This window comes from Marmota monax, unplaced genomic scaffold, assembly GCF_021218885.2.
Source record: "Marmota monax isolate L192 unplaced genomic scaffold, Marmota_monax_Labrador192_F-V1.1 WCK01_AAM20220418_F8-fsc00199, whole genome shotgun sequence".
Lineage (NCBI taxonomy): Eukaryota > Metazoa > Chordata > Mammalia > Rodentia > Sciuridae > Marmota > Marmota monax.
In genome coordinates, this window is record NW_026694340.1 from 2332379 (window position 1) to 2460633 (window position 128255).

The window sequence follows — 128255 nt, forward strand, 5'->3', positions numbered from 1 at the left end:
AAGCTTTGATTTGTTGATTTTCTCAATTGTACATTGCTAGTTTCTATTTGGGAAAACTTTCTTAAGTTTTTTTTTTCTTTTCTTTTTTGGTCTACGATCATGAGGATATTGATCTGTAGTTTTCTAGTAGCATCTTTGCCTGGTTTTGATGTAGTTTGAGGTTGGTATTGTAAAATGAGTCTGGTAGTGTTCACTCCTTTATTTTTCTGAGAGTTTGGTCAATGGAATTCACCAGTGAAGTCATCTTAGCCTGATGTTTTCCGTATAGCAAGATTTTAAATTAAGAATAAAATTCCTTTAATATCTTTAGGGTTATCACAACTTTCTAGTTCTACTTTTGTTAGTTTTGGTAATTTGTACCTTTCAAAGAATTTATTCATGTCATCTAAGTGGTCACATTTATTATCATAAAGTTGTCAGTAATCTCCCTTCAATGTCTGTAGGTTATGTAGCAATGCCTCTTTTATTCCTGATAGTCATTATTTTTCTATTTCTTGACGTCTAGCAAGTAAATCATTTTTTCCCAATTTTTCAACTTTGGCTATAATATTTTTCTCTAGTGTCTTTTATTTCATTGAATTCTGCCTTTTATTATTTCTTTCCTTCTACTTACTGCGGGTTTCATTGTTCTTTTCTAGCTCCTTAAGGGGAAAACTTAGATCATTGAATTTAGACTTTCCTTCCTTTCTAATATAAGCATTCAAAGCTACGAATCCCCTCCTAACCACTGCTTTGGCTGAATTCTACAAATTTTTATATGTTCTATTTTCATTATCTTTCAGTTCAAAATATTTTCTAATTTCTCTTGTGATTTTTTTCCTTAAATGCTTGGATTATTTAAAATTAGTGGTTTAATTTCCAGATAGTAGGAGATTTGCTGGACATTTTATTGTTATTTAATTCTAATTTAATTCCATTGTGGATAGATAACATTCTGAACAATTTCAATCCTTGTAAATTTATCGAAACTTGTTTTATGACTCAGAATATGGTTCATTTTAGTGAGTGTTACATTTATACTTGAAAAAAAATGTATTCTACCATCACTGGGTATAGTGTTTTTAAATATCAGTTAATTCAAGTTGATAATGTTGTGCAGATCATCAGTGCCCTAACTTTCTGCTTGCTAGTTCCATCCCTTACTTAGGGAAGAGTGTTAAAATTTCCAACTATATTTGTGGACTTGTCTATCAGTAGTTGTTTTATAAATTTTAAAGCTCTGTCATTAAGTGTATCTGCATTTAAAATTGTAACAATTTAAAATTATTTTCTTGATGAATTGACTTATTATGTAATCTCTCTTTATCCCTTTCCAGTAGTGTACTTCATGTAATAATAAATGGCCATGTCAGACATTAGTCAGCATTCTTTTCCATCCTTTTTACTTTTTTTATTTTCATTTTTTTGGTACCTGGAATTGGACTCAGAGGCACTTAACCACTGAGCCACATCCCAGCCCTTTTTTCTATTTTATTTAGAGACACAGTCTCACTGAGTTGCTTAGGCCTTGTTAAGTTGCAGAGGCTGGCTTTGAACTTGCAATTCTCCTGCCTCAGCCTCCAAAGCCGCTGAGATTACAGACTTATACCACACGCCCGGCTCCTTTTTACTTTTAATCTGTATCTTCATATTCAAAGTATATTTCTTGTAGCATAGAATTGTATATTGCTTTTGTAAGGTTGTACAAACTTTGTTCTTGTAATTGGAGAATTTGAACCATTTACATTTCATGTAATTATCTTTGTGGTTAGGGTATCAATTCTTTTTTCCTTTTGTCTCCTTATAAATAAAATATTTATCATTTCATCTCTACTGTTGGTTTACTAGCTATACCTCTTTGCTTTATGTTTTTAAGTGGTTGTTCTAGGGTTTCAGATATGCATCTTTAATTTATACCAGCTTACCTTCAGGTTAACTGTTTCATGTGTAATAATAAAAACCTGACAATAGTTGAGTACAGTGGTGCACACCTGTAATCTCAGCAATTTAGGAAGCTGAGGCAGGAGGATCATAAATTCACAGTCAGCCTCAGCAACTTAGTAAGACTCTCAGCAACTTATAGAGAACCTGTCTCAAAATACGAAAAAAGAAGGATTCTGGCTCAGTGTTGGGTTCAATCCCCAATATCAAAATCAAAAACTACTACAACAAAAAACTGACACTATGCTTCCATTTTTCCTCTATGTTTCTTTATGAATGCCATTCTTGCATTACATTATACCTCTCTATATATTGTGTAATCTACTCTACATTTTTGGGTTTAACTTATAAAACATTTTTTGTGCTTATGGGAATTGAACCCAGGGCTTTACACATGCTAGGCAAACACCCTGCCACTGAGTTATTAGATTCTCAGCCCTAAAAAACTTTTACACTGGAAAAATATTTTTATATTAACCCATGTACTTACCAATTCTGGGGATATTTATTCCTTTGTGCAGATTGAAGTTCAGTTTTAGTATCATGTTTTTCTGCCTAAGAATTTCCTTTTCCATTTTTTGTAGTGCAGATAAACTGGTAATGCACTCTTTCCACTTATTTCAAAATGTATTTATTTCATTTTTATTTTTAAAAATATTTTTAGTAGATGAGCACAATACCTTTATTTTGTTTTTTAATTTTTTTTATGTGGTGCTGGGGATCGAACCCAGTACCTCATATGTGCTAGGCAAGCGCTCTACCACTGAGCCACAACCCAATACAAACACGCATGCCATACTCATACCTAGCCCTAGGCAACCACTAGTCAGCTCTTTGTCTCTATTGCGTTCCCTTACTTAGACATTTCATTTGAATGGAATTCTGTAATATATGGTTCTTGTGACTGACTTCTTTCACCTAGAATATTGTTTTCAAAGTTCATCCATGTTGTAGTATGTATCAGTGCTTTGTCCCTTTTTATGGACAAATAATATTACATTGTATGAATATGCCCCATTTTGTTTGTCCATTCATCAGCTGATGGACATTTGGCATTGTTTTCACTTTTTGGTTATTAAGAATAATGCTACTTGCACAAAAGTGAATTCAAAATGGATCAAGGAGCTTGATATCAAATCAGAGACACGCCGTCTGATAGAAGAAAAAGTTGGCTACGATCTACAGTCGGTGGGGTCGGGCTCCAAATTCCTCAATAGGACACCCATAGCACAAAAGTTAATAACTAGAATCAACAAATGGGACTTACTCAAACTAAAAAGTTTTTTCTCAGCAAAAGAAACAATAAGAGAGGTAAATAGGGAGCCTACACCCTGGGAACAAATCTTTACTCCTCACACTTCAGATAGAGCCCTAATATCCAGAGTATACAAAGAACTCAAAAAATTAGACAATAAGAGAACAAACAACCCAATCAACAAATGGGCCAAGGACCTGAACAGACACTTCTCAGAGGAGGACATACAGTCAATCAACAAGTACATGAAAAAATGCTCACCATCTCTAGCTGTCAGAGAAATGCAAATCAAAACCACCCTAAGATACCATCTCACTCCAGTAAGATTGGCATCCATTATGAAGTCAAACAACAACAAGTGCTGGCGAGGCTGTGGGGAAAAGGGTACACTTGTACATTGCTGGTGGGACTGCAGATTGGTGCAGCCAATTTGGAAAGCAGTATGGAGATTTCTTGGAAAGCTGGGAATGACCCAGCTGTTCCCCTTCTTGGTCTATTCCCTAAAGACCTAAAAAGAGCATGCTACAGGGACACTGCTACATCGATGTTCATAGCAGCACAGTTCACAATAGCAAGACTGTGGAACCAACCTAGATGCCCTTCAATAGACGAATGGATAAAAAGAATGTGGCATTTATACACAATGGAGTATTACTCTGCATTAAAAAATGACAAAATCATAGAATTTACAGGGAAATGGATGGCATTAGAGCAGATTATGCTAAGTGAAGCTAGCCAATCCCTAAAAAACAAATGCCAAATGTCTTCTTTGATATAAGGAGAGTAACTAAGATCAGAGTAGGGACGAAGAGCAGGAGAAGAAGATTAACATTTAACAGGGATGAGAGGTGGGAGGGAAAGGGAGAGAGAAGGGAAATTGCATGGTAATGGAAGGAGACCCTCAGGGTTATACAGTGGAGGGGGTAGAGAGAGAGGAGGGGAGGGGAGGGGAGAGGTGGGGAGGGGGGAGGGGGGAGGATGGGAAAGGCAGCGGAGCACAACAGACACTAGTATGGCAATATGTAAATCAATGGATGTGTAACTGATGTGATTCTGCAATCTGTGTATGGGGTGAAGGTGGGAGTTCATAACCCACTTGAATCAAAGTGTGGAATATGATATGTCAAGAAATTTGTAATGTTTTGAACAACCCACAATAAAAAATTAAAAAAAAAAAGAATAATGCTACTATAAAAATCTGTGTTCAATTCTCTTTGTGGATATGTGTTTTTATTTCTCTTGGGAATATATGCAGAGGTGCAGTTGCTGGGTCACATAATCTTCTGAAGATATGCCAAATGGTTTTCCAAAGCATTTTGCATTCCCATCAACAGTGCATGAAGTTTCCAGTTTCTCCACATCCTAACTGATGCTTGTTATTTGCCGCGCCAGGTGTTATTTTTGACTTGTTTACAGACTCTAACAGTTATTATTTGATTTTTTTTAATTTTAGTCATTTTAAGGTGGTATAAAATGGTACCTCATTTTGGGTGTGACAAACATTTCCCTGATGACTAAAGATTTTGAGCATCTTTCAGGTACTTATATGTCTATTTGTTTGTTCAAGTCTTGTCCTAATCAGATTGAGCTGCCATAACCGAATGCTGTAGACTGGGTAACTTAAACCAGTCATTTATTTTCTTCCACTTCTGGAGTCTGGGAATCCAAGATCAGAGTGCCACCATAGTCAGGTTCTACTAGGGGTTCTTCTGGCTTGCAGGTGTCTTTCACTATGCAGTCATATGATCTTTCCTCAATACATGCATGGAAGGTGAGTAGGAATCTTTTCCTGGTGTTTTGTTTTTCTTTTTTGTTTAATTTTTATTTTTTAGTTGTAGTTGGACACAATCTTTATTTAATTTTTTTTATGTGGTGCTGAGGATCGAACCCACAGCCTCACATATGCTAGGCGAGCACTCTACTGCTGAACCACAATCTCAGCCCCTTGTTTTTCTTTTTTTGTTGCTAGGGATTGAACCCAGGACCTTGTACATGCTAAATCCACATTCTACCACTGAGCTATATCCCCAGCCCTTGGTGTCTCCTCCTCCTCCTCCTCCTCCTCCTCCTCCTCCTCCTCCTCCTCCTCCTCCTCCTCCTCCTCCTCCTCCTCTTCTTCTTCTTCTTCTTCTTCTTCCTTTAATTTTTATCTTTTTGTAGATGTAGATGGACAGCATGCCTTTATTTGTTTATTTTTATGTGGTGTTAAGGATCAAACCCAGGATCTCACATGTGCCGGGCAAGCACTCTGCCACTAAATTACAGCCCCAGGATGCTGGCTCTATCAGATCATTTAGCCACAATTACTTTGGTAAAGCCCTGCCTCCAGATATAGTCACACTGGGAGTTAAGAGTTTCAATAAATAAATTTGGCAATATAGGCAGGGAGGATAGATATAATTCAGTTCATACCAGGTTCTCGTTCCATTTTGTAAATTGGGTTGTCTTTTTATTATTGACTTGTAGAGTTATTTATATATTCTGGATACTAGTCCTTTTTCAAATATACGATTTGCAAACATTTGCTCCTCTTTTGTCAGTTGTTTTTCATGCCTCACGTTTTCTCCATGTCTCTGTGTATTATCATACTTTTTTCTTTTCTGTATTTTTTTATTCTTGGACATGTTATAGACTTCCTTATTCTGGAGAGACTACCCCGATCAGGGCTAGCTAATTCCTAGAGATAGTACAGGACTCACCTGCAAGTATGCCTTTCATAAGCAAGCAACCAATTAAGAGCCCATACCCCCAACCACTGCCCTTATCAATTTCTTATAATTCAGGATATTATTCCCCTCCCCTAACCATCCCAGCACCATATGAGACAACTCAGGACAGCCCCTCCACCCCAGAGACCACTGAAATTATTTAAATTAACCAATCCTCAAACTGCATAACTTGCCCTGTTTGTTCCTTCCGAAGGAAACCACAATAAAGGCTCTTGCTTATATTTTTCCTTTACTTCTTCTGCCTTCCTGTCCTTCCCTGAATGCCTCCTATGACATGGAATGCCCTCTTGCGATCTGTGAATATTAACAATTTGAATATTATGTGCCTTGGTGTGATTTTTTTTATACTGCTTGAGGTTTATAAACCTTCCCGAATGTGAAAATTTACAATTTCCCTTACATCTGAAAACATTTCTGTTCCTTCTTTCCTCTATTTCTGGGAATAGAGTTATGTATTTTAGATTAACATTGTTCCACATTCATTTCACTTTTGTTTCATTTCATTTCAATCTTTATTCTTTAATTTGAATGGTTTCTATTGATTTTTTAAGGACGCTGATCTTTTCTTCTCCAGTATTTAATGTACTGTGAATCCAATCCAGTGACTTTTTATTTCATTTCAATTATTGCATTTTTAGTTCTGGAAGTTCCATTTGGCTCTTTTTTGCATTCCATTTATTTGCTCATTATGTTCATGTCTTTAAATCCTTGTTCTAAAACTATTCTAAAGTCCTTGCCTGCTAATTTCATCACTATTCCTTCATCTCTTTCTGTTGAATGATTTTTAATTTTCATTAAAAATCAAATGTGATTGGGCTGGGGTTGTGGCTCAGCAGTAGAGCATGTATGAGGCCCTGGGTTCGATCCTTAGCACCACATATAAATAAATTAATTAAAGGTATTCTCTCTCTCTCTCTCTCTCTCTATATATATATATATATATATATATATATATATATATATATATATACACACACACACACATATATGTATAAATGTATACATATGTATATCTATAACATGTCAAAGAATAAAAAATACAGAAAAGAAAAAAGTATGATTATATATACATATATATAAAATGTGACACCTTATGGATCACATTTCTGGGTTGTTCTATAATCAAGTAATTTTATACTTTTTTTTTTTTTGGATGGCAGGCATTGTGACAGTTAATTGCATGATTATTAGGAGGTTGTTGGGGCTTTTAAATTTCCTTCAAATAAACTGAAATTTGTTTTGACATGCAATTGAGTTACTTGCAGATCAACTTGGTCCATTAAGACTTTTATTTTTAAGTCTTGTAAGAAGAGATCTAAAATAGTCTATATTCTAAAGCTAGGTTAGCCCTACTACTAAGGTATTATCCTTCTGGAATCTCTGCTGAATCCTCTGAATCCCCAGGATCTCTCTGTATTAGATGGCAGAAACTTGAGTTTCTCCTAGCCCTGTGGTATCTCTAAGAATGATTTAGTTTATAGGTCTCTAGAAGATATTCTTTCATTGGCCTTGTAAATTCACCCACTGTCCACTTTGTCAATTTGAGTAATTCAAAAAGCAGATGCCAAGAAGGGCATTTGACATGTAAGAAGTTTATTAAAGTAAATGTTATAAAGAAAAATGAGACAGGAACCAGGGGAAGCTAGACAGTTATATGATTGCAATGCAGGTCTGACCCTTGTGAAAGAGGGATAAGAAAGAAAGGCTGAATGGAAGATATTTAAAGGCATTCTGCATTTCTCAAAAACAGGACCTGCCTTCCTATTCCTGAGAAATCCAGTCATTAGCTGGGATTAACAAGAAGTCTGGCCTCGGTGCAAATGTGGTAACAAATTCCAGAGTTCAGCAGTTAAGGACATTAGTCAATTATGCTCTTCACAGAGTTCTAAGAGGTACCTTTCTCCTTTTTTTTTTTAATTGGAGAATTATAATTATACAGGTTTTGGGGTTCATTTTGACAAAATTATACATAAAGGAATTTTTTTTTCCATAGGAAGCTTACTTAAGGTGAAGCCAACTGCTTTGGTTCAGTACTTGGTCTCTGAAGTACTTTCATTATTTTATGTGGTGCTGGGAATTGAACCCAGGAACTTATGCATGTTAGGCATGCACTCTACCACTGAGCTTCACCCCCAGCTCAACAAGGAATTTTATTTCAATCCCATTCCCCCTCACTATTTTCCTCTCCTCCTCCCTACCCCATCTCCCCCTTTCTCCCTCCTCTACTGATCTTCCATTTATTTATTTGTTTATATACTGAGGACTGAACCCAGGAGTATTCAACCACTGAGCCACATCCCCAGCTTTTTAAAGAAATATTTTATTAGAGTCAGGGTCTCACGGAGTTGCAAAGTACCTCTCTAAATTTCTGAGACTGGCTTTGAATTTGCCATCCTGCCTCAGACTCCAGAGGTGCTGAGATAACAGGCATGGGCCACCGCTCCCTCCCTCCCTCCCTCCCTCCTTCCTTTCTCTCTCTCTCTCTCTCTCTCTCTCTCTCTCTCTCTCTCTCTCTCTCCAACTGAGCTATATCCCCAGTCCCCTTAATTTATTTATTTATTTTTTTCCCTTAATTTATTTTTGAATGGTACTTTCTACATAGACATAAAGGTGAAATTCCCTTTGGTCTAGTTATATATGTATATGACATGATTTTGTTAAATTCATTCCATATTTCTTTCCCTTTCCCTTTTTCCTCCCTCTCATTCTCCTACTTCTACTCCACTGATCTTCCCTATATATCTGATCCCCTCCCCTTTCCCTTATTTGCTCTAGCTTCCACGTATAAGAAAACATTCAACCCTTGCGTTGAATAAAACCTCTGGGTTTATTCCATAATTTAGGCTCCATTCCTAGAAATCGCCACACTGCTTTCCAGAGTGGTTGTACTTATTTTCAGTCCTACCAACAATGGATGAGTGTACCTTTACCCCTATATCCTCACCAGCATTTATTATTACGTATATTTTTGATAACTCCCATTCTGACTGCAGTGAGATGAAATCTTAATGTAGTTTTGATTTGCAATCAGGAAATCCATGATTACTAGAGATGTTGAACGTTTTCCATGTATTTGTTGGCCATTTGCATTTGTTCTTTTGAGAAATTTATGCTTAGTTCTTTTGCACACTTATTTATTGGGTGGTGGTGGTGGTGGTGTTATTATTATTTTGGCATCACGTTTTCTGAATTCTTGATGTATTCTGGATATTAATCCCCTGTCACTGAAGTGGCTGGTGAAGATTTTTTTTCCAGTCTTTGATTCATTGTGATTTAACTTTTTGCAGGTGAAAGATGGGGCTCTAATTTCATTCTTCTATATGTGAATACATTTTTGAGGCTACCCTCTTGTCACCTCTTGCACCAAATAGCTCCATTTCTCAAAATACCTGTTGTCCTTCCTTCCTGAAAGGAAACTCAGAAGAGAGAGAGAATAATAAGACAAACTATAGTCCCTATTGCTACAGTTGATCTCTGGACTGAAACCTGTCCTCACCCTCTCTGGTCTCAATGATTTATTCTGAACTCCCTCATTCACAGGTGTCACTTCAGCAGGATTTGGTGTCAAAGCTGATGGTGTGAACAAAATCTACATTTGTAGGTAGTCTAAACTCGTGGTAATCAGACCTTTCTCATTCTGAAGATGCTAAATGTGTTCATTCACAGTTAATAGCAGTGTAAGGCAATATCAAGAGGCATTCGAATGGATAATCACGATTCAACACATATGACATCCTGTTGACTTCACAGAATGGCAGACCTACCTCCTCCTACTGATCAGGACATACAACCACTACCAGTATAATGACATCTCTTCCTGGGCACAAGGAATTCAAAATGCCATATTGGCAATTGTAATTGTTAAAAGAACTGTTGGTGTGCCCCTTTTGGAGATTAGGAATTCCAATTCTGCTAAAGCCCAGAAAAAGAAAATACAAAATCCCCCAGTGGGGCTATGAATCCCTCTATAGGGAGTGATGATAGTGGAACCATTCCTGTTTCCATGCCTTGATTCCCAGACCCATGTATTTTTCCTGTTGGGGATACAGCATTCTATAAGGGTTTCTGATTTAATGCATATCCTGCCTTCCTGAAGAATGATACATCATTCTTTCAATGTATTTCCTCTGATCTGACACTTCATCTGTCCATTTCCTTCAGCCTCTGTATTCCTTCCTCTGCCATCTATAAGGTAAATTCAACCCCAGGCAAGAATCTTCAGTTGGGAAAGACAAGATCCTGGGGCTGGGGTTATGGCTCAGTGATAGAGTGCTTGCCTAGCATGTGTGAGGCATTGGGTTTGATTCGCAGCACCACATGTAAGCAAATAATAAAGGCCCATCAATAACTAATAAAAATATTTTTAAAAAAGACAAGGTCCTACTCTGAATGTGTAACTACCCCTGCAAGGAAAAAACCATAGCTCTTCTCGAATGGAGAAAGTTTGATATGCTTGACTTGACACCAAATAATCAGTTAGTTTCCTCTGGGGAGGCGGGGAATGCCATTTCGGAGACTTGGCATTCAGTGGGACATCCTTTTTTTTTATTATTATTTTCTTCTTTGTGCTAGAAATTGAACTTAGAGTCTTGTGCATACTAGGAAAAAAAATATCCTACTACTGAGCCACATCCCCAGCCCTCGTTTAGGTATTTTTAATGGACTTTATGAATAAATGTTGTTCTCTGGATCCTCCTGTAAAACATAATTTTCTGTTTGGACACCTGGTTTTACATAATACAACTATTCTAGAATGCCCATTTCCTTCAGCCTCTGTATTCCTTTCTCTGCCATCTACAAGGGAAATTCAGACATTTCACTTTCTTGAGTTTTGGCCATATGATTTTCCAGGCTTATTAGAGCCACCTCAGGATTTGAATTTGCTATAACCCCTAGGATCCTTGCTAGAGCATTTAAGTCTATTCCGTGACAAAGCGTTCTGAAGTCAAGGCATTATCTATGTCTAAAATTACATTCCAGTATCCTTGATCAAACACCCTAAAAACCTAATTATTTCCAAGGGTCGTTCACTGGCTCCTTCTCATACAAAAGCTACTTCTTGCAATTCTTTGGTGTCCTTTATTTTTTTTTTATTTACCAGGCCCACTATGTTTTCAACCATGTTATGCCAGGATTTCCTAAGACATTGACCTGGCAGCCAGTAGAAGTCAGGGTAACCAGTTAGACAACTTCTGCAGCATCCTATAGCAAAGTAGAAAGCACAAGTTCTTACAAGGGAAAACTGGGCTGCTTCGGCAAGCCCAGAGGACAGGAGGGCTGCTGAATGAGCCAACTTCCTACAAGTATCCAGCCAGATTGCCCCAATCTATGTTTCCAGGTTTTGGACTTTCCCCCCACTAGGTCCTGACCTTTGTATTATAGGCCTGATGGGCATTCAAATGTCTCTGAAGTTCTGCAACTTTAACAACTAGAGTTTAAACTCTACTGCTTAGTTTTCCCTGGTATATATGTGTTGTTCTTGCGGCTAGTTTTTGTTTTGTTTTGTTTTTGTATACTGGGGATTGAACCCAGAGCCTTGCATATGCTAGACAAGTACTCTATCACTGAGCTACATCCCCAGACCCTTTGTTTTTATTTTGAGACAGGGTCTCTCTAAGTTGCCCAAGCTGGTCCTGAGCTTTCGATTCTCCTACCTTATTCTCACATGTAGCTGGGATTATAACCATGCTCCTCCACCATGCCCAGCTATAAATTTATTTATAATTTCATTAATTTTACTTTAACCTATTTTCTTCATTATATTTTCTCTGGGTTTAATTTGCATGCTTTTTTTTATGAGCTTCTTGATGTACAAGCTTAGATCAATTATTGCTATGGTTTGATTGTCCTCCAAAGGTTCATATATTAAAGGCTTGATTGTTAAAGGCCAGGCTGTGGCACTATTGGGAGATGTTGAAACCTTTCGAAGGTTGGAGTCTAGTTGAAGGAAGTTAGGTCAGTAGGGGCATGTCCTTGTATTGCAACTTCAATCCCTTTCTCTCTCTCTCTCTCTCTCTCTCTCTCTCTCTCTCTCTCTCTGCCTTCCTCTGTTTTCTCTAGTGCTCCCACCAAGATGCATAGCTCTTCCACGGGCCCAAAACAAAGGAATGAAGACATTATGTACTGAAACCTCTCAAACCATAAGCCAAAATAAACTTTTTCCTCTTTTAAAGATTCTTCTTCTCAGATTATTTTGTCATAATGATGGAAATTTGAGTAACACTTTTATATTAACCTTCATTTTTTTCTAGCAAATGTTTTTGTTGTTGTTGTTGCTGTTGTTTTGCAGCACCACAGATGGAACCCAGGGCTTTGTGAGGCTAGGCAAGCACTCTACCATTGAGCCATACTCCAGCCCTAGCATCTATGTTTAAAGGTTTATGTTTCCTTCCAGCCAGTGTTTAACCTGCATTCCAGAAGTTCTGAAATGTCCTATCTTCATTATTATTCTGTTACAAATATTTTCTAATTTCTATTGTGTTCTCTCTCTCTTTTTTTCAACCTGTGGATTACTCAGAAATGTACTTCTTTTTTTTAATATCTTTATTTTACTTATTTGCTAATTTTATGTGGTGCTGAGGATCAAACCCACTGCCTCACACATGGGAGGCAATTGCTCAACCACTGAGCTACAACCCCAGCCCTGTACTTCTCAATTTCTATTATTGAGTTCATTTTTATTATTGATGTCTGGCTTAACACCACTGTGATCAGAGAACACATTATAAACATTTCCAACCCTTTGGAACTCTGTCAAAGCTTGTTGTATTGCCCTCTTTGATAAATTAACCATGTACACTTAAAAAAACAATATATATCATATATTTCAAAACTATGTTATTTATTGCATATGTATTTAGGTTTGTTATATCTTCTTGTGGATTGACCTCTTTATTGTGAAAGAATATTCCTTGTTATCTTTAATTATGTTTTTTGCCCTAATGTCTATTATCTTATAAAAGTATAGCAACATCAGCTTTCTTTGGTTGGCTTTTACATACTATATTTTTCCCATTTTTAATTTCAACATTTATGTCTTTAGTATAAGACATTCTTGGGGATGGGATTGTTGCTCATCAGTACAGCACTCGCCTAGCATGTGTGAGGTACTGGGTTCGATCCTCAGCACCACATAAAAATAAATAATTTATTAAAGATATTGTGTCCAACTATAGCTTAAAATTTTTTAAAAGTATAAGATTTTTTTTTGTAAGTGCATATGGTTGGATAATTTTAAATCCAATCTGATAATGTTAATATTCACTTGGAGAATTTATTTATTTATTTTTAATGTTTCTTTCTTTATTTCTTACATAGATGACAATAGTGGAGTGCATTATATTCATAATTATCCACTCACAGCACAATTTTTTGTAACTCTGTATATAAAGTATGTTCATACCAAATTATGCCATTATACATGAGCTCTTATTTTTTTGCATATAATTCTTTTTTTTTAAAGAAAGAGTGAGAGAGACAGAGAGAGAGAATTTTTTTAATATTTATTTTTTAGTTTTCAGCGGACACAACATCTTTGTTTGTATGTGGTGCTGAGGATCAAACCTGGGCCGCACGCATGCCAGGCGAGCGCGCTACCGCTTGAGCCACATCTCCAGCCCCGAATATAATTCTTAATACACCTTTATACCACCATTTATCATCTCTCTCTTTGTATATAAGGTATGTTGACACCAAATTCACATCTTCATACATGTATTTTGTAGAATGATGACCATCTCCTTCTACCATCCTAGCTATTCCCCTTCTCCCTCCCTTTCCCTCCAACCCCTATTCCCTATCTAGAGTTAATTTTCCTCCCATGCTCCCCCTTCCTACCCCACTTTGAGTCACCCCCTTTATATCAGAGAAAACTTTTGGCGTTTGTTTTTTTTTGGGATTGGCTAACTTCACTTAGCATAATCTTCTCTAATGCCATCCATTTCCCTGTAAATGCCATGATCTTATTCTTTTTTAGTGCTGAGTAATATTCCATTGTGTATAAATGCCACATTTTTTTTATCCATTCATCCACTGAAGGACATCTAGGTTGGCTCCACAGTTTAGCTATTGTGAATTGTGCTGCTATGAAATAAAAAAAAATTGTGCTGCTATAAACATTGATGTGGCTGTGTCCCTGTAGAATGCTGTTTTTAGGTCCTTTGGGTATAGTCAGAGAAGAGGAATAGCTGGGTCAAATGGTGGTTCCATTCCCAGTTTTCCAAGGAATCTCCATACTGCTTTCCAAATTAGCTGCACTAATTTGCAGTCCCACCAGCAGTGTATGAGTGTACCTTCCCCCCCCACACCCCGAATCCTTACCAACACTTGTTGTTGTTTGTCTTCATAATGGCTGCCATTCTTACTGAGATGAGATGGTATCTTAGTTTTGATTTGCATTTCTCTGAATGCTAGAGATAATGAGCATTTTTTCGTATATTTGTTGATTGATTGTATATCCTCTTCTGAGAAGTGTCTGTTAGGTCCTTGGCCCATTTATTGATTGGATTATTTGTTTTTTTGGTGCTTATCTTGTTGAGATCCTTATATACCCTAGAGATTGGAGCTCTATCTGATGTGTGAGGGGTAAAAATTTGTTCCAGGATGTAGGCTCCTGTTCACCTCACAGATTATTTCTTTTGCTGAGAAAAAACTTTTTTAGTTTGAATCCATCCCATTCTTTGATTCTTGGTTTTAATTCTTGTGCTATAGGCGTCTTATTAAGGAAGTTGGGGCCTAGCCCCACATGATGAAGATTAGGGCCTACTTTTTCTTCTATTAGACTCAAGAGTTTCTGGTTTAATTCCTAGATCCTTGATCCATTTTGAGTTAAGTTTTGTGCATGGTGAGAGATAGAGATTCAATTTCATTTTGTTGCATGTGGATTTCCAGTTTTCCCCGCACCATTTGTTAAAGATGCTATCCTGGAGAATTTATTATATTTGTTATAAATTGAATACATTGGGAATTATATCTACCATCTTTTTTGCTTAAATACAAATAATTACTTTCACTACTTCCTTGATAATGCTAAAACCTTAGAAACTTTAAGCTTTATTAACCCCCCTCCTGCTTTTTGTTTTATTGTGGTCAAACACTGTAATTCTGCATATATTATGTTTTATTTTTTGTGTATTGTGTATGTGGTGCTGGGTATTGAGCCCAGGGCCCTACACATAATAGACAAGCACTCTATCACTGAGATATGAGCCCAGCCTTCTATAGGATTTTTAAGTCCTCTTATCACCATTATTGATTTTTGCATTCAATGTTCATTTGTATTAACCCACACATTTCCCCCTTTTGTTATTTGTGATTGTTTTTCTTTTGCCTAAAGCTGAAGCTTTTTCCTTAAGGTAGATCTGCTGGCAAGTAAAGTTCTTTTGCTTTTGTTTGTACAGACAAAAATCTTTATTTTGCCCTCATTTTTTAAATGTAATTTCACTGGATATAGAAAAGTGTTTGGTAGTTATTTCTTTCAGCACTTCAAAGATGTCATTTTATTGGCTTCTAGATTTCATCCTTCGTTGAGATGAGCCTTTGAAGAAAACATGTCTCTCATTTTAAAAATATTTTTTTTAGTAGTAGATGAACACAATACCTTTATTTTTATTTATTTATTTAATTTTAATGTGGTGCTGAGGTTTAAACCCACTTCTTCACACATGCTAGGCAAGTGCTCTATCACTGAGTCACAACTCCAGCCCCATGTCTCTCTTTTTCTTCTTGCTTTTTAGATTTTTAATCTTCTGTATTCAGCAGTTTTACTATGACATGCCTAGGTGAGATTTTTTTAATTTGATTCCATTTTGGGTTTCACAGCTTCTCTTATACATAAGTTTTTATCTTTCATCACCTTGAGAATATTTTTGGATGTTTTCTCTTTAAATGCGGCTTCTGCCTTATTTATCTTTCTAGTACTTATGGGAACCCAGTTACATGTACATTATATCTTTTCACTCTGTTTTTTTTTCTTAATAAGCATTTTGTTTTCTCCTCATGTATTTTTTTCTCTTTCCACATTTTTTATTGGTGCATTGTAGTTGGACTATTGTTGTTACACATTTTCTATTTTGTTTTGAAGGTAACCCTGATCATGCAATTGAGAACTTTTATGTTTACAAAGTTGTCACTTTAGCTGCATGGAAAAAAATACTACAAAAATCTGTTAGTTTCTCTTTACCCAGTAGCGGCCCTCTTCCAGAGCCAAATTTGAACTCTCTATTTCTTCCCTGTTTCAAGAATTGGTATGTACCCTCTTGGGGAAAAGCCACCATAAATCATCAGCTAAATTCTCTAGAATTATCCCTTCAAGTCATTTTTGTTTTCTTCGCTTTTAAAACATGTTGTATTTTCTCCAGTTTCAGTTGTTCAGTGGATGTTTAATTTTGTTGCAAATGACTCTACCCTATCCAGAAGCACATCTTCTGTTCCATAGGTTTTGAAATTCGATTCTTTTCTATGTGTTTCTAATTTCCATTGTTCTTTATTCTTGTACACTTTCAGAAAGTACATTTTAAAAATTCATTCTATGAGTTATTTTTATTTGGGGGTATAATAGTTTCTTATATTTCCATTAAATCAAATTTAAACATTGTGTTATTCAAATATACATCTATATTTGGGTTTGTTTTTTGTCTACTTGTTTTGACAGTCACTGAAAGAAATGTTAAGAATCTCACCCTACAATCAGGCATGGTGGCACATGCCTATAATCCTGCTGAGGCAGGAGGATCACTAGTTCAAGGCCAGCCTGGAAATCTTAGTGAGACCCTGTCTCAAAATTTTAAAAGGGCTGAGGATGTAGGTCAGTGGTAAAGCATTCCTGGGTTCAACCTTCAGTCTCTCTCTCTCTCTCTCTCTCTCTCTCTCTCTCTCTCTCTCACACACACACACACACACACACGCACAAAATGAAATAAAACAAACAGAAAACTCACACAATGATAACAGATTTTTCAAGTTCTCATTAGGTTCACTAAATTTGTCTTTCATATATTTTTAAGGTATATTATTTGATGCAAAACTTTTGTGGTTTTGGTGCTGGGGATAGAACTCAGGGTCTATGCATTCTAACAACACATCCTACCTCTATACCCCCAGTCTGACACTTCAAAAATTTTTAGCTTTTAAATCTTCTTGGTGAATTAAGTAAATCATCATATGAAATGTCCTTTATAATTGTTTGCTTTACAATATTTTTCTAATATTAATATACCTACAAAAGCTATTTTTTTAGTATTTTCTTTATATATCTTTCCCAACATGTTTTCACTATTTTGGGGTATTTTATGAATAATAATCATAGCTATATTTTCATTCATTACATTTTTAAATTGTGCTGAGCTACATTCCTAGATTTGTTATTGTTGTTAGGGATTTTTTGTTTGTTTTAAGACCAAGTCTCACTAAGTTGCCCAGGTTAGTCTTGAATTTGCCATACTACTGCCTCAACTTCCTGAGTAGCTAAGATTACGGGTATGCACCACTGTGCCTGGCTAGATCTTTTTTTTTTTTTAGGATTACTGATATATTTTAATTTATTTGTGTCATGTTATTTTGTACTTATTTCTCCTTTTTCTATATTCGTTCTTTATAAATCTGTCTTTATAAATCTGTCTCTTCTTTTGGAGAATGTTGCAGTTTATTTTGGTTGCCAACTTGGCTGGGTTAAGGGATGCCTAGATAGAAAAGCATAATTGTGGGTGTGTCTATGGGGTATTTGCAGAGAAAATTGGCTCATGGGTCAATGAGCTATAGGAAAGACCCATCCTGAAGAACATGGACAGTACCATTGAATAGGCTAGGGGCCCAGATAGAATAAAAAAGTAGAAGGGAGAAGTGCATGCACACACTTGATCCTTCTCGAATGGATATGGTTTTTGCTGCTGGTGGTGGCCTTGGCCTCCTGATTCATCAGCCTTTGAATGAAGACTTACATCAACAGCTCTACAACAGAGGCTTTGAGGCCTTTGGCATCAGATTGCAACCACATTATTGGCCTATGTCTTGTTCTGAGTTTTCCACCTTCTCAAACTGAGCAATTACCAGTTTCCCTGACTCTCTAGGCTGCAGACAGTCATTGTGGGACTATTTGACTTCTGATCACAAAAGTCAATCTAATAACCCTCTATTGGTTCTCTTTCTCTGGAGAACTCTAACTAATACAAAACTAAATATAATAATGTGAAAGTATGTTTCATATAAACAAAATTAAGGTTTATTTTGGCAGTGACAGTCAAGAACCCAGTTTCCAAGTATTTTGATGTTCTACCATCCTCTGTGTGCTATTTTTGGTTCACAATGGCTGCTTGAGGTCCGTCTTCAGGCTTGTCTTATAACCAGAAGAAAAGGGCAAATAAGAGCTTTTTATTTTATATTTTTATTTTTTGGTACTAGAGATTGAACCCAGGGGTACTTTACTACTGAGTACTTTTTACTTTTTATTTTAAGATGGGGGAAGGGGGTGTCTCACTAAATTGTTGAGGCTGGTTTTGAACTTGTGATCCTCCTGCCTCAGCATCCAGTGTCACTGGGATCACAGGCATGCACCTCCATACCTAGCAAACATCACTTTCTTTTACATCTCATTGATCTGAATGAAGTAAGGCATATGACCAAATCTAACTGTAAGGAAGGGTAGGAAAAAAATTTTTTATTCCAGGCATTCTTGTGCTCAGTTAAAGGTTAGGGATTTTATATTACACAAGAATAATGAAAAACAGATGTTAGTAGAAAACTATTAAAGTACCACACTATTTCAGGTTTAATGTTATTTTTCTCTTGGTCCTTGAAAGATATTATTTCACTGTCTTCTGGCTTCCATTGTTTATATGAGAAGTCAGCTGTCATTTCATCTGTCACTCATTTATAGTAATTTATCCTTTTCTCTGATTGCTTTTAATTTCCTCACTTCTTGGGTGTTTTATACTTTCATGATGATTATCTGATAATGGGCTTCATTTGGGTTATTTGCTTAGGGTTCTTTGGGATTGATTCTTGTGTCATCAATTCTGGAAAATTATCAACAGTTACTTCCTTTAATATTGTCTTTCCTCATTCTTTCTATTTCTCCCTTTTGAATTCTAATTATTTCATATGTTAGCTTTTCTCACACTTTACCCATGTCTCTTAACCTATATTTTATCTTTTCCACTTCTTTGTCTACCTGGAATAGAATCTGGGTAATTTCTTTAGATTTTTCAGTTCACTAACTTTCACTTTAGCTCTGTATAATATGCTATTTAATCAATCCACTAGGATTCTAATTTCAATTATTACATTAAAAAATCACCTGGTATATAGTATAGGCTAAGTTTTTTTTAAATTTATTTTTTAGTTTGAGATGGACACGATATCTTTATATTTATATGGTTCTGAGGATCGAATCCAGTGCCTCATGCATGACAGGCGAGTAGTCTACCACTGAGCAAAAACCAATATTTCTAGCCAGGAAATATCATGGTACCACATTTAAAAATGAGAAAAGCTAGGATGGAAAGATGGTTTGGGGAGAAATTAATCCAGTTCAGATAAATGTGAGGGGATAGCAAAATGATAAAGTGGAAATACATATATGTGTGTATGTATGTTTCTAGGGATTAAACCCACTGAGTTACATTCCCAGGCCTTCTTTTTTCATTTTTTATTTTGAGATAGGTTCTCACTAGATTGCTGAGTCTGGTCTTGAATTTACAATCCTCCTGCCTCACCCTCCCAAATTGCTGGGATTACAGGCATGTGCCACTGCACCTGGTTCATAAAGTGGAAATATGTAACAAACATGTAGAACTGGGGCTTCAGATAAATGTCAGTGTCAGAACTACAAATTTTGGGGTACTAGCCTCAAATACTCTCAGGGGTGGTAGTCAAGCTGTACATCTCTCAAAGAAACAGGGAAGAATAGAGAACTTAAGAACTGAACTCCAGAGGATGATAACAAGGTAACAGGTGGGAAGATAAATTATCAGTAGAGCAGAAAAGCATTTGAAGATGAGAAGAAAATGATGACATGTGACAAAAAAGAGAGTATCTCAAGAAATAAAAGATGATTCACAGTGTCAAATGTGACACAAAGATCAGAGGAAATAAGGACTAAAGAAATCCAGTGAATTTGATAATTAGGAGATAATTAGAGCCCATCAGAAGCAAGGTTTTATTACTCTGGTGAAAAAAAGAAGCCAGGTTTGATTATTTAGCGGCTCAAATTTTAATTTTATTTTTTAAGTTGTTAATGTAGTAGGGAGCTTGCTACTTCATTGTGATTTTCTGTGTCTTTTTCCAAATGAAAGGAAATGAGTGCCAAATAGCAGCAACTCACTGGCCAACCAGTTGCAATCCCTTTCACTTATAACTACTCCATATGGTCAAAGGACTGGAGCCTGGACTCCTACATCATCACATGGATGACTACCCAATTGATTTTAAAACCTGAACACTTGATTACCAATTCAGCTGTCACTGCCACTGTCATAACCCACTTTGCTGAATGACTATTGGTTGTCACAGAGATAAGTCGCCATAATCCTATCCACAGAGAAAGCAATTAGCTCCTTCCTTGTGCAAGCTCCTTCCACAGCCATGGAAGCAAACCTAGCAAATTTGCACTTGAAATCTGATATTGTTTTTCTCAAAAAGGGCCCTCATTTAAAAGTTTCAGCATCCATATAACCTGGATCTACCAAAATTAACTAGTAACTCATCTTCTCAACACTACCATTGTCATGTTTGTAACATCACCTTACAAAATCCATGAGTGCACAAAGATTCTGAGAAAATCCTCAAAAGTAAAAATTGTGAACTACTGGTCTAGATTTGATGTTTCCAGGATGAAAAATAACTATATCACTAGTGTCTCCTCTTTGACATGGGGTACAATTCTAAAAAGTGCTACCAGGTCTCTGGAGATTAATTTTCTTCCCAACTGAAATACAGGACACTTTAGATAGTTCTCTTTCAAAATTCTAAATACCATGTTTGTTCCTTTTTTTTTTTTTTTTTTTTTGGCACTCCTGAGATTGAACCCAGGACCCGGAACATGCTAGGCAAGCACTCTATCTCTGGGCTACACGCTCAGTTCCCTATTTATTCTTGTATTTAATGAAACATTTTGAATATGCTTAGCAGATAATGAATGTATTTGTCACTCACACTAACTTCATGTCTGAATAAATGAAGACCAGTGCACAGACACCCTCAGAACTATACAGGTAGTATGTAACAAGAGTAGAGGGCATCTCTAGACTTAATTTATTCCAGAGGAATCAAGTCAGAATTAACTCAGACCACTGGGACAACAGAACTAAAATAAAGACCTTAATTCTTATTCTTATTCTATTATTATTATTATTATTTTAGTATTGGTGAATTGAATCTCACTTAGTTGCTTAGGGCCTCATTAAGTTGCTAAGGCTGGCTTTGAACTTGCAGTTCTCCTGCCTCAGCCTCCCAAATTGCTGGGATTACAGGCATGCACTACCGTGCCCAACTCTCCTAATTCTGCATTCTTGAAGGATGCTCTACAAACCATTAAATTTCATCAGTACAAATCCACTATTCTCTGTGCATAAGTCCTCACAATATCTCTAAGAGATAAGCTTTTCTTGTCTCCCTTTTCCAGCTGGGAAAACTGAGGCAACAAAGCACCACACATACAAGCACTCCCCAGTTTAAAAAAAAAAAAAAGTGGTAAAGATAGTAACTACTTAAGCATCTGTTTTTTTTAAAATTATTTATTTATTTATGTATCTTTAGTTTTAGGTGGATACATTAGTTTGTTTTTATGTGGTGCTAAGGACAGAACCCAGTGCCTCATGCATGCCAGTCGAGCACGCTACCACTGAGCCACCACCCCAGCCCCAGCATCTGTTTTTTTTAACTCAGGCAATCTAATATTAACTCAAACGCTAACAGTTATGCTACATTTCATTTAACAAAAGTAGAACGTGCATTCATTAAACCTTTTTTTAAAATGAAAGAATCTCCCAGAGTCTATAGGCAGTTTCAATAACTATTCTGACACATCTGAAATCTCCGTGACTGGGGAGGCTGAGGCAGAAGGATCACCAAGTTCCAGACCAGCCTTGGCAACTCAGTGAGGCCCTGTGTCAAAATAAAAAAGGTCTGGAGCTGTAGCTCAGTGGTAGAGTGTCCCTAGGTTCAATCCCCAGTACAAAAAAAAATCAATCAAATAAAAATAAATAATTATTTTGATGCTACAAAATGTTCTCTGGTGAACAGAAAGAAATTAAAGAAAATGACTTTCCAAATTGAAAAACAATCCAAGGAAGACTACTGATGGCAGAATTATTCCATAATCTCATTTTTCATGAGGAATCAGATACTTTTTAACATTGTAATAATACTGTTCAATGTAATGATTAGTAGCCAAAAAGAAATTACTCAAAGGAGAAGCTGAAGAGTAAATGCTCCTAAAATGTGCTTAAATATTCCAGGGCTTGGTTTGAATGTTCTAAGATATTCAGACAAAGAAACCCAATTCTTGCTTTGCATTTTTATGGCATCTCTCACCTAGGGTATTTAGAGCAAAAATCACTGCCATAGAAACACCCCATCTTCATAAATTAGTTCAATCCAACAACCAAATGACTTGTCCTGTTAGACATGGGAAGAAACTGGCTCCAGGTCCTGAAAATGCTGGCCTTGGGCTCCCTCTGGAGGAGACTAGGACTATTTGATTTTGAAGAGAACTTCAGAGCATCCTTACTCTCAGATAGAGCACATAGACCATGTAATAAGTACCTGTGATTTATATACTGAAATCCATAAAATGAAATTAATACCAGTATAATCCCAGCACAGTAGTATGTGCCTATAGTCCAAGCAACTTGGAGGTTGAGGCCAGGAGAATCGCTGGAGCCCAGGACATTATGGTCAGCCTGGGCAACATGGTGAGACCCTGCCTCAGAAAACAAAAGAAAAATCTAGTATGCTACAGAAAGCATACTCTATACCACCAGTAAAATTATCCATATTCATTTTTTCTCAAGTGACTTAACAGGTGGGTTTTTTAAATCCATTCACTCACTCACAAAGCAAATGTTGTTGAGTGCCAATATATGGTAAACACTATTCTTTTGGGTGGGAGCGAGTACTTGGAATTGAACCCATGGGCATTTTACCATTGAGCCACATACCCAGCCCTTTTCATTTTTTTTTATTTTGAAACAGGGTCTCGATAAATTGCTGAGGGTCTTGATGAATTCCTGACATTGGCTTGCTACTTTAGCCTCCCAAGGCTGGGATTAAAGACATGCATCATCAGACCAGGCTGCTAGACACTCTAAGCACGAGAAATGCAGAAATTGAACAAAGCACTAAATACTAAATCCCTGCCCTCATGGGGCCATATTTTAATGGCATTAATGAACAAGATGAAAGGGACAGCTTATCAAATAGGAAGATGCTATTGAAAAAATAAAACAGGAAAGAGGAATAGGAATGGAAAGTTATGATCTTATGTAAGGTTGTAGTGAAGGGTTTATATATAAGTAATGACCAGTAAAGAGGCTGTTTTGAACAATTGGAAAGAGGTGAAGGAGGAAATCATGCAGATACCTGGGGAAAGAGTTTTCTAGGCACAGGAAACAGCAAAAGCAAAGGTTCTGTGGCAGGAACATAATTTGTGTACACTAAGAACTATAAGGGGGAAAAAAAACTATAAGGGAGACAGTGGGCCTGGAACAGAAAAAAAAATACAGAGAAAAGTAAAGAATTGTGTCAAAGAAGCAGCAGAGGCCTACTATGTGGGGTCTTATAGGTTACGGTAACATCTAGTTTTTACTCTGAAATGAGAAGCCCGGGCTGGGGTTGTGGCTCAGCAGTAGAGTGCTCACCTAGCACATGCGAGGCCCTGGGTTCGATCCTCAGCACCACATATAAATAATTAAAATAAAGGTATTGTGTCCAACTATAGCTAAAAAAGAAATGAGAAGCCATCAGAGATTTTTGAGCAGAACAATGACATCATCTGATTTAAGTTTTATTAAGAACACCTAGGCAGAGCATTTATAAGAAAATGAAAGTTGGACATTGGTAAAAACAGAAAGACTGGGTAGGGGACTTCTACAAAATCTGGACAAGAGATGTGAATAGAAGTGGAGAGTTAAAAAGTGGTCAGACCCTGAAAATAAGTCAAAGATAGAGTGAAAGTATGTAGGAAGAGGGAAATAGAGATTGACTCCAAGATTTTTCTCTCTGAGCAACTGGAGAAACAGAAAATAATGAAGAGAACAAGCAGGAGTAGGGAAGAGAGCAGGGACCTTAATTTTAGATGCATTAAGTTAGAGATGCCTCTTAGATGTCTTACTGGAGCTGTTGAATGGGCAACTGGAAATCTGAGTCTGGAGTTTGAACACGGAGTTCAGGCTAGAGCATATAAATGGTATATGCTACTTTAGCCTCCCAACAGTCTGGATCAGATTGCTGAGTGAATATAGACAGGAAAGAGCAGCCCAAATTCTTGTTGATTATTCAAGTTACAAAAAATCATCTTTTGCTTTCCCACAGAATCATTAAATTATTATAAAGAGAAACTAATCAGACTTTTTTAAAAAAGATAAAATACCAAATTTAGGACAGGGGTTGTGGCTCAGTGGTAGACCACTCGCCTAGCACACGTGAGGCCCTGGGTTTGATTCTCAGCACCACATAAAAATAAATAAAATAAAGGTACTGTGTCCAACTACAACTAAACAATGAATATTTAAAAAAAAAACAAATTTATAGTGATTATGAACTCAGTAATTCTTTCTAGAGCTCCAGGTTTCAAAATTAAGGTGAATAAGCCTATTTTTTCTTTGTCCAAGTGCATATGTGTGTGTGTGTGTGTGTTACTAGTTATTGAACCCAGGGCTGTGTGTGTGTGCGCACAGGCGCTACTAGGTATTGAACCCAGGGCCTTGCCTCAAATGTGCTAGGTAGAATGCTTGCTGAGCTACATCCTCAACCTTTCTTTCTTTCTTTTTTTTTTTTTTAATTTTGAGTCAGGGTCTTGATAAATTGCCCAGACTGGGCTCAAACTTGCAATCTTCCTGCCTCAGTCTCCCAAGTAGTTGGGATTATAGGCATGTGCCACAGTGCCCTGCCCAAGACATATTTAAGAAGGGTTGTCTGCCCTCTGAGATTTCTCAAATAATAATTCAAAACTAATCAATAACAAGCAACTACTGTATAGCAAATCTAGGATGAATGGCAATATATTGTACAAGTTTGAATAGAATATAGCCTAACAAACGCTTTCATCTTTCTTCCTTTTAGTTTGGCTTTAATCCTACCCATAAGGACATTCCTCTAGGTATCTGATCTCAGAATTACTTTTGTAGAAAAGAAAAACAATGGTTATAAACCTGTCTCTGCAGGAGAGAATATACAGGAAGTTAGTAGAATAGCACGACATTTTTTTAAAATATTTTTTTATTATTTAGTTTTCAGTGGACACAACATCTTTGTTTGTATGTGGTGCTGAGGCTTGAACCCGGGCTGCACGCATGCCAGGCAAGCGCACTATCACTTGAGCCACATCCCCAGCCCCTAGCAGGACATTTTGTTTGTATACTTTCACCTTTTATTAAATAAAAGAATGCTTTGCTGACATTTTACCTGGTGATCCATTAATGGGTACAATTTTGTTTATTATTATTTATTTTCATGTGGTGCTGAAGATCAAACCCAGTGCCTCACATGTGTGAGGCAAGCACTTTGCCACTGAGCCACAACCCCAGCCCAAGTTTTAAGAACTAACTTAATTTAAAATTTTTTTGTTCAAATGCTAGCTTGTTGCCTTTAATATGCTTGCAACTAATGGCTCCCACATCACCTAAGATCTCCTGATCACTTTTCTATGCAATTCTGCTAATTGTTTTAGTAACCTAGCCTAACTTTAATTTAGACTTTATTTACAATTTAGACTATTTTTGGCAGCTGTATGATTTTGAACTTAACTTTTCCTCTTCTTGGTATTCCTATGTACTATTATAATTTGGTTCCTAGATATACAAAACAATATATGTGCTTTAAGAGGTATGATTTCCTTAACCCCTGAATTTAAAGAAAATGTTGATTTTATCACTCTGTCACAACCATGGCCTTACACTATTTTTACTCAGATCCTGGAAATAAAATTTATTGAGAACGGTTGATAAAAAGGCTGCAAGAATGAAATACAAATGAAAAAACACAATATCTTCTTTCAATGACTCCTGGCTTATCCTAATGTTATCATGTTCTAGCCAATATAGGTCATTTTCATTTTTGACGTAAGCAACTCATTACTTCAACCACTTGCTTTTTAAAAAAGCACATTATAAGAAATAACATGAAGTCACATGTGAAAATAGACCAGAAAAAGAACTCAAATACATTTACCTAATAATACATTTTGACAAATGTTATTAGCCAATAAAATCTATCCTACCAACAACAATCACTGATGAAATTTCCTTTTACTACTGGCAAGAAGTCAACATGTAATCACCAATTTTTTTATTGTATACGATAATTATAATAACTAGAATAAGGATAAAAAATAAAGTATGAATAAGACCCTACCTTTATAATAACAGGAAGCTGGAAGGTACAGTGCAGTGGAAGTTCACTTGCCTACCATGCACAAGACCCTAGGTTCAACACCTAGCATCACAAAAATACATTATTAATTAAATATTTATAACAAGGGGACACATTCCTGTTCCATATCCATACCCTTAGGTATGGTCATAAATTAAAACATTGTTCAATCAAGGACAATTTATATAAAACAGAACTATAACTTTTACTAATTACTCTGGGGATTTTTTTTTTTTAATTCTTAAGATAAATGTCAGTGTATTATTCAACAGATTTCCATTACTCAAAACAGTCACTAAATACCCTATAAGTACTTTTTAACTGAACTTCTAGTTCCAGCAATAATGGAGTAATAGTATTTTTGTCTTAATCTCAAACAAATATAAAACTGTTTTCAGGCAGTATATAGCAGATAAGGGTCAGTTTCATTAGAAATATAATAGTCCTAAATATATATGTACCTAATAACAGAATTTCAAAATACATAAAGAAACTATTGATACAGATGAAAGGAGAAACAGATAAATCCAGGATTATAGTTGAAGATTTCAATATGCCTCCCTCAGTAATTTATAAAACAAGTTGACTAAAGATCAGTAAATAAGCAGTTGTGCATGCCTGTAATCCCAGCAGCTTGGAAAGCTGAGGCAGGAGGATCACAAATTCAAAGCCAGCACAGCAATTTAGCAAGGTCCTAAGCAACTTAGCAAGACTCTGTCTCTAAATAAAATATTTTAAAAAGGGTTGGGGGGTTGGGGCTGGGTCTTAGTGGTAGAGCACCTTCCTGGCATACATGAGGCACTGGGTTCAATCCTCAGCACCACATAAAAATAAAATAAAGATATTGTGTCGACCTACAACTAAAAAATAAAAATATTTTATTGGGGATGTGGCTCAGTAGTTGAGTGCCCCTAAGTTCAATCCCCACTCCCCCCCATATCAGTAAACATATCAGACCTAAAGGTGCTATCACTAACTCAACTTAGTTGCAATTTTGTTTATTTTGTGTGTGTTTTGTTTTTTTCAGTACTAGTTTTGCATCACTGATATAATACCTGAGATAATCAACTTAAAAAAGGAAAGGTTTATTTTGACTCATAGTTTTAGGGTTTGTGGGATGTAGGAGAAGAAATTTAAAGTTTTAGTTGCTTATATTAGAAAATAGAATGACCTCAGCCTCCACTTTCAGAAGTCAGCAAAATAAAAGTAAGTCTACATCATGTTCAGCCAAGGAAGGAGAAGTTATGTTCCATTTGTGCACAATGTGTCAAAATGCATTTTATTGTCATGTATAACTCATTAGAACAAATTAAAAAATAAAATTAAAAAAAATAGAGGTACCCATGTACATATACAATTATACAACCAGTGTGGTTCTATATCATGTACAACCAGAATAATGAGAAGTTATACTCCATTGATGTATAATATGTCAAAATGCATCCTACGGTCATGTATATTAATTAGAACAAATAAAAAAAATTATTGATGATGCCAAAATAGGATGATCAAACCCTAGCAAATAAGCATAAATTGTAATAAATGAAACCCATTATAATAAATGAAAAGGATAAATTATAATAAATGAAAGTGAAAATGATTGATTTAAAAATAAATAAAATAAAGGAATGGAGAAGAAAATCACTGGCAGAGCACTTGCCCAGCATGTGCAAGGCCCTGGGTATCCCCAGTCCCGCAAAAATGAAATGAAATAAAAATTTCAAAAATAACATAATAAAATTATGTTTTCTTTTATTTCCATGTTGATTCAGTAAATACAGAATCCGGTAGAATCCTGGTAAAACATCAAGTAGGACAATTGTATTAACTTTTCTTGAAGAGTAGAAAAATCCAGAATTTTGGTAGCGCCAAAGTTCAAATATATCCCTCAAAAGTTCATGTGTTGAAGGGTTGGGAATGTAGCTCTTGGTATAGTGCTTTTCTAGTGTGTTCAACATCCCATGTTCAGTCCCCAGCACCACACACACACACACACACACAAATATACAGACACACACAGTTCAGATATTGGAAACTCAATCCCCAAATTTATATGTTCAGAGATTTGGAAATTGGAGCCTTTAAAGGAAATTAGGATTAGATGAGGTCATACAAGTGGGTCCCCTATGATGACATTAATGACTTTATAAGAAAAGTAAGAGTGACTAAACTAGCATATTTGCCCTGTCTCACCATGTAATGACCTCTGCCATGTTTATAATACAGTAAGAAGGCCCTCCCTCATCGGCTGCCTTACAGATGCCAGCACCATGCTCTTAGGCTTCTTAGGGTCCAACCCCCCCCACCACCCTTTTAAATGAACTATCCAATCTGTGTTGTTTGGTTACAGCAATAGAAAAGTCAGATAGTATACCATCTCTGGGTTGTGCACAGTTTATTTTATGAAATAGAAAAAGTCCTTACCACATAAAAGTACTATTACATGGAACTAGGAAACTGGAAGAGTGTAGCCAATTATTTAAAATGATAAAGGAATTAAATCTCAAAGTCATATTATCTTTAGATATTTTATAAGTATTATATTTTTATTGCTGACCAATATAAGACATATTTCATCATGTAATGGTAATGATTAGCTTTTAAAATAATGGGAGTCTGAGGCAAGAGGAACACAAGTTCAAGGTCAACCTCAGCAATTCAATGAGGCCCTAAGCAATTTAGTGAGAACTTGTCTCAAAATAAAAAATAAAAAGGGCTAGAGCTCAATTGTAATACTAAAAATAAAATAATGGATTAGCTATTTCATTAAGAATTTGTTTTCAGGAAACTGGAGAGTTCTAGGAGATAATTGACTTTTGAAGTTCTGTGATTCTCAAGAGGGTAGAGATCAGTATAAATAATGTGTGTCATGTAACAGGGAATGTTACCCACTCAGTAATCATGGCAAGTAAAAAACAGGCAGAGAGAAGATGACTTTACAATTCCAAATCAAAGCATCACAACAACAGAGTTCTTAGAAGAAAGAAGAAAACAGTGAATATTTTCCTAACAAAACAAAAACAATTGGATGAGGCTAATGCAGATGGATGGATGGCTGTCTTAGCAACAGCTCAAGGTACATTTCTATTGTATATAACATTAAAAAGGAAGTTGTCAGTTTGTATTTTTACCATTACTTAAAAGACACTACCAGAAAAAAAATCTGTTCCTCTTCAAATTCTTCCCCTCACAATGGCCATCTCCACCCTAAAATTAGAAACCAAGCTAGTAAGAATCAAAGATAAGAATGTAAATATATGCTGCTAAAACCTTGACTGTGTTAACTTTATATTATGTGTAAAGAACTAAATTATAAATACGCTGGTCAGGCCAAAAGAATTGCTTCCTTGCTTTATCTAGTTTCCATCTTTTTAAACAATTTCTCAATCTGTGGGGTAAATGCTGTTTCAGAGCGTACAGTGTGGAACCAAACCCATGTTTCATGTTTATCAAGTATACTTGTTTGCCCACAAATGTTTGGTGCTCTCAGACATTGGGGATCTCACTTTATGACGTATTTAGAAACTCCCTTCTGTAATTATAAAACTCTGAGCCAAAGCTGAGATTGACCACTAATCAAACATGCCTGAAATAACAGATGTTCAAATAAAATTATTTGACTTAATGTAAACTGCAATTTTATTAGAATATACAGTTCAGGCAATTTTTTATAAATTAATGTTCAAGTTAAGACAACAAGTAATTCAAATTTTATAAATTTCAAATTTAGGTGAATATACACATAACTATATAGGATTTTTCATTAATCTGTATGATCCTCTGGTCAACACTTTTGTGTATGTAACATTAATAAAAAGCATTCTCTTTAAACCATATTGTAATTCTGATATTCCCTGAATTTTCAGCTGCTGCGTTTTCTACTTTACATCTGGCAGGTTCTTCTTCCTTTCAGTCTGTGCATTTCCTGTATTCTAAAAGTAAACAGAAACAGGACCTTAACTGAGGAAACAGTGAGTCTTTGGCTAAGAAAATGCAAGCAGAGATAGAATACTGTATTTTGCATCTGGGGTTTGTTTCTAACAAAGTATTCCTCATTATCACCATCAAACAGAACTAAAGGTGGCCTTTGTATGGACTCATCGGTCTTGCCCAAGTTACTCATTCACAGTAATTTAGGGTTTCTCCCTAGTTGTAGAGCCTCTTCAAGGGATGCATGCCTATTTCAATATGCCAGAAACAATTTAATGTACATTTAGGAAATGCTTGGATCTGATTTGCTATTCCTGTTTTTATGGGTTTTGTTTTGTATATTGTTGTTTATTTGGCCTTGCTGAGGATCTAATCCAGGGCCTGGTGCATGCTAGGCAAGTGCTACACTCCCAGCCTCCTATCTTATGTTGTTAAAAATGTATCATATCATATTCTCGTATACTCTAAAACTACAGACTCAAAATATCTTTTTTTTTTTAAATGGAACACTTCATGAATTTGCTGTCATCCTTGTGCAGGGGCCATGCTAATCTTCATTGTACAGTTCCAATTATATAGTATATGTGCTGCCGAAGCAAATGAAGAAATTTTCTCTCTCTCTCTCTTTTTTTTTTGGTACTGAGGATTGAACCCAGGGGCACTCAACCACTGAGCCACATACCCAGACCTATTTTTTTTTAATTTTCTTTAGAGACAGGGTCTCACTGAGTTGCTTAGCACCTTGTGGTTGTTGCTAAGGCTGGCTTTGAACTCAAGATCCTCCTATGTCAGCTTCCCCAGTCGCTGAGATTACAGGTGTGTGTCACTGTGCCCAGGCTAGAAATTTTCTTAATTTGTATATTAATTTATTAAAAGTGTTTGAACTAGCCTTATGATATACCTAGCCTAGTTCTCTCTTTAGATCACAAGTTATGAAGGATTCATTTCTGTTTTCTGTAAAAATATTAGGATGTCTGTACAGCCTGGCCATTAGTTGATGTTGTAAAGCTGATTGAAACGCCTGCCTGTGCCCTGAACTCACCCATGCCCAGTTTTCCCTGATCAGATAACAACCCTTTCCTAAACCTTAGTGATGCCTCAAAAATTCTGGCCTTCCCTGGCCAGATAACGACCCTCTCTGAGTCTCTAAGACCTCCATAAATTCTGATGTTGGGGCCAGCAAAAATGTAAACTTATGTTATGCTCCTCAGAGTTTTGTTTTCTGTAACCCCCCTTTGTGTAACTTTTTGCGTTATAAAACTGGGCTGCAAGGAAGCTTCTCGGCTATCCTTGGCTCCCATGATTTTGATGGGAAAGGCAGCCCGGCTGGTCGAAATAATAAGCTTGCTTTAATTTGATTTTAATTGGAGTCAGTGGTCTTTTCTTGCATCGTGGTCTAACACCTTATATGCCATTTCAGTCACCTGTCAGAACTTCTTTTGAATAGACAGTACAAATAAACTATAAACAACTGACTTCTGGTTATTTCTAATAATATCTTGTTTTAAGGTCACTCTTTTTAGAAGATCATTTTAGCTGGGTGTAGTGGAGCACACCCATCTGTGATCCCAGTGACTCAGAATTGTAATCCTCCTGCCTCAGCCTCTTCAGTAGCTGGAATTACAGAAGCGTACCAACACATCCAGCAAAATGGAATTTTAATAGTAAGTACCAAGATAAAGATAAAGATAAATCTAAACAGGCTCCTTTCCTAAAGTGGGGTGGGAAGCAATGTCAAGGTTTGGAAATGGGTAGCTCAGTGGTCTAGCCTTTGTCTGGTATGTATAAGGCCCTGGGTTTGATCGTCAGCACCACAAAACAATGACATGATTTTCTGGAGAACAAAATAGCATAATATGTTTTCAAGAGAATAAGTAGCCAGGTGCTGTGGCCCACACCTGTAATCCCAGTGGCTGGTTTGGCTGAGACAGGAGGATCACGAATTCAAAGCTAGCCTCAGCAATTTAGTGAGATGCTAAACAACTCAGTGAGACCCTGTATCCAAATAAATAAAAACACAAAATAGGACTGGGATGTGGCTCAGTGGTGGAGTGCCCCTGAGTTTAATCCCTGGTACTTCACTCCCAAAAAAGTCATCTTTTCAGGAGCTCTACATCATGTGAGGAAGAAAGGGCTTTCCTTCCAGTTTCCTGTTTATTTACTATCCTAAAATTGACAGAACTGCCTTAAGAATTTCTTTTGTTCTAGCATTAGAATGGTTTTGTTCCTGGGGCCTTTCATGGAACAGTAAGATAAAAATCTGTAATGCTTACTAGTCTACACAAGTTCAAGAGCTCTAATTCACCTAATCATTCAAAATACGTGTAAATGGTGTGCTGTGCAACAAGCTGTAACATTAGTAAGTCACCAAAAGTATAAGTTTAAAGCTACCTTGTTACTTTTATAATGAACAAGCAGATGACCATTAGTGGCTTTCTTGTTTTATTATCTCTTTTCTGCAAAGTGGATTGTGGAATTCTTAACAAGTTCGAGGTCAAGACTAAGGCATAGCCCTAATTGCCACAGGGAGCATACATCTAATAGTGTCTAATAATATTGTTCTCCAAATTATGAGTAGCTTTAGTTAAAATGCCTTCTTACAGTTTCAGATAAAATTTTCTGTATTTTTAATTTCTTCAAATTTCCTTAATAAGTAAGTAAAATTTTATCATGAATAAATAAATAAATGTAGCCATTTAAAAAAAAAATAGAGATAATAAAGTTGACAAATCATTTACAGATTTGACCTCAAAAGGGCAGCTAGGAGGCCACCTACATTATTTAACTCACTGAGTTCTCAGCACAGGCTCTTTTTTCTTAAAAGAGTACCTTTATAGGATATTCATTTGGAGTTGAAAACTTCAGAATTTCCAAATAAAATTCAAAAATCTTTCTGGTGAATAGGGGTAGGGGATATTTTAAGAAATTACCTGATAGCTAGCTGAGAGCAAATATTTGTGAAAATTGGACATGTGGGTAAATAGCAGAGATGGGGAATAAATTGGAGAGAAAACAAAAAGAAGCTAAATTGAATATATATGCTGGTGGCCCATGTAACCAGATGTTTATATCTGAACTGTCATTTTCATTGGTATGGATTAATTGCTTGATGTTTGACAACACAGTTGCTATTTTCCCTAAGTACTGTGTATTCTTGTCATTCAAAATTCAAATGAGAGCTGATATGCCAGGCATATTTTTTAAAAGTAGAATAGAATACCATTAATACTCCCATATTAATACCATTAATACTGGGGAGGCTGATATGGGAAGATTACTTGAGCCCAAGGGTTCCAGACTAGCCTGGGCAATATAGCAAGGCTCCATCTCAAAAACAAACCAAACATAAAAAATGAGGGCTGTTAATTAATACACCCCAAAATAACTTTTAGAAACATTTATGATTGGTTATTCTAGAAAGACATAGTTCTCTTTCCAGAGTTTGAAGATTACAGAATTCTGAATTTTTATATAGCTTTCCATTAGTAACAACTGAATGTATAAAGAATCAAGGACTTTAAATAACATTGCTTAGTAAAAGCTATAAGCAAAAAAGTTTTACCTCTTGTTTTTCTTGGTTTTGACCCAGATTAAATAAAGCTGGTATTTTAGATGAATCTATTTTCCTTGACTCCATTTTCAGCACTTTTATCTGTTTAACTTTTGCAAAAATATATAAAACAATGAAAATTTGTTATTCCTACTTGGAAATTTTACTCTCCTTTTCAAGAATTTCAAACGGAAATTCTGAAGTCCACTACAGTTGGTTTCTTAGTTTATTACAAAGGAAATAAATGAATCATGAGTTACAATAATAAAATACGGTAAACTGTTTTATAATTCAGAGTTTAATATTAAAGGAATATATTTTTATCCTAAGTATTACTAAGCAGATCAGATAATTCCTCAAAAGTATACAAGTACTACAGTCTTGCTATTATATCACATTTTCACAAGATGTCACTATTCTTCAAAAAACATAACTTGGCAAAAAAAGTTTCATTTTAAGATAAATCTTAAATTTAAAAATCAATCTATGAAATCCTTGGGTGCCTAAAGCACATATAACATTCCTGGTCAAATAATTATAGAAAGGTGATTTATTCCAGGTCATTTACTGAACCAAAACCACCTTCTTTGCATGCTGTCCTAACATTTCAACATTGAATGAATTAAAAATTTACCTTTTTAAGCCGTCTTAACACCTCTTTAACCCATTGTTTTCCTATTGTACTACATAGAACTGAAAACTTGGGATGTAATGGGTTTTTACATTATCTCATTTGTATCATCCTTTATTTGAAATCTCAACAATGGAAAATGTTTTTCTCAATAATTTACTATTTTCAAATCATGCTATAACCTGTATTACAAAAAAAAAAAGTCCTGTACATGTTATCATCCGAAGACTTATGCAGCTATGCAGCAAATGTGTACCTTCCATTCCTTTCCTCTCCTTTGACTGTATTGTGAAAGGCAATTCAGGTAATTGGAATACTTTCCTGTCAGATCTGGAAAAATTCAGCTTCTGTTTGTTCCGGAACACTTGACATTTGGTGGCTTGGACCTGTTCGCTCATTAAATATATGCTTCTCCATTTGGCTCTAAACAAACAAATGAGAGCTAGTTTAAAGAAATGTGTGTAACTATTGTAGAATGACAAGCCTAGAATTGCTAACCATTTGGATGATGCAAAATATAACAACAATTATTTAAAATTAAGAAGTAGAATAGAATACCATTAAACATATAAACAGATCAAACTCCAATGTAAGTTTCAAAAACCAGACTTTTAGTATATTTATTATTCTGAGAATAACAGTCTTGCTCCAGAGAACCAGAATCTTAACTTTTAAGTTCTAGTACCATCTATTGCATTCTTTGGAAAAATTGCTTCAGTTCACTTTCCTATTTTATAAAATTACACACTTTGTGAACACTGGGAAAACTCAAAGAAAAAAAAAACTACTTATGAATGGCATTTGGAAAACATTTGTCTACCTATTTTTGATCATTTGGTAGAAGATCAAAAAACTTTGTTAAGGCAGTATAATTGTACAGTATCCCACTCTACAAATGTACAGAAATATACTTAAGTCACCTACTCTTAGATAGGTTTGTGTTGACATCATTTTTATTATTAAACTGAGCCCGTGCTTCAATTGTGAATAAACCACTTTCCTATGTAAAAATTGGTGAGGGTAGATGAACTACACCGATTATTTTTTTTTCTAGTGAAAGTAAGTAGTATATATTTGGCAGTTGTTTTTAATCCAGAATAAAATATTAAAAATATTTTTGTGAGATATCAAATCAGAGACGCGCCGTCTGATAGAAGAAAAAGTTGGCTACGATCTACAGTCGGTGGGGTCGGGCTCCAAATTCCTCAATAGGACACCCATAGCACAAAAGTTAATAACTAGAATCAACAAATGGGACTTACTCAAACTAAAAAGTTTTTTCTCAGCAAAAGAAACAATAAGAGAGGTAAATAGGGAGCCTACACCCTGGGAACAAATCTTTACTCCTCACACTTCAGATAGAGCCCTAATATCCAGAGTATACAAAGAACTCAAAAAATTAGACAATAAGAGAACAAACAACCCAATCAACAAATGGGCCAAGGACCTGAACAGACACTTCTCAGAGGAGGACATACAGTCAATCAACAAGTACATGAAAAAATGCTCACCATCTCTAGCTGTCAGAGAAATGCAAATCAAAACCACCCTAAGATACCATCTCACTCCAGTAAGATTGGCATCCATTATGAAGTCAAACAACAACAAGTGCTGGCGAGGCTGTGGGGAAAAGGGTACACTTGTACATTGCTGGTGGGACTGCAGATTGGTGCAGCCAATTTGGAAAGCAGTATGGAGATTTCTTGGAAAGCTGGGAATGGAGCCACCATTTGACCCAGCTATTCCCCTTCTTGGTCTATTCCCTAAAGACCTAAAAAGAGCATGCTTCAGGGACACTGCTACATCGATGTTCATAGCAGCACAGTTCACAATAGCAAGACTGTGGAACCAACCTAGATGCCCTTCAATAGACGAATGGATAAAAAAAAATGTGGCATTTATACACAATGGAGTATTACTCTGCATTAAAAAATGACAAAATCATAGAATTTGCAGGGAAATGGATGGCATTAGAGCAGATTATGCTAAGTGAAGCTAGCCAATCCCTAAAAAACAAATGCCAAATGTCTTCTTTGATATAAGGAGAGTAACTAAGATCAGAGTAGGGATGAAGAGCAGGAGAAGAAGATTAACATTAAACTGGGATGAGAGGTGGGAGGGAAAGGGAGAGAGAAGGGAAATTGCATGGAAATGGAAGGAGACCCTCAGGGTTATACAGTGGAGGGGGTAGAGAGAGAGGTGGGGAGGGGGGAGGGTGGAGGATGGGAAAGGCAGCGGAGCACAACAGACACTAGTATGGCAATATGTAAATCAATGGATGTGTAACTGATGTGATTCTGCAATCTGTGTATGGGGTGAAGGTGGGAGTTCATAACCCACTTGAATCAAAGTGTGGAATATGATATGTCAAGAAATTTGTAATAATGGGCTGGGGATGTGGCTCAAGCAGTAGCGCGCTTGCCTGGCATGCGTGCGGCCCGGGTTCGATCCTCAGCACCACATAAAACAAAGATGTTGTGTCCGCCGAAAACTAAAAATAAATAAATAAATATTTTAAAAAAAAAAGAAATTTGTAATGTTTTGAACAACCCACAATAAAAAATTAAAAAAATAAATAAATAAAATATTTTATTTAGAGACAAGGTCTCATTAAGTTGATTAGGGCCTCGTTAAGTTGCTGGGGCTGACTTTCAACTCATGATCCTCCTGCGTTAGCCTCCCAAAGCAGTTCTTAGCACCCATTTTAATCATGTAGCGTTGTTTATGCTATACTTGAAATGTGAAATAATTGGCTAAATGATTATTGAAAGATAAAATATCAACATAAACTTTAAAACGATTGTTGTTGATATTGCTTGTTTTATCAGATTCTTGCCAGAACTGAGAGCTAAATTATTACAAGAAGCAAAAGTCAATTCATTCATAAAACCCAAAGAGCATTCTAAAGAAAATGAACTTGTGAAAGATGAAAAAAAAGCAATTTATGGCAATACGTTCCTAAGTACTTCAGTTTTGGGAAAGGTAAGAACTTTGCTTTTCATTTCAGTCAGCATAATTGATTTATAGTTATCCCTCTAATGGAAAAAAAAATTCTCATGACTCAGATTTTGGATGTGTCTATTTCAGGAAGTAGAAAAAGAGAAAAACCCCAAGGAGATCAAGGTCAGAGTTATTAAAGTTAAAGGAGGAAAAGGAGATATTGCAGAACTATTCATTTGTTTGTTTTTGTTATTTTTGTTATTTTGGTAGCAGGAATTTAACCCAGAGCCACATCTCCACCCTTTATATTTTTTGTTTTTAGACAGGGTCTTACTGAGTTGCTTGGGGCCTCACTGGGTTGCTGAACCTGGCTTTTGGATTGGCCATCCGCCTGCCTCAGCCTCCTGAATTGCTGAGATTACAGGCATACACCAATACTAGCCTGGTGCTAAGAATTATTTAGAGTTAACATATTCCAAGATATATGTTTAATTATTTTGATTATATTTTTATTTTTCATTTATCACATTGCATTTGGTGAACTTGTTTGAACCAGCTAAAATTTCCTTTATAAAATAGTACAACACAATTCATTAATATATAAAAGATCTTGTTTCTTATACTTGACCAAAAACCAATATGATTTGGGCTTAATTCATAATTATTTGATTATTAACAAGATTAAACAAGTTTTAGATGCAAAAAAATATTTTGAATATGTAGGATTAAATATATAATTAAGATGAAAAAAAAGAGGTGAGGCCTAGTGGAAGATGATTAGATCTTTAAGAAGGATTAATGCTTTTCTCTTAGGGGCGTGTTTTACTCTTAAAGGAAGTTCCACAAAAGAGGGTTGTTACAAGGGAGCCAGGAACTTCCCCTGAATCCCTATTGCTTCCTCGCTTGTATACATGCTCCTTTCATATATTGCCCATTCCCTCTCCACTTCTTTGCCATGTTATGATGCAGCCAGGGGGCCCTTGCCTGGACCCTCTCACCATGAGAATATGGAGCCAAATAAATCTCTTTTCTTAATAAAGTACACAGCCTTGGGTATTTTGTCATAGCAAAAGAAGATGGACTAAGACACCAAGGTACATGTATAACAGAAGTTCAGTCATATCACCTTTTTTCTCTTAAAAAAAAGAACCTTAGAGTTCTAAGGTTCTAACCTTTTTCTAAGGTTCTTTTTTAAAAATGTTTTTCCCAAAAGATATTAGTCAAAAAAAATAAACATCTATATAGTCAAGAAAAATTAATTTATTCTATAGCATTCTTTAGAATTACTCAGCAAATGATCCATTATACAATTATAATTTCAATAGACATTTTTCAAGTACAGTTTACATATAGAAACTAAAAAAAAATGATCCTTTGAAATACCATTATATAATAACAATGTATTATTTAGGTCTCTTCTCTATTACAGCTCACCTTGGATTGGGATGGGAGATATTTGAATTGAGACTTGCTGCCATCAAATTAGTGCTAGTTAGATTGATGGGTGGCATGATACACCCTCCAGCATGTGGATCTTCTTTCATACCACTGGAGTTAGTGCTGGGATTGACGGGGTTTGATGGCTTATTGATTATAGGTTTTGTATCTTGAGACACAGTGTGAGAATTTTCAGTTGCATCCTGTTGACCATGTCCACCTTCATACTCCATCTTTTTCAGTTCTGCAATATCTCCTTTTCCTCCTTTAACTTTAATAACTCTGACCTTGATCTCCTTGGGGTTTTTCTCTTTTTCTACTTCCTGAAATAGACACATCCAAAATCTGAGTCATGAGAATTTTTTTTTCCATTAGAGGGATAACTATAAATCAATTATGCTGACTGAAATGAAAAGCAAAGTTCTTACCTTTCCCAAAACTGAAGTACTTAGGAACGTATTGCCATAAATTGCTTTTTTTTCATCTTTCACAAGTTCATTTTCTTTAGAATGCTCTTTGGGTTTTATGAATGAATTGACTTTTGCTTCTTGTAATAATTTAGCTCTCAGTTCTGGCAAGAATCTGATAAAACAAGCAATATCAACAACAATCGTTTTAAAGTTTATGTTGATATTTTATCTTTCAATAATCATTTAGCCAATTATTTCACATTTCAAGTATAGCATAAACAACGCTACATGATTAAAATGGGTGCTAAGAACTGCTTTGGGAGGCTAACGCAGGAGGATCATGAGTTGAAAGTCAGCCCCAGCAACTTAACGAGGCCCTAATCAACTTAATGAGACCTTGTCTCTAAATAAAATATTTTATTTATTTATTTTTTTAATTTTTTATTGTGGGTTGTTCAAAACATTACAAATTTCTTGACATATCATATTCCACACTTTGATTCAAGTGGGTTATGAACTCCCACCTTCACCCCATACACAGATTGCAGAATCACATCAGTTACACATCCATTGTTTTACATATTGCCATACTAGTGTCTGTTGTGCTCCGCTGCCTTTCCCATCCTCCACCCTCCCCCCTCCCCACCTCTCCCCTCCCCTCCCCTCCTCTCTCTCTACCCCCTCCACTGTATAACCCTGAGGGTCTCCTTCCATTTCCATGCAATTTCCCTTCTCTCTCCCTTTCCCTCCCACCTCTCATCCCAGTTTAATGTTAATCTTCTTCTCCTGCTCTTCATCCCTACTCTGATCTTAGTTACTCTCCTTATATCAAAGAAGACATTTGGCATTTGTTTTTTAGGGATTGGCTAGCTTCACTTAGCATAATCTGCTCTAATGCCATCCATTTCCCTGCAAATTCTATGATTTTGTCATTTTTTAATGCAGAGTAATACTCCATTGTGTATAAATGCCACATTTTTTTTTATCCATTCGTCTATTGAAGGGCATCTAGGTTGGTTCCACAGTCTTGCTATTGTGAACTGTGCTGCTATGAACATCGATGTAGCAGTGTCCCTGAAGCATGCTCTTTTTAGGTCTTTAGGGAATAGACCAAGAAGGGGAATAGCTGGGTCAAATGGTGGCTCCATTCCCAGCTTTCCAAGAAATCTCCATACTGCTTTCCAAATTGGCTGCACCAATCTGCAGTCCCACCAGCAATGTACAAGTGTACCCTTTTCCCCACATCCTCGCCAGCACTTGTTGTTGTTTGACTTCATAATGGCTGCCAATCTTACTGGAGTGAGATGGTATCTTAGGGTGGTTTTGATTTGCATTTCTCTGACAGCTAGAGATGGTGAGCATTTTTTCATGTACTTGTTGATTGACTGTATGTCCTCCTCTGAGAAGTGTCTGTTCAGGTCCTTGGCCCATTTGTTGATTGGGTTGTTTGTTCTCTTATTGTCTAATTTTTTGAGTTCTTTGTATACTCTGGATATTAGGGCTCTATCTGAAGTGTGAGGAATAAAGATTTGTTCCCAGGGTGTAGGCTCCCTATTTACCTCTCTTATTGTTTCTTTTGCTGAGAAAAAAACTTTTTAGTTTGAGTAAGTCCCATTTGTTGATTCTAGTTATTAACTTTTGTGCTATGGGTGTCTTATTGAGGAATTTGGAGCCCGACCCCACTGACTGTAGATCATAGCCAACTTTTTCTTCTATCAGACGGCGTGTCTCTGATTTGATATCAAGCTCCTTGATCCATTTTGAATTCACTTTTGTGCATGGCGAGAGAAAGGGATTCAGTTTCATTTTGTTGCATATGGATTTCAACCTAACAAAAGAGGTGAAAGACTTATACAATGAAAACTACAGAACCCTAAAGAGAGAAATAGAAGAAGATCTTAGAAGATGGAAAAATATACCCTGTTCATGGATAGGCAGAACTAACATCATCAAAATGGCGATATTACCAAAAATTCTCTATAGGTTTAATGCAATGCCAATCAAAATCCCAACGGCATTTCTTGTAGAAATAGAGAAAACAATCATGAAATTCATATGGAAAAATAAAAGACCCAGAATAGCAAAAACAATGCTAAGCAGGAAATGTGAATCAGGCGGTATAGCGATACCAGACTTGAAACTATACTACAGAGCAATAGTAACAAAAACAGCATGGTACTGGTACCAAAACAGGCAGGTGGACCAATGGTACAGAATAGAGGACACAGAAACCAATCCACAAAACTACAACTATCTTATATTTGATAAAGGGGCTAAAAGCATGCAATGGAGGAAGGATAGCATCTTCAACAAATGGTGCTGGGAAAACTAAATAAAATATTTTATTAAAAAAGGGCAGGGGACTAGGGTTGTAGCTCAGTGGTAGAGTATTTGCCTAGCAGGTTGCGAGGCACTGGGTTCGATTCTTAGCACCACATAAAAATAAATAAATAAAATAAAGGTATTGTGTCTATCTATAACTGAAAAATAAATAAATAAATAAATAAATAAAGGGCTTGGGATGTGACTCAGTGATTGAGTACCCCTGGGTTCAATCCCTGGTACCAAAATAAATAAATAAATAAATAAAGCACTCAAAGAGATGGCTCAATATTCACCTCTGAAATTTGCTCCCTGGGGGATGGGGATGTGGCTCAGTGGTAGGACACTTACCTAGCATGTGTGAGGCCCTAGGTTCAATCTCCAGCCAACACAAAAAGTAAAAATTTAAAACTTTGCTAGCCAGGCATTGTGACACATGCCTATAATCCCAGCTACTCCAGAGGCTGAGACAGGAAAATCACAAATTCAACGCCAGCCTGGGTAACATAGCGAGATACTGTCTCAAAAGAACAAAAATGACTGGGAATATAACTCAGTAAAAGAGTGCCCCTGGGTTCAATCCCCAGCACTAAATATATATGTTGGGTGCAGAGCAGGCTGAACTGTGTTGTCTGCAAGGCAGGCTGAGCAGATGTTGGCTGCAAGATAGCCCACACACTCAAACCCCCCTCTATCTGGTCCTTTATCACCTGTTTGCCTCAAGTCTGAACATTCAACCCTGCTTAAGGCTGAACACTTAACCCCCCCCCCTTGGGCCAACAAGGCAGCTTGCAGACCCAGAGGCCCCATGAGATTTGGGCTATAAAAACTCCCTCCTTCCAGGCCCCCCTCTCTCTTGCTCTTTCTCTCTTGCTCCCTCTCTCTTGCTCTTTCTCTCTTGCTCTCTCTCTCTTGTTCTTTATCTTTCTTACGCGCGCTCTCTGTCTCTCTCTTGCTCTTGCTCTCTCCCTGTTCATCTCTTCTCTTTTCTCTCTCTTTCTTTCCTTCTTTCTTTTCTCTTTGTTGCACTGCTGCAATAAAGATCTCTTGGTCACTCCGAGTGTTGTGGTCACTTTCCTTTCAATATATACATATGCACATATATATATGTATACACACACACACACACACACACACACACATAATTTCTTTGCTATTGGAATCTACTATGTAAAATTTTTACCAAACAGGTGATTTAGATTCCTTTTGTAATACAAACTATATTCAATAAATTAAAGTTTTATTAATAAAATTTTTAAAATTAATTTTTCATTTATCAAAAGTAAAGTTTTGATAAATATCTATTCTTTTCAAGGTCAATTCAGGCCACTATGTGGTTTTTGTGGTTCCTTAAAGTAACAGGACTTAAAAGATGAACTACCTAGTTTCTGAAATATTACTCTGGAGAAATATTTTCAGTACAAAGTGTTACATAATACATCAAAAATGAAGGATGATTGTTTTGGTTTTAGTTTGACTTTCTTTCTTTTCAGAAGTTATTTATTTTTTAATGGAAAATTTATTTCTATGGTTCAAAATTCCAAAATTGATATTCCAAAAGCCACTACTGCCATTGGTTTTGGAAAGTTTTGAAATACTAGTCCATAATGAATTCTTCCCTAGTCCAGTCCACTCTTGTCAGCTGGGCGTTGCATATGTCTAATAACAGGTAGTATGAGGAGATGTAAAAAAATCTCCTATTGGGGCTGGGGTTGTGGCTCAGTAGTAGAGTGCTTGCCTTGCATGCATGAGGCACTGGGTTTGATCCTCAGCACCACATAAATGTAAAAATAAAAATATTATGTCCACCAAAAACTAAAATATATATATATATATATATATATATATATATATATATATATATATATATATATAAAATCTCCTGTATGTGCAAATCTCCAGTGTGTGCCAGGTGCAGTTCAATCCTCAGTACCAAAAAGAAAAAGAAAAAAAAATATCCAGTGTGATTATTTTGACTAAATTAGAAAATGTCACACTTCTGTTAAAATTCCTTGCACAGATGGGCGCAGTGGCGCATGCCTGTAAGCCCAGTGGCTTGGGAGGCTGAGGCAGGAGGATCACCAATTCAAAGCCAGCCTCAGCAACTTAATGAGACCCTAAGCAACTCAGTGAGACCCTGTCTCTAAATCAAATATTAAAAAGGGCTAGGGATGTGCTTAGTAGTTAAGCACCCCTGGGGGTTCAATCTCTGGTACTTAAAAAACAAACAATAAAACCTCCCTTGCACTGAAGAAGGTCCACAAAGGAAAGAGGCATCGTATCAAAGGAAAAAGTCTTACCCAAACATTTTCTGAGAGTTCCATAATTTGAACTCAAGTTGCTTTCACCCTGTAATAGTAAAATCCTAATAGCTAAACACCCAGTAGATATCAACTTAATCTATATGGAATTTATATGAAGCAACTTTCTTATGTAATGATTGGTACTTTTTACCAATGGCATGTTCACTAATAAATTTTATTTTTTGTTTTAGAGTAAAATTCTTGAAATGCTTGAAGTTCTAGTTACTCTCAAGGATTCTCTTTTCTTTGCCTTTTTTCTATTTAGTGGCAGTTCTCAGACTTTTTCATCCCTGATCTTAACTCCATCACATTTAAATTGCTGTCCACCTTTCTGAATTCATGTCCACAGGCAAACTGAGTGATTCTGCAATTAATAAGAAACCTTTCTTGTTTCGTTCAAAACTGAAATACAAAATAATGATTTTTAGAAACAAGGCTGAAGAATGAATCTTAATTGTCCATGTAAGACACAGAAGGTCTAAAGAATTATGGCCCCTATCTTTGGGGAACTTCAAATTTAGTGGGTAGGATCAGAAAGCAAGCCTCACGGCAGAGAATAAGGAAATAAAAAATAATTTGGGAAGTGCTAATTAAAGTATAAAGATCAAAGATGCTATCAAAAGAGGAATAACCAATTATTTTATGAGAGGCCCAAATGGGAGCTAAAATGTATTGATTGTCTATTTAATGTTATTTCTGCCCTCTGATGACTCTGAAATTGTAGAATGGAAAACATATCACACTGCCTAGAATATTGTAAATGTGTTATGATGTCAGCTGTCATTAATTTTATTTAAATTTTCATCCATGATACCTGTAGGTCTATCATATAGTCTGTACCTGCAACAATAACTCATTACACTTTTGTTAAGTTATTTCATAACATTAACCTATCCAGCAATTCTCCTGCTAGTAAAATTTCCTAAAGTATCCAAAACATTATTATCCAAAGTACAGGTATGAAGTCATGAATTGGTGTGAATATATTGTGTATACAACCAGAGATATGAAAAATTGTACTCTATAGTGTAATAAGAATTGTAATGCATTCCGCTGTCATATATAAATTTTTAAAAAATACTTAAAAGACCACATTCACTCAAATGCTTACTTTTCAATAAATCCATCTCTAGTAAAATACTCATGATGCAAAAGATCAGTAGAGGATATCCTCTCAGCAGGATCAATTTGTAAACAAGCCTAGAAAATAAAAAATATTTTCATAATCAGTGAGTTCTAACAGGGCAAAAATTAAATTTATTTGACAAATGATTCTTAGAAATAGTCAATTATCCAGAGATGAGAGAGAAAAGATGAAATTAAAGCTCAGGAATTTCTGAGGGTATGTTCTGATCATTTATTTCCCTAAGAAATTTTTACTTGCAAAGCAATATTACAGGTTAAATATTCAATGATTCTAGCCAAAGCAAAGCTCAGTGTGTTTCTGTGATGAACAGAAATTATTTAGCTCGTTTTGGTCCTCTTATCAGTGTTGTGTGGTAGAAAGTTCATGAGAAATCATTTGCATTTGACAGATCTGGAAACATGATTAGTGATATGCTAAACTGGATAATTTTTTCTGTATATATGATACAGGGGATCAAACCTAGAGACTCACATGTGCTAGGCAAGTGCTCTACCACTAAGCTATATCTCCAGCCCTAAAGTAATATTTTAAAATAGTATTATAATTTATGCAAATTTCTCAGATATACATTATTAATCTTAACATACATGAACTATATCTGCCAGCAATCCATTAAGTTTTGGATATTTTTTCCTTGAGCTTTGGGGGTGTTGAACTTCAGGAAGGACTACCCCAGCAAAAATAGGACTCCTAGTAAAGATATTCTGCAAGTGAGGTGTCAAATTGCCTGAAAAGAGAAATACATACTTATAAGAAAACATAGAAATTATCTACAATCAAAATAATCAAATTTCCATGTGATCTCCACTAAATTACTAAAAACCGAGACAAGAAAGAGTAACAGTTTTTTAAATTTTTCAAAGTTGAACAAGAAACTATCTGAATGTCAAAAAATTGAGGTTTCGCTAGTAAACTGTTAATAACACACAGGTAGCATAATATGGAACATCACGTTTGTTTTCTTTTCCCAAACTGTAAGACATGTACTATTATCCCAAAAAGCATTTTTAAACTTTTACATATTTCCTTATTGGTATCTAAATAGTTGAACTACAAGTTCATCAGCAAAACAGATTATAGCCTTACTCAAAACAGCTAAAACATTAAAAATTATTTTAAAATCAAAATATTACATAAGATGAAACAAGACTACAGACTAGTAGTAGAGTGGAAAGAACTATAAATAAGAGTGGAGAGAACTAAGGCTAGCATCAGTTTTGCTATAACTAGTTCTGTGACTGAGCAAATCTCTTTTTTTTTTTATGGCTGAATTTATCTGTAAAATTACGGGATTAATCTAATTTTCTCTAAGATTCCTTCTAACATTAATCTCCTAACCAGAACTTTAAAGAAGACACAAAAGAAGTTGATGTTTTAAGGCTCTGAACAGTATCTTAAGTCAATATTTATCTAGATTTCATTGTTTTCATAATTGTTCCCAGTTCCTTCTTCATAATCCTGTAATTATGTTTATGTATATCTTTCCTACCACACAAAGCATTCCTTAAGCTCTTCATTCAGAAATATTAAAAACAAATTGTTGAAATACCCTGTGCAAGGCTAACCACCAAAATATTTGAGTAGTTAAAGCAGATCATCAAATAGTTAAAACTCTCATCAAATATATTTCTTTAATTTTTGTTTGTCATCAAATATATTCTTTTTCTGAGTGTTGTATTAGGGATGGAATCCAGGGCCTCATGTATGATAGACAAGTGTTCTAACACTGAGCTATGTCCCCAGCCCTCATCAAATATACTCTTTTTATATCTTTATTTTTATTTATTTTTATGTGGTGCTAAGGATCGAACCCAGTGCCTCACACATGCCAGGCAAGTGCTCTACCACTGAGCCACCACCCTTGCCCTCAAATATGTTCTTGAATAAGTTATTTTAACTACCCTGAGGTTTTTTCTTTTGTTTTAGTTTGGTTGAAGAGAATGGTTTATAAATAAATAATTGGTGTTTCTATTTCCAAATGCTTTAAAAAAATTTGACTCAATTCTATTGTTCAAAAGTTCTTATTTTAAAAGTACAAATATTTGTAGAAGGCAAAAATTAACAACTTTTAGACAGTCTGAAATATATTCCTTTTGTACTGTTTTTCTTAGCACCAACCATCAACATATGGCTTAGCTATTTGCATCCTGGAAAAGAAAATATTATTTGTAAAAACAGAAAATTTTCTACCTTCTCTATCAGCCCCAGGCATCCATCTGCCATCATTTATCCAAACAATATGCTTCCCTGTTTTTAGGCAGAAAAACTAACTTTGAAAATCAAACAGAATTTATCTGGTAATATTTATTTAGGCATGTAATAGAATATTTCATTAATACCTACCTACTTTTAAAATAATTTTATGAAGTAAATCTAAGTCAGAACTGCTAGGAAGATAGGGATTTCCAGTGGCCATCTCAATGATCGTACAGCCCAAAGCCCAGATATCCACTGGCCTGAAACAAACCCAAGTAAATTACTTTTTCATCAAGATTATCTATTTTTAAAATACTTTTAAAATAAGATCAAGGCCAAAGAAACAAGAATGTTAAGTGGTATCATTAAAATTTTCACTGTAGCATCATATGCCAACTTTAGTTTAAACATTAAATATTATCGCATTTTATTAATAACATTAAATAACTTGTATTTAAGTTGCACAAGAAGCCCTGAAGCAATCCAGATAAAAAGTAACTAATTCTAAAATTGTTTCATATACTTATATAAGCATATTATCATAAGTGGTTTATGAATTAGATTTGAATACTGAAGTCTCATGTTTTAAAAGTAAAAATTAAAAGTCTCAAATATTTTACCCTTATTATTTTATTTATCTTAGCCCATTATGAGTCAGCCATAATCCAAATTTTTTTCCACATGATGCTTTTAAAAAGATTGTTCTTATTCATAGGACTTGTAAATAAATAAAAGATACTCAATCTCACAGACTATGATATCTATTTTTCATTGATCCAAATGACAAGTATTATAATAACTGATATGTATTTTATTTGTGAAGCTATGGGAAATGAATATTTCCTTGTACTAGTCCAGGAGAGAAAACTTATACAACTTCTTTGGAAGGAAATTAACAAAAGATAACAAATTTTAAATTGTATATACTTTTGATTACATGACTTTATTTTGAGACATTTATTCTAAGATATGTTCATCAGGGTAAATTACATGAAAATTTCACTGCAGCATTTTTTGTGGTAGAAAAAAGATTGGAAGCAGCCTAAATATTCATCAATAAGGGAATGACTAAGTAAATTTTTGCAAAACCACATAATGAAATAATATTCCTCTCTCTAATATGATGAAGTAGGTCTATCCATACCTGCCAAAATGGAATTTTCTCCAAATTAAACTGGCAGGCACAAAAAAAAGCAAAATTCATGAAAGAAATCAAAGAAGATCAAATAAATGAAGATATATTCCAGGTTCATGGATGGGCAGACAATCTTACCAATATGTTATTTATTCCAAACTTTATATAAATATTCAATGCAACCTGAATAAAAATCTAGCAAATTAAATAATTAAACCAGTACTATGGTACACACCTGTAATCCCAGCTACTCCAGAGGCTAAGGCAGGAGAATTGTAAGTTCAAGGCCAGCCTCAGAAATTTAGTGAGACCCTCAGGAAATTAGTGAGACCCTGTCTCAAAATAAAAAAATAAAAACAGCCAGGGGTATAGCTCCCTGGTAGAGCACTCCTGGAGCAATTCCCAGTTTCACACACCAATATAAAAAGATAATTATGTGGGGCCAGGGTTGTAGCTCAGTGGTACAACTGAGCGTTTGCCGGGCACGTGTGAGGCAATGGGTTCAATTCTCAGCACTGCATGTAAATAAATAAAAAAAAGTTCCATCAATAACTAAAAAAAAAAATTCAATAAAAACGATAATTATGTGAGGTGATACATATGTTAATTAGCTAAATTTAGTTGTTCCACAATGTATATGTACTTGGAAACATCATGTTATTGTCTATGGTAAATACATATAATTTAATCTATCAATTTAAAAAAATAATCTGTAGATTTTAACAAATTAATTGTAAAGTTCGTATGGAAAGGAAATAGACCCACCAGAACATTTTAATACAATGTTGAGAGAAAAGAATAAAGTCAGCGTCAACTCTGCTGGACTTTAAGATATACTGTAAGACCATCATACTAAGCACAACAGTTTGTGGTAATGGTTAAAAAAAAAAAAAGACCAAGGTAATAGACTACAGAGCCCAGATATAGACTCGCACAGAAATATAGTCAACTGGTTTTGGTTTTGTTTGGTTGAGTTTTTTTTTTGTTTTTTGAGTTGCTGGGGATCAAACCCAGGGCCTTACATGTGCTAAACTACACTCCCAGCCTCTCAAATAGTCTTTGACAAAAGAGTAAAGGCAGTTGAATAAAGGATAGTCTTTTGAACAAGTAGTGCAAGGATAAATAGACATCCATATGAAAAGAAGAAAAGAATTTTGACTAAGATCTTGAAATTTTCCCCAAAATTAATCAAAATGGATGATACACATAATGTAAAAGGCAAAACTATAAAACCTCTAGACAAACACATAGGGAAAAAAATCTAGGCGACCCTGGATTTGGTGATAAATTTTTAGATATAAAGCATAGTTCACACAGTAAAACCACTGATAAATGGACTTCATTAAAATTAAAACTTCTATTCTGTGAAAGACACTATTAAGATAATGAAAAGACAAGCCATAGGTTGGGAGAAAATATTCACAAAATTTCTATCTGATTAAGGATTTATATACAAAATATACCAACAAAACTCTTAAAACTCAACAATAAGAAAATAAACCAATTTTACAATGGGCAAAAGATATAAACACATACCTCACCAAAGAAGACATACAGATGGCAAATGAGCATATTAAAAGTTGCTCAACAGTATATACCATCAAGAAATTGAAAATTAAAACAACAGGGGCTGGGGTTATAGCTTAGTGGTTGAGCTTTGCCTAGCATGTGTGAGGCACTGGGTTCAATCCTCAACATCATATAAAAATAAAAAATAAGGGGCTGGGGTTGTGGCTCAGTGGTAGAGCGCTTGCCTAGCACATGCGAGGCCCTGGGTTTGATCCTCAGCACCACATAAAAATAAATAAATAAAGATATCGTGTCCAACTAAAAAATAAATATTTTTTAAAAAATAAAAAAATAAAAAATAAAATAAAGGTATTGTGTCCTTCTACAATTAAAAACAAAAAATTAAGAAAACTGCTGGACACAGTAGTACCTACCCGTAATCCTAGTGATGCAAGAGACTAAGGTAAGGGGATCGCCAAGTTTAAGGCCAGTCTGGGCAATTTAGTGAGATTCTGTCTCAAAAAGTGAAAACAATTAAAGATGTGGTGTAAAACACCTCTGGTTTCAATCCCCAGTACCTAAATAAATAAATAAAACAATGCAATATCACTATATACCTATTAGAATGGCTAAAATCTAAAATACTGACACCTCCAACTGCTGATGAGGATGTGGACCAACAAATTCTCATTCATTGTTGGCAGGAATGCAAAATTATACAGCCTCTTTGAAGGACAGTTTGGCAACTTCTTACAAAGCTAAATATAGTCTTAGCACACAATCTAGCAATTGTACTCCTTGGTAGTTAACCAGCAAGTAAAAAGTTTAGATTCACATAACAACCTGGACATGGATATTTATAGCAACTTGCTTCATAATTGCACAGACTTGATAGGAATTGAAGTGGTACGTGTATGCAATGAATATTATTTAGCAGCAAAAAAAGAGAGAGAGAGAGAGAGAGAGAGAGAGAGAGAGAGAGAGAGAGAGAGAAATGAGCTATCAAGCCACCAAAAAAAAAAAAAAATCATAGAACATTATACATGTTGCCAAGTCAATGAAGCTTGTCTAAAAACTCTACATCCTGTATAATTCCAACTATATGGCATTCTGGAAAAAGCTAAAGTAAAATGATGATAAAAAGATCAGTGGTTGCTAGTTAAAGGAGAAGGAGAAAATAATAAAAAGGTAGAGGTACAAATGGGGTGCCAGGGTGCCTGCTTGTAATCCCAACAATTTGGAAGCCTCAGAAATTCTTCTGCCTCAGGCTTCCAAATTGTTGGGATTACATTTACCCTGGCACCCCGTTTAAATCCTAATGTAAACTATGGGATTTAGGATAGTAAAATTCTATCTCAAAATAAAAAACATAATAAAAAGCTAGGTGTGGTGGTCCAAGTCTGTGATCCCAGAGACTCGGAAGAAGGCCGAGGCATTAGGATCGCAAGTTCAAGCCAGTCTCAGCAACTTAGCAAGGACCTAGACAACTTAGCAAGACCCTGACTTAAAATATACAAATAATAAAAAGGGCTGTGGATATGGCTCAGTAGTTAAATACCCCTGAGTTCAGTCCCTGATACAAAAAAAAAAAAAAAAAGAAAGAAAAAGAAAACATAATATAAAGGGCTGTGGGTACATACGTTCATTGGTAAAGTGCCTGTGAGTTCAGTCCCAGTAACAATAAGAAAAGGAAAAAAAAAAAAAAAGGTAAAATAAAACTATTCTCTATGATACTGAAGTTATGGACATGATATTATATATTTATCAAAACCCAGAAAGTTCAACACAGAAAGTTAAATCCTAATGTAAACTATGGGATTTAGTTGAGAATAATGTATCAGTATTGGCCCATTAATTGTAACAAATATACCATATAATACAAGATGTTAATAACATGGAAATGTAACCAGGCGCAGTGGAGCACACCTACAATCTCTGCAACTTTGAAAGCTGAGGCCAGAACATCACAAGTTCAAGGATAGCCTCAGCAAGTTAGAGAGACCCTATCTCAAAATTAAAAAAAAAAAATTATAGGGTTGGGAGTGTACTTCAATGATAAAACCCCTCTGGGTTCAATCCCTAGTACCAAAAGAAAATAATGATGATGATGTTAATGGTGGTGATGATGATTATGATGATAATAATAATAATATTGATGAGGAGGAGAAAGAGAAAAAGGAAATGTTGTTGTAGTGAGGTGTGAGGTGGAGGGGGTATATGATACCTCTGCACTTTCTGTTCAACTTTTCTACAAACCTAAAACTGCTCTAATTAATTTTAATGAGAATTTTAATGAGACACACACAACACTGGGAAGACAGCATGCCCACTGGCATCTGAAGGGTCCCAAAGGGAACCTGAGAGAACATGGGGCCCTCTACTTTAGGAATTTTATTATGGGATTCAGCTTCAGAAAGCTAGATCCAGTTTTGAGGTTGGTATATACAAGGCTTAAGGTCCATTATAAATGTTTGTTTTGTAGAAACTGGAACTGATCATTTATAGGCTCCAACTCATCATGAGAAGTGGAAGGTATAAGCTAGGGTACAAACAGACTCTGAAGATTATCAGACAAGGCAAAGCAAAATTGGTCATTGTGTTTGTCAGTTTTCTGTTGCTGTGACAAAATATCTGAGATAAACAACTTTAAAAGAGGCTAAAGATTAATCTGGGCTCATGGTTTCAGTCAGTTGCTTTGGATCTGTGGTAGTGCAGCATATCATGGGGATGGAACATGGGTGTAGGAGATCTGCTCACCTCATAGTGGCCGGGAAGCAAAGAGAGAAGAGGAGGACAAGGGTTCCCATATCCCCTTCAATGGCACACCCCTAATAATGTAACTTCCTTTTACCTCCTGAAATTTCCATGACCTCCAAATAGTGATACAGATGGGCAATTAACACTTAGACATTAACACTTCAGATTTTGAGGGACATTTCAAAGCTAAACTATAATAGTCATTCTTACCAACAACTTCCCAGCTTTGAATATATCCAAAACAGTACTACATCACATTGGCCAAACTAGGATCCATCACTATGATGGCAATAATATTAAGTTTGACACAAGCTGAAGAAAATACTATTGAGTATGCACACTGGCTGAAATTCATGCAGGTGATTTTGATATATGGAAACATGCTGAAATAGACTGGTGAAAAGTAAATTATACAAAATTTTTCTTTAATAAAATTTTCTAGAGCTTGTTTTTAAAAAAGAGAGACAGACAGACAAACAGACAAGCTTGGTCAAGAAAAGCTGATCCAACCAAGCTTTGGTCTAACATGCAGGGGTAAGGGGGGATTAAAAGAACTAAAGCCAGGTACAGTGGCACTGCTTGTAATTCCAACATGAAAGACTGAGACAAAAGGACTGAAAGTTCAAAGCCAGACTCAGAAATTTAGTGAGACCCTCAGCAACTAAGTGAGACCTTGTCTCAAATTTTAAAAATAAAAAGGGCTGGGAATATAACTCAGTGGTAAAGTACTCCTGGGTGTAATCAAAGAAGAAGGAGGAGGAAGAAAGGAAGGAAGAGGAGGGAAAAAAGAACAACAACAATAACAACTGGGGATGGTCTTCTAGCATGATATAATGAACAGGTCAGCTGGGCTACTCCTCATTGAAACCAGTGAAAATTATCTTTCTAAAAGTACAACTAGGGCTGGGAATGTAGTTCATTGTGGTCCTAGGCTCAATCCTCAGCATGCAAAAAAAAAAAAACCAAAAACAACAAATCCAACAACAAAACAAACAAAAAACTGTGAAAATTTAGTAAGGAAGTAAGTGTATTCCCTCCTTCCCCAATCTCAGCTCTGAGTCTACAGCTGGCTGGCTACCTCTTCACTAGCTCCCGTTTGAAGTTCTTTCTTCCCTGGAGAAACAGAACTTCAGCACTGCTCATACTTTGCCCAGCTCTCTGTTGCTGAGGCTAAGTCCTGGGTGAATAAGGTTGAGAGATGAGGGTCAAGGGCTGGGATTGTAGTTCAGTAGTAGAGCACTCACCTAGTATGTGTGAGGCACTGGGTTTGATTCTCAGCAACACATAAAAATAAATAAATAAAATAAAGATACAAAAAAAAAAAAAAAAAAGACGAAGGTCACATCTCCCACCAAGCCCCAACTCATGGAATAATGGCTGTACATTGGGTGTAGTACACCAAGAATACTAGGGCCACTCAACCTGGCTCGTGGAGTAGTGATTTCATGTTGGGAGAAGCAAGCTAAGGGGACCTCAGGCTACTGCTCCTCCCAGTCACTGAGCACTCAGCTCCTAGAGGAAAGAGTATTGCTTAGAGATAAAATTTGCTTTAATCCAAAATAGCTCCAGAACCCTACACTTCAGAGATTTTGCCTGGGAAAAGAAGAGGGCCATAAAATCGATGGCTTCTGATCTCTTCCAAAGGAGTTGACTTTATTTGCAACTGAGTGTAGAAAAGTTCAGGCCTAAGGGTGCTCTCTAGAACAGTGGAGGATGCAGTGAAAGGCAACTGCATTAAATGACAATTCAATCTAGACTACATCTCAGCTAGTTTGTGGGAAAGAGCCATCAAATGAGCCAGTTGAGAGAAGCCTTCTCAAAATCAGAACAAACACTAAATATTGACCATCACAGAAATTATTCCTTCAAAGGAGCCACAGTGTGATTGGAATAATTCATTGTGCAATTTAAGCCCCATGCCAATTCTGAAAGCAATAGAGCAATCAGCTTATCTCGTGGAGTTCAATGGCTAGGAACAGTAAGGGGAAGACAGAAAGATAACATTACTAATTCCATTGCCATCCCAGAGTGACCATGACCTATCCAAAGCTGTGACTCCCTGAGGAGCAACTATACAGATTTAATACTTTTGTGGAAGGAAACAAATTTCACTAAAATTCAGCTAGTCACTATAACACACAAAAAATAACAATAGCAAGACCCAGAGTGGAAAGTCCTGTACCCAGAGTTTTTAGAATATGTTATCTAAAATACTGAGGTTCCAGCAAAAAAATACAAGGCATGCAAGAAATCTATGAGAAATTATTCATATGCAAGAAAAAAAGCAGGCTGTCCAAACTGACTATAAGAGTAAACATATGTTGGATTGAACAGAAAAAGATTTCAAAATAAATATTAAAAATGCATTCACACAACTAAGGGAAAGCATGATTAAAGAAGCATGGGAAGATACAATGACAATCTCATATCAAATAGAGAATATTAATCAAGAAACAAATTATATATGGAGAAAGAGGCAGGAGGAGAAGCAGGGAGAAATCTTGGAATTGAAAAGTACAATAACTGAAATTAAAAGTTCACTGGAGGGGCTCAACAGTAGGCTTGAACAGGCAGAAGAAAGAATTCATGGACTTAAAGACAGATCAATGGAGATTTTGCAAGCTGAAGAATAGAGAATAAAAAAAATGAGAGTGGGGAGAAGAGACTCATATGTATCTGGGAATACCAAAATGAAAAGAGAAAGAAAAAGAAGAAAAATATTTAATGAAATAATGGATGACAATTCCCAAATTTACTGCAAAATAATAATCAACAAATCCAGAAAGCCAAACAAACTCCAACTAGGATAAATACAAAGAGATCTACCACAAAGGAATATACCATAGTAAAAATGCCAAAAGTCAAAAACAAGAAGAAAAGCAAGAGAAAATGAATCATCACTTACAAGGAGACCCTCAATCAGACTAAAAGGAGACTTCTCAGTACAAACAATGGAGGCCCAGAAGCAATGATATAATTCAGAGTGCTCCAAAAAAACCCTGTCAACCCAAAATCCCATATTGAGGAAACCTATTTTTTGAAAATGAAGTAAAATTAAGATTTTTTTCCAAGATAAACAAAAAGTTGGAGAACATGTTGCTAGCCAACCTACCAAACAATGAGTAAATTAAATAACTTTGATTAAACAGATTGTTTCCTAGGAAAACACAAACAACTGAATCCGGCTTAAGAAAAAACAGACAATTTTAATAAACCTAAAACAAACAAAAATATTGAGTAAGTAATCAAAAACTATCCACAAACAAAAATATAGGCCCAGATGGTTTCACTGTGTAATTCTACCAAATATTTAAAGAACTCTTTAAGAACTATCAAACAACCTTTCAAGAACAGGCATGGTAGCACACACTTGTAATCCCATCTATTCAGGAGGCTGAGGCAAGAGGATTGCAAGTTAGAGGCCAGCCTCAGGCACACAACAAGACCCTTTCTCAAAATAAAAAATAAAAAAGGGTAAGAATGTAGCTTAGTGGCAGAATGTTTGTCTAACATGTATGAGACCCTGGGCTCAATCCCCAGTACCACAAAAAAGAAAGGAGGAAGAGAATGAGGGAAGGAAAGAAGAGAAGAAATGAGAAACAAGAGAGAGGGAATATTTTCCAATTCATTTTTAAAGACCAGAATTACTTTGATACTTAAACCAGACAAAGGTATCATTAGAAAAGAAAACTACAAATATCCCTCATGAATAAGGACACAAAATTCTCAATAAAATCCAATAACACCTAAGAAGAATTACATATGACCAATTGGCATGTATTACAGGAACATGAGGTTGTTTTAATATCCAAAAATCAACAAATGCAATACATCAATAGAATAAAAATAACATTCATATTTTGATGATCTCAATAGTCAAAAAAAATATTTGATAAAATATAATACCTTTTTATGATAAAAGCACTCAACAAACTAAGAATAAAAGAAAATTATCTCAATTTGATAAAGGGCATCTATGACAATCTACATCTAATATCATAATTAATTATTGAAGACTGGAATCTTTCCCTCTAACATTGTGAATAAGACCAGGATGTTTGCTCCTGCCACTTCTATTCAACATTGTTGATTCCTTATTTTATTGTGTGTGGTGTGTGTGTGTGTGTGTGTGTGTGTGAGACACATATAAAATTATAAGACAGGTACAGAAGCACTTGCCTGTAATCCCAGCTACTTGGTACAGGACTGAACCCTGGGGTGCTCTACCACTGAGCTATATCCTAAGCCTTTTTTATTATTTTGAGACAAGGTCTCACTAAGTTGCTGAGGTTGGCCTCCTGCCTCAGCCTACTGACACTGGAATTACAGGCCCTTACCATTGTACCCAGCTTCCCTCCAACATTGTGCTAGAGATTCTGGTCAGGGTAATTAGAAAATAAATGAATAAATAAGCAGTGACCCAACCAGGAAAGAAGTGAAACTGTTTCTGTTCATAGATGACATGATCTTCTGCATAGAAAACCCTAGGAAATTCACTAAATAGCTATGAGAACTAATAAACAAATCTATCCAGGTTGCAGGAGATAAGATCAATATACAAAAATCAGTTGTAATTTTACATATTTGTAATGAAAAAATCTGCAAATGAAGAAATCAACTCCATTCCAACAGCACCAAACAGAATGAAATATTTAGATATTTAGAACTAAATTTAACAGAAGATGTACAAAATGTATTCTGTAAAAAGTATAAAATGTTGAAAGAAATTAAGGAAGATCTAAATAAGTGGGAAAAAATCCTCTGTTCATAGACTTACAATATTGTTAAACTAGCAATAATCTCCAAATTGATCCCCAGATGTAATTCAATCCCTATCAGAGTCCCAGTGACTGAAGTTGATCCCAAAATTCATATGGATTTGCCAGGAAATCAGAATAGCAAAAACAAACTCATTTTTAAAAAGGGAACAAAGTAGAAATATTCACACTTTATGATTTCAAACTTACTATAAAAGCAACGATAATTAAGACAACATGGTATAGACATATAGATCAAGGGAATAGAACCCACAGTTCAGAAATAAACCCTTATATCCACAGTCAATTGATTTTCAACAAGGGTGCCAAAACCATTCAAGAGAAAAGAAAGTCTCCTCAACAAATTGTATTGGGCCAAATAAATAGCCACATGCAAAAGAATGAAGTCGGACCCTTGCCTTATATCATGTACAAAAGTTCACTCAAGATGAATAAAAGACCTCAATGCAAGAACTAAAATTATAAGACAGGTACAGGAGCACTCGCCTGTAATCCCAGCTACTTGGGAGGCCAAGGCAGGAGGAAGGTAAGTTCAAGGCCAGCCTGAACAACTTAATGAGACCCTATTGCAAATAAAATAAAAGAAGGTCTGGGTATGTACCTCAGTGGTAGAGTGCCCCTGGATTCAATCCCAAATACTGAGGGGAAAAATCATATCATCAAGAAGAAAGTGTTGAAAATTCACAAATAAAGGAATGAAATGATTGGATCATGTGATAACTACGTTTAATTCACAAAAATATTTGCAAGTCATGTCTGATAAAGAATTGCATAAAGAACAGAATATATAAAGAATTCTTGGGCTGGGGGTGTGGCTCAAGCGGTAGCGCGCTCGCCTGGCATGCGTGCATCCCGGGTTCGATCCTCAGCACCACATACCAACAAAGATGTTGTGTCCGCCGAAAATTAAACAATAAAAATAAATAAAAATTATTTAAAAAAAAAAAAGAATTCTTATAACTCAATAATAAAAAGAAAACCCAATATACTCAAAAGATTCTGAACAGAAATTTCTCTGATAGCAAAGAGTCCATAAGCCCAGAAAAAAAAATGTTCAGTATCATTAGTCAATAGGGAAATGTAAATCAAATATACAGTAAAATATCACTTCATACCCATTAGGATGGCTAGAATAAAAAAAAATCATATAATAACAAGTGTTGGAAAGGATGTGGGGAAATTATAGCCCTCATACTCTATTGACAATGATATAAAATAATGAAGACTTTTGGAAAACAATCTGGCAGTTCAAACAATTAAATGTAGTTATCACATGATCCAATTGTTTCATTCCTAGGTGTATACCTAAGAGAAATGAAAACATATGTCCACACAAAAACTAGAGTATAAATGTCTATAGCAGCATTATTCATAGGCAAAATTAGTAAAGGTTCATCAATGGGCAGATGAATAAACAAAATATGTTAAATCCAAACTACAGAATATGAGAACTACAGTTGGCTATGAGAAGGAATGAAGTACTGGCTGGGGGTGGGGGGGGTGTTTCAGTGGTGGAGCACTTGTCTAACATGCATGAGGCTCTGGGTTCAATCCCTAGCACTGGAGGAAAAAAAAATGAGCGAAATATCAGTATGTGCTACAACTTGAATGAATTTTGAAAATATTATGCTAGGTGAAAGAAGCCAGTCACAAAAGACCACATATTATATGATTCTATTCAAATGAAAGTTCAGAATAGGGAAACTGCAAAGATAGAGCATAGACTAGTGGTTGCCAAGAGTTGGACAAAAGGAGTCCAAGATACAGGGGTGTAAAGAGAATGAGGTTTTTTTGAGGTAATAAAAATGTTCTAAAATTGACTGTGTGATGGCTGCACTTACCAGTACATATATTAAAAACTACTGAAATTCACACTTTAAATGAGTGAATTATATTGTATGTGAATTATATCACTATAAAGCTGATTTTTAAAAGATATTTATATATGACAGACTCCCTAAAGAAAAAAAAAGTAAAAATAAGCCTAGAACATCTTGTCAGCTAAGTAACAAAGAAACTATCAAAGACTGTATACTGGGTCATGTTAAAAGGACATAGGAGCCACCTTGAAAGGCTTCCATTGGCCAAAGATGAAAATTTTTGAACTTCAATAATAAAAATACTGTGTAGGTGCTCAAATATGTTATCTCAAAATATGGTTCCTTGACATGCTGAGTACTTTGAACTGAAAGAGACCAGAAGAACTTCAGAAGCAAGATCTCTCTGACCTTCTCTTGCCCTCCTTTCTCCCCCCTTTCCCAAGGTATGTCATAAAAACTAAAATTCCTCACCCCCAAAACAAGTCATAAGAAAGGATACTCTCTGACCTACTTTCCCTGATTCTCTGACTTCCTACTTTATCTCATGCCAGAGGGATCTTGTCCCTTATGGAGGTAGGGGTAGTGAGTATGCTATACAGAGAAGAAAGAAGAATTGGAATGAACAGCCATTTCTGGGTTTCCCCTCTCTGTTTATTACCATTAGATCATGTTCTTTTAGTACAATCATGTTTTTCCACAACTACCCATATCTTTTATCATACTTAGCATAAAAACACAAAAGTTTTCCTTGGGTCTTCATTTCTGAAGGCTTCTATGCCACATACAATTTTTTAAAGTAAATCTAGGTGGTACATATCTGAAATCTCAGCTACTCAGGAGGCTGCGGCAGGAGGATCACAAGTTCAGGGCCAGCCTGGGCAACTTAGTGAGACCCTATCTCAAATAAATAATAAAAGGTCTGGGGATGTAATTCAGTGGTAGAGCACCCCTGGGTTCAATCCTGTATGCTTGTGGGGGGCGGGGTACCTGTGATCTTGTGATGAGTGGGAGAAGGCCTTTTTCTCTTGCCCCAAAAACTGCAATGCAAAGAAACCCATTAAATAAGTTTAGGTCCATGAGTTCCATGCTGGGTATGGAACCCAGAACTCTGCACACATGCTAAACAAGTAGTGTACCAATGAACTACATCTCTGGCCTGGTCATATTTTTAGAAAATTAATTGTAGACTTTCAAACTCTATTTTTTGGAGCCAATTCATCTTAAACATTGATAAATCAAGCATTTATTCTGCTTTCTATATATGAACTATTATCCCTGAGTAATCAAATGAGGAGAAATGTCCCTTCATAAAAGTATTCTAACTAATAAATTTTAAAAGGATGATGCAGTTAAAAGATCACCATTTTGCAAACCCCTAAGAGTTGTTGAATCTAGCCATTAAGGATTAAAAGCTGCTAGCATCACATTATGTGCCTCCTATTAAAAGAAGAAAATAAAGCCTGTTTTCTTTCCAAAGGCACTGAACTTCAGACTATCCAGCCTCTGGATCTAGCTGCCAATTTCCAGAAAATATAAAGTCAGGGAAGCACATTGAACTTCCCTACAAGAATGCAATAAGCAAAATTTGCACTGTGAGAAATTGACAAAGCAAATGATCTGGACTTAACAGATAAGCTGTAAGGAAAAGAAAGAGATAAAGGAAATTTCTGTAGTTTTTTGTTTATTGGTTTCTTATCATTTGTTTTGCAGTGAGTGCTGGGGATCAAACCCAAGGCCTTACTGCATGCAAGGCATTCATTCTGCCACTGAGCTACATCCCCAGCCCCAAATTCCTGTAGCTTAAAAGGAATTTTTAAAAACATACCAAATCTTATTTAAATACAAAAATCAAGCATCATTTTCACAAATATACCACACATGGGTAACATAACATTAGGATAAAAAGCAACTGGGTAAGGGATATATGGAAACTCTCTGTACTATCCTTTGAAAACTGTCTATAAATCTAAAATTTTCCCTAAAGATGATTTAATAAAAAGGTGAGGATGGCCATATTTTTTAAAAAAGAACAATAATAAGTGTTAGCAAAGATACAGAGAAATTGTAACACTCATATTCAGCTTGTAGGAATGTGAAAATAATAGAAACACTTTGGAAAACAGTATGACAGTTCCTCAAAAGATTAAACAGAGCTACCATATGACCCACAGTTCCAATTCCTAGGTATATACCCCAAAAGAAATGAAAACATTTATCTATACAAAAACATGTACACAAATGTTCACAGCAGCATTATTCTTTTTTTAAATATTTATTTTTTACTTATAGGTGGACACATATCTTTATTTTTTTTAATGTGGTGCTGAGGATCGAACCCAGGGCCTCACACATGCTAGGCAAGTGCGCTACCTCTGAGCCACAACCCCAGCCCCAGCATTATTTTTAATAGCAAAAAAATGGAGAACAAAGCCAAATGTTCATTAATTGATGAATGGGTAGATGATGTGATATATCCACACAATGGAATATTATTCAGCTATAAAGAGAAATGGAGTACAACATGGGTGAACCTTGAAGAGTATAAATGAAAGAAGGCAGTCTCAAAGGACCATATATTGTATAGTTTCATTTACATGAAACATCCAGAATAGGCAAATGCACAGAGAATAATAGTACATAAGTAGTTGCTTAGACCTGGAGAGGTTGGAAAGAAATGGAAAGCAACTGTTAATAAATATAAGGCTTAAGGACTGGGATGTAGCTCAGTGATAGAGCACTTGCATAGCATACTGAAGGCCCTGGGTTCAATAATTCCCAGTACCACAAAAAACAAACAAACAACAACAACATAAAAAACAGATACAGGATTTCTTTTGGGTGTGATAAATATGGTCTAAAATTATTGTGGTTATGGTTGCACAACTCTGTGAATATAATAAAGATGACTGAATTGAACACTTTAAATGAGTGAAATATATGGTATGCAAATCATATCTTTAAAAAGCTGTCATTAAAAAGGTTACATTCAACTAAATGAATGTACACATGAATGATAAAACTATTAGAAAATGCAAGGAATTGATTACAATAAAAGTCAACACTATGGTTAGTTTTGGGAGAAGGGAGCAGGTTGTAATTGGAATGGGTTACAAAGGGTTTCTTGGGGTAGCTAGCAAAATTCAAGTTTTGATCTTATGGTACACAACTGTACATTTGTTATATGAGGTTTTCTGTCTGGTTTTGTTTGTTTATTACAATTACAACTTTTTTTAGAAAAGACTCACTGACAAATTTGTTTCAAACACAATGTGAAATAGAATCCAACCTTATCCTGTGCAAAGCACCAAGTTTGGCTATGTGGAATACAACAGATACTCAAAAAACTAGGCACGGAACCAGGTATACCACTCCTCATTATTTATCCTAAAGAATTAAAGTCAGCATACTATAGCAATACATCCACACCCACGTTTATAGCAGCATAATTCACAATAGCCAAAATATGGAACCAGCCTAGGTGTCCATAATGAATGAATGGATAGAGAAAATGTAGTGTATGTACACAATGTGGTTTTATTCAGCCATAAAGAATGAAAGTATATCATTTGTAGGACAGTGAAACTTGAGAACACTGGTAAGCAAAATAAACCAAACTCAGAAAGTGAAGGGGCATATATTTTCTCTCACATGTGGAAGCTAGAAAGGAAAAAGGAAAAGAAAGGTACATGGGGGAACCTCATGAAAATCAAAGGGTGATCAATAGAGTAGAGGAAAGGGATCAGAAAAGGGAAAAAGGGAGAGTAAGGGAAAACACTGGGGAATGATATTGGTGAAATGATTGTTATATTGTGTGCATGTACAAATATGTAATAACAAATCCCACCATTATGTGCAACTATAATGCACCAATTAAAAATATGGAAAAATACAACAGATTATGTCTGTCCTCAAGGAACACATCTTTTAGAAAGAAGTAAAAAAAAAAGAGAGAGTGAAAGAAGGCTAGAGAAAGCTAGAGAAAGAGTGAAACTATGTTAACGTTAACTGACATAATATTGGCAGATAAAACAGAAGATTTAGGGAAAGGATACAATTTAAGAGCAAGGGATAGTGCTAGAGAATGTATCAGAAAAGGGTTTTGCCAGGCTTGTCTTGCACATTCTATAAGATCAATAATTGCACATGCCTGCAATTCCAGAAACTTGGGAGACTGAGGGAGAATGATGACAAGTTCGTAGACAGCTTGGGCAGTTTAGTGAAACCCTATCTGGCTGGGATGTAGTTCAGTGGTAGAGTGCCCTTGTGTTCAATCCACAGTACTAAGAAGAAAACAAAGCATGGTGGTGCACACCTGTAGTCCCAGCAGTTCGGGAGGCAGGAGGATGGCAAATTCAAAGCTAGCCTCAGCAACTTATGGAAGCCCTAAGCAACTTAGTGAGACCCTATCTCAAAATAAAAAATGAAGTTGGTTGGGGATGTGGTTTAGTGGTTAAGTGCCCCTGGGTTCAATCCCTAGTATAAAAAAAAAAAAAGACATAGATCTTACAAAGGCTATATTATACCTAGGGACAAAAAGAATTGGGGGAAAAATTCATAATATTCTGTATAAGATTAGCTAACATTTATTGAGCATTTTCTATATTTTAGTCCTTTTAGTATATCAAATCATTTAATTCTCACAACAAACCTATGAAGGGGGTCCTATTATTATTATCACTTCACAGATGAGGCATAGAGATGGTTTTGTGCAGGGCCTCAGTGACAGGTACAATTGAAAACTTACTCTGGGCCTGGATACCCCTCTAATCCCAGAGACTCAGGAGGCTGAGACAGGAGGATCCCAACTTTGAGGCCAGCCTCAGCAATTTAGCAAAACTGTGTCTCAAAATTTTTTAAAATTTTAAAAAAGGAATGGGAATATAGCTCAGGGATAATGTTCACCTAGGTTCAAACACCAGTACCATAAAAAGAAGAAGAAAGTACTGGGGGGCATGCATTGTGAATCCAGACCACCTAGGTTAGAATCTGGGCGACTTAACCAGCTATATGACTTCAGGTAATTATTTTACCTCTGTGCCTCAGTGTGCTCTTATTTAAACTGAGAATGGGTTGGGTGTAGTGCCGCACGCCTGTGATGCCATCAATTCAGGAGGCAGGAGGATCACAAGTTCAAGACCAGCTGCAGCAATTTAGTGAAGCCCTCAGCAACTTAGTGAGACCCTGTCTCAAAATAAAAAATAAAAAAAGGGGTGGGGTGTAGCTCAGTGGTAGAGTGACTGCCTGACATGTGCAAGGCTCTCGGTTCAATCCAAAGCACCAGCTGGGTGTGGTGGCACACATCTGTAATTCCAACTATTCTGGAGGCTGAGGCAAGAGGATTGAAAGTTTGAGGCCAGCCTGAATGATTTAATGAGACCCTGTCTCAAAATAAAAAGGGCTGGAATTATAACTCAGTGGTAGAGCACTTGCCTAGCATGTGTGGGGCCCTAGATTCCATTCCACTGCCAATATTAGATATTACCATAACAGAATAATAGTTTCCAGGAAAAGTGTATGAGAATTATCCCTGCAATTCTATTAAATAAAGTATTAAATTGTATACCATTGCCCCTTTATGTTCTTCAAGACTGATTATTTGTATTTTAGATAGTTATTTTACATTAGACTGAGACCATGCTCCTTTTTGAGTCATTGAGAACAGTACAATTTAAAAATTACTATTTGCCAGTCTTTGCAAAGAGGGTGCCATTTTTCCAGGAAACAGGAAACTTGGCAGATCCTATTATAACACTGGCAGAGGGAGGTAAATGATTTAAAACCTTTGCAAAATGTAGAGACCAAAGATAAACAGAAGGGGCAGATCTCCAAAGGTATGGCTCAGCTTAAAGCAAGCATGGATATACCCTGAGACGTCTGCCTCTGTCTCCTGGTGCTGTAGCTATTTGACCAGAGGTTAAGCACAAGAGCAGTTGCCAGCAGTACAGGGGCTCATAGGATCTTTGTTATCTTGGAAGTGTCCCTCTTCTTTGCCCCAATCTAGATCCAGAGGGCAGAGAATGTCAGTATTAGGGGGAAAAAAATGCCTGGGAAAGGCCAGGCAGATTCCCCAAATATACATACTTTCCATAAGAAGTATCTTTTAATACTAGTTCTGGAGCTCTATACCAGCGTGTGGCCACATAGTCTGTATAAATGTCCCCAGGAGTTAGTGTTCGTGCAAAACCAAAATCACAGAGCTTAGTAATTCCTGACTGTGATACTAAAATATTCTCAGGTTTTATATCTCGATGAATAATCTAAAAAACAAACAGAAGAAGAAATATATTAAAATAAGATTTCATTTTCTAGAAAATCTCTCAAAAATTACACTGAGAAAATCTAGTTAAGACAATGAATTTATTTCCTTAGCACATGTAAAAATAGTTACATATTTTCAATTCTTACCTATCCATCACTTGAAAATTAAATAAAACCTGCCTAGCATGATGTTTTATGCCTGTAATCTTAGCTACTTGGGAGGCTGAAGCAGGAGGATTGCAAGTTCAAAGCCAGCCTCTGCAACTTAGTGAGACCCCGTCTCAAAATAAAAAATAAAAAGAGTTGGGAATGTAGCTCAGTGGTAGAGTACACCTAGGTTCAATTCCCAGTACAAGAAAGGAAGGAAGGAAGGAAGGAAGGAAGGAAGGAAGGAAGCCAAGATAGACATAATACTAAAAAGGTAAATCACATTTCTATAAGATCAAAAGCACTTAGGAAATTTTAACTTTCCTTTAACCCATGGCCCATTCCAGTTACTGTCCTTCTCATTTCTTTCACAGCTAATCCTCTTGAAGATATATTCTTATACTCTCTACCCAACTATTCATTATTCACTCTGAGTTCAACTTGTTTAGATTCCACATATAAGTGAAATCACATTATATTTGTCCTGTGCCTTATTTCATTTTGGTTTTAATTCCATTTCTTGGTTATTAAGAATAATGCTGCTGGGCTGGGGCTGTAGCTCAGTGGTAGAGTGCTTGCCTTGCACATGCAAGGCTCTGGTTTCAATCCTCAGCACCACATAAAAGTAAATAAATGAATAAAGATATTGTGTCCATCTACAACTGAAAAAAATATTTTAAAGAAGAATAATGCAGGCTGGGGTTGTTGCTCAGAGCGATTGCCTAGCATGTGTGAGGCACTGGGTTTGATTCTCAGCACTGCATATAAATAAATAAAGTCCACTGACAACTAAAAAAATTTTTAAAAAAGAATAATTCTGCAATAAACAAGAGAGTATAGATGTATCTTTGACATACTGATTTCATTTCCTTTGGATATATATTAGTGGTGTTGATAGAGCATATGAAAGTTTAATTTTTTTTATTTTTTACTTATTTATTTTACTTCTGGGGATTGAATCCAGGGCTTTACACATGCTAGGCATGTACTCTATCCCTGAACTACACCCCCAGCCCATAATTTCTATTTTTGGGGAACCACCATACTGTTTTGTATAATGTCTATACTAACTTGCATTCCCACCAACATTGTGCAAAGGTTCTCTTCTTTTCTTTTTTTCTCGTTCTAGGGATTGGACCCAGAGGGTGCTCTACCACTGAGTTACTGTCCCCTTCTTCCCGCCTTTTTAAATTTTGAAATAGTCTAAGTTCCAAAGATTGGTCTTGAAATTGTGACACTCATGCCTCAGTTTCTAGAGTAGCTGGGATTACAGACATGCTACACTGAGCCTGGTTGTATGCCTTTTTTTTTTTTCTTTCTTTTACTGGTATTGAACGCAGGTGCTTAATCAATGAGCCATATCCATGGCCCTTTTTTATTTTTTATTTTGAGACAGGGTCTTGCTAAGTTGCTCAGGGCCTCACTATAATTGTTGAGGCTGGCTATGAACTTGCAATCCTCCTGCCTCAGCCTCCTGAGCTGCTGGAATTACAGGACCACTGGGATTAAAGGCAAGTGCTACCGAGCCTGACTGAGAAATATCTGTTTATATCCTTTGTCCATTTTTAAATCAGTTTATCTGTTGCATTGTTTAAATTCTTTATATATTTTGAATGTTAAGTCAACATCAGAGGTATTATTTTCAAACATTTCTCCCCTTCTGTGGGTTGTCTCTTCACTCTGCAAGTTGTTTCTTTGGTTAAGAAATTAAACTAAAAGAAGGCTTTTAGTTTAATGTAATTCCATTTGTCTATTTTTGCTTTTGCTGCATGTGCTTTTGGAGATATATATATAAAATCACAGCCCAGATCAGTGTCATGGAGTCTCCTCCTACTTTTTCTTCTAGTAAAGAAAATTTTAGTTTCAGGTCTTATATTTAAGTCTTTAGTCAACTTTGATTTGATTTTTATATATGGTTCATCTACTCATAAACTTTAGTAACTATCCATACATTAATGATTTCTACATTTCTGTTTCTCACCAAGATCTCTCTCTCTCTCACTTTCCAGGAGTGAAAGTCCACAAGAAATCCCACAAGACTGACCACAGGCCCCTCAAATTCAGCAAATCCAAAGCTAAATGCATCTCCCCCTCCCCTAAACCTACTCATTCTCAATAATACATTATTTCAATGAGTGGAGCCACCACTGACCCCATGGCTCAGGCCCAAAACCAAGGCCTTTCTCCCATCCCTCACACTATTATAATCTTCCTAGCTCAAATCTCCTCAGCTCTCTCACCAAAACTACTAAACACAACTCCTCAGGTCTTTCACCAAAACTACTAAACACAACTATCAATTGCTCTTCCTGAATCCACTCTGATCCCTTCCACTCTACATCCACAACGAAGTCACATTACTATTCTAAAATCACATGTGTGATCATATCACTTCTCTGTTTGTCACCCTTTAAGGATTCCCCATCCCATAGGATAAATATCAAACTCCAAAAATTGGCTTGAAAGGACTTGTAAGATTTGGCCCCAGCCTACCTTCTCAACCTCACCTCCCTTGTCCATAGAATATTAGTTTCCAAATTTGCCAGAGCCAATATTAATTTCCCAATCTCTATGCATTTGTTGATGCTGTTCCAGTTGCCTGGCCAACCATTTTCTTGGATGTAAGCTTAAATGTTTATTCCTTCCATACATTCACGTCATCTGGACTTCCCCTTTCACAATATTTATCATGCTGAACTGTCAATTATTTACTTGTCTGAAACTCCCAGTGTACTGTAAATTACATGAGGACAAGATACATGCTTTGTTCAAGCAATAGTCTCAGTGTCCAATGTAGTGCCTACAGCAAAGAAGGCATTTAAATTTAATTAGATGAATGATAGAGACATACACTCATCATCTGCAAAGTGTAATAGCATGAGTGAAAATGTCTCAGTATTAGAAACCTGGGATCTTTCAAAGTTCATACAAACTACTGCCATAAATCTTTGGAAGTTGCTCTTGTTTGGCCTCAGTCTGCCTCCATAAATAGCCAAAATAACTAAATAAATAACTTAGGGTAAGCCTTTCTAATTGAGCTTCCTTAAGGTTGTATCTGTCAAACTACATTAATCCTTTTTTATTTCCACAGTTGTTATTGAGTTCCTGCTATATGCCAATCACTATGTCAAGGTCTGAGTATATAATGTGCATGAAAATAGAAATAAATAAGCACATTATGATACTACTTCACATATTCTGCCCACCACATACCCATCAAACACCTCAATGTTATAAACATGGGGCATGAAGAGTCTCTCACTCCATTCCTTAACATTCTTAGTCTTTTCAGCAACCAACACTATGACTACAGGGAGAATATTATTAGAAACCAAACACTCTCTGAATTCTGACTTTTACAATTCTGGTATTGTTTAAGTTTTTTTTAGTTGTTGACAGACCTTTATTTTATTCATTTATTATTTGTATGCGGTATTGAGATTTGAACCCAGTGCCTCACACAGGCAAGCGCTCTGCCACTGAGCCACAACTCCAGCCCTACAATTCTGTTTTGAAGCATCTTCTTTGATCTTTCATCATAATATAGAGACTTCCATAAAAGCAATTTCTCTTCATTTGTTTAGATGATCTTTAATATTTCTTATCAATGTTTAGTTTTCAGTGTACAAGTTTTGAACATCTTTTGTCAAATTTTCCCTATTATTTCATATTTTGTAAATGGTATTTGTAAATTTCAATTTCTGATTGTTACTAATATATAGAAATACAACTGCTTTTGGTATGTTGATCTTGAATTCCTCAACCTTGATAAATTCACTTAATAGTTGTTAGCTTTGTTGTAGATTTTATAGGATTTTGTACATAGATAATTGCACTATGAATAAAGAAAATTAACCCTCCACACACAAAAGATGCCATTTTACACCTACTAGAATAGCAACAATTAAAAAGTCAATAATAAGCCAGGTGCAGTGGCATACACCTATAATCTCAGTGATTCCAAAGGCTGAGGCATGAGGACAGCAAGTTCAAGGCCAACTTCTACCTCTGCAACTTTTTAATATTTATTTAGTTGCAGATGAATACATAGTATCTTTATTTATTTTTATATGGTGGTGAGGATTGAACCCAGTGCCTCACACATGTGAGGCAAGCATTTTACCACTAAGCTACAGCCTCAGCCCCTACTTCTGCAACTTAATGAAGTCCTAAGCAACTTAGATCCTGGGCCCCCCAACAAAAAATGAAGAAGGAGATGTAGCTCAGTAGTAAAGTGTCCCTGGGTACAATCCCTAGTACCATAAATAAATAAATACAATAATAGGGCTGGGGGTAACGGTCAGTGGTAAAGCACCTGCTTAACATGCACAAGCCCCTGGGTTAGATTTCTAGAGTGCACGCACACACACACAATGACATTAACAAATATTGGGGAGTCAGTGGAAGAAATGGAACCCATTGCTGGTGGGAATTTAAAATGATAGTCACTTTGGAAAACAATTTGGTTGTCTCTTTAAAAACAACACAGGAAAAACCAAAGGCAGAATGTTTTCTCTGATATGTGGATGCTAATTCACAATGTGGAGGGGACACTAGAGAAGAATAGAGTTGCTTTAGTTTAAGTAGAGGGGAGTGAAGGGAGGGGAGGTGTATCGGAAAAGGATTACCCTATCTACATATATGACTACAGGACTGCTGTGATTCTACATCATGTACAAACATAAGAATGAGAAATTATATTCCATTTATGTATGATGTGTCAGTGCATTCTATTTTCATGTATAACTAATTAGAACAAACTTTAAAAAAGAAAATAGTAAAAGATTGTGGTTTAAGAATAATACAAAAAATGTAATTTAAATAAAAAAAAACATTTAAAAAAATACAGGCTGGATGTGGTGGCACACACCTGTGATCCTAGTAATTCAGAAAGCTGAGGCAGCAGGATTGCAAGTCCAAGGGCAGCCTTAGCAATTTAGCAATACTGCATCTCAAAATAAAATATAAAATTAAGAGGACTGGGGTTACAGCTAAGTGGTGAAGCCCCCTTAGGTGCTTAATTCCCAGTACAAACAAATAAAATAACAACAACAACAATCTCACATAAAAATAAATAAAACTAACCATGTGCTCCATCTTGGATGTACACCCATGAAAATTAAAAATGTACATCCATACAAAGACTACACATGAATTTTCAGAGCAATATTATCTATAAGAGCCCCAAATTGGAAACAATCCATATGTCTATCCACTGGTGTATGGATAAACAAATGTGGTATATCCATAAAATGGAATATCATTCAGCAATTAAAAAGAAATGAAGTAGCAATGCATGCAACAAAGATGAATTTCAAAAATTTTATGGTAAGTGAAGGAAACCATATGATAAAGGCCACATATTGTATCATTTCATTTATAATAAATATCTTAAAAGGTGTATCTGTAGCCAGAAGGTAGATTCTTGGCTCCCTGGAATTGGGGGTAGATATTAGGGTTGAGTGAAATGAGCAAGAGGAATCTTTTTGGAGTGGTGAAAATATTTTATAATAGGACTGTGGTGATATTTGCAGGACTTCATATTAATTAACTTTAAAAAGCCTGTCTGCTTGGTAACTAACCTCTAAGCTAACTGAACAGAGATTTCAGAGGACATACATGACAAAGAATATAGACTTCAAAGAATTAGTTCAGGAAAGCAACTAAACAAATAGTCACAGCCACTACAACAAGCCCTGAGCGAGATGGGAAACTCTGATTTCCAAAGTAACCACAATATATTATTTAAAACGTCCTGCTTTCAACATTAAATTTATTAATCATGCAAAGAAATAAGTATGATCCATCCTATAGTTTGGCTTATTATGAAGCACTTACATTATTATTGTGAAGATATTCAATTGCTCGAAGGATCTGGAAGAGGTATTTTCTAAGTCGTTTACGCTCTAGTCCATGACAATAATATTGTAATTCATCTAATACTGTGTGGTCAATAAATTCAAATACCAAATGGATTCTCTTTTTCTGTCTAAAAACTTCAATCAGACTGACCAGGTTTTCATGACGAAATTGCTATTGACAAAAGAAACAGACTTTTAATAAATTATTTCAAATACGGTAACTTGTACATACAATATCTATGTAACTTTTAAATATTCTCAGCTTCTTTTCCTCCATGTATTTCAAAAAAGTTTCTCAAGTGACTTGTTTAAATTCTAATTTTAAGAAAAATTTTAAGCTATTTCATGATAACTATTTATAGAATTTACATCAAGTTGGCATTTGATTATTTATTTTAAAAATTTAGAAACAATGTACTATAATGAAACTTAGTATGCTGAGAAATGTCTTCAAATTTTTTAACTTGATTTATGGTTAAATTTAACATATGACACTTAAGTCATTATGTTTTCTAATTGTTTTGTTGTTGTAGTTTTGTACTGGGGAACCAGTTCAGGGCCTTGCACAAGCTAAGCACACACTCTACCACTGAGCTATATCTCCGCCCCAAGGTCCTTATATTTTCAAATAAGGATGGATTTTAACACCATTAAGTAAGTAATCTGAATTTATGCAAATTAATTATTTTCTAATTTGAGTCTTAAACTCTAGAGAGTAAACCATAAATTTCAGGGGAAATATGCAATCATGTGTGGTAATTCTTGTTCATTGTCCAGACTATTAAGCACAAAACAGCTTTTGTAATGGTACCACTAATTGTGGAAATAGTTTTAAAATATATTGTTAAAAATGGCATGTAGGGGCTGGGATGTGGCTCAAGTGGTAGCGCGCTCACCTGGCATGCGTGCAGCCCGGGTTCAATCCTCAGCACCACATACAAACAATGATGTTGCGTCTGCTGAAAAAAACTAAAAAATAAATATTAAAAAAATTCCAAAAAAAAAAAAATGGCATGTAAATCAGGTACAGTAGAGGACACCTGTAATCCCAGCTACTTGGGAGGTAGAGGCAGGAGGATCTCAAGTTCAAGGCCAGACTGGGTAATTGCCAGACCTTGGGTCAACCCCCAGTTTAAAAAAAAAGTGTGTATCAGCTTAGAAAATAAATATTAAAAAATTAACTTTAATATATTTTTTACATTGACCTTATTACAATCAATTCTGAAATATTTAACCATTGTTTCAAGTTACCAAAAATATTTATTCATTTGGCTAAAAATTAAAGGGTATATTTTCATTATTGTATTCATTAGAAAACTATACTCTTGGTTTTTAAAATTTGCTTTTATTCCAATTGCACAACATCAATTTTTCTTCATATCTGTAAGTACTACAGAGACCAAAATCTTTGAAACATGACTAACAGAAAAACATGCCAAAATATAATACCAGATTCCTTTCCCGTTTTTGCTCCCAATTTCCCTGGTTGGAAAGACGCCAGAGTACTGCAGCAATGAAAGAACTGACTGCTTCTGGACACAACAACATTAATCCCTTACCTAAGGAAAATTACTGGCTTCCTGTCTATATTTTAAAGGCAAAAGCAATGAAAACAGTGAAATGTTAACATAAGCTAATAAGAATTAGGGAAGATTCATCCAGAATCAGATACCTTCTCAAATATCTTTTTTTTTTTTTGGTATTGGGTATTGAACCCAGGGATATTTACCAGAATTACACCCCCAGTCCTTTAATTCTTTTTTAACTATGAAACAACAGGGTCTTGCTAAGTTGCTGAGGTTGGCCTCAAACTTGAGATCCTCCTGCTTCAGTATTCCCAGTTGCTGGAATTAGAAGTTTGCACCATGCCCAGTGTCTATCAGAATAAAAACAAGAAACACCTAGAAATGCTTCATTACTCCTTTTCAAGTTGTTTAATTTTATTTTTCTCCATTACTAGACAACATTTCTACAAACATGCTAATTATCTATAATTTATTTACTAAAATTCTAACAGATAAAACTTTAGTTCAAATTAACTCATTTTAGTAATAGTTTTAGATTTAACCCTCCAAGAAATCTTAGTTGAATTAATTACAGCTGATTAAAAATCCTATGAGAAGACAATGAGAATAGTTAAGGTGTCTTAACCAGGCACGGTGGTGCATGCCTGTAATCCCAGCTGCTTGGGAGGCTGAGGCAGGAGGATCTTGAGTTCAAAGCCAGCCTCAGCAAAAATGAGGTGCTAAGCAATTTAGTGAGATCCTATCTCAAAATAAAATTCAAAATAGGGCTGGGGATGTGGCTCAGATTGAGTGCCCCTGAGTTCAATCCCTAGAACCAAAAAAAAAAAAAAAAATTAAGGTGTCTTTAAATAATTTGCATAATAGTTGTAACAGTAAAAATACATTTTTCATCTCTATGTCTTGCCACATATTGGTTATTCTTTTTAAACTATAAAGTAGAAAAAGTAATCAGCTTAACTGCAACAAAGTTAAAAACAAGAAGGCAGGTACAGTGGCCCAAACCTGTAATCTAGCTACTTGAGAGGCTAAGGCAGAAGGATCCAAGTTTGAGGCCAGCCTGTGCAAATCAGCAGGACCCTGCTTCAAAATTAAAAAATAATAAATAAATTTAAAAAAATTAAAAAAGTAATTCATGTATATCTAAAAAGAAGAAATTTTTAAAAAGTGAAGAGGAGGCTGTGTGTGTGTGTTTGTGTGTGTTTAAAAGTGAAGAGAAAAACAAAACAAAGGAACTGAGGATGTAGCTCAGTGGTACTTGCCTAGCAGGTGTAATATCCTGTGTTCAATCTCCAGTACTGAGGGAAAAACAAAACCCCTCACTTTCCACCTCTTACAAAATCAAGTTTTGATTCTGTCCTTAACTTAAATGACAAGAGTTTAGAATCTACTACACTAATCTCAACTCTTTCTAATTCTGCACAGGAATCTGCACAGCCAAATGCCTCTATTCTTTTTTCTTTCTATTCTTGCTCTTTGTCAATTGTCCATTAGCCTTTCTAAGTTTATGCTGTTTCCCAACTTGAAACTCAATAGTTTCATCCCTCTTACATAAATCCTACACATCCTTTAAAACCAAATGTGTGCCATTTCCTCCAAGAAACTTTCCCTGCCCAATAAATTTTTGTGGCAATCACTTGGCATTTATTATGAGCCAATTTTTATTTAGTGTTATTCTTATATACTCTTTCTGATTAAATTATGAGTCATCGAGGAAATAACCACCTTTTACTCCTGTATAGTCTCAGCATCTAGTACAATGTCTTCCACAGACTTTTTTATTAAGCATTATACGTCGATACTTCTAACTATTCACAAATATTTACATAACTGTTACATTATACACAAGCACATACATTTTGTAGTACTGTAAAATTACAAAGTGTAAGCAATAAGGTTGGTTTTTCTGTTGAATGGGTTAACTCAACTATTTTATAATTTTTTAATTTTATAACAGTTTTTCTTTTGACTTACACAGCAATTAAGGCAAAAGAAGCAAACCTTTAGAAACTTTATTTCTCTCATTGCACTTTTGTTGATAGATTTTTCTGGTTTCTCATAGAATATCTTAATGGCCACTATCTGCCCAGTATCCTTATGTTTACATTTCATTACTGTTCCGTAACTTCCCTCTCCCGCTTTTCCAAGGGTTTCATACATCTCCATTTTCAAAGCCTGGTTTCTACTTCTTCATAGAAATAAAGAAAGAAAATGGAAAATGTTAAACGTTTACACTTTTATTTATTCAAGCTGGATAATGTATAGACCCAGTAAGCCCCCACTTTCAAATCGGAAACGGAATAGTAATCTTTTCCACAAAGCCCGTGTGCCTCTGGGAATCATGCCTCCTCGGCAATCAACGTGTCTTTGAGAGGCTTCAATCCTCACCAGAATGACCGTTTTCTCGGTCATTCCCATTAACTTTGAGATTCCCTCACTACTTGTCACCATGTGTCAAGCGCGGGGTCCCCACACTTCCTGCTAGGGGCAAATTAGAGATTCCCGCACTAGTGCAGTCGCCCACACAACATGCCACGGGTCCTAGCAAAGCCTCCTTCCCGCCCACTCCTCAAACCCGCCTCCCGGAATCCCGGACCGGTGTAGCGCCCCTCGCCGGCTGTCGACTTTGTTCCGGCAGCCGCCGCCTCCTCAGCCCATTCCGTAATCCCACTGGCCCGGCTCCGCGCAGCCCCAGCCAGGCGAGGGACACCGACCCTACTTTACCGGTTAACTTCCACAGCCCTAGGTCGCCGGCTACCATGGCAACGGTGTGGGGCGGGGAGGGCGCTCCAGCCCTAGTACCCAAGACCGGAATAACTGTGGGGTGTCGACCCGGAAACAGAAGCGAGTGGAAAGTGGAAATGTGCTTGGAGGTGGGGGAGGGAAATACAGCTTGCTGTCGCAGTTGGAGAGTCCTCAAAGGTTGGTTTTGATCCGGGAACGGGAGCGTCCACATTTTGGCTGCAGCGTAAGTGACTGCAAATATTTAGGGAAGGGAAGCCGAGGTGAAAACTTTCCCGACCTGCGTCGCAGATGTGCCCGGGTCGGAGAATACCAGCTGCTTCTCCTGGGTCCTAAAAGGGTAGCTGTGGTAATTAAACAGACAGCTTGTAAAATCATATTTCCAAAGTTTTGTGTGATACAGTTTCGCCAACTGCATTAATATTCCCATGTAGGAGTGTCAACAGTTGACATCCATCCTCAAAACGTGGATAAGATGGTTCTTTAACCAAGAACTTTCCTTGGTCTGGGGGTATAGCTAGCTCAGTGTCAAAACGCTTAATTAGCACGCGCCGAGGCCCCGGGTATCTACTGTTTGCCTTCTAAATTTTTCCAAATCTTATAATCTCTTAAAAACTCCCTTACTACACGTGAGAACTCTAAAAGGTACTCTTTAGAAAAACAATTCTAAGGGTCCTACCATATATGATGCACTAGGGCGCGGGGCGGGGCGTGGGGAGGAGCCAGTGTCTAATTGTTTTAAGAAGTAGACCGCTTTAATTCTAGTGACAGCCTTCAGTGAGTAAAAAGTATATCATGAAGCAAGTGCCTCGGGTTGTGCTGTCTTTACGGGAGCTTTAATTTCGTAGTTCTGTAAAGTGTTCAATGTAAATAGTTATGCTTCCTTTAAATAAACAGGACAGACATTATTTTCCACTAATTGTAGTCTAGTGGTTCCCATCCAAGCATCCACATACCTGGAGAGCTTTTGAAAAGGCCCCAGATATTCTGATTTAATGGGTAAAGAAATTAGTATTTTTAAGTCTTCCTAAGTTTTTGTACGCTGTTGCTGTAGTTTACATGAAGGAGAAATACTCATCGTTTTTGCCACCCAAAATATTCAGAATTGTCTGTTTTCCAAAATTTACTCAACCATATTGTAAAATAATTTCTAGCTAGACATCATGGCGTAGACCTGTAATCCCAGTTACTAAAGAGGGTGAGGCAGTAGGATCACAAATTTGAGGCCAATCTGGGCAATTTAGCCAGACCCAAGGCCCTGGGTTCAATCCAACAAAATAATAATTTCTGTGTATAAATAAGAATGTAATAGATGAGTCGAGCACAGTGGTGCACCTATATAATCCCAGTGAATGAGAAGGCAGGAGGATCCCAATTTTGAGGCCAGCTTCTGCAATTTTGTGAGACTTTGCCTTAAAAAAAGCTGAGGATGTAGCCCAATGGTAGAGGGCCCCTGGGTTTAATCCCCAGTACTGCAAAAAATGAAAAGTTATAGATATAGTGAATTGAGATTAGCATATTTATTCAGTATTTGTTGTGGTTAAGTTAAATAAAGCATGAACCAGACTCAGTTCCTGAACTGCAAAATTACTACAGTGTATAATTAGAGCTTTAAGACTATTCTTTCCACAAATAGGTTTTGGCAGGCCTGGTGACCAAGATAGAGTGTGATTCTTGACTTTTTTTGGGGGGATGGGATTACCAGAGACCAAATTCAGGTGCACACTGAGCCACATCCCCAGCCCTATTTTTATTTTATTTAGAGACAGGGTCTCATTGTGTTGCTTAGCACCTTGTTTTTGCTGAGGCTAGCTTTGAACTCAGGATCCTCCTGCCTCAGCCTCCTGAGCCGATGGGATTACAGGCATGTGCCACTGTGGCTGGCTTCCAGTGTGATTTTTGCAACTACTGCCATCAGACTTCAAGAACCACATTTACTGATTGATATAAGTGTTTCTGATCTTTTCGAAAATTATAAATTCCCAGTTTTATAAAGTTATAAATTGTTAGATAAAAAACATGACTTTTGGGGGGGGGTTACTGGGGATTGAAGGGGGGTTGTGCCCTTTACCGCTCAGCTATATCCCCAGCCCTTTTAAAAATTTTTTTATTTTGAGATGGTCTTGCTAAATTGCTGAGGATTTCCAAATTGCTGAGGCTGGCCTCAAATCTGTGATCCTCCTGACTCAGCCGACAAAGTTACTGCAATTACAGGCTTGCACTACCATGCCTGGCTACAGGGATTTCTTTTTAGAAATATAGTTTCTTTTTAGCATTTCATTGCATGTAACCCTGCACTTAGGTTGCCCTCCCTAGTTTTGGAGAAGATTAGGATTGTTACTGCGGGAAGTCAAAAAATTAAGAATATTGACATGTGGAATCATATTATGAATGCACAGCAAGATTTATCAAGTGTTAGGCTTGGCTAACATATTCACCAAGGTTAAAAGCAAGTGGTAGAATTTAAGGTTTGAAGAAAGGAGGTATCACGAAAATGGGAACTTTTCCCACTTTAATTCTTTTTGGTTCCATGAAAAGAAAGAGCATGGGCAAATGTGAGGGTTAGTGTTAGGGATCTCATTTCACCTCTTGCCCTGATGAGCTGAAGAATTCCCCAAATGTATAGACAAATTAAGTGCTCAGAATTCTGACCAACCAAATCCTAAAGGCTGGAATTTTAGGCTATAGAGAGAGGGAATTGAGTGATTAAAGAAAATTGGAGGGGGGGCACTTCCAGACTATTTGCACCATCCTTGCTAGTGTAGAAAACCTGGAATGAAGTATCTCAGGCTAGATACATATCTTCAAAGAAAAAAGACCCATAGAGGAAAACTAAATTCCATAGTTCTGAGGATCTTTAAGGGTTGGACATCTACATCATTCTTTTTAGCATCGCCACAAATTTCCAACACCAGACACCACACTAGAGTGCAGAAACAGGGTATTTGGTAGTCCTAAGGAAGCATTTCAGGAGATTTTACTATGTGTGGGCCCCAGCACTAAATGTTGCATTTATTAGAAGGTAGGCAGATACTTTCGAGTCATCCTCTCTGCCCCAAGGACCAGAGTTTATAAACCAACAACCAACTAGAGACAAATTAAGTCCAAAGTATTTCTGATTCCATTTTGAAGACAAATCAAAACAAGCTGTCCATTTGGTGAACTTGGGACAAACAAGAAAAACAACCAATAAGCCCCAAAAGTTAAAGGACCCTTACATAGACCTGTCTGAAAGATCGAGGCGACGTTCTCACGTGACCGGTTCTAATCACGTCACAGGGACACGAGGTTCTAGATATTTCGTCCCCTCCCCCTCAGGGGTGGATTGTTGACAACGCCGCCAGCAGTCACGTGATCTTACGTCATCTCACCTTTCCCTGAAATCTCTGGCCCCTGATGCGTCCTTCTCCCCATCCCGCCGAACCTAAACTAGTGGCGGGGGAGGGGGAAGACAGAGTAATGTTTCGATTGCGGTGTCTCTTAGTCCACATTCTTTAGTCCGAGCGCGGAGAACACAATTTCTTGTTAAGTTAAGAAGGCCAAAATGGAAACGGTCCTAGTCAAGAGGCTCCCCGAACGGGCCCCCACACGCCCCGCCCCCTTCTCCCCCACTCCTTGCTCTGTGGTACCGGCGGAGGGCGGAGGGATCTGGAGGCGGCGGAGGGAGACGTCATTGCAGGGTTGTTTGTGCAGTCTCGGCGGCGGTGGTGACCCACAGTGATTCGGCCGCTGCGCCGGGGGGTGGGGGTGCTGCGCGGGACTCTTTTTCAGACTGACCGCGGGGCAGCTGGGGAGCATGTCGACCCCGGCCCGGAGGAGGCTCATGCGGGATTTCAAGCGGTAAGGGCCTTCTCCTTCGCCGAGATGACCCCCAAAGCTGCGGGTCTGCAGGGCGGGGATCCCGGACATTTTCCCCTTATAACCCTAAGGGGACCACCAGGGGGACCGACGGAAGCCCAGTCGTAGTCTTGGCTCCCACTCCGTTATCCTTATTGCTCACTCTGGCAGGGTAAAGATATCGATACTACTACCCTTCACCCCTCCCTAAAAAAAAGTAAAAAGGTGGCGATCAGCTTGCCTAGGGGTCTCTACTGTCCACTTAGATCAGATGCCCGACGTCTCTCCCAAGCGCTCAAACCTTGTCTCCCACCCCTGCACTCTGTAGCGCCCCCTCCCTACCCCTGAAAGTGAGCTCTTGCAGGCCGCCTGGGCCTCGCCTGCTGCAGTCAGCTTTGTTTCAAAAACAAACCTCTGGTCTCCTCCTCTTTGGAACAGTATTGGGGCGACCCCCATCCCCCCGCGCTCTCTCGGCCTTCAGTGAGGGTGGGGTATACTGTGAGAGGTCCGGAGGTGGTTAACCCAACCCCCGAAACCCGACTCTACCCCCGCCCGCTTGAAAGGACCTTGAGAGCTGGCCTGGAGACACGGGCGTCAGGCTGCCAGTGCTTTCTGGAACACGGCTCTGGCTGGTGAATAAAGCCCTATAATAATAATATATTATAATAATGCCTATAATAATGCCTTCCTTCATACTGGTGCTAACCTGATACTCCTGGGTCTTCTTTTGTAAAGTAAGGTTTTGTTAGGCGGTGTGGGGGTTAAAGGAGGAAGTAACTTTTTTTCAGTTTACCTTCTGTTTAATATTTACGAGTACAGAAACAAAATAGTTCAGAAATTTAGCGTTAAGGTTTTTGTTTTGTTTTGTTTTTGCTGGGGACATTAACCCTGGTTGAGATAAATATAAAACTTAGATTTGCCGCTCAGGAAGTAATCTCATAACTTCGCCATTATTGTGTGTGGCTTTTGGAAGCCATTGTTTTGGGCCTTGGCTAACAGACATTTAATTCATTCGTGGCTTCTTTTAACCACTTAAGTTTAGGCCTCGAGCCGTAGTTTCCTCCAAAGCTTCTGTTCATCGTAGGTTAATTTACCTGAGGTTGACAAAACAGTACCATTTTTGTGTAGACTAATTGCAAAGTATTTTGCCAGGTGAAAATGGCTATATATATTTATATAATAGGTTTTTTGTTGAGGTCTTTAAATGGTGAAAAAAAATCGTCTTGAAATCAATAGGTTTGATTAACTCCCATGACTGAAATTCAGATAAAACTTCCAGTTTATGTCCACGTTCTCTTGTTCATTATTGCAATTCTTTGCTTAATTCTGAGTTGAACGCCTGGCACCTCTGGTAGTTTTCCAAGGGTCTTCAGGTTACAAGAATTTGACTGTGACGACTGTTGGAAGCTTTGTCTTGAATCTCCTGGTCTGAGAGTTGATTTGGCATTAGTACAGAGCCTTTAAAATAGAGAGACCCCTGGAATACCTGAAGCTTCTGATTACTTTTAAAAGCCATTGTTGTGGGAACTAAAGGAGATGAAGTAAAATTCCTGCCTAAAACAGTTTTCTAATTAAATTGAATGTGTTTTTAGTCATTAGGGTATACACAAAGGTTTGCGTGGCTTTTTTTTTTTTTTTTTTGTGGCAGTTTGCACCAGCAGCTGTGATTAGGACACACAGTCTTTGCATATTGATGGTTCCGTAAAAATATTTTTTGCTATTGAGGTTTTAAATAGCTATTTTTTGGTTCAAGGGGACAGTCATACTGTACACATCAATTCTTGAAGAGAAAATAATCTTAATCTTTTTATTTGAAGAGACATGGTCCTTAAGCACTTCAAGTTTACAGATAATTTGAAGAGTTATTTAATAAATGTGTATACTTGGTTGATATAATTCTTATGGTTTGTTCCTGTTCAGCACCATAACAAGGAAATGGATTTAGTTAGTTTGTGTCTCAAAATTAATGGTATAGAGTTAGTAGGTGTTCCGCTTGGCCTCCTTGGTGACCTCAGTGTTCAACTTTGAAAATTACCACCCTGGATTTCTAGATTGCAAGAGGACCCACCTGTGGGTGTCAGTGGTGCACCATCTGAAAACAACATCATGCAGTGGAATGCAGTTATATTTGGGTGAGTTGAAAGATTTACCAAATACAAGGTGTGTGATGAATCTTTAAGAAAAGTTAATATGTAACAATTGTCTAGGAAAGGAGATTGACGTATAATCAGGGACCTTAATAAGAGCTGAAACTGCAATATAAATTGGGAAAAAAATTTACATTTTATTCATTTTGAGATACTGGATATTGAGTCCTGGGCCTAGCACATGCTGGCACTTGCTTTTATCACAAGCTACACCCCCAGCCCAAAGAAACATTTTAATGAGATTGGGCAGGTATATACAATTTATTTACTCTTTGGTGTTCTTCTATTTTATTTTGGTTGGTTTTGTTGTGAAGGGTCTTAATGTATTACTCAGGCTGCCCTAGAACTCCTGGGCCTTAGCGATTCTCCTGTGTCAGCCTCCCAAGTAGCTGGGACAACAGATGCACACCATTGCACCCAGCTACATATAGTTTTATAATTCCTTTAGGTGATTGACAAAAAATACTGTTTGAAACAAAGTAGAATGGAATAACAAAGGAGAAGAAAAAGATTATTTTTTATAAAATGTGCTGTGCAGATATTTATGATCATTCTGTTGGTGGAGCTTTAAAAAGGCTCAGAACCAAAAATACTGAGAACTTTCACTGTGGCAAGAATTTAACAGAAAAATTTCACAGCCCAGTGTGAAATAACTGAATGAAGCCATTTTATATAAAGTGAACTACTCTCTACCCGTATATGTTTATACATATTGCACATCTGCCTCCCCCCTCTTGGTGCTAGGGACTTAATCCAACACTGAGCTACATCGCAAACCCTTTTTATTTTTTTCATTTTGAGACAGGATCTTGCAGAGTCTTAGGCTGGCCTCAAACTTATGTACCACCTTGCTGGGACAGATGATATACTCGACTTTTTTTTTTTTTTTAATTTTGGTATTGGGAATTGAACCCTGGGGCACTTTACTACTGAGCTGTAGCCCCAGCCCTTTTATTTTTAATTTTGAGATAGGGGGTCTCTGAGTTGCCCAGGCTGCTTTGAACTTGTGATTCTCTTGTCTCGGCCTCCTAAGTCAGTGGGATTACAGGTATGTGCCACCACATCTAGCCGCATGTTTTTTTTTTTAAACATTTATTCCTAGTTGTAGGTGGACACAGTATCATTTTATTTTTATGTGCTGAGGATCAAACCCAGTGCTTCACGCATGCTTAAGCCACAACCCAACCCTGAATATGCTTTTTGATTTAAAATTTTCAATGCCCTTTTTCTCCTTAGAGATCTGTTTTTCTTTCACTCTTAAAACTAGGGTTTTCAACTAAAATGCAAAGAATATTTTTCATAAACAACTATCAGCACAGACTCGGCTATAAGAGTGTACATTTAAGGGCTGGGGATATAGTTCAGTAGGTAGAGTGCTTGTCTCGCATGTACAAGGCCCTGGGTTCAATCTCTAGCACCACACAAAAGTACTTTTAAAAACTAGTGGGAAAAGAATGAAATTCATCCTTCTAGAATAAAGTGATTCTATTACATTCAGGCTGTTACTCTGCTTCTTTGAACTTTTGAATATGTCTTGCAAGTGATAAACTTCACGCTGCTCTTTAAGAAAGATTAAATGTGGATATGGAGGCAAGGAAGAGATCTGAGCATAGGACAGATATGGTGGTGCATGCCCCTATCGCAGTGACTCTGGAGACTGAGTCAAGAGGATCTCAAGTTTGAGACCAGCAGCCTTGGCAACTTAAAGGGCTGAGGGTGTGGCTCAGTAGTAGGGCACCCTGTTTTCAATTCCCAGTACTACCAAAAAAGAAAAAATAGTAATGTTCTAGCTATGAGCATCTGAGCATAAGAATCTGGTGATTTTTGTGATGCCAGCTTTGTTTACCTGAACAAGAGCTATTGCTGATTTAGAAAGCCAAATTTGGTTTGGTGTCATAATTTCCTTAAAGGTTATTAATTTCCATCTTAAAAGCTATAAAGTGAAAAGATTACTCTTTCTGTTAAGATTACACATTTAGTTGGGCATTGTGGTACATGCCTGTGATCTCAGCCATACAGAAGGTTGAAAAAGAATATTGCAAGTTTGAGGCCAGCTTGGGACATTTACAGAAATCCTTTCTTAAAATATAAAAGGAACTGGGCACAATGCTGCACACCTATAATCCCAGCCATTCAGTAGGCCAAGGCAGGAGTATCACAGGTTCGGGGCCAGCCTGGGCACCTTAACAAGACCCTGTCTCAAAATAAAAAGGACTGGGGAATGTAGCTCAGTTTAGAGCACCTGGGTTCAATCTGTAGTACTCCAAAAAAATAAAAAAAGAATATACATTATTCATAAGCTGATTTGGTTTTGTGCTGAAATCATAGACAAGTTTTGTTTTCATAAAACCACTCTAAAAGGAAAAGTAGAAAGTTTAAGTTATTATGCTTCTTTCAATGAAAATCCAAGGCTAAGGTGATATCAAACTCTACCATATCTTTAAAAATCACAAAAAAATCAAAATGAGCCCCTCTTTCTGTTGGAGTTTTATCTTTTTCATTTTTGAAGATCAGGGAAAAGCAATATTAAAAAACATCTTTTAATCAAAAATCTTCTTGTTTTCAGACCAGAAGGGACACCCTTTGAAGATGGTAAGTCATTCTTATTGTTTTCTATACTATTAAAAAGGGTACTTTTCTAGTAAGAAATTGTAACACCAATGTATCTACTTGAAGTCACATTCTATTGTTAACAAACCAAGTTAACTGAATAAAGCTACTGTGAAATTATAGTTTACAAGGGACTTTCTTCATATATCAGCTTGTATACCTACCTCCATTGCCAGTTCCTTCTGCTACTTTGTTATCTGCCTGTAGAACTGAAAGCATAAGTGGCATGGTCTATGTTGAGAACAGTTTATTTTAGGTGATCTTGTAGCATGATAAAGAGGTCCCTGAGGGAAATTGTTTTATTTTGCTATCTAATATTTATAGCTGGTTGAGCTGAAATTTTTCATCTCGAATTGGGTTTTTTCACCATGAGCCAGGAAAATGGAAAACTAGTTCTAATATGTGTATATACTTGAGTTTATCAAATTGATTTTAACCAGACACGATTTTCACTAATTATAGCATGACATTTTAAATATATTTATTAATTCATAATTAGTCCATCAAGGGTATTTGTACAGGAATACTGACCGCAGAACTATTTGTAAGGAGATAATCTCAATGCCTGGTAGGGGAAATGGTTAAGCAAATGATGATGTATATGGACTCTGGAAGTTATGTACCAGTTAAAGAATAAGGTAGATCTGGACATATGTCTGAGTAGGCAGAAAAGTTGCAGAATATGTTGTAACATCCCATTTTTACTAAACACATGTGTCTTAGAACATATGAACCACACTATTGCTAGCAATTATTTCTAGGTAAGGTAAAGAATTAAAGGAGGTACTTAAATGTCTTAGGTGGGCACAGTGGCACACGCCTATAATCCCAGTGACTCAAGAGACTGAGGCAGGAGGATTTCAAGTTTGAAGCCAGCCTGGGCAGTTTAGCAGGACCCTATCTCAAAACTTAAAAAATAAAATAAAAAGGGCTTGGATGTCACTCAGTGCAACTATTTTCAGTCCCAGTATTAAATAAAATGATGAAACTGCCGAAGTTGTTAGTATTAAATTCTCACCAGTGTATTCTTTGTGGGCTAGGCATGACATTGGACACATGTAATCCCAGTAATTTGGGAGACTGAGGAGGATCACAAGTTTGAGGCCAGCCCTCAAAATAAAAAAATCAAAAGGACTGGGGATGTGGCTGAGTGGTTAAGTGTGCCTCCTGGGTTCAATCCCTGGTGCTTTAAAAAAACAAATTCTATGTGATGAAGTAAGAATTATGAACAAAGCACTTTCTCTACATACCAAACTATTGTGTTTGTCTGAAAGACAGACACTTCTGCAGTCGAGCTGCAACTTGAGCTACTGGTTTATTTTGGGTTTTGTTTTTTCATGGAACATTTTTTACTTGAATGACTGACAGGGCTGCTGATATAGCTTAGTGGTAGAGCACTTGTCTAACAGGCATGAGACCCTGCTTTTGATCATCAACACCAGAAAAAAACTGACAAGACTGTGGTTGTTCAAGTTTCAATATATGGCATATGTATTCTCAAAAGTGCCCCTAAGTAGGTTGATAGGTTAAGGAAAGCAATTGAAGATATGTGTTACTGATAGTAAAATGATGGTTTCCAAATGTTTAAAGACTTTTATGATGAGAATAATAGGTGATTATTAAGTAATGTGATTTTTTTTTAATAGCTTATAATCTGGATGATCTGTATAACTTGAATGGATCAGTATTTTCCAGTTGTTGTGATTTTTATAGAATTGTGGATTGGTAAAAGATTTATGCATCTGGGTCTGGGTATTGTGTCTGGGGTTGTACCTCAATGGTAGAATACATGCTTGGCATGCACAAGGCCTCAGATTCAATTGCCACTAACAGCAAATAAGTAAAATTTATGCAGATTACAGCATATTTTAATGTTACTGAGTAAGAAAAGTTTGCTGAATTAGGCTTTCAGTTTGTACTTTACAAGAAATTTTTCTAATTACCATTTCTTTTGTGTAATATCAAAAAAGAATACAGTTATCTATAAAAGTCATGAAAGTACTCCTTTTTTGCTCACATATTTGTGTGAGAAAGGATTTTCTTCATTTACTATACTTCAACCAAAACAACATATTGTAACAGATTTGAGTACAGAAGCAGATAAGGGAGTCCAACTGTCTTCTGTGAAGCCAATCATTTAAAGAGGATTGTAAAAATAATAAAATAGTGCTGTGCTTCTCATTAACTTTTTGTTAAATACACTACTTGGGTTACTGTGTGGTGGCTTTACAGTTTAATTAGTTAGAGATGTTTGAAGATTTTCCAGGTTGTGATTTTTTTCTGTATATTTATTTTTTAGATGTAGTTGGACACAATTCCTTTATTTTATTTATTTATTTTTATGTGGTGCTGAGGAATGGACCAGGGCCTTGCACTTGCTAGGCAAGTGCTCTACTCTTGAGCCACAACCCCAACCCTAAGTTGTGATTTTTAATACAACAAATATCAATAGGTGTAATCAATGATTTGGTGGAAGCAGCCTGTACTAATTGATGAGAGCTAATTATTTAAATTTCAGAAGTTTTTCAAGCTGGTTACTAAAGAGCATTTATTTTAAAGTTAAATTACATCTGAAAGCTGGGCACAGTGACACATGCCTGTAATCCCAATGGCTTGGGAGGTCGAGGCAGGAAGATTGTGAGTTCAAAGCCAGCCTAAGCAAAAGCAAGGTGCTACGCAACTCATTGAGACCCTTTCTTTAAATAAAATAAAAATAGGGCTGGGGATGTGGCTCAGTGGTTGAGTGCCCGAGTTCAATTCTCGGTACCTACCCCCACCCCAAATTACATTTAAAAGCAAAGATTTTAGAAAGTGATAATACTCAAACCTCATCTTTCTTAATGTTTTATTGGTGAATTATAATTATATCTATAATTATGGCTAGGGCCCATTGTGACATGTTTGTGTATGCATATAACATAATTTGGTCAATTTCATTCCCCCATAACTTCCTCTTCCTATGCTCCTCCTTCCTTCTCCTCCCCTTTTTAGCTTTTTTCTCTATCTTCCACATGTCAAACCTCATCACTTTTTAATTATTTTTCTCTGTGGTGAGATAACTACAAAATGGTAACTTTTTGCATACTTCTTTCTGTTTCATGTCCACTTCTTGGCAATGATGGGACTAAGAGTATTAAATGGTTCTGAGATCAAAAAGTTAAATATAGCTGTTTTATATTTGCCTGAAATTTTAAATTGTACAGCTATATAATTAAAATGTTATCTTTTACATATAACTCAGTATAACATGTACTTACTAGCATATGTGAAGTACCTCTGTTACATTAATATGTATACAAATATGAAATAATTACATTTAATGCTTGTATATTTGGCCTCCTTGATCCAAAATGTTCAGACAACAATGTAAAAAGGTAGAGATTATATTCTAAATGTATGACCAGTAGAGGTACAATATATTTTATTAAAAATGAACCTCTAACTTTGGACATTGGAGCGAGGAACTTAGAATTTAGCATTAGAAGAATTTAGCATTAGAAAAGCGTGTTATTTTAATTGCATTGGTGGAATAAGGAAAGACTTGCAGAAACAACTGTAATGATTTAAAGTTTTGTTTACTTCATTAGTAAGTTCAGCTTACCAAGTATGTCTAAGGAGCTGTAGTTAGAGGGCTTCTTCAGCCTTTACACATGTTCCTCTAAATGAAAGGACTCTAGATAAAAAGCACAAAAGAAGTCTAGAAAGGCAAACACAAAACCATTGATAGAGGCTATTTCTTAGAATTAGAACTAGAGTTGAAGGTCCTTTATGTACTCTGAATGTGTTGACTTTGTAACAAATGGATAATTTTTTAAAATGCCTGTTTCTGTTCACCATTAAATACTGATTTAGACTGACCAAAATACCAACAGTAGGCATTTACACAAAAAGCTTAATGGTTCTTGGTATATTCAAATGAAGGGATTGGTATTGCGGAAAGAACTTTTCATACTAGCGCCCATACCTAATGTGGGTCTTTTGCCATGTGGTAGTCAGCCGCTCTCAGAATCTTTGATCTTCCCCTTCTAAGCTATGATAAACTATATGTAGTTCTTCAAGTACATTTTAAATCTTGGTAGCTAGGAACCAGTTGTCTTAAAAAAAATTATTCATATATATATATACACACACACACACAAATATATATATATATATATATATATATATATATATATATATATATATCTGCCAATAGCATTGGGAATAAGCATAAAGTGCTTATTCCCCAAGTGCTTGCCAGTGTTGCATGTTACCAGTCTAACATAGAGGTACGTTAGTATTTTTTGTATGCTGTACCAGAGTTCACATAGAAAATTTTTGTGTGGTTGTGCAAACGCCAGTATGGGTTTGAGAACTAAAAAACTTAAAAGTTGTGTTTCTCTTTAATTATTTTGGTTTGTTTTCTATCTAGGTACTTTTAAACTAGTAATAGAATTTTCTGAAGAATATCCAAATAAACCACCAACTGTTAGGTTTTTATCCAAAATGTTTCATCCAAATGGTAAGTAGCCATTTATTACACTTCACAAATGATTGGGGTAGGAGCTTCTTTTCCTCCTTTTAGGTCTTGTCCCTTACTTCTTTCAATTAGGGCCTACTGATAGATGTCCATCTTAGCTACATTGTTGTAGCTGGATTCTATCAAGCTTCCAAATTTGAGGTATTATTTTTTTCTTTGTTGTCTTTTTTGTTTGTGGTACTAAGGATGATCCAGTGTCCAGGGGTACTCTACCACTGAGTCACATCCCAAACCCCTTTTTATTTTGGGACAGGGTCTTGCTAAGTTGCCTGGGCAGACTGTGAGCTTTCAATACTCCTGCCTCAGCCTCCTTTGTGGCTGGGATTACAGGCATGTACCACCACACCTGGAAAAATTTTTTTGTTTTAATAACTTCTGGGGGTGGGGTACTAGAGATTTAACCCAGAGGTACTTTAACACTGAGCTACATCCCCAGGCCTTTTTATTTTTGAGACAGGGTCTCATTAAATTGCTTAGGGCTTCACTAACTTGCTGAGACTGGCCTCCTACCTCAGCCTCTCCAGTTGCTGGGATTACAGGCATGCTTCACTGCACCTGGCTTGTTTTAATAACTTTTGAAAGAAAAGTAATAGGTATTTGTAGAACTGTGAACAATACCAAACTTTTTCATCTAAAATCTAGCTTTTAAAAAATACAAACTTGAACTGGGCCCAGTGGCTCGTGCCGTAATCCCAGGGGTTTGTGAAGCTGAGTCAGGAGGATTATAAATTCAAGGTCAGCCTTAACAATTTAGTGAGACCTTGTCTCAAAATAAAATAAAGATAGGGGGGACTAGGGTTGTGGCTTAGCAGTGGAGTGATCGCCCAGCATGTGTGAGGTCCTGGGTTCAATCCTCAGCACCACATAAAAATAAATGAATAAAATGAAGGTATTGTGTTCAACTACAACTAAAAAGTAAATATTATTAAAAATTAAAATAGATCTGGGTTTGTAGCTTAGTAATATAAAATGCCCCAAGATTAAATCCCCAGTGCCAACAAAAAAACAAAATTTACAACTTTGGGGCTAGGATGTAGCTCAGCTGTAAAGTGCATACCTAGCATTCACAAAGCTGTGGGCTTAGTTCCCAGTACCACCACCAAAAAAAAAAAAAAAAGTTAATAGGGGGGAAAATACAATTTTGCTTATACATAATTGGCAATATGTTATATATGAATTTTATATTTGTGTATATATGTGTACATACACCCATGCATTGAATATTTTCCCTTATTAAATATTCTATATTCTGTGTATATATGTACATGCACTTTATATTGAACCCAAGGCCTCACACATACTAGGTACTAAGTACTGGGCTACATCTCTGGCCTGAATAATTTTTAATAGCTATAAATGTTCTATTATATAGATCACCTAAATCTATTTAACCAATGTTGGGTTTTGGTGGGTTTATTGTTGTTTGTTTTAATATTTTTTTTAGTTGTAGATTGACACAATACCTTTATTTTATTTATTCATATGTGGTGCCAAGGATCGAACCCAGTGCCTCACACATGCTAGGCGAGCACTCTACCACTGAGCCACAACCCCAGCCCTGTTTTGTTTTGTTTGCTTGTGGTACTGGGGATTGAACCCATGTTTGTGGTTTAAACAGCACATTGAACATTCTTGAAATGTTCTGAAATTCTTTTTAGGTGTCAGTTATTGCTTCTTTAGAAAAAGTTTTTTAAAATAAGATTTCTGGGTTAAAAGCTATTTGCATCATTACTTAGTCGAATGAATGAATGAATGGATAAGTTTTGTAAATAAATTTGGTCTTCCTCGACTTCATAAAGTTTATATCTATTAGGTTTAGATTAGGAAATTTGGGGGTTGGTGAACACCTTGAAGTGCTGGAGGATATCTCGCCCAGAAAGGGAATAGAAGCTCCAGGCACATGCTCTGCCCCTCCCATGTACTGCCCCATGCATATCTTCACCTTAACTGCTCCCTGGTTATATTCTCTATAACAAACTGGCAAATGTAAGTAAGAAATTATCCAATATGGGTGTGGGAGTCATAGAAATCCCCAGTTTATGTTTGGTTGTTCAGAAGCATGGGAGGTATGGATTTATAATTGGTATCTGAAGCACAACCTTTTCTGTCACTGAGTTCTTTAACTTGTGGGATCGGGCACTAACTCCAGGTAAATGGTGTCAGAGTGAGTTGAATTGTAGATACCCAGTTGGTGTCAGGGAATTGGTGTGGGGAAAAACTCTTGACACATCTCTTGTCAGAGCTGTTATGCATATAGAGAAACAGTGTTTTTCACCAAAGTGTCATTTCATCCATAACAGTGGTTTCAACTGCCACCACCCAACCAAGGCACATCTGAAGCTGTGTTTCTCGACTTGATTTTTCTCAGGATTTTTCTGTTAATAATACAGTAGCCCAGGGCTGAATTGTGGCTCAGCAGTTGAGCGCTTGCCTAGCACAAGCTCAGGACCCAGGTTCGATCCTCAGCACCACCTAAAAATAAAGGCATTGTATTGTGTCCATCTACGCCTAAAAAATAAATATTTAAAAAATAATAATAATAATACAGTAGCCCAGCATGGAGGCACATACCTATAATCCAAGATACTTAGGAGGCTGAGGCAAGAAGATCATAAGTTTGAGATCAGCTTCATCAGCTTAATGAGGCTTTGTCTTAAAATTAAGAAGGAAAAACAAAACACTAGGGATGTGGTTCGGTCACTGGTACCACAGAAGAAAAAATAATTACGATGATTCTTGGATTATAAATTCTCATGAAAAACTACTTCTCAAAAACTTGAATCTCCTCTTCCTCCTAACTCTGTTCATTTAAATGTGGTCTTCCCTGTTAGGTAACTTATTGACAGAGGAATATTTTTGGAGGTCTTGACTTTCTCTTAGACTACATAATAGAGCTCCTTACTCAGAGGAGAGATGTGTTTGTCTATGTCTGGAATCAAGGTGACCCACCATTTGGGCATCACTAATCTAAAATCCAAAATGCTCCAAAATCTGGAATTTTTGAGCACCAACATGATGTCATAAGTGGAAAATTCTATACCATGAAACTTCATTTCACATATAAAATTATTTAAAATATTATAACTGGTCCCAATGCTTCATGCCTGTAATTCCAGTGATTGGAGAAGCTGAGGCAGGAGGATTGTAAGTTCAGGCCTGCCTCAGCAACCTTAGGGAGACCCTCCACAACTTAATGAGACCCTGTTTTAAGCCTGGCTGGGTGGTGCATACCTGTAATCCCAGCAGCTCAGGAGGATAAGGCAGGAGGATTGTAAGTTCAAAGCCAGCCTCAGCAACTTGGTAAGGTCCCCAGCAACTCAATGAGACCCTGTCTCAAAATAAAAGGGCTGGGGATATGGCTCAGTGATAAAGCACCCATGGGTTCAAATCCCTACTCCAAAGAAAGAAATTAAGTTCTATCCCAAGATATTTCTATATCTATCTATCTGTGTGTGTATACACACACACACACACACACACACACATTACAAAATCTGAAACAATGCCTCAAGCATTTCAAATTTAGGGATACTCAGTTTGTACAGCATTTGGCATTTTGAAGCTATAAAGTTGAAGTTGCTTTTTCCTTCTAGTTTGCCTTTCTTTTCTTTTTTGCCAAGATACATTTGATTTTTATTTTCTGTTTTGGGAAAATTTTTAGTCATTTATCATTTATTCCACTGTGTTTTTATTTGGCTTAAAGTTGGTATTGAATCAACCCAAACAAATCAAAGGCCTTTAAATCAAACTGGAAAAGGCTAGAATTGGGGGTTGGGGGGCAATATGTGAATGGAGAATTATCAACTTAAGCAAGTTTTTGGTAAAACAATGTATTTGGTGTTCTTATCCCTACATATTCATAGGATGGTTTTTCACTTTTTAAAAAACATTTATTGAAATATAACGTACATGGCTGGGTGTGTAGCTTGGTGGTAGAGCACTTGCCTACATGTGCAAGGCCCTGAGTTCAGTCCACAGCACCCTACCCTACAGCACCAAAAAAGAAAGAAATATAATTTACACACCCATGCCATTCACTCATTTAAACTATATATACCATATGGTGGGTTTTAGTATAATCACAGAGTTATGCAATCATTGCCATGGTCATTCTGTTTTCTTTTTTCTAGACCTGACATGCAGACATTGCATAAGCATTTTATCCATTCATCAATTGATGGATGCTTGGGTTCTAACTGACATCTGGATTATTTTCTCAAAAATAGTTACTAATTCAAAACTTTAAAATCATCTTGTACTTTTTTTTGCTTTGAAGTTGCTGAGTTTGATGCTTCTGTGGAATAAACAGCAAGCAGTTGACTGTGTTGTTTTGAAGCTGAGAGAGGGAGATCTGGGCCAAAGCTAACATTTGGGAGCACTTGAGCACTTGGACAGTAACTAAGGCCAAGGAGTGGTTAGCATCATCTAGTTATATTTCAGTAATGGTTAGGAAAGAAGACAGCCTAGGTTAGTGCTCTGAAAAATGGCAGTATTAAGTGTGGTCTGTCAAAAAAGCCTACTTTTACTGATTACTGATTTCTTTGTGTAGAGTGTTCTGACTTGCTCTGTGATGCTTTCCACAATTTGGCAGTATCTGTAACATTTCTGCCCATTCACCCTTTGTTAATAATAGCGTTTTTATTTCTAGAAATTTATCCTCCAAGTACGTAGTCTCCCAAGTAGGTAAAAATTTGTGTTCATCACTTGTATTTTCACATAATTGATTCTAGAGGGAAGAAAGGCATCCAAAATGTTTAAGACATGTAATCAGGTTAATCACTTGCATTTTTGTATCATCACAAGCATGTACTTGTTCTCAAAATAAATCATAAAGACAAGAAAATATGATTATTCATGATTTAATTTACAGATACCTGCTGCTTATATTTTGACATGTAATCTTATAAATGTTTTATATCTTCCTACATAGTAAACAGAGTAGATATGTCTTTTTTTTAATTAACTGGGCCAAGTATCCTGTTTGTGGTAAGGACTTCTCTTAACAGATAGGCAAAGTTAACATATAACTAATTTTAGTGTTGTCTTTGCAGTGTATGCTGATGGCAGCATATGTTTAGATATCCTTCAGAATCGATGGAGTCCAACATATGATGTATCTTCTATCTTAACATCAATTCAGGTAAGAGTGTGTTATGATATATCATTTTTCAGTGTACTGTGGGATACAGTCAGCTCCTTTAGGACAGGTGAACAAACTTACTTACCAGCACCTGGTAACTAATGGCAGAGCTCAAGTAGAAGCCCATGATTTTCACCTGACTGCTCTGCTCTTTGTTTTTGTTTTTAGAATTGAACCCAGGGGTGCTATTACATGTCAGTTGAACCCAGGTGAGCTACCTTCCCGGCCCTTTTATTGTTTGAGATGAGGTCTAAGTTGCCCAGGTTGGCCTTGAAATTGTGATCCTCCTGCCTCAGCCTCCCAAATAGATGGGATTATAGGTGTGCTCCTGTGTACCTGGCTTACTTTTTTTATTTGTTAACCACATGAAATCCAGCCCACAATCCATTTCTTTTTTTTTTTTAAGAAAGAGTGGGAGAGAGAGAGAGAGAGAGAATTTTTTTTTAATATTTATTTTTTAGTTCTCGGCGGACACAACATCTTTGTTTGTATGTGGTGCTGAGGATCGAACCCGGGCCGCACGCATGCCAGGCGAGCGCGCTACCGCTTGAGCCACATCCCCAGCCCCACAATCCATTTCTTTTCTTTTTAATTTGTTGAAGTTCTTTACACAGTTTATAATTTGTTGAAATTCCTTATGTTTTCCATGAGTTATTTATTAGTTTGTGTTTTTAGAACTTTCACAATCCATTTCTTAATGATGTGTTCTCATAGATCAAACTTACTCTTATGTAGCATAGCAGAGATTGTGAAGAAAATCTTGGAGAGAAATATAAAGATAACTGTTTAGAAAACCCTAAGAACCTTAAGAAAAAGTGCAGAGAAACATTGAGAATATTGTGCAAGAAATTCTAATAAAATTAAAAATCAACTAGATGCCGTGGCATACCTGTAATCCCAGTGGCTTGGGAGGCTGAGGCAGGAGGATCACAAGTTTGAGGCCAACTTCAACTTAGTGAAGTTCTAAGCAACTTAACAAGACCCTGTCTCGAAATAAAAAATAATAAATAATAGTAAAAAGGAGCTGGGATGTAGTTCAGTGGTAAAGCACTTCTGGATTCAATCCCCAGTTTAAAAAAAAAAAAAATTAAAAATGAGGGGCTGGGGGGTGTGGCTCAAGCGGTAGCGCTGCTCGCCTGGCATGCGTGCTGCCCGGGTTCGATCCTCAGCACCACATACAAACAAAGATGCTGTGTCTGCCGAAAACTAAAAAATAAGTATTAAAAAATAATAATAATAAAATAAATAAATAAAAATGAGTGTAACCATTTGCCAGAACAATCTGGCCGAGTTCAGAGTTGACCTTGAAAAGCAGTTTTTCAGAGGTGTTTTAGTTATGCGTATTTGAGAGGAGCAAAAATAACATTTTGGTTTGTGACCTTTATAAAACTTTTTCTATATCACTTTAACTTAATCCTAGTCATATCATCTATTTTGTTCTCTTACTGCTAAATATATATGTTTTGTTTATCAAAAGAATAAAGATACACCCCCTTAGCCGGGTAAGGTGGCACATGCCTATAATCCCAGTAACTCAGGAGGCTGAGAAAGAAGGATTACAAGTTCTAGACCAGTTTCAGCAATTTAGTAAGACTCAGTTTCAAAATATAAAAAATAAAAAGGGCTGGGGATGAATGGGGTTTAGATCTAGGGATGTAACTCAGTGATAGAAGTAATTGCCTAACCTGTGAGGCCCTGGTTTAATCCCCAGCACTACTAACATAGTTTTATCTTTTGGGACCAGGGATTGAATCCAGAGGCACTTAACCACTGAGCCAGACCCCCAAGCCTTTATTTTAAGACAGGTTCTCGTTTAGTTGCCTAGGGCCTTGCTAATAAGTTGCTGAGGCTGGCCTCAAACTTGTGATCCTCCTGCCTCAGCCTCCTTAGTCATTGGGACTACAGGCATGCACCACTGTGCCTGGAAAATTTAACTTTTGAAAATATTGTTTACTAAAGATTTATAGGTATCATATCTTAACCAAATTAAGCTGCTTATTTCTTGGCTAATGAAAATCTAAGTATACTAAAGAATATTGTTTTTTTTTTTTTTTATTTCCTTGAAATTAATAGTCTGAAGGCAATTTAGAATTGTGTTTTAGAAGCCTAAGTTCTTTTAATATTTTTTTAGTTGTAGATGGACACAATATCTTTATTTTATTTATTTTTATAATTTTCATATATTCCATATTTAAACCTTGTTAGTTGAAAGAATGACAGTGCAAATCTGTTTTTTCTTCTTTTTCTTTGCAGTCTCTGCTGGATGAACCGAATCCAAATAGTCCAGCTAATAGCCAGGCAGCACAGCTTTATCAGGAAAACAAACGAGAATATGAAAAAAGAGTTTCGGCCATTGTTGAACAAAGCTGGAATGATTCATAATAGACAACTGGTCTGTTAATCTTTTTCATCATTGTTGTGTATAATTTACCTCCCAGTAGAAAGGCTAACAAATTTTAAGTGCCACAGGTTTTAAGGATTCTGCAGAAAAAAAGAAAAAAGTCCTTCAGTTTAGAACCTACAAAAGCTTGTGTATCTTGATTAATGTACTTTTTATTGCATGGTGTGAACTAAGTTATTGCTGCATAAATTTGTAATATATCCTGTTTGTATTTTTTTCCAAGTGTATAATGTTGGTGTGGAGTTTTCATGACAGAATATACACATTTTGTAAATCTGTACTTTTTTCAAATATTGAATGCCTTATTTTTGAATTCTTTAGATTTTTAAATTGGAGAAAAGCACTTAAAAGTTTTTTATATATGAATATTACATGTAAAGCTGTTAAAATACATAACTTCAGTGCAAGAGACTTTGTCACTTATTTCCTTATCTGTGTAGGAGGGGTTAATAAGTCTCTAGCTCTCCATCAATTGATAGTTTCATTTCCAATTTCAAAAGAACATTTCTATTTTATCAAGAAACTCTTCAAATTTGATTCTAAATACCAATTATAATCTCCAACTTTATTTTGAATGTACCTATATTAGTTCCAGTTGAGTAATTTTTAGATTGGTTTGATTGTGTCCAACTCTGTATTTAAGCCATTTGTTAGTTTCTTGCATTACTTATGTTAAACTGTATACCTTCTGTGATTTCACAATTGGTCCTCTACCATGAGCAGAGAACTGATGCAGCTTTTTCTGCTACTTGGTAGCACTTCAAAAGGTTTTTGACTAATGAAGAAAGTAAAACCATAAGCATTAGCATTTACCAAAAATACGTGTCCCAGTATTAGCAATGAATTAGTTGCATTGGTTTGAGAAAGACAAGATATTTGGAAGGAATCTTGGTGTAATTTAAATATTTGAAAACTACCTTTTAATGCAATTGCCTATCTGTTTATTCTGGGAAATGTTTAACACCAGGGCCTGCTGAGTTGCTTTATCTTGTGGAGACTTTTTTCCTTTAAAATCTCCTCTAAGTTGTATAAAAGTTGTACTGCATCTTAGTTTACTGGATAAATTTAAAACACAGTATTGTAGAAAGCTAATACAAAGCTATCCTATGCCTTCAAATAGTATAGAAAATGGAAAATATACAAGTAAATTCTGTTGAACCACCTGTGTAGTCTCTCTAGTAGTTAAAACAGCTATTTCAGTGACCCCAAAGTTTTTTGTCATGTCCATACCAGTTTCGTAGAAATAACCAATAGCGACTTCTCTATTGGAAGATTGGGTTACAGGATAGCAATATCTACAGCCTCTATTCGTTAAGCAAAGTTTAACACTGGAATGGATAAGTGCTGATGTTTTCCTTTAAAAGTTATTGGCAAATTTGGGAGTAAGTGTATGGTCTTAGAGAACTTTGGTACAAATGGGAATTCACTCACTGGAATCATGGCCAAAAACAAGAGATGCTTTATTTAAAGGTACCCTATGGTCTTTATTAATTGTGTAATGCTTCTGTAGTTTAGCTGTAAAACAAATTATAGACCTTTACTCCAGTGATTCCCAATTAAATGTTATTGAATATTGCTTCAATACCTATTTTTATCCTTAACCTGTTTTTCTTTGCCCAAGTTAAAACTGGAACATTTCAAGTACTTACAGAGAATTACTTTTTGCAGGGAGGACAGTGAGTTGTGACTGCTCAATTCAACACATACATGAATCTCATACCTAATTCCCATAACTTGGAGAAAACCCTGAGGAGGGTTCCATCTCTTAGTAATTCCTGGATTTTTTTCCTTTCAGCCTTAGAACAGATTCCTATTTCTTTGATTAAGTACCAGGTATGAACCTTCAATTTGTAAAGTTCTGTTATACAGAAAGTGTTTACTTTTAAAGTCTTATGTAAATTTCATAAATGTTTGGTATCCAATGATCTAGAACTATTTAGTTACAAAATTATATTGTTGGGTTAAGGTTTAAATGCATTTGTGATGCAATTCCTTGATAACAAATACTTCTAGCAGAGAACAATCTGCAAAGCACTATTGGAAGCACTTTAACATTATTTCAAACTCAAGGTAATTATAGGGTGGGTACTATTATATTACAGATGAGGAAACTAGGTAAGAGATGCGATGACATGGGCTGGGGATATAGCTCAGTGGGTGGAGTCCTTGCCTTTCATGTACAGGGCCCTAGGTTCAATCCCCAGCACCAAAAAAAAAGCAATGACATGACTTGTTCAGAGTCAACCAGCTAGTAAGTGATAGAGCTGGGATTTAAACCTAGTCTAATCTTATAACCAGTAACTGTATGATCCCTGAAGGGTATTAAGGGAATCAAGTTTACTTTTGGATGTTCTACTGCACATAGGTATTCATTCCAATTTGTGGAAATATTTCAGTTAGAGGTATACCCAGGCTTGTATCTATCCAAAAAAGAGGTCTTCTTGACTGCCATTTTTCACTTTTTTTTCTTCTTCAATGTAAATAAGTACAGTGTGGATATAGGGACACACTCCTGTCTCTGATATAAAGAACTGTGATGTATCAATAAACCACATCCCCCCACCCCTCCTGGAAATATCCTTGAGTCTGTAGGATGCATCTCAAACCCAGTTTCCACTCCCAACAAAATCATTCCATTGAATGAATAACTTGGGGCTGGAGATGTGGCTCAGTTGGTAGTGCTTACCTCATATGCACAAGACCCTGGGTTCAATCCTCAGCATATATATATAAAAATAAAGCTATTACAGGTACTATATTCTCTTTCTGTAGTTAGTGAATAGTACCTGCCTACTTGTTTATTCATTTAGTATGTTTTTTGTGCATATGTTGCTGAGGTTCGATCCCAGGAATTCACACGTACTTAACAAGTGTTCACCAATGAGCTGCCTGCTCCCCCAGCCCCATTTAGTCCTTTGGGATTTTTTATTTGTGTTTTGTTGAATCCAGAACTTTGCACATGCTAGGCAAGCACTCTACCATTGAGCTACATCCTCTGTCCTTTCATTTTCAGACAAGGTCTCACCAAGTTATCCAATCTGGCCTTGAATTTGTGATCCTCTTGCCTCAGCACCCTAGTAGCTTAGATTACAGGTATAGGCCACCATACCCACCTGACTTTCTTTTCTCTATGCTTTGAACAAAAAAAGAGATGAGAATGTGTGCCCACTCTTTCAATAAATTTTCTTTAAAATAATTTTGTCAGGACTTTCTTGAGGCTTTAACATTTCCTCTGTTCATAGATGGATGAGGGATCTTTATCAGTGGATTAAGATGTTTGGGAAGAACCTAAAACAAATATTGTGCTCTCCTGAGAGAAAGCAGATAACCATTTTCCTGATTAGTGTATGTCTCTATGTAGAGGTGGTCATAAGTAGAATGTTTTCAGGGCTGGGAGATGTACAGAGCTCAGTGGTAGAGCATCTGTTTTATTTTAGCTTGTAGGAGGCCTTGGGTTCAGTTTCAAGCAGCACCACATAAACACAAATAAGATGCTTATGTAGGCGCTGGGATGGTGGCTCAGCGGTAGAGCCCTTGTCTAGGATGTGCGAGGCCCTGGGTTCAATCCTCAGCACCACATAAAAAAAATAGATTTTTTTTTTTTTATTTAAGATGCTTATGTAGTCTTTAGGGAAATTTGGCTGATCTCAGATAAGTCTTACCTGGAAGACTGATCAATAAAGTGCCACTGGGTTAGAAACTGATGTAAAGGGGACTAGACTGTCTCTGAATTGTGAACCCTTTAGTCATTCTTCCTGGAATGCAGGGAAGTTTCTCTACTGTGTCTTGAAAGCTGCCAGAATGAAAACATAAGAGCACTTAAAGCAGACCTCTTAAGAGCAAAGGGTTGGTTATGGCTGTTTCCTCTCTAAAGCCCCAAGGATAATGTAGCCCTCTTCTCTATCCCCTTTACAAACAACATCTTCTGCCAAGAATACCACAGCCCACCAGCTGAACTGGACCAGCAGCACTCCTGAAGAAGAGAACGTCCAACACAGAGAGGCTTGCAGCTCTGGCTGGCCCCTATATAAAGTCATCTTAGAAAACCTAAGTTGGAAATTTTTATGGTTTGGGGTTGGTGCTAGTACAAAGAAAACAAGGAACAGGAAGCTGCTTACCTATTACCTTATTCCAGATCTGAAGGATACTTTGCCCTTCCCATGGAAAAGATGCTTTGGCTTGGCCTGATAACTGTACTGGGCAATGAATAGGGAAGACCCTAGGGACTAGCCCATGTCACCAACTTTAACTACATGCTTGAAATATCACTTCCAAAGAAAAGCTAAATTATAAGCCTTGCTATGTTGCAGTGGCCTTTGGGTATAGGACTGTTCCCACGTGAAAACAAAGCTGTGATTTCAGGTAGAGACTTACTGGGACATAAACTAGATGCATGCCTTTAGAATAGGGACAATGCCAGGGATGGATACAAAGGATCTTCTGCCAGCCAGCAAGAAAATGGGCAGCACTGAGGCCTGACAGTTGCACCTGGCTTTGATTAGCACTTAAACCACTGGTTTTTTGACGGGCTGGTGGTTCTATACAGTGCAGCTTGAGGCCACAATGAGCATGAGGAATCAGATTTTAAGAGAATCCATAATATGAGTGGTGGTGAACACCATAATCCCAGCAGAAGGATCATAAGTTTGAAGCCAGCCTGAGCTATTTAGGGAGACTGTATCAAAATAAAAAGGGCATGGATTATAGCCAAGTCCTAGAGCCCTGCCTAGAATGCAGGAGACCATGAGTTCTACCCCTAATATCTTAAGGAAAAAAAAAAAATACCAAAGCAACATTGGGAACTGCTTTCCTCATAGCCCATCTGCATGCACAGGCCTAGACTGGAGGCCTAAAGGATAGCAAAGGATCTTCAGGGTCCAAGCTCTGAGCCTTCTAGGGACACTTCTTACATAGCAGGTGTGCTTTTTGTTACAAAAACAGGAACAATCATGAAAGATAATTTGGTAAACACAAAATGGTAGAAGGAGACATGAGTCATTTTTCAACCTGAGATGTTGCAAACAGCTGGTTTAAGGTGAAACCATTGTAGCCAGGATGATGAGTCATAGTTGGTTTTACATGAAAAAAATAGAAGAGCTCCTATCACATAGCCATCATTGGAACATGGGCCATCTTTGCAGTGAAAGGAACATACCCACAGGTGGCACAGGCCCCAGATCCATAAGTATAGGGATCCTAAGATACATAATGTCTGGGAGTGGAATCTGCAGTGGCCACTTACAAGCTTTGGCAAGACTTGCCATCTGGTGACCCTTTTCCACCGGTGGTTTTGCTTCTGTCCCCTCCCCAGAGCAGGTTGGTATTTATTACTACATTGCTAATGGCCTACTCCCATTCATCAAATAGACATGGTCACTTAGTATCTAATGGGTGTCAAGTTGCATGTTTTGCCCTGCTCAACAACTGAAAAGATTCACCTTTTGCATCTCTGGAGACAGAACTTGGTTGAGGAGGAGATTGTAGGCACTTGGGTTTTCTTTTGTGTAAATCTAAGTTAGGAAATTTTCCTATCCTCACAGCGTGGCCTCAGAGAGAACCCAGGGCAGGAATGAGGCAGTCAGAGCCCATAAAGTGCCAAGCATTTTTGAGTTTTTCCACTGAAGTTTCCAAATAAAACTGGAGGCTCCCCACTTTACAGATTCCTATACTGAAATAAAGTAACTCAACAGGAAGAATTTATCTCCCAGCACACACCTACTGTGGATAGGTCAGCATTCTTAGAACATGGCCAAAGGGAAAGGAAAACAACAGTTTTAGGAGGATGAGATTTTTTTGATGCCAGCTTCCATAGGGATGCAAGAGCTTTAGTCACCAGGCCCACAGGGCTCAAGGTTGATGCCTTTACTGCCAATTGTCCCTTCATTAAACCAGGGGAGGGCCAAGAAGAGCAGGCCCCTAAGTGACATTTGCCAGGGAAAATGAGGTTGGAGTGCCATATTTAAGAATAATTTTTTGACTGACTAGCCTACAAGGCTGGAAAAGTAGAATTGAGGCTGGGACCAGCTGGGCTGTATTCTGAAGAAGGCATACATGTCTAACAACACTGTCAAAGGAAAAAGCTGTGATTCACATGCCAAGTCTAGGTAAAAAATCAACTCAAATTTATTAGGAGCCAATAGTCTAATTTTTATTTTCAGTTCCTTGATTTCCAAGAGCCTCTGTGTTTAAATGATAATCTCGTTTTGTTTGCAGTACTGGGGATTTAACCTGGTGGTGCTTCACTGGGTAGGAGATTGTAGGCACTTGGGTTTTCTTTTGTGTAAATCTAAGTTAGGACATTTTCCTATCCTCACAGTGTGGCCTCAGAGAGAACCCAGGGCAGGAATGAGGGTTGGTAATAGCTACATCCTGAGCCCTTTTTTAAATTTTGTGATGGTCTCACTAAGTTATCCAGAAGGGGCTTGAATTTGCTATCTCCTTCCTAAACTTCCTGAGTTGCTAGGATTACAGGTGTGTGCCACAGCTTCTGGCTCAGGTGATGGTCTTTTTTACTCTACCTCTTCAATGGCTCAGGCCCACCTCCATTACTGACAAGCACATGGGAAAGACTCTGCCCTACTGCTGACACTCAAGAGAAAACCTCCCAAACAAAAGTGTAAGAGTCAGTCAGCATGCCACCACCCAGCTCCAAGAGTCCTAACTTTCAGAAAGAGCACAGTGAATCTCAAGGAAAAAACAGTGTTGCCTGACTTACTTTTCATTTTATTTATATACATGCAAAATTACGGCAGACTTTTTTTCTTAGCAATGCACTCAGTAATTGTTAAAGCAACTTTGTTGACTAAATGTCTGTTTTAAGTTCTAAAACTCTTACCTCTGAAGATCCACACTTATTCTTTCTCCTACAGAACCAAAAGGTATTGCTAAACTAGTCAAGAATAAGAGCCAGGTGAGGTGACTATAATCCCAGCAATTCAAGTTTTGCAAATTCAAGACTAGTCTAGGTGACTTAGCAAGATCCTGTTGCAATTTTTTTTTTAAGGTGGGGAGGGGAGCTGGGGGTGTACTTCAGTGGTAAGAGTGCCTCTGGGTTCAATCCTCAGTACCTGGGGCGGGCGGGGGAGATAAATGAGAGCCATGATTAGACATCATAGGTCACACAGGCCTCAGACATCCAGAAACTGACAGTCTCCTTCCAGACACATTCTGCTGGGCAAGACCCTTTATTGATTGATTGACTAATTTAGGTACTGGAGATCCTAAGATACTTAATCTCTTATTTTGTTTTGTTTGCAGTACTGGGGATTTAACCCAGTGGTGCTTCATCACCAGTGGCACTTAATCACTGAGCTATTACCAACCCTTTTTATTTTTAATTTCGAGACAGAGTCTTGCTAAATTGCTGAGGTTGGTCTCAAACTTGGGATTCTCCTGCCTTAGCCTCGTAAGATACTGGGATTACAGACATGCACAATTGCACCCAGTTAGCAGAAACCGTTTTGAACTGGAGAAGTGAGTTAACACAAGTCACCTGACAGAGTGATAGAAATCTCAAGACGGGACAGTATGCATTTACTACAGATACCAAAGCATCAGAGCACAGGCAATGATTCCTCCCAGTGCCCACAGATAGGTAAGCCACTGTTCCAAGTGGATCTTGGAAAAGTTCAGAGAGAATCCTTAACGCTGATAAGGTAGAAGAATGATTGGGTGACTCTAAGGAATATTTCTGAAAGCAATTTTGTAGATATAGCTTGAATAACATGAGAGCGCATCACTGTTAGCTGAACATCTCAACTGTATAAGAAACAGAAAAGATACTCTCTCAGTCATTACTTGAAGGTTTATACTTTACCGTGTCCCTTCATATCATTTTACCTGTTCTCATCCCAACTCTTGGGCAGAACTGTATATGTAAAGGTCAGAATCTTGCAGCTTGCATGTGGTATGAGCTCCTGTTTCAAAGCCAATCATGGGCCATTTTACCTACACAAGGAATACTACAACACAAAAATTTGAATTTCTTTGCTATTTTCTTTTCCAAAAATACATGAAGAATGAAATTTTAAAATATTCACTTTATACATGAGGTTACTACCAATTGTAAAAGTAAGATGAGACCAGGCACAGGGGCATACACCTATAATCCCAGCACCTGGGGGTGCTGACACAGGAGGATTGCAAGTTCAAGGCCAGCCTCAGCAACTCAAGGCCCTAAGAAACTTAGTGAGACCCTGTCTCAAAATAAAAAAGTAAATTTAAAAAAGGGATGGGGATGTGGCTTAGTGGTAAAGCACCTCTGGGTTCAATCCCAGTACCAAAATAAGTAAATAAAAAGTAAGATGAGAGTTCAGGCTCAGTGGCTCACACCTCTAGCAACTGGAAACTGAAGCATAAGGACCATATGTTGGAGGCCAGCTTCAGCAACTTAGCAAGACCCTATGTCAAAATAAAGGGGGCTGGGGCAGGGGGCGGGGGTTGTGGCTCAGTGGTAGAGCATTTGCCTCACTCGCATGAGGCCCTGGGTTCAATCCTTAGCACCACATAAAAATAAATAAATAAAAATATTGTGTCCATCTACAACTAAAAAAATATTTTTAAAAAAATTTTAAGGGCTGGGATTGTGGCTCAGCAGTAGAGTGCTCACCTCCCACATGTGAGACCCTGGGTTCGATCCTCAGCACCACATAAAAATAAATAAGTGAAATAAAAATATTGTATCCAACTACAATTAAAAATAAATATTTTTTAAAAATTTTAAATAAAAAGGGCTAGGGATATAGCTCAGGGTTCAATGCCCCTGGGGTTCAGTCCCCAGTACTACAAATAAATAAATAAATAGGTAGATTTATAGATAAATAATACACTTTAGTTAACTAGAGTGTAGAATTCTTTAAAAATAAACTGAAAGATAGGGCTGGCTGGGGGTATAACTAAGTGGTAGGGTACTTGCCTCACATGACCCAGGCCTCTGGGTTCAATTTCCAACACCAAAAACTAAGTAAACAATCAAACTGAACAAGATTAGGGAAAATCAATTTTTTATGCAAGGGAAGGCTATTTCATTGGAACTTACATATAGAAAATAAAATCCAAGGGCTGGAATGTAGCTTAATTGGTAGAGTATTTATTGCTTTACATGGCCAAGGCTCTGGGTTCAATCTCTAGCACAAAAAAAAAAAAAAAAAAAAAAAAAGAAAGAAAAATCCATGAGAAATCTATGGGAATTTCATTTTAAAAGTGAATAATCACACAGATGTTTTCACATTCTGTAATGTAATTTTTTAAATCTCACACAAAGTTGTATAAATAATCAGAATGGAAATAATCTAGGCTACATTTGAGGGGGGAAAAAAACCAAGTCAAGGAGCACTGTGCTTGGCTTTCAAACTTACTCTCCTGATCCTTGTCATGCTTCTCTATAGTAGGTATTTCTGTGATCTCCATTATTCAAGCAAGTTTAGGTAAGGAAAGAAGTAGGCTTGTCCAAAGTTACAGATCAGAGAGCCTGACTTAACTCAGTCCATCTCATGATCATTAGGGAGACTAGAACTGGAAGCTGCACAGAGATGTGGCCCATACAAGGGAAGATGCTTGGCCTTCATCCAAAAGTATAACTTCTCTGCCCACAGACACCAGCTCTACTTTATTTATTTACCAGCTCTACCTGTTTTCACCAATTAAGTTAAGGCAGGTTTCACAACTATTGCAAGTGCCTATCAATGATGAGTGACTCTTTCTGTGTTAGACTTACATTGCTACCCTCAAATGAAGCCCCAATCCCACTATGATTTGAGGTACATATGTAACAGTGGGAACTAAATAAAAGGAACAGGAAGAGGGTTCAAAACACATACATTAATTAAAGGGAGAATATTAATTCCAAAATTTCAAAGCAGAGCAGATTTATACTGTATTTCTTGAGAGACTGTGCAAGATAGTTCCTCAAGTCTAGAAGACCCAAGTTTTACCCAGCAGCCTGGGAGACCTGGACAATCTACACATCATCTGGCTGGCTGGACAAAGCCAGAGAATCTCCTATGAGTGAATTTTACTTGTTTTTTGGGTTTTTGTTTTTGTTTTTTGTCTGCAGTGCTGGGAATGAAACCTAAGGCCCAAGAATGCTAGATAAGCACTCTACCACTGAGCTACACCCCTGGCCCGCAATGAATTTTAAAATAAGGCCAGATGCTATTTTTTTTTTTTTTTTTTTTTTTGTACTAAGTATTGAACTCACAGGTGCTTTACCACTGAGCTAAATCCCTGGCCCTTTTTATTTTGAGACAGGGTCCCACTAAGTTGCTTAGGGCCTTGCTAAGTCGCTGAAGCTGGCCTCGAATTTGTGATGTTCCTGCGTCAGCCTCCCCAGCCACTAGGATTATAGGTGCACACCACCACAGTGGGCAGCCAGATACTTTATTGTAGACTGCCTCTTCCCATGAGCTAGCTATAGCTAGCTCATGAGTACCTTAGCCCACAATGTGATTCTCATTTCCTACACAAAGATAGGTATATAATGACAGTGAAGAACAGTATGGTATAAATAAGGAATTTCATGTAGAAATAAGGAAATAAAAGATCTGATTTGCCTTAGTCAGAAAAAAAGGCAAAAAAAAAAAAAAAAACCCAGAATCACACTTACAGGTATACTGTTGAAAATCCAAACTATAAAATTCATTACCTGCCACTATTACAACATTTACAAAAAAAGGACATCTTGAACAAAGGCTTATATGATGTTGACGAAATCATCTTGGAGTGCATGATTTATAAATACATAAATATCCATGCATACTTTTACAGTGGTAGCTACTGAAAGAACAATGACTTCTATAAGCCAATCTAGACAGATTCCTTTTTCATTCCAACTGCCTCTACCAGGAGTCTAGAGCTGCTGTGGTCACTGTCACATTCATTCCAGCCTCCTCTCTAAGCCTGTGGCCCATGATGAAAATGTGATACATCTTCTCCTTAGCTTTGATGCTGAGAGGGAAAAAAAGAAAAGGTTATATAGCCATGCAGTCCAGTGAATCGAATTCATCTTCATAAATTAAAATATAGCAGTGATATAATATTTATGTACTATCCAGATGGTAAATCTACTCAGAAATTATTAATATTTTACTACATACAGAAAATTTAGCAAAACATTGACCACATCATCCATTTCGAAGCCAGAATCTAATTTTCTTGTCTTGTCTCTTGCAATCTATAAATGTTCACAATTTAAAGCGGTAATGGAAATACTTGAAATGCACCTTCATGCTCTCCAGTGAAGGGTTCTAAACACAGAATCACACAAACACTTTTTGGTCTAAATTAAAAGTAGTCAGATTCAGGTAGTAATTCACAACATCTCACACTGAGTCAGGGTATTTAGGAGATGTGAAGGTTATATATTTCTGGAGTTCACACTATTACAAACTGTAAAAGCATGTCTTCAAATAGTGGTGAACTGAAGCAGATATATTCTTTCTGGGGACTCTCTAGCACCTTTGGTAAATTTAAACTTGGCTTTAGACAAATTTTAAGCAGGGTGTGAAGAAATCACTTTGGCTGTCACCTTGTATTTGAGTGGATTTCCTTAACATTTAGTAATGAATCAATCTGAGAGTCTTTTGAGTAATCAGAGATTTCAAGGTATGACCTCTTTCTTAGCTAAGCCAATCAGTCTTTTTAAGCGATGATAAAATGAAATTCCTCAACAAAAGCAAAATATAAGAAATCTTTCTCCTTTTGAAAGAATGCAGTATCACCTAAAAAAACCATCTTCGGTCTAAAGAAGAAAAGTCCTCTCAGTTCTCTCTCAAATTTCCAACAGGACAGACCCCCAACTACAACAGTACATCAGTTGCCACTGATATGGGTTGCTAAAAGTACAGTGTTTTGTTTTGATACTAGGGATTGAACCCAGAGCTTTACTGCTGAGCTACATCCCCATCCCTTTTTATTTTCTATTTTAAGACAGTTGCCCAGACTAGCCTCAAACTTGTGATCCTCCTGCCTCAGCCTCTGGAGTTGCTCATATTACAGGCATGCACCACCATGCCCAGCCACAGTACAGTCTTTTCCACAAGGTACTAGCAGTTGATTCAACCATCCTGGGCGGTAGATAAAAATATTGGCTTCTTTTGACTTCTAACAGATTAAAAGTAGTTTCACTGAGCATATTTTTTATCTTGAGATGTAAGATCTCTGTATTAATGAGTCTGACAGGTTGAATTTGTTTTAAATACTCAGCAATACTTGTCAATACTTAGAACATGGCTACTCTCACCAAAGCATTACCTCAGAGCTTACCAAGACTGGGCATAATGCATAAAAAAAGTGCCTCTTGAAATGTAGGCACACTGGTTTTTCTAACTTTTTTTCCACATTTCATCTACGGTCCCTTTTCATCCTGCCGTTTTTCCTCTTGGAAATATACAAATATTCTCAGGAAAAATTGACCAAATAATTAAGTTGACAACTTGTTTGAGCCAGTAATGACAGCTTCCTAGTCAATCACTCCTTTCTCCGTTATTAAGACACTATCTTGGAAATATTAACTCTGACAGTCATGGCAATGCCACTCTTCCCTGAGTCAGCTGCTCCTCTTTGTTAATTAGCACTTTTTAACAGGTGAGCTAGGCAACCACACATGCTTCAAGCAGGTGCCTCTGGATAGTGGTTGGATAATCAAGATTGTTTGCTCAATATATTTGTATTTGAAACCCTCTTTCACAAGAGAAAATCATATACTGCAACTGTTTATCAAATCCCACTGTCAAAGACCAATACTCATTTCTCACATTAAAAAAAAAAAAAAAAAAGGTTGAACAGACCACAGAGATGTACTTGCCTCAAAATTGCAGAATAGCCAAAAAGTATTTTTAAAATCTTACTGAGGGCTTAAGTCTCTAAGTCATCATCACTGTCTGGCCTTGAGATACCAACAATGCCAGGCGATCATTTCCACTTGCTAGCTAGCTTTAAAACCCAACTGATCTCTAATTTTAGAGCTAAGAATCAATTCTGGGCAGTACAACAACGGACATTTTCAGGTGTGTGGCTTAACATCAGGGTTTTTTCCCCCACTCAGGGCTGGCACTGTTGCCTAATGTTTCACAGCTTCTTCTACAACATGCAGAAACTGCAGATAAGGGACAAAACTGCTGGGTAGGCCCTGTGGCTCTTTCCAGTGGGTTTGCAGAGCGGCCTTCAGTGGAGGGGATAGTCATGGCACACAGGTGGATGGCCTGTTCTCAGGATGGGCTCATCTAGATGGGCTTTTGTTTTGTTAGTGGTGCTGAGACTGGAACTCAGAGCCTCATGAATGCTGGACAAGTGTTCTGCCACTGAGCCACATCCCCAGCCCCCTAGAAGAGTCTTAACTGCAAAACTCAAAGTACCCTCTAAGAATCTCACTTTTCAGGAGCAATGAATTTCATTTTCAGTATGACCAGCAGTTTAAAATTAAACTTGGTTACAAAGAAAACATTAGTTTCATATAAAGGAAGTTAAAACACACCTAATCCATAAAAGTATAGAATTATGGCCCCCATGCAGGCTTTTTCCAGGCAGCACTACTTTTAGAAATGATAAGCTCAAGCCTGAGGATTCTGCCCTGGAGACTCGCTTTATGTAAAGATGATATCAAGAAAGCATCCCAGGGCTGGGGATGTGGCTGAAGCGGTAGCGTGCTCGCCTGGCATGTGTGAGGCACTGGGTTCGTTTCTCAGCACTGCGCATAAATAAATAAAATAAAGGTCTATCAACAACTAAAAAAAAATTTTTTTTTAATTTTTTTTTTTAAAAAGCATCCCAGGGCATGGGCTCTACACATTTTTAAAGTGAAAGACCCCTTTACAGTTTAGACATATCCTGCCAGGCATGGTGGCACACACATGTAATCCCAATGGCTCAGGAGGCTGAGGCAGGAGGATCTAGAGTTCAAAGCCAGCCTCAGCAATTGTGTGAGGCCCTAAGCAACTCAGCGAGACCCTATCTCTAAATGAAATACATAAAAGGGCTGGGGAATGCCCCTGGGTTCAATCCCAGGTACCAAAAAAACCCCCACAGTTTAGACAGATCCATCCCAATGTATACACACTTCTATGGATAATGTTGAGGACATGAAAATCTCTTTAGTCTCTTTCTGGGATCTATAGCCCAAATATCATGGAGTGTTCTAATCTCTAATAGCCCAGCAGGACTGGAAAGAGTATAGCTACTGTTCAGAAAACCAAGACAGAGAAGTAAAATGGCTACCTAACATAAGAAAAGCAGATCTGAAGGATAGCCAAAAACGTCTTAGGAACAAAAACAAGGAAAGACTGCCACAAGCAGTTAGAAAATGATGGATCACCCCTGCCTCATGGGGTATAGTCTGACAGCCAGCAACCATCTAGCTCCTTCCTGGCTGGGCCCCCCTCACCACTCTGGAACACCTAAGGATTTTTTAAAGTATTATATGAAAGGCTCCAAAAAGTCCAAAACTACCAATTCACATGGCTCCCTGCTATATATTAGCAGCTGATTTTAAAAATAAAATAGCATCTCAAACACCAACCTGAATCTTCTGACCCCAGATTTAGATTAAAAAACCGAAAGAATGTTTTATTTTAAGAAAAACAAACCAGAAATCAAGTTTGGGACTAAAATGCCTTTCTAGGCAGCTGAGGATTCAACTATTCAAAAGAGGACCTCTTTATGTGCCCTGTCTCCTAAAACATGCCAATTGGGGTGAAACAAGAGCTTACCTATGTCTGAAGATACAACTAAAAAGAGGCCAGAAGCTCTTTATTGCTTTGGTTAATTTTGGAAGTATTTTCTGAGTGCCTGTTGCAGTTATAAGGACTAAAACCTCAGGCACCATCAACATCACAATCTGCTGGGGCAAATGCCCCAAGGAACTTCAGAAGATAAGGGAGCAATTAGTTTTGCTACATGAGGAGACTGGGAAAAATGTGAAAAATGCATGTTTTGAGGATTATTCTGGAAAAGTAGCTGGGAAACCCCACTGCATCTCCTCCACAGCCATATCCTCTCCATAGCTGCAGCTCCAGGGTACAGATACAAGACCCTAGGCAGGAGCTCACCTGTCCAATCCCAGAGCCTCAGGTTAAACCAACCAGGCAGACTAGGGAGCAGCTATGGGATCTGGACATTACTCTAGCCGCCACATTCCTTATCAAGTCAGAGAGGCCAAACAAGTCTGGTCCAGCCCTCCCCTGAAGGGGCACTGATGCACTAATTTGTTACCAACAAGATTTTTTAACAATTGGGAAATTTTTGCACTAGTCTAGCCAACAGTTTCCTTAAAATCAAGAAAAAAACTTAAAATGGAGTGTACGTAGACAAACCAAAGAGGTTGAGTTTAGGTATTATTCCACCAACAATGCATAACTTATTAAGATGGGTTGTTAGCTAGTTATAAAAATGTTTATACCAATTGCAGGGAAATAAAACTGAAAGGGCATAGATCTATGGAATAATAAACAAGGTATTCAAAAACCAGTATGCCCCAGGGCTGGATTATAGCACAGAGGTAGAGTGCTTGCCTTGCATGTGTGAGGCACTAGGTTTGAGCCTCAGCACCACATGAAAAAATAAATTAATTAAATTAAGGTATTGAGTCCATCTACAACTAAGAAAAAAAATAACATAAAAACCAGTACCCCAATATGTGTCATCAAATCAGGGACCATTAAATCTACACTTTTTCATCAAATGCACTTGGATATCCTGTTTACCTTTTTCATTAATTCACTTCTGGTAGTAAACTGTGGCAGGTCTTCCACTTCAATACCATCAGCCATTTCCATCACCTTGTCTAGAAGGTCTTTATTGTAACTGCACAATAAAAAGTAGTACGGTAAAAACCTTGGAAGAATTACTAGTCACTGTGGGTTAATAAGAAATTGCAAGTTACTAGACTGTAAACTTAACTCTAGAAGTATTAAATTTTTCTTTTTTTAAAGAGACAAGAGTCTTACTGCTGGGCATGGTAACACACACCTGTAATCCCAGAAACTCAGGAGGCTGAGGCAGGAGGATCACAAGTTCAAGGCCAGCCTCAGCAACTTAGTGAGACCCTGTCTCAAAATAAAAATAAAAAAAGGTTAGGGATGTACTCAGTGGTAAAGTATCCCTAGGTTCAAACCCCAGTACGAGAGAGAGAGAGAGAGAGAGAGAGAGAGAGAGAGAGAGACAGAGACAGGCAGGCATAGGGTCTTGCTGCTGTCCAGCTGGCCTAGAACTCCTGGGCTCAAGTGATCCTCCTACCTCAGCCTCCTTAATAGTTGGGGCTATAAGCACAGGCCACTTTGCTGTGTTCTTCAGTGGACTAACTTGATACTGTTGGGGAAACCTATATATATGTTCAGCACAAGGTTAGAAAATAGTTCTTCCTCTTTTGGGGTACAGAATTAGACGTTGGAAATGCCAATAAGAGCAGATGTTTCAAGATTTTCAAAAACAGAGGCACCATATGTCTGGCAGTACATATTCATGAATATGGTATGAGGGCAAAAAAATATTTTTTATTTTAAACATCTAGAATGTTTGTCTAATGAAAACAGCATCATTTGTTCATTTGCTCCATTCTCTGACATACGTCTAATCTTGAACCTATTAACCAAGAATTCCCAGGGGTACAGAAGGCAGAAAGGAGAGAAGTGTGTGTCTGGGATGGGTGAATCTGGTATATCCTATTCTAATAAATCCCAATATCTGGGGTTGGGGGTGTAACTCAGTGCTAGAGCATGTGCTTAGCATGCAAGAGGCCCTGCATTCAACCTCCAGCACCAAAACCAAAACCAAAGCAAATCCAAGTGGGTTGACCTGGAGGGGTCATGTGACCAGAGTCAAGGTACAGAAACCAGCACCAAACCAAGTCATTCTATTCTAACTTCAAGAAACTGTAAGAGGGTAGAAGGAATCCTCAAGATCTGTGCCTTCTTCTTAATAGGGTCAAAAAAGGGTCAATCAGGCATTTCAAAAGCAGGACCTTGCTCTCTTGATGCAGTTGCCAAGAAGCAGTGGACTTTGGGACCTTGACAAAAAGATAAGTTCAAAAAAGTTCACTAAAGGGAAGGCAAAAAAGTAAACCTAGCTCCTGCTCAGGATCAAATAGTCTGGGGTTTGGGGAGACAAAGTCCTGGGACACAGATCCTACCATTGTGGTATAAAATCTACCAATCCTGCCAGAAGCTGCATGCCCTACAAAAATCATTTCCTCTCTCTCAGCCTCTTCATCTGATGGCGGGGGAGTCTTTTTCAGTCTATGCACTTTTGCCTTGTGAGTGAAAGGAGCAAATGGACTTAAAACACACTCTGAAAAGGTAGTGATCTGGGCTAGTAATTAGTAATACTGATAACAGCAATGTGGCAACTCTCGAGCCCACCATGTACTAAGCTGTTCGTCTTTTAATTCCTGTAGCCATCATAACCACCCATTTACCAGATGAGGAAACTGAGGGTCAGAAAAAATTAAGCATCTTTCCAAGGGGCTGCAAGGTGGAAAGGAGCCGGCGGAACAGCCAGTGCGATGGGAGGTTGGGGACCGGTTCAGTCTGGGACAGAGGTTTGGGGTCAGAGGGCTGAGGGTCGGCGGGCAGGGAGCAGGGTCAGCCGGCCGGCAGGGGTCCGCACCTGCAGCCCAGGAAAAGATGGTTGGCCCAGACCATGGAGAGGGACAGCAGCTGGTCCAGGCGGCCGCCGCCATCGGGCGGGTCGCGGTAATCAGGCAGGTGGCGCAAGATGAATTCCATGCGGGCCTTCCATTGCTTCTCGCTCTCAGAGTAGGAGCGGAACTGCTCGGCGAAGTCGGCCGCTTGCCGCACCCCGGAAACCAGCTCCTCCACCGCTGCAGCCGCCTCGCCACCCACCATGGCTCGCGCTACAGCCGAGGGCCGGATCCTCCCGCCGCTTTCCCGACGCACACCGCGCCACCGCCCGGCTGCTAGAGGGGCCCCGGCGGCACGCGACTGCTCTGGAGGACCGGCCTGGAGCGCCCTCACCGGGCCCGGCTGCGTACCCCGGCTCTGCCCGCCGCGCCCGAGGCTGCCCTCACACCTCCGCAGCCTGCCGCGGCTGCGGAGTGGGTGTACTCTGGACTGCAAGGGCGGCTCGGGATCTACCCCACGAAGAACCGATGGGAAAACTGAGGTCGGCCAGTGGAGTCCAGGCACCCCCACCTCCAGTGGGCAGCTGGATGCCAAATAGAGCTGTGCTGTGTCCTTTTTGCCCTGCGAGGTCTCCAGGCACCGCCCTATCCTGAGCGACAGCAGAGGCCTGTGCCACAGAGGGATGCCCTAATTTCTGGGGATCTATACAAATAGCTGCCTGGGGTCTCTCTTTGATCTATTCACAGGGGTCTTAACACCCCACTCAGGTTGAGGCCTGAAGTAAGTGATCCATCCAATGAATACTTGCCAGACGCTTTGCTAGGTGCTGAGGATAAACTAGAGCAAACTCAAAGCCCTGCTCTGGCAGTGCATGCCTGTAATCCCAGCGGCTGGGGAGGCTGAGGCAGGAGGATCACAAGTTCAAAGCCAGCCTCAGTATTTGAACGAGGCCCTAAGCAACTTAGTGAAACCCCTTTAAGAAAGTAGATACGCATTCAAGGGATAATACAGGCCATCTCAAGAGTAAAAGATATTTTGGGGGGATTCTCAACTCTTGGGGGGGGGGCAGTATTTGGGATTGAACCCAGGGACACTCTGCCACTGAACTACATTCCCAGACCTTGTTATTTTATTTTTGAGACAGGCTCTCACTAAATTGTCCAGGCTGGATATGTAGGAATGATATCAGACTGGTGATCTCAAGACGGGTTCTGGTGGTTTGGTCAATCTCTTAGGCTAATATGGTCTTCATTATCTTATCAATAGATAGCACTTGAAAGTCTCCTGAATTACATGTTCCTCAAGCTATGGTATCTCTCTTTGCTTAATCTCTTTAGGGTGATAATTAACAGTGCACAGGTAGATTTACAGATTTCCCAGGAATTTGGGAGTAACAGGCCTGGAAGGGAAGCGGATTTAGGGAATGACAGAACTTCTGAATCCAAATCTTTTCCTTGTCCTTCCTATCTACCTATTTCTTATTTCTTCTACCTCATGAGGGCTAGCACCAGGCTCAGCAACATCTGACTACATTAATAGGAAAGCATGCTACTCATACTCCAGCAAGAAGAGGCGTGAACAGAGTATGAAACCAAAGACAGATGCAGCTTCTTCCCTGCAGTCTAGATTAGGTGCCCAGAGCTACAGTTCCCAAAATGCAGATCACACTTCCTTATAGCCTTATTAATATGGCAGATTCCCAAGCCCACCCCTGCATGCTCAGAATCAAGGCTCCAGACAATTCATACCAAATGTGAAAAGCATTCAATAAACAGGAACAGTGGCAAATACCTAGAGTTCAGGGCCATCCTGGGCATCATATTGAGATCCCATCTCTAAAGAGAGAGAGAGAGAGAAAGGAAAGAAGGAAGGAAGGAAGGGAGGGAGGGAGGGAAAAACAGTGTTGTCGAGGATTCTCTGAGTCAAATTCTTGGTCACCTGATTATACGGTGCAGAGGATGGACCAGAAATAGGAATCCAGACTTTGTGAACTGCAGCTACAGCTATACAGTCAACCCAACCTATAGGATGGGAAAATACTGAGGGTCATGCAGCAACTACTTTATTTAGCACAGTCTTTGGCAATCAATGATGCGGCATATGTATATACATACACATATATGCAAGCAAATTTAGACATGTGTTTTAAGAATGAGAAGCACATTAATAGGCCAGGCACAGTGGCACATGCCTATAATCCCAGCAACTCAGGAAGCTGGGGCAGGAGGATCACAAGTTCAAGGCCAGCCTCAGAGATTTAGCAAGGTCTTAAGCAACTTAGTGAGTCCCTGTCTAAAAATTTAAAATAAAATGAAAAGGGCTGGAATGTGACTCAGTGGTTAAGTGCCCTGGTACAAAAAAAAAAAAAAAAGTGCGCTAACAGGTATTCATTTTTTGTAATGTGAAATTGTTAACATTATACATTGAAATGTGAAGTAGTTTTAAAACTTTAGTATTAAGCTGGGTATGTGGTGGCGCACTCCTGTAATCTCAATGGCTCAGGAGCCTGAGGCAGGAGGATCCCCAATTCAAAGTCAGCCTGAGCAACTTAGCAAGGCCCTGTCTCTAAATAAAATCTTTTTTTAAAAAGTGCTAGGAATGTGGCTCAGTGGTAAAATGCCCCTGGGTTTAATCCCTGGTACCAAAAAACCAAAAAAACTTTAGTATTAACATTTCACAAAAGACCGGTTACTAAGCAGTTTATTGTTTCTAACTTGTTTTTATGATTCAAACTTATTTTTTTCTTTTTTGGTACCAGGTATTGAACCCAGGAGTACTTTACCACTGAGCTACATCCCAGCCCCTTTTTGTTTTTTATTTTGGGACAGGATCTTGCTAAGTTGAAGAGGTTGGCTTTGAACTTGTGATCCTCCTGCGTTAGCCTCCACAGTTGCTGGTATTACAGGTGTGCACCAGTTGGACTGGCTATGACTGAGATTTTCTTAAAGTACTTACTAAGAAAGACAAAGTCAGTTTCACCACCTCTTTTTTTTTTTCTTTTCCAATCATTTAAAAAGAGTTTTAGCTTAAAATTCTGGCAAAAACAGATTACAGGCTACCTTTGACTGTAGGTCAGTAGGCCAACTTTGCTATGGCTTAGGGTAAGTCTTAAAATCAGGTTGTAAAAGTCCCACAACTGTGTTCTTTTATGAAATTGTTAAAACAATAGTTTTGACTATTTTAGTCTGTTTTTTGTTTGTTTGTTTGTTTGGTTGATTGGTTATTTTTTAGTACCAGGGATTGAACTCAGGGGCATTTAACCACTGAGCCACATCCCAGCCTATTTTGTATTTTATTTAGAGACAGGGTCTCACTGAGTTGCTTAGGGCCTTGATTTTTTAAAAATATTTTTTGAGTTGTTGATAGACCTTTATCCTGTTTATTTATATGTAGTGCTGAGAATTGGACCCAGTGCCTCACACATGCCAGGCAAGTGTGCCACTGCTGAGCCATAGCCCCAGCCCCTTAGTGCCTTGATTTTGCTGAGGCTGGCTTTGAACTTTTAATCCTCTTGTCTCAGACTCACCAGCCACTGGGATTACAAACATGCACCATCACGTCTAGCTAGTCTGTTGCTTTTTCAATATAAATTTTAGTATCAGTTTGTTAATTTGGGGGAAGACAGGTGGCTGATATGTTAATTGGTATTGTATTGAAATTATAGATCAATTTGAGGAGAATTAACATCAATTAAATCTTCCAATCCATAAACATGGTATGGTATATCTCTCCATTTATTTATGCCTTCTTTTTTTTTAATTTTTAGTTGTAGATAGACACAATATCTTTAGTTATTTATATGGTACTGAGAATCGAACCAAAGCGCTCTACCACTGAGTCACAACCCCAGCCCATATTTATGCTTTCTTATTGTTGTAATGTACTTTTAAATTTAATGATATAGCCAGGCCCAATGGTGGATGCCCATAATCCCAGCGACCTCCAAGGCTGAGGCAGGATGATTATAAATTTGAGGTCAGCCTCAGTAACTTAAATCCAGGAAAACATTAGATTTACTCATATATTTACCATTTTATGTGTTCATCATTCCTTATCTAGCTCTTACCTTCCATCTGATTTCATTTTCCTTACACCTGAAAATTTTACATTAGAATTTATTTTAGTACAGGTCTGCTGGTTCTGAACTCTCTCTTTCCTTTTGTCTGTCTAAAAATATCTTTATTTTGCCTTCTGTATTAGTTATATGGCTGTATAACAAATGACTATAACATTTAGAGACTTAAAAAGATAATCAGAAATTCAGGAGTGGCTTATCTGGATGGTTCTGGCTCAATATCTGATGAGTTTCAGTCTACTTGTTGTCTGGTACTGCGGTTATGTGAATTTTTGCCTGGGGCTGGAAGATCACCTCCAAGATGGCACACTCATGTAGTTATTTATAGCAGGTCTTAGTTTTCCACTGCATGAATCTCTACACAGGGTTGATGAGGGTCCTCACATGGCAGGGTCTTCAGAGAAAGAGGAAGACAAAGCCAATTTTTTTTTTTTTTTTGTACCAGGGATTGAACTCAAGGGCACTTAGCCACTGAGCCACATCCCCAGCCCTTTATTGTATTTTAGAGACTCACTGAGTTGCTTAGAGCTTCACTAAATTTCTGAAGCTGGCTTTGAACTCATGATCCTCCCTGCCTCAGCCTCCTGAGCTACTGGGATTACAGTTATGTGCTACCATGCCCAGCCCCAAAATATTTTATTGCTTTGGACTCACAGGTCACATACCATCACTTATTTATTTATTTATTTATTTAGGGTGCTGGGGATTGAACCTAGAATTACTTTACCATTGAAGCACATCCCCAGTTCTTTTTACTTTTTGAAACTAGTTCTCACTAAGTTACTTAGGGCCTCACTAAATTGCAGAGGCTGGCCTTAAACTTGTAATCCTTCTGCTTCAGACTCCCAGATCACTGGACATACCATTACTTTGATTATTCTATTCATTAGAAGTGAGGCACTAACCAGGTATACACCTGTAATCCCTGCAACTAGGGAGGCTGAGGAAGGAAGATCACAAGGTCAGCCTCAGCAATTTAGTGAGGTTCTCTCTCTCAAAAAAAAAAGTATAAAAAGGGCTAGGGGGGTGGGATGTAGCTCAGTGGCTCAAAAAAGTGCTTGATTATATCAAATACAATTTCATTATTTACAAAGATAATCATGTTATTTTCTATTTAGAACTATTAATATTATGACATATTGGTAGGTTTTAGAGTATACAGTCAAATTTCCATTCCTAAATGAAACTATTCCATTTAGGCACAATGTAGTATTCTTTCTGTGTAGTCTTAGATTTTGTTTGCTAAAATTTTATTTAAATTTTTGCATTGATGTTTATGAATTAGATTGGCTTTTTTTTTTTTTTCCTTTTTCCCAGTACTAGGAATTGAGCCCAGAGCAGCTCTACCACTGAGTTGCATCCCCAGGTCTTTTTTTTTTTTTTTTTGAGTCAAAGTCTCATTAAATTACCCAGACCAGCCTTGAATTTGTAATCCTCCTACCTCAGTCTCCGAAGGAGCTGGGATTACAGGTGTGCACTTCCATGGTTGGCTCTGTTTTTTCTTTATTTTTTTAATATTGTTTTTAGTTGTTGATGGACCTTTATTTACTTATATGTGGTGCTGAGAATCAAACCCAGTGCCTCGCATATGCTAGGCAAGCACTCTACCACTGAGCTACAACCCCAGCCCTTCTTTATTTTTTTAATGCTGATTATATTCTGGTATTGATGACTTTGGGGTATGCTACCTAAAATATGGTACTTTGGCATTCTGATCTGTCATCCTAACCTCTGTTATTTGTTGTAGTTTTGTTTCTACAGTTAAATTCATGCAGTGCTCAAGGAAAATCCTTTTACCCTGATTTCCTCAGGGTTGTTCAGAGGTTGGTCCATGGTTCTAATAGGTTCCTCAGAAAGGGCTTATGAGAATATTTCTATATTTCTTACAGTTTTTTTTTAATGTTTGTCTATGGGCCTTATACTTGAGGATCAGTTGGCTGGATAGAATCTTTGGCCCATGATTTTCTTCTATTAAGTGTATTCTGGGTGTTGCTCACTGTCTATGGTGGTGACTGTTTTCCTGAAGAAGTGGTGGAGTGTCAAGTATAGCTCTCTGGGTTGACAGATGGAAAAATTCACACATGGTCCTTCTGAGGAGCCACCTCTTCTCCAGATTTCAGAGCTCTGTCCATCTCTGTTTTCCAGGTTTCATCATAGCCCTTATTTTGAAGAGAATGTGTCGACTTTTACAAGTTTTACTTTTCCCAGTGCTTTCCAAGACTCATCATTGAAATCTATTGATTTCTCTCCAAGAAATCATTCTTCTGTTTGTATTTATTTATTTATTTATTTGTTTTGGTTTTGGATTTGGTTTTGGTTTCTATGCTGGGGTCAAACCTAGGGCCTCATACATGCTAGGCAAGTGTTCTACCACTGAGCTATACACCCTTAGTCCCTAGAAATCTTGATTTGTTCAATGTAAGCCTTGTTCTCCTAGCTCTCTTTGGAAGTGGTATCCTGCCCTTTTGAAAAGGAATAATTCCTGGAGATTTCTGAGCTCTCTGAAGCTGTATGGGCTCTCCTGACTCAAGGGTCCTCACTGGGTTTCTTGTTCTATGGCAGATTTTTTTTTTTTTTTTTTTTTTTTTTTTTTGCGGGGTGGGAGTGTGATGGATCCCAGGGTCTTACACAAACCTGGCCAGTCCTGTACCACTGAGCTACACATCCTTAGCCTGGCAGCAATTAATAACACTTTGGACATTGCAGTTTTCTTCTGGTTTTACTGAATGCATTAGTTTGCAAGTTTATTGTCATTGCATGTAGGAATGTTCATAACTACATTTCTGCCGTGTTCCTTCTAAAATGGAACATTTTCCTGTTTTAAAAATTGTAATAAAAATATTTAATCACTGCCACTGTGATTTATCCTTTTAACTAGACATCTATGGACATCTAGGGTCCCCCCACCTTCTGATAAATTCCTAGAAGTGGAATTCCTGATTCAAAAGAACATGTATACTCTGAAAGCTTTTACTATGCTTTGCCAAATTACCCTCCAGAAAGTTTATACCTAAGTTTCCATACCTACCAGCTGCAGGCTTAACCTTTAAATCTGGTGAATAGTTATTGCAATCACTACACACACATTCTTGAATTTCCAGACTCTCTTAAGCAGCCTGTCTTCTCTTTGTGCAGCCCCCTGCTGTGTGGCTGATGCTCTGTAGAAACCTCTGGCCCAGAGGCCCTGGCACTGAAACACAGGGTTGGAAATACAGCTAGTCCTTATTTACCCTCTGGCCACTTTCAGCTCTTCTGATTTTCATCCATGCCAAGCAGGGCCAATCCAACTAGAGCAATCCCCCCTGGAAATGTCTCAGCCAGGCCTCCTACTCGGCGGTGGGAACAAAAACCATAGGCTCCAAGGTTTCCTTTTTCTTTCCACCAGAAAGCTCAGCAAGTAACTTAAATTCATGTGTCAAAGAGGATGAGGAGCTATTTTTCCTCCATATGTGAAAAAAAATAATTCTAAAATAACCAAATGGGGCTGGGGATGTGGCTCAAGCGGTAGCGTGCTCGCCTGGCATGCGTGCGGCCTGGGTTCGATCCTCAGCACCACATACAAACAAAGATGTTGTGTCCCCCGAAAGCTTAAAAAAAGAAATAAATAAAAATTCTCTCTCTCTCTCTTTAAAAAATTAAAAAATAAATAAATAAAAAAATAAAAAATAAAATAACCAAATGAACTGGAGAAGTGGTTTTACTTTTGCCCATCCTATCTCAAAAACTGGATATGAAGGTACATTAAAAATATTGAGTGAGTTGAGTTCTCGAAACTGGTTTTCTGATCTCTCTGGAAGAAGGTAAGCTTCCCAGTCTTGGATCTAGAACTATTACAGAAGTATCTACATTCTGAATATAGTTGTCCCTCAGTATCCACAGTTCTGGGACCCTCAAGAACCTTACATAAAACAGTGTAGTATTTGCATATAACCTATGTACATTCTCCCGAATATTTTTATTTATTTATTTAGTACTAGGAATTGAACCCAGAGGTGTTTTACCACTATGCTACAACCCTAGCCCCTTTTAATTTTTTACTTTGAGACAGCTGTCACTAAATTGCCGAGGTTGTCCTCAAACTTGCCATCTTACTGTCTCTAAATCATCTTTAAATCCTCTCTAGATTACTTATAACACCTAATACAATGTAAATGCTATGTAAATAGTGTTATAATGTATTGTTTTAGGAATAATGGTAAGAAAAAAGATGTTGTTCTTTCTTCGGAATATTTTGAACTTGTAGTTGGTTACCAGCAGGTAAGAACTTGCAGGTATGGAGGGCCCACATAGTATTCCCCGGTTGGGTTTCTCTACAACCTCACTCTCCAACACATAGCTTTCACAAGGACAAATAATATGCAAAACTTTTTTTAGCCTACTTATGATAATTGCCTCAAATTAACATCACAAGGCAAGGGAAATTATATTCCCCAAAGGCATCCTACCACCAGAAGTTATGCCGCTCCTCACAGCACAGGTAGTGAGGATTACTTCTGCTATATGTTGGTTAAGGCATTATTTATATTCATATAAGATGGAATTTTTGGTACCAATGGATGAATGTTGAAGCCTCTTGTAAATGTAACTGTTTTTCTATTGAATTAGACAAGTCTTTTCACTTACCTTGAGTGGTGTTCTTATAACAGCGGTTTGGTGTCTGTTTTTACTTTCTGTACTTACTCCTTTGCTGTTCTGCATGCCCTAGGCCATTCCATGAGATCCTGAGTCTGAGTGCCTAATTTGAAGCACAGCACAGATGAACAGAAGTGTTCACAGGAAGGAGGTGGGGAAACTACAGACCCGATTACAGGCAGAGCAAAGGATCTGGTTACAGAAGCTCCGTAATATCTTTAGAGCTTTGGAAGACTGTTTTGTAGATGGCTAATTCTTCATCACCTCCCCCCTTTTCTTTTTAGTACCAGAAATTAAATCCAGGTGCACTTTACCAATGAGCTACATCCCCAGCCCTTTTAATAATAATAATAATAATAATAATAATAATAATTAATATATTTCTTGTTATTATTATTTTGAGACAAATTCTCGCTGTTATTGAGGCTGGCCTGAAATCTGCACTCCTCCTGCCTCAGCCTCCTAAGTCCCTGGGATAACAGAGGTGTACCACCACATTCAGCTCTTTTAGGGACTTTTCTTTGGTCTCTGGTATTCTGAAATTTCATGATAATTAACTCAGGTGTAGATCTTACTGTCTCTCCCTAAGAATTTTTATGAGTTCTTTCCCTCCCACCTACCCCCACCCCCACACATGCATACACCTGTCTCTCCTGTCTGAGGTGTTCCTTAATTGTCTGGAGATCCTGGCTCTCTGATCATATTAAAGGATTATGTCCTAAAGAGATGACTGGATGGTCAGCATGCTTAGACAAGGCTTATCTAATGCTGGACTTCCCTGCACAGGGTGTATCTCCCATTCAGGGTCCCAATAGGTCTTTGTCTTGAGCCTCTCAATATCTACAGAAAAGTGTTCCTTAGACTCCAGCCTCGGCGGTGAGGATTGTACCTGGCTGCTGGCTTTCTACAAGCAGGGTGAGGAAAAAAGGGACTTTTTAGTATCTAGTTTCCATTTATTCCCATTTATTTTCAATTATGTTCCTCATACCCAACCAGAACAGTGTCTGATGTGCAGATCCAAAGTCCCTAGGGAGAGAACTCCAGGTGTCCTGCAGGAGCAGGCAGGTGTAATCAGCCCACAGCCCACCTCACCTGGCCTCCCCAGGATCCTGCCATTTACAGCCTGGTCCTCCCTTCCCCAGAAGCTTGGCCTGCTCCTTCCCAGGAACCTTGCTGCAGGCACAGGCCTCCGCTTCCTCCACACTGCCGTGTGACTCACCATTTCTTTCCTCCCTTCCCACCTTCCAAAAATGTGTTGACATCCTTCATCTGTTCCTATCTCTTCCCCTGGTCTCTGAGACCTTGTTGTCTATACCCATTTTTACTCCTTTCTAGTTGTTTTTAGTAGGGCTTTGAGAAGGAGTAGACAGATTCAAGACAGAATCTTCTGCCATGTTTAACAGGAAGTTTGTGAACCAGAAGTTCACTCAGAAGCACTTTCAGATGACAATTTCCAGGCTGTGCTGTGAAATAACTCTCGCTTTTTGTCAAAATAGTCACTTTTTATTTTACTTTGGATAGATGTTTATGGGAAATAGAACAAAGTCCAAATGATTTGTTTTTAGTTTTTTGTGGTGCTGGGGATTGAACCCAGGGCCTTGTGCATGCAAGGCAAGCATTCTACCAACTGAGATATGTCCCCAGCCCTGTTATCACCTTTGAATTCACCATGGACCCACCTCTTCTGCTCTCGGGTGCTGGCTACTTCCAACTGTGGTGTTTTGTCTGCCCAAGGAGCTCCTTTCATCTGAAGACCACTCAAAACCCCTCCATGTAGAACATGGCTCTTGAATTATGAGGGATGTTCCAACAGCCATTCCTCATTGCTCTTCCAGGAAGGCTCAACGTCTCGGGGAGGATAACTGCCATTTCAGTGTGTTCCACTGAGCCTCACTGCCATCTGAAGTCCAGTCAAGCCAAGGAGGGAAAGCCAGGTCAGGAACCTGTTATAGGGAAAAGTGACTCTGCTGTGGGGAGGGGGACAGGAGCCAGCTGGCAGAATTGATAAACCTCATGAACAGGGTCTTGAATGCCACTCTAAGGCCTTCAGATTTTCCTGCAGGGAGTAGGGAGTTACCTAAGGATTTTGAGCAGGAGAGTGGCAGGAGATAAACTGTGCTTTAAAAACATTAAGCTAGCCAGGCATGATGGTTCATAGCTGTAATCTCAGCAAATAGGGTTTGAGGCAGGAGAAGTACAAGTTCAAGGCGAGCCTCAGCAACTTAGTGAGAACCTGTCTTGACATAAAAAAATTAAAAGGGCTGGGGATGTAGTTCAATGATAAAGCTCCCTTGGGTTTAATCCCCAGTACAAAAAAAAAAAAGTTATATACATGTATCAGTCATGCATCAGAGAGCTCAGAGAGAGAAGCTGGATCTAGGCTGCCCTAGGATGCCCAGGTCAGTTAGACAAGGGGGTTCTTGGTGGTTTTTGGTTTTGGTCGTACTGGGGACTGAACCCAGGGCCTTCCACGGGTTAGGCAAGTGCTCTATTTCTGAGCTCCCTCTGTTCTTTGTTGACTTAGGGTTTCTTAATCATGGCTAGACAGATCACTGGGCAAGTTTTTAGAAATTGAGACCCTGGCCTCTACCCTTTGAGATCTTGTTTCAGGTGATTTGAGAAGGGACAAGAAATCTTCTCCAAAACATCCCATCTTAAACATGGGACTGTGACTCTGGAGAGGCAAATGAGGAAGCAGATTGGATAAAGCTGCCTTGAGGGGAGTCCCACCTGACTCTGCCTTTTGTAGGGCCTGAGGAGAAAATTATGAGGAACACCATCAAGGGGGGCCAGAAGAGCCTCCTGGAGACTGGTACTCTCACTGCAGGAAAAGGTAGAAGAAAATCAAATTAGGAAGAAGATGGTGACATGGGACATTCAGGGTGCCAAAAGAGCCAGAGACTTGGAAGATGAAGAATCTGTGAGCATCTGGCTTCTACTTACATTCCTGGAGTGTGTGGAGCTGGGAAACTAAGACTATAGTTCAGATCCCTGGTCCTGTACATGTGGGGACACACACATGGACGCACACACAGTCCTTTTCTAAGAGAGGTAGAAAGGGTGAGGGTTCTGAGACTGGACTCTGCAGTTGCCCTGCACTGAAATCCTGTCTGTGTGACTCTGGACAAGACACCTGCATCTGTGAGTAGATGCAGGTAGAAATCGAAGGCTGTTGTGTTGATTTGATGAGATGCAGCATGTGGAAGCTGGGCACAGTGCCTGACACACAGGGAGTGCCCAGTATGAGAGTGCTAGATGGCATTTTGAAAAGTGCCATCTCACTGCTGAAGCCATTGAGCCCTAAGTATTTCATTCAGTGTCAGGAGATGAGTCCACAGGAAGGCATGAACCCTTTCATTTGTTGCTACCCATTCCGTGTGGCTTTCTCTGGTATGTGTTGGGTGACTCCTTTGCCTTTGATTTCTAGGACTTGTAGAGAAATGACAGTCCCTTGCTGCTGCATTTAATTGGAGAGGAGCACAGAGACCCGAGATTATAATTATGACGTCTTAAATGTCAAGCTCTTCAAAAGTCTGCCATTGCCCTCGCTGTCACCCTGTAAAGCTCTGGGAACCAAAACCCTGCAGCCCCCCCAAAGCGTGCCCTGGGTCTCTCAGCCAGGTTTCACCTGGGAAATCTGAGTGACAGTGATGTGCAGGCAGCTGGAAGACACACAGTAAACCGAGGAGCCTGTGATGAGCTCAGAAGAGGTGAGTTGATGATCTGCTATTTATAGCCCCACTAAGAGGCTGTGGCCGCCAGCTCCATGTGAGGCTAGTGGAAATGATGCCTTCGCAGAGCTGAGAGCACAAAATGAAATTGGTGATTCATGGGCAGCTGCCACTTGAAATACAAACGCTCCTGCGTCCCCAGCCCCACCAGCCTTTCAGGCCCATGTGGAGGTGTGTCGAGCAAAGTTGTTAGCCTGCTTCATCCCTCGCCTGTAGCCTGCATGAATTTTGGCAGAACATGAGGACAGGCAGGTTCTGTCCTCAAGGGGCCGACAAGGGGCCAGCAAAGGGCAGTAGCACTCCTGCAAGAGATCTGACAACCTCAATGCATCCATTCCAGAGGCTGGGGATAAAGTCAAACCTAAGAGACAAGCTCTGGGGACAGTGGGGGATGAGGGGCAGAGAAAGGACAGTTCCCACTCCTGCCTTCTGTCTCCAAGGGTGATGTTAGCCACACAGCAGTTTCCCAGTGACGCTTATTCCTACTGAACATGCAAAAATGTACAATGAGGAAATCCTTGCAGCTTTTTTTTTTCTAATTCCACAGCCCAGCACCTGTCACCCAAAATAGCTGTTGTTTATTTTCCTTGGTAAGTAACATCTTGGCTCTCAGGCCAAAGCCTTCTTGGAGGCCCTAACATCTCACCCTAGGTGGAAATGTGCTGGAGGTCTCTTCGTTTCCTGCAGCTGAGACTACATGTAAAGGGACAAACCAGGACAACAAGACACAACCAACTAAGCCAGGAGCCAGATCATCTGGATTCAAATTCTGTCTTTACATTGCCAGCCACATGGCTTCAGGCAAATTGCTGTCTGGGACTCAGTTTCCTCAGTTGTTAAATGGGCATAATAACAGAATCCACTCACTGGATTGTGGTGAAACTTAAATGACGTATTTGAGGCACAAGTGTTGGCCCATTGGAAGGGCTCAGTCATGGAAGCTGCTGCCCCTGCGGAGGTGGTTCTACTACTAGATTTTGGCCCCAATACTGACACTCTTTGGTTCATAGTCTGTAGCACAGAGGCTTCTCATGAAAGACCCTCTACCAATTACCAGCACATAATGTCTCAGGCTGCCCAGCATGAAAACCTTCATTCCTGGGCAGCCTGGCCCTTTGTTTGACCTGCCTGCCTCTGCCTTTGCCTAGGAAACAAGTATCTGTCCCTCAAGGCTGGGCCTTGCCTGGGGTTGACCACCCTGACTCTTCTGTTCTCCTAAGTCCTGGGGGTAGCCTCCACTTCCAATGGAGGACTTCACCCAAGGGTCCCGAGTGCTAACCAGAGGTCTGTAGGCAGTAAGCTGCCCACCACAGGAGGGCCTGATTTTGACTGGCAGAGGGGCCCAATTTACCTACTAACTGGGCAGACAGCACGAACTGCTGATTCATGGGCACGCATGAGGCCTGAGTTGTTTGTATATTCTCTCATCTCCAGCTGTCGGCCAAAACATAATTGTAGTTGTCACTTTGGCAGAGAGATGTTGTGATGTGTCCTAATACAACTAACTGCCTCTGCTCCACAGCAGTGAGCTTTTGGGAGGTGGGGGAGGATCTGCAGCTGCTCACAGGAAGAGAACCATTCTGGAAAGTGGTCTGCATGCTGTTCATTCAGGTGCAGTCCCAGGGGCTGTGTGATCACCAGGGTAAGGTCCTGCGTTAGAACGAACATGGGTTTGGCCCACATCTGCATCTGTGGAAATGCATTTTGGAT

The 128255-nt window shown here is 37.7% G+C and overlaps 3 protein-coding genes and 1 non-coding gene across 14 annotated transcripts; 1 reads left to right on the forward strand and 3 right to left on the reverse strand.

Annotated features, from left to right (window-relative positions):
* Positions 1 to 28919: 28919 nt before the first annotated feature.
* Positions 28920 to 76023, reverse strand: Cdkl3 (cyclin dependent kinase like 3). 8 transcript variants are annotated; one of them, XM_046467628.2, is made up of 12 exons: positions 75866 to 76023; positions 75116 to 75329; positions 71596 to 71790; positions 65434 to 65609; positions 47501 to 47613; positions 45745 to 45884; positions 45122 to 45210; positions 39404 to 39557; positions 38973 to 39298; positions 34855 to 35021; positions 33980 to 34077; positions 28929 to 30419 (listed from the first exon to the last, which is right to left on the reverse strand). In XM_046467628.2, the coding sequence occupies exons 2-12, from the start codon at positions 75305 to 75307 to the stop codon at positions 30366 to 30368; spliced, it is 1704 nt and encodes a 567-aa protein (XP_046323584.1). In that variant the 5' UTR covers positions 75308 to 75329; positions 75866 to 76023; the 3' UTR covers positions 28929 to 30365. The 8 variants fall into 8 exon arrangements, with proteins under 8 accessions (XP_046323589.1, XP_046323588.1, XP_046323590.1 ...); XM_046467630.2 differs by having other exon boundaries at positions 28930 to 30419; positions 75143 to 75329; XM_058586527.1 differs by lacking the exon at positions 33980 to 34077.
* LOC124109146 (U6 spliceosomal RNA) lies at positions 30913 to 31018 on the reverse strand. The gene has a single exon (XR_006856879.1). It is a non-coding gene; the product is annotated as a U6 spliceosomal RNA (small nuclear RNA).
* On the forward strand, positions 75997 to 99099 carry Ube2b (ubiquitin conjugating enzyme E2 B). Of its 3 annotated transcripts, none has more exons than XM_046467636.2 (6): positions 75997 to 76109; positions 81772 to 81852; positions 84434 to 84459; positions 88889 to 88978; positions 94048 to 94136; positions 96390 to 99099. In XM_046467636.2, the coding sequence occupies exons 2-6, from the start codon at positions 81827 to 81829 to the stop codon at positions 96516 to 96518; spliced, it is 360 nt and encodes a 119-aa protein (XP_046323592.1). In that variant the 5' UTR covers positions 75997 to 76109; positions 81772 to 81826; the 3' UTR covers positions 96519 to 99099. The 3 variants fall into 3 exon arrangements, with proteins under 3 accessions (XP_046323592.1, XP_058442511.1, XP_046323591.1); XM_046467635.2 differs by lacking the exon at positions 75997 to 76109 and adding an exon at positions 79565 to 79723; XM_058586528.1 differs by lacking the exons at positions 75997 to 76109; positions 88889 to 88978 and adding an exon at positions 79560 to 79723.
* Positions 99100 to 107145: 8046 nt separating this feature from the next.
* Cdkn2aipnl (CDKN2A interacting protein N-terminal like) lies at positions 107146 to 114445 on the reverse strand. 2 transcript variants are annotated; one of them, XM_046467637.2, is made up of 3 exons: positions 114133 to 114433; positions 112233 to 112332; positions 107146 to 107481 (listed from the first exon to the last, which is right to left on the reverse strand). In XM_046467637.2, the coding sequence occupies exons 1-3, from the start codon at positions 114369 to 114371 to the stop codon at positions 107470 to 107472; spliced, it is 351 nt and encodes a 116-aa protein (XP_046323593.1). In that variant the 5' UTR covers positions 114372 to 114433; the 3' UTR covers positions 107146 to 107469. The 2 variants fall into 2 exon arrangements, with proteins under 2 accessions (XP_046323593.1, XP_046323594.1); XM_046467638.2 differs by lacking the exon at positions 112233 to 112332 and having other exon boundaries at positions 114133 to 114445.
* Positions 114446 to 128255: the final 13810 nt, after the last annotated feature.

Bases quoted from the DNA above. Each gene is read 5' to 3' on its own strand.
- Cdkl3 (XM_046467628.2), bottom strand. From the start codon at position 75,307: ATGGAGATGTATGAAACCCTTGGAAAAGCGGGAGAGGGAAGTTACGGA. The intron at 65,610-71,595 runs GTAAGTGCTTCA...TTTGTTTTTTAG, and splicing joins AATATCTTCACAATAATAAT to ATTATTCATCGAGATATAAA. The intron at 30,420-33,979 runs GTAAAACTTTTT...GTTTACTTTTAG, and splicing joins AAAACCAAGAAAAACAAGAG to AATACAGGAAATGCACAGAC.
- Cdkn2aipnl (XM_046467637.2), bottom strand. From the start codon at position 114,371: ATGGTGGGTGGCGAGGCGGCTGCAGCGGTGGAGGAGCTGGTTTCCGGG. The intron at 112,333-114,132 runs GTGCGGACCCCT...TTTATTGTGCAG, and splicing joins CATCTTTTCCTGGGCTGCAG to TTACAATAAAGACCTTCTAG.
- Ube2b (XM_046467635.2), top strand. From the start codon at position 79,680: ATGTCGACCCCGGCCCGGAGGAGGCTCATGCGGGATTTCAAGCG. The intron at 81,853-84,433 runs GTGAGTTGAAAG...TCTTGTTTTCAG, and splicing joins TGGAATGCAGTTATATTTGG to ACCAGAAGGGACACCCTTTG. The intron at 94,137-96,389 runs GTAAGAGTGTGT...TTTTCTTTGCAG, and splicing joins CTATCTTAACATCAATTCAG to TCTCTGCTGGATGAACCGAA.